This window comes from Ranitomeya imitator, chromosome 6 (assembly GCF_032444005.1).
Source record: "Ranitomeya imitator isolate aRanImi1 chromosome 6, aRanImi1.pri, whole genome shotgun sequence".
In the NCBI taxonomy this organism is placed as follows: domain Eukaryota; kingdom Metazoa; phylum Chordata; class Amphibia; order Anura; family Dendrobatidae; genus Ranitomeya; species Ranitomeya imitator.
In genome coordinates, this window is record NC_091287.1 from 380826202 (window position 1) to 380949994 (window position 123793).

At 45.2% G+C, this 123793-nt stretch overlaps 1 protein-coding gene across 3 annotated transcripts; it reads right to left on the reverse strand.

Annotated features, from left to right (window-relative positions):
- Positions 1 to 1326: 1326 nt before the first annotated feature.
- RALBP1 (ralA binding protein 1) lies at positions 1327 to 77064 on the reverse strand. 3 transcript variants are annotated; one of them, XM_069731049.1, is made up of 10 exons: positions 76942 to 77064; positions 64622 to 64926; positions 35675 to 36118; positions 34784 to 35133; positions 28084 to 28245; positions 22168 to 22299; positions 18862 to 18972; positions 17066 to 17187; positions 16200 to 16323; positions 1327 to 5313 (listed from the first exon to the last, which is right to left on the reverse strand). In XM_069731049.1, the coding sequence occupies exons 2-10, from the start codon at positions 64863 to 64865 to the stop codon at positions 5074 to 5076; spliced, it is 1929 nt and encodes a 642-aa protein (XP_069587150.1). In that variant the 5' UTR covers positions 64866 to 64926; positions 76942 to 77064; the 3' UTR covers positions 1327 to 5073. The 3 variants fall into 3 exon arrangements, with proteins under 3 accessions (XP_069587150.1, XP_069587151.1, XP_069587152.1); XM_069731050.1 differs by having other exon boundaries at positions 4590 to 5313; positions 76743 to 76974; XM_069731051.1 differs by lacking the exon at positions 76942 to 77064 and adding an exon at positions 76903 to 76926 and having other exon boundaries at positions 4931 to 5313.
- Positions 77065 to 123793: the final 46729 nt, after the last annotated feature.

Consider the following 123793-nt stretch of genomic DNA (forward strand, 5'->3'; position numbering starts at 1 on the left):
GGTATCACTTTGGGGTAATAACATTCTGGATCATATTTAAGGATAGGTTTAAAATTTCCAAAATATGTAATTCAGACAGACCCCATGAAGAAGATATTCACTGTAATGAGGCATATGGGCTCATTTTGGGCTCTGTTCTTGTAGTGATCGTCTTTTTTTGTGAATGGGGAGTTTATCTGAATCCCGTTTTTTGTTTTTTTTATTTAGATGGAAACCTTGATGCAAGGAGGAAAATGATCAACAGCAGATCAATAATAATTTTCTTTACACTGTTCACCATGCAGTATAAACAATAAGATCGATTTATTCTTCAGGTCCGTGTAATTACAGCCAGAGCTGTGGAGTCAGAGTTGGTATAAAATGGACTGAATCCGACAATATATAACACATTAGGCACAGTAGTACAATGCATGATGTGCTGTAAATGTTTTCATAAAAATTTGGGAAAGTTATGAAATGCCCTCTAAATATCTGTTCTGTTCCTGATCTAAGGATCTCGGCTTTTAGTTGAGATGAATCTGTGCTGCACTTTATGTACATGATCAGTAGTGAGGCAGGGCTCTGGGGTCGGAGTCATCCAGTCAGAAGTCAGAGAAATTCAGGAGTCAGTGGGTGGTTTGGCTTACCGATTCCACAGCCCTGATTACAGCGATACCAGATTTATATAGGTATTTTTAGGTCTTTGCACACTTAATTTTGAAGAAAGACATATTTTCTAAACCACTATATTTGGAGTGCTATCTTATATTTTTACACTAACAGAGCTGCCAAGACAGCATTTTTACTGATGCCATTTTTATTTACATACATCTTTTTGATTACTTTTTATTCCACTTTTTGCAGCTTTCGTTTATATAAGGGTTAAATAACGTGAGTGTTATATTAATTGCGCCTGTCTGGATGCGACAATACCAAATATGTAGTTTGTTAATTTTTACATAAACATGAAAAATTAGAGAATTTTTTTTTTTTATGATTTGTAAGCTTTTTTATTTACTTTTTTTACCCTTTTATTTACTCCCTCTACGAGACTTGAACATTTCATAGTCTATGTACCTTGCAGACGTGGAGATCATTCTTTTACAGACAGATTGCCATAGCACAACCATCAGCAACCCACAATCGCATGGTTTAGTGTTAAACAGATAGGGACAATGCTGGCACTGGCTTTTACTGCAGGAGCTAGGCTCTCAGTTAAGCAAAGCTCCCATGGTAAATGCCTGCACAATCACTAGGACATACCGGTATGTCCATTTGCGGGAACACCTATGCAAATATGACGTACAGGTACAACTAATGTCGAAGACTCAAGTAAAACATGACATGCAGGATTAAAACAGATTTTTTATTTGCTCTGTTGCATGATGCCTGGATAAGAAACATTAACTAAGAGACTTACATAAAGTTGGGAGAAAAAAAAAAATACTGGTAAGTGTCTATTGGAACGCAATGCTTCAAAATGGACCAACATTAGTAAATACAAAATGTATTTGTAACAGACAGAAGGAAATGTTAACACTTCATTTAGCCATTTAAAACAATAGGAATATGACAAAAGAGCAAATCTGCACTCTACCTGTGTACACATTTATGGAACATGTAGAACTTGTAGGGTGGCTCACTCCAGTTATATCGTCATTAGCAGTGCCACCCATTTTGCCATTGACACTTGGGGAATAGGAAATGGTCACCCACGAGTAAGAGGTAAAAGGTGAATTAGTTTTTGTTTTACGCACAGGATCACACTGCTAGCACTTCTCACTTAATGATGGTACCTGTTAAATACCAGACTACTGTCACTCTACAACTCCACTGTACATATCTAAGCACCAAGCAACCCTGTATCTCCTAAATAGGACTGGAATGTGCTTTTAATGGCTCCAAGAAAATGGTTTCCAGACCAAAGTATTGCTGGGGCTTCAGTATAAACATGCACAATTAATCTATAATATTTCACAGCTCTGGCGAAAGCCACATGGTGACGGTCAACCATTGAATGGAGCTAGGTCACCTAAGAATCTGGAGCAATAAGTGTCTTATGCATATTATGTTGGTTTTCAGGATCACCACTGCATAACAAAATGAGGTGATTCCTCAACCATGTGTGATAACTGAAGCTATATCACCAGTAAATAGCATATGTGGTTTGCACTTAAAATACAAAAAGGGAAGACCTATTCATGGGCTTCAAGTAGTTTGAGCCTATATAGCAATGTCACAGAAGAAACCCAACCCTACAGTAATTTACTGGCAAATAACAGCTGCCTTCATCTCAAGTATCTGTCACCACTTTATCACCTAGATTTAAGGAGGATTGCAAGAGGGTAATCTGTAGAATTGTTAAGACTGATTGCCATCACAGAATACAGCACATTACAAGAAGTGATGAAACTTCAGCTTTCCATCTTCAAAAGAAAAGATATGATTTCTCAAAAAAAAAAAAAAAAAAAATAGCCAACAATGAAAAGTGGTGTATGAGCAGATAACCAACAAGTAGTTTTCAAATAAAGCAGAAAGGCACAAAAAGGTGAAGTGAAAGACTGAATGGTAAAGCTCATTACACTCTAAGGAATAGGCAATCTTCAAGTGCAACTCAAGATGCAAATATGTTCTACTAGTCCAAATCGGAGATTCCCCTCAATCAATCACGTCACAAAATAATTTAAAGGAGTTTTGTTTTTTTCCCCACTAATGCACATCAGTGGAGCTGGCAAGAGCAGGCATTTTTGTGGTAATGTTCAACGGCTACACAAAAAATAAGGGGAGAGAAAGTTCAAGTCTGACCAAAGTGCATCTTTTGTGCCACAGTTTACAGGCAACTTGGATTACTGGGGTCGACAGTTCACGGCATACACACAGGATCTCAACCTTTTCTCCAGGAGAAACGTCATGTCTCGAGGGGCTACATGAACTGCGGTCATGTTTTACTTTTACTAGGCAGTATATGATTATATCATATGAGGTTACTTGGAACAGTAATATAACCCGTTACGTCAAACACACTGGTGGCTAGGAATGTGCTGCTTAATTCACATTTCGAAGAACCTGTACTTCTGAAAAAAAACTAATATCCATTTGTGTTCTGCACTTTTGTAGCTTTTACACATTTTGCTTTACTCTAAACCTCTGCAGCAGTCTGCGCCATTAGCTCGGTCTGTATTTGAGATCACTTGCCTTCTGTGCTTATTCACGGAGCACATTCATAGAAAGGAGTAAGGCTAAGTGCACACGTTGCGGATTGGCTGCTGCGGATCCGCAGCGGATTGGCTGCTGCGGATCCGCAGCGGATTGGCTGCTGCGGATCCGCAGCGGATTGGCTGCTGCGGATCCGCAGCGGATTGGCTGCTGCGGATCCGCAGCGGATTGGCTGCTGCGGATCCGCAGCGGATTGGCTGCTGCGGATCCGCAGCGGATTGGCTGCTGCGGATCCGCAGCGGATTGGCTGCTGCGGATCCGCAGCGGATTGGCTGCTGCGGATCCGCAGCAGTTTTCCATCAGGTTTACAGTACCATGTAAACCTATGGAAAACCAAATCTGCAGTGCCCATGCTGCAGAAAATACCGCGCGGAAATGCTGCGGTTTATTTTCCACAGCATGTCAATTCTTCGTGCGGATTCCGCAGCGTTTTACACCTGCTCCTTAATAGGAATCCGCAGGTGTAAAGCCGCTGGTGAAATCCACACAAAAAACGCTGCAAATCAACGGTAAATCCACAGGTAAAACGCAGTGCGTTTTACCTGCGGATTTTTCAAAAACTGAGTGGAAACATCCGCACAGAAATCCGCAACGTGGGCACATAGCCTTAGGGCTTGTTCACACGGTGCATTTTTGTCACATTTGTTTGTTTTTTTTACCAGCACATTTTTGCAGTGAACAAAAGCACTAAATTTTACAGTATCGGCAAAGTAACTGAGATTTGTGAAATCTCCTGCACATGCTGCTTTTTTCTTATCACAGATCACGCTCAAATGTTGATTCTTTAAGTGTTTTTCACCCATTGAAATAAATGAGGAAAGAAAAATGACAAGTAAAAACACAAACTGCAGGCAAAACGGGCATATTTTATGCATAGTTTTTCCTGCTAACACACTGGTTTCTGCAGCAGAAAAGTATGCTGCAAATACTAAAGGAGTGCACTTACGCTTAGTGTGTAAAATGGCTATTTCTCACAAGTATGGGAAAGGACCATGACAGTGTGGTTTAGTTTGAGGTTGTGTTCAGCTACATTCTCACAACGAGTATATGGTGAGTTTTTTTCATGCTGCATATTTTTGAAAAAAATGCAAGCAACCTATTTTACTTAATGGGTGTCAAAAATCTGCAACATCAAAAACTCACCAAAAGCTCATCGTGGGAATGTAGCCTTAAGGTATGGAAAGCGGTCCTACTCCATATTCTGGTTGCTAATGCTTCAATTGCCAAGTTAGACATGTGGTGAAGATCTCCAGAGCACATAATGCAAGAAATGAATGCCGTTCTGTACAGCACAACTGCACGACCTCAAGTCATAGCTCACTCAGGGTGCGGGAAAGCAATAACGGCGGCAAGCCAGCAACACTGGAGAGCTGATCAGATCATTTAGAACCATGTACAGCTATATAATAAAAGTTTTATTTGCAGTAGTCTCAAACAGGTGCATTCACAGCTGCAAAGTCCCTGGCTTATGGAAATTAAAAAAAACAAAAACCTGTATCTTAAAGCTGCTCTGATGCCAAGATACTCACGAATAAATAATATAGAATGGTGTGCCTGGTAACATCTGTATCATAAAATCACCTAGAAATAAGTGTTTAAAAAAACGAACAAAAAAAAACCCCTTATAGCCACATTTCTGAAACTTGCCAAGAGTCCCATCATTCAGAAAACTACATTCTTTTTTCACCATTAATGCGAGTACAAAATAATCGTTATTTTATAGAAGTGACCCAGAAAAGCCAGAACCCCAAGAACTGGAACATAAAAGAGAAAGAAAAAAAAAAGACCGTTTTCCTCAGGAGGGCAGTTACTGTGCGAAATCAAAATCACAGCGATGGCCTGAAAGGGTTAATAAGCACTTTACATGGGATTCACTTCTCATATCAGAGTTTCCTTCCAGTCCTTTACTGGCGAGGGTCTCGCTTGCTCTTTCGTCTTTGTTTCGGAGGCGGCATCTCTCTGCAGCTGGGCTCTGCTGCCCGCTTTCCCCGGCTCCTCTTCATCTTGCAGCTGCTCGGATTTTATGCGCTGCATCTGTAACAGCCTAAGCTGCACACGCAGCTCAATGATCGCTTCTCGCTCCTCGTGAATGGCTTGGTTCAAATGATTGTTCTTAATCTGACAAAAGAAGTTGTAGACTTGGAATAAATTGCAAAACGTCAAGTATCTAACTAGTATGTGTATTCTAAGCACACCACAACACAAGTCACACAAACAAGGACCTCCAAAAGCCAAGCAAGGAGGAAGAAATCGAGAGAACCTGAAGGTATGCTAGCTTGGCAAAGATCCAAAACGTTTACAAAAAAATGGTAATCCTGCGATTTTCACACTGGGGTTTTTTAGGCTCATACTCCCTGTTAAGAGTTTAGAGCAAATCTTCAGGTTATCAGATAGGATTTCAAGGAGTGTAACCTCTATACACAGCTGATTACACAGGATCTACCATTCACAATAGATGTCACATCTGACCCCGCTTCCCTCCCTTCACAATCACTTTTGCACAAGTTAATAAATAAAACAACCATTGCAGATAATGAACATGTGTTAAGCCTAAAAAAGCTCCAACAACCAATGTGAAAATTGAAAGATTTACACTGTGTTCCAATTATGCAAATAATATTTCCTCATATTTTCTCTAAATTACCTATCTGAATTGCAATCATTGTTACTTTCCAGTCATCTACTATTCTAGTATAACTGCAATGTTTTGGAACAAACTGCCTATGAAAACAGTATCTTTTTTAAAAAAAATAAACACTCAAAATGCATGTTCCAAATTATTATGCACAGCAGAGTTTTCAACCTTTTTTAATTAATTTTGAACAAAAAAATGGTCAATTGTGAAGTTCTAAGCATTTTCAGCTTATTACAAAATGAAATCAAACAGTTTTCAAGTGAAAATAGGGATTTTTGTGTGTACTCACCGTAAAATCCTTTTCTCCGAGCCACTCATTGGGGGACACAGGACCATGGGTTATGCTGCTGTCTCTAGGAGGCTGACACTAAGCTGAGACAAAAAAAAGGTTAGCTCCTCCCCTGCAGTATACACCCTCATGCTGGCTTCCAGAGACCCAGTTCAGTGCAAAAGCAGTAGGATAATAAGAACAATATATCAAAAAACATTAGAATATAACCTGTCAAACAACAGTCAAAGACTAAAAAAGATAACAAGCCGTAAGGCTACCAGGGTGGGTGCTGTGTCCCCCAATGAGTGGCTCGGAGAAAAGGATTTTACGGTGAGTACACACAAAAATCCCTATTTCTCCTTCGCCTCATTGGGGGACACAGGACCATGGGACGTCCCAAAGCAGTCCCTGGGAGGGAAACAATACAACCAAGTAACTCCGTGTACCATCTGATTACAAATGCGCAACGGCCGCCTGCAGGATACACCTGCCAAGGGCCGCGTCCGCAGAGGATTGGATGTGAACATTGTAATGCTTTGTGAAGGTATGCAGGCTGGACCACGTTGCGGCCTTGCAAACCTGCTCCGCTGTTGCCTGGTGCCGGATGGCCCAGGAAGCACCCATCGACCGAGTGGAGTGTGCTCTAATCCCCGCCGGGATAGGACTGCCCCTGACCCGATAGGATTCCTGGATAGCAGATCGGATCCATCTGGCTATCGTGGATTTAGACGCAGCCAAACCCTTTCTGTGACCCACCGGGAGCACGAAAAGGGCGTCCGATTTCCTGAAGTGCGCCGTTCTGGAAATGTACCTCCTGAGGGCCCGTACCACGTCCAGAGTATGGAGAGCCTTCTCGACCCTATGTTTGGGCTGCGGACAAAAGGAGGGAAGAATGATGTCCTCGTTAAGGTGGAAAGATGAGACCACCTTTGGAAGAAATGCCGGAGAAGGACGTAGGACTACCTTGTCCTGATGAAAGGCAAGGAAAGGTGCCCGGCAGGATAGAGCGGCGAGCTCTGAAACCCTTCTGATGGACGTCACCGCTACCAGGAAGGCGACCTTCCAAGAGAGGACAGAGAGCGGAACGTCTTGAAGGGGTTCGAACGGAGGTTCCTGGAGAACCCCCAGGACCAAGTTGAGATCCCAGGACTCCAACGGCATCCTGTAGGGAGGAACAACATGGGAGACTCCCTGAATGAAAGTCTTGACCTGAAGGTTGGTGGCGATCCTACGCTGGAACAGCACGGATAAGGCTGAGATCTGACCTTTAAGAGAGCTCAGGGCCAAACCGGAATCCAGACCAGACTGAAGGAAATTCAGGATACAAGGGATAGAGAACACGAGCGGAGGGTGCCCTCGGAGCCTGCACCATGAGAAGAAGGTCTTCCAGACACGGTGGTAGATAGAGGCAGAAGACGCCTTGCGAGCACTTAACATGGTGGGAATGACCTGCTGAGAGAAACCGGCACGAGTTAGAATCCAGGTTTGAACAGCCACGCCGTTAAACGTAGGGCCCCTGAGCTCTGATGGTAAATCGGTCCTTGGCGAAGTAGGTCTGGGCGGTCTGGCAACCGCAAGGGAACGTCGGCTACGAGCTGGACGAGTTCCGCGTACCACGCGCGACGAGGCCAGTCTGGAGCGACCAGAATGACCGGAACTCCCTCCGTCTTGATCTTTCGGATTACCTTCGGCAGTAAGGGAAGGGGAGGGAACACGTATGGGAGCTGAAACTGATGCCATGGAGAAATCAGCGCGTCCACTCCTATGGCCTGGGGATCCCGAGAACGTGCAATGAAGTTGTGGACCTTGGCGTTCAATCTGGACGCCATCAGATCCACGTCCGGGGTGCCCCAACGAAGACAGATCTGTTGGAAAACCTCTGGGTGGAGTTCCCACTCCCCCGAGGCAAGACCCTGGCGGCTCAGGAAGTCCGCCGCCCAGTTCTCGACTCCCGGGATGTGCACCGCGGAGATGATGGAGTGGTTGGTTTCGGCCCAACGAAGGATGAGGGAGACTTCCCGCATCGCCGCCCTGCTGCGGGTACCCCCCTGGTGGTTGATGTAAGCCACCGCCGTGACGTTGTCCGATTGGACTCGTATTGGGTGACCCGCGAGCAGAGCGTGGAAGTGACTCAGTGCAAGTCTGATAGCACGAATCTCTAGAATGTTGATGGGGAGTCTGGATTCCCGAACAGTCCAACGGCCCTGGGCAGAGTGGTGAAGAAACACCGCCCCCCAGCCAAGAAGACTGGCGTCGGTGGTCACCACTAACCAGCGGATCGGAAGGAAGGACTTCCCCTGGCGAAGAGATGGGCCCAGGGTCCACCAAACGAGAGATTGTCTGACCCTTGGGGACAGGGGACAAGGGTGGTCGAGAGAAAAAAGACTCCTGTCCCAGTTGTCCAGCAGAGCCTGTTGCAAGGGGCGAAGATGGAGTTGAGCAAAGGGAACCGCTTCGATTGCCGCAACCATCTTTCCCAGGATCTTCATGGCGAACCGAATGGTTCGCGGGCGAGAATGGCAGAGCGTACGGGCCCCCTGTTGGAGCGCTTGGGCCTTGGACCGAGGAAGCAAGACCAGCCCCCTTGAAGTGTCCAGGATCATTCCCAGAAAGGAGATCCGACGGGCAGGAACGGGAGAGGACTTGTCCAAGTTGATCAGCCAGCCCAGGCGCGAAAGAGAATCCAGGGTAATGTGGACGCTTGACTCGCAGGCTTGGAAAGACGGGCCCTTTATGAGGAGGTCGTCTAAGTACGGTAACACGACGACTCCTCGAGAGTGAAGAATGGCCATGACAGCCGCCATAACCTTGGTGAATACCCTGGGCGCCGTGGCGAGGCCGAAGGGTAGGGCCGTGAACTGGAAGTGATCCTCCAGAATGGCAAAACGGAGGAACCTCTGATGAGGCGGGAAAATCGGGATGTGAAGATAGGCATCCCTGATGTCTATCGAGGCCAAGAATTCCCCTCTTTCCATGGAAGAGATGACCGATCTGAGCGATTCCATCCTGAAGTGCCGGACTCTTACGCACTTGTTCAGGAGCTTCAGATCCAAAATGGGACGCACTTTCCCGTCCTTCTTTGGCACGACGAAGAGGTTTGAGTAGAAGCCTTTGAACCTCTCGTGTTCCGGGACCGGAACAATGACCCCGCTCTGGCGGAGGGAGTGGATGGCGCAAAGAAGGGCGCGAGACTGAGCTCCCGAACTGGGGAGACGAGAGGGGAAAAACCGAGTTGGAGGAGGAGAGGAGAACTCTATCTTGTAGCCAGACGATACCAGATCCCTGACCCATTCGTCGTGAACGACGGAAAGCCAGGCTTGCTGAAAAAGGAGTAGACGTCCGCCTACTCTGATGGTATCGACTGGCGCCGTTCCCAAGTCATTGAGACGGGAATCTGGGGGGGTCTCGAACCTCTGGTTCTGGGCTGCCTCGGTTTCCCGTGCCAGGAAGGATTAGGCCTGAAGGATGGACGAGCGTCTCTGTCTGTGCGAGCGGAACGGTCTGATCTGGGAAGACCGGAGGGATTGGACCAGGCTGGGCTGGTACGAAAAGGCCGAAAACGAAAGTAAGGCTGGCGCTGGAAAGCCGCCTTGGGCCTCTGTTGGGGAAGAAACTTGCTCTTTCCCCCTGTGGCGTCGGAAATAAGCTGGTCAAGCTTTTCACCGAAAAGACGCCCGCTTTGAAAAGGGAGAGAGATCAGGGATTTTTTAGAGGAAGAATCTGCGCGCCAATCTCTGAGCCAAAGAGCCCTTCTAATAGCGATGGCGTTGGAAGCCGCCGATGCTGCGCAATTCGCCGCGTCGAGGGATGCGAACATCACATAATCACTGGCCATGGCTAACTGCTTAGCTAGGTCCGCCATTTCAGAGGGGAGATCGTGCTCATTAATGGATTTCGCTAGAGCATCCGCCCAGGAAACCATAGCCTTGGTCACCCAAGCCGCGGCGAAGGAGGGAGACAGGGAAGAGCCAGAGGCTTCGTACACAGACCGAGCTAGGGAGTCTATCTGGCGTTCAGTGGGGCTCTTAATTGAAGCGCCCTCCGGGACTGAAAGAAGAGTTTTAGAAGCCAGGCGCGAGACCGGCGGATCTACAGTAGGGGGATCCGTCCAGTCTTTCACGAGATCAGCTGAGAAGGGATACTTGGAAACCAAGTCCTTCTTACCCGTGAAGCGCTTGTCTGGGCGCTCCCTGTGACGCCTGACTATATCCAGGAAGGCTGGATGAGAGGCAAAAGATTTGTGAGAACGTTTGGTTCTGGAAAAGGAGACCGCGTGTTCCGGAGCGGAATTAGAGTCGTCATTCACCTTAAGTGCGTGATTGACTGCTACAATGAGGAAGTCAACCGTAGCTCTGAACTCCGGAGCCTCCGGGTCCAAAGATATCTCGGACTCATGTTCAGAGTCTTGAACGCTGCGAGCCCCCAAAGAGGGAGAGCGAGAGGTGGAGCTGCCAGAGTCTGAGTGGCGAGGTGAACGCTCAGGAGAGGTAGTACGGATCCGTTTTCTGGATGACCGTGCCTCTTTAAGAGGAGAGCGGCCCCTGCTGGCCGACGATTCCCCTGCTATGGAGGGATCTCTTAACACCTGTAACGGATTGCCTCGTTCCCCGGGAGGATTTTGAATGGATTTGATGGCGTTAGCTAAAAAATCCACGGACTGTGAAAGCGAGGCGACCCACGGGGGGGGACTAGGTACGCCGGAGTCGGTGGCGGTGGAGGACTCCTGGGCACATGGAGCATCGCAGGCAGAGCAGAGGGGAGAGCTTTGAGGCCTGGGAAGTGGGGCCTGGCAGGTGGTACACGCAGAAAAAAAGGTCGTATGCACCTTAGAGGATTTTTTTAGACCTTGACTGCGACATGATTCTAATGCAAAAAAGTGTCTATAAAGTGTAACCGAGCCTGAGAGGGCGGCGCTGCAGAGGAGAGCCAACGATGTCTCCTTACCCCGGTCCTGTGTCCCGCTGTCCAGGGAAGACGAACTGCGAAGAATTCCCCTCTGAGAAGTGAAAGCCGGCTGCACGTGGGCCACTGTGACACACCGGAGATGCGACAGGCAGGAGCTGCGGCGCTGTAGTGAGGGACCAAGATGGTCGCCGAGATCAGGAGAGAGATCTCGGCGGCTGCGAGAAGCGCCAGGACCGGGGGGCGGCGCCGCTGTGACGCGCAGGAGTGGGCGGAGCCTAACGGCGGCGACCAGCGGCTAGGCCGAAGCCGGGGGCTAAATTTGCGGCCTCGGCCCGGCGCGCGGCCGCAAGAGCCGAAAAAAACGGGGACACCGCCCCCCAATGAGCGGTATCAGCCTGCCGATGTGCCAGAAGTTTGAGGAGCCCTCCGAACCGCCGGCGACCCCCCCCAATTCCCCCACAGGACACTTACCCTGATCTGGAGGTGAGAGGGTGCCTTGGAATAGGGACGGTGCAGGGGTTGGGAAGCCTCTATCCACCGGCCCCCGATGGGGGGTGGAGAGGAACCGTCCACCATCTGAGTCACGCAGAGCATTGGTGATGCAGTGTGGTCTGCACGGACGCCACGGGGATAGGACCACTGTACAGCCGAGGGTAGAACCTGGTGGACAGGGCAGATGTCCGGCAATAAAAAGGCCTGGCTGCAGAGGAGGATACTGGAGGTAAAACACCAGTGCTCGTCTGTATAAAAAAGGGGGAGATTGGGGCCCTTTTAGGGGAGAAACCGTCGCCCAAAAAAGGTCAGCTCAGGCAGTGGCTCCCACGTCGCAGGAGAGGATACGGTGAGGTGAAACTCCCGTGCTCGCCTGTTGTTGGTTCGGGGGAGATCGGACCTTAGAAGAATCCGTCGCCCCCTTCGTCCGGAATAGATTGAAAATGAAAAAAAAAAAAAAATCCATGAGGATTAAAAATCAGTGTGCCTCCTACAGACACTAAGCTTAAACTGGGTCTCTGGAAGCCAGCATGAGGGTGTATACTGCAGGGGAGGAGCTAACCTTTTTTTGTCTCAGCTTAGTGTCAGCCTCCTAGAGACAGCAGCATAACCCATGGTCCTGTGTCCCCCAATGAGGCGAAGGAGAAACTTTATTCTAGGTGATGTTACATTTGCACATAGGACCCCTTGTTCGAAAGAAGCTTCTGAACTCTCTCGTCCGTAGAATTTGTCAGTTTTTGGATGGTTTCTGCTTCAATTGATTTGCATGTGGACAGAATACTCTCCCAGAGCTGTTGCTTAGATGTGAACTGCCTCCCGCCATCATAGACACTCCTTTTGATGATGCTCCAGAGGTTCTCAATGGGGTTGACTTCAGGGGAAGATGGTGGCCACACCATAAGTTTGTCCTCTTTTATGCCCATAGCAGCCAGAGATGCAGATGTGTTTTTGCAGCATGAGATGGTGCATTATCATGCACGAAAATGACCTTGCTGCGGAAAGCACGGTTCTTCCTCTTGAACCATGGCAGGAAGTGTTGTTTTAGAAACTCCACATAGATTATGGAGTTCATCTTTACCCCTTCAGGGATCATAAAGGGGCCGACAATCTCTCTCCCCATGATTCCAGCCCAAAACATTACTCCACCTCCTCCTTGTTGGTGCCTTAGCTGTGTTTTCATGGGGTGTCCCATCAACCAGACATCATCCACTCCATCCATCTGGACCATCGAGCGTTGCATGGCACTCATCGGTGAAAAAAACAGTTTGGAGATCAGTCTTCATGTATCGTTTGGCCCACTGGAGCCGTTTCTGCTTGTGTGCAGTGGATAGAGGTGGTCGACAGGATGGCTTACGCACAGCTGCAAACCTCTGAAGGACCCTGCATCTTGTTGTTCTGGGGACGTTGGAGGCACCAGCAGCTTCAAAAACTTGTCTGCTGCTATGACAAGGCATTTTTGCAGCTGCTCTTTTAACCTTACGCAATTGCCTGTTGGAAAGAGTCCTCAATTTTTCCTTATCAGCACGCACACGTGTGTGCTGGGAATCAGCTACATACTTCTTGATTGAGCGATGATCACGATGAAGTGTCTTGGCAATGTTGATTGTAGTCATGCCTTGACCTAAATACTCCACAATTTGTTGCTTCTCAGCAGCCGACACATCCTTTTTCTTTCCCATTTTGGCCAAAAATGTAGGCTGCTTAATAATGTGGAACAGCCTTCTTAAGTAGTCTTGCCTTTATTTGGACACACCTGCCAAACTAATTTGCACAGGTATCTGCAATTGCTTTCAGTGATATAAAGAGCCATGACACATCACCATCAATGAGTTTAAATGACAAACAAAAAAATGCTAACCTTATCACTCCTAAATTCTTTGTGCATAATAATTTGGAACACAGTGTATTTTCAATTCCAGTTTGCGACATGTTAAAAAAGAAACCAAATTATTAAAAAAAATACATTTAACTACATTTAACACAAAAAACGGATCTAAACAACAGGTCCTATTCTGATTACAAACTCTTTTCTTCCTGGATTACAACTATATATATATATACAGTCATGGCCAAAAGTGTTGACACCCCTGCAATTCTGTCAGATAATACTCAGTTTCTTCCTGAAAATGATTGCAAACACAAATTCTTTGGTATTATTATCTTCATTTAATGTGTCTTAAATGAAAAAACACAAAAAGAATTGTCCTAAAGCCAAATTGGATATAATTCCACACCAAACATAAAAAGGGGGTGGACAAAAGTATTGGCACTGTTCGAAAAATCATGTGATGCTTCTCTAATTTGTGTAAATAACAGCACCTGTAACTTACCTGTGGCACCTAACAGGTGTTGGCAACAACTAAATCACACTTGCAGCCAGTTGACATGGATTAAAGTTGACTCTACCGCTGTCCTGTGTCCTTGTGTGTACCACATTGAGCATGGAGAAAAGAAAGAAGACCAAAGAACTGTCTGAGGACTTGAGAAACCAAATTGTGAGGAAGCATGAGCAATCTCAAGGCTACAAGTCCATCTCCAAAGACCTGAATGTTCCTGTGTCTACCGTGCCCAGTGTCATCAAGAAGTGTAAAGCCCATGGCACTGTGGCTAACCTCCCTAGATGTGGACGGAAAAGAAAAATTGACAAGAGATTTCAACGCATGATTGTGCGGATGTTGGATAAAGAACCTCGACTAACATCCAAACAAGTTCAAGTTGCCCTGCAGTCCGAGGGTACAACAGTGTCAACCCGTAATATCTGTCGGCGTCTGAATGAAAAGGGACTGTGTGGTAGGAGACCCAGGAAGACCCCACCACTTAGCCCGACACATAAAAAAGCCAGGCTGGAGTTTGCCAAAACCCACCTAAAAAAGCCTAAAACGTTTTGGAAGAATGTTCTCTGGTCAGATGAGACAAAAGTAGAGCTTTTTGGGCAAAGGCATCAACATAGAGTTTACAGGAGAAAAAAAGAGGCATTCAAAGAAAAGAACAAGGTCCCTACAGTCATACATGGTGGAGGTTCCCTGATGTTTTGGGGTTGCTTTGCTGCCTCTGGCACTGGACTGCTTGACCGTGTGCATGGCATTATGAAGTCTGAAGACTACCAACAAATTTTGCAGCATAATGTAGGGCCCAGTGTGAGAAAGCTGGGTCTCCCTCAGAGGTCATGGGTCTTCCAGCAGGACAATGACCCAAAACACACTTCAAAAAGCACTAGAAAATGGTTCGAGAGAAAGCTCTGGAGACTTCTAAGGTGGCCAGCAATGAGTCCAGACCTGAATCCCATAAAACACCTGTGGAGAGATCTAAAAATGGCAGTTTGGAGAAGGCACCCTTCAAATATCAGGGACCGGGAGCAGTTTGCCAAAGAAGAATGGTCTAAAATTCCAGCAGAGCATTGTAAGAAACTCAATGATGGTTACCGGAAGCGGTTGGTCGCAGTTATTTTGGCTAAAGGTTGTGCAACCAAGTATTAGGCTGAGGGTGCTAATACTTTTGTCTGGCCCATTTTTGGAGTTTTGTGTGAAATGATCAATGTTTTGCTTTTTGCTTCATTCTCTTTTGTGTTTTTTTCATTTAAGACAAATTAAATGAAGATAATAATACCAAATAATTTGTGTTTGCAATCATTTTCAGGAAGAAACTGAGTATTATCTGACAGAATTGCAGGGGTGTCAATACTTTTGACCATGACTGTATATGTATATATATATCTTCACGGTTAAAGTAGAAAGACAAGAGACATTGCATTATATCTTTTGATCCACTGTTTTTCTCTCACTTTTTGAACCAAACTTTCCCCGCTAAGTTCTAGGGTTACTCGAGGGTACTCCCAAACATGACAAGTACTCATACGTTTTAAGCAATATTTTTTGTTGTTGTTGCTATTATTCCCTGTTTATATGCATGCATGACTTCTTCTATTGCTGATATGTATATTGTCTTTTTACCAGACTTTGGGTCAAGAATTGTTATTTATGGCAACATTTAATCATGCCTTATTAATATAGCTAGTAGGCTTACTTGTCTTTTCCCTATCTTTATAGGGTTTATTATTTTAATTTCCCCCCTCTTCCTTTCCTCTCTTTCCCTTGTTTTTATACCTTGCACACTTATTGTTGTAGAACATTGGTTAATGCTCTGACAATGTGTATTGTTAACTTTGAGTTCTCTAAATATGTTATCCTACCCCTTTATATTTTCTAATCCAATTTATTTTGTCCTTCCTTCCCATCTCCTTTTTAAGTTTCCTTTTCCCTTTATTTACATAAAAATGCAATAAATATACTTGAAACAACTAATTCCTTTTAAAGGAAATCTGTCTCCAGGTTTTTGCTATATATTCTGAGAGCAGAAAACATATGTCAAGAAAACGCATTCTAGAGATGTGTCACTTGCTTGGCGTAGTTTTCATAGAATACCTGTTTTGTCTACCGTGCATGGTCAGCATGTGGCCAATCAGTGGTGGGGGCTGGGTTACACAGATTAGCCCGACTGCTGGTCATGTGAGCTGTAGGCCTGGAAACTCATCTCCTGCTGATAAAACACTGTTTGTATTGAAAATACAACACAGTCTAATAAGTGACATATCCCTGGAATCAGGGTCTTGTGCCCAATATTATGCTACTCTGAGATTAAATAGCAAAAACCCTTTAAGTACATGACCATTGATAGTCAAGATCCAGATAAAAGAGGACTTACCTCTAACTCTTCATTCTGCCGCTGGAGATCCTCCAGAATAATCTGTAACTCTTCTTCATCCTCACTTTCGCTCTCACTCTCCGATGAATACTCCTCGGTCTCACTACGGCCATGTTGTTGCCGACTACAATGAGAAAAGTCAGATTTGAAAAGTGCAAAAGTCCAAACATTCAGTAACCTGAAATTAGATTCCTATACTAGAGTGAAAAAAAGCATTACAGCTGCAATAAAAAAGGTAATCTGTAAAATAAAGCCATAAACCGGTATGCTGGTAAATATGGACTTGTAAGTTTAGATTTCACATATTTCCTCCTTAAATGTGTACAAAGTTACTACTGAACACTGCAGTAAACCTGTTGCAAGCCTGACATTGCTAGTATAAAATGCGGCATGAATATGAAATAATCTAATCTATGATGCAGGTAGTGTGTAATAGTAGAAGAATCTACACTTTAGACCAAAATGGTTCCATGCGAATGAATAGTGGGATTACATAAGCTCAGTGCGCACTACTTCCATTTCCATCTAGTAAAACAACATTGATGCTACAGCTCGCAGACTAGAAGATAAAGAGTGATATGATCCTGGTAACATGACAGAAAATCCTTTATAAACCCCTAGTAAGGGGTTGTCTTATGTTTGAACATGGGTATAATTGCAAGGTGCCTGTAAAAACAGGCAACTTTGCAAATTACTTCATATTAGAAGCTGTGTGCGCCAGAAGTGCGTGGTAACTTCTGCCTGTCAATCTTCAGGAATGCTCAGCGCTTAGCGAGCAGTAAGCTGGGGGACGGGAGCGGTGCGCTCATGAAGCCGTATCAAGAGACCAGCCCCTTTAATGGCCTCGAGTGTATAATGACCCCCACCTTTGTATCTCTGATATTTCAGCTCGAAGACGATCGATTTCTTCCTTCTCTGTAGCAATTTGTCTTCGTAAAAATTGCTCCATTGCTACAAGCTCTTCTTGCTCCGTGAGGATCTCATTTTCCTAACAGGATAAACATCCGTTAGTGAGGAAGTATGCAATGTGTAGAATACGAGTGGTGGCAAAGTGTGCAGCCGTGGGCGCCAGAGGCTAAGTCACAGATTCGGACACAACGCTAGACAAAGTAGTTCAGCATGTTGAGCTACTGTGTCTGGTAAAAGGCCCAACAGCGTGATGGAAAGCCGAAGGACCCATTATATTAAAAGGGGTCCGCTGGGCACTGCCGAGCTCTGCCATTTGACAGTCCATGCACTGACGTTATTTTTTTTATTTTTTTATCATAAAAATAAAAAAAGAAAATCAAAAAAGAAGTCAGCTGTGTTAGTATATAATGCTATAGTACAATATGTATCTATGTAGTCTCTTCACTCTGAAAAGTATTGGACCACTGGCTGCCCAAATAAAGACTGACAAGGTTCATATGGGTGCCTATAATCCTCCAGAAAAATCAGACCTAGAATCCCTAGAATCATATGGGTGCCTATAATCCTCCAGAAAATCAGACCTAGAATTCACAAGGAAATCAGCACCAAACAATTCTCAATTTTATAAGGGTTTTGTTACTTTAAATCCATTGTAGATAAGTGCGGAGCTGAATAAAAAGTCTGAATACTTTCTGTTGCTTCCCTGCTAATGGCTGCCTGATCCTCCTGTGTGTCCATGAGAGCAGTGATGACATGGGTGACACCAACAGTAATTTGTCTTATTTACAATATGTCCTCACTGTTGGTCAGGATACTTGAGCCCACACCTACACATTTTGCTGTGGATCTGGTGTATAATCCACATCAAGAATGGACATGCATTACTGAGCAGAAAATGTCAGCAGTGAATGGCTTTATCAAACCTCATCCACTTTGCTGCTGGTGTATTCAGCAGATTTTCCTTCCAAAATCTAGAACTAAAATCTGCAGCTATTCTGTTACAGATGAAGATATTAGGCAACAGCTGCATTTATACAATTCTACAACAGGTTATCGCTAAACCTTCATAGTTAGGCTGGAAAGCGGTTGTCCAGTGAAAACAGATCACAGCTACTTTACTTCAACTTGTGAGGTTATCAACATTGTAAGATAAAGCCTGTTTACATACTATGGCACCAATTCCCCAAGACTGGCATAGCACAAGCTTAGGTTACGCCATTCCTGCTGGGGTACAAGGCGCCAAACTCATTACAGTGGTGAATGCCACTTAATGAATGCAGCACATCTTTAGACTGGTTTTGCCAAAAATACTACTAGGAGCATCTCTGGCATACAAATTGCTGGCACTTTTGATGAATTGGACGGGCAGGTGGGCCTTGCCCTATCTCCTCACCAACTTCACTCATTTTGGCAGTGCAGATTCAAAATGGAAAAAGTGGCAATTTTTTGGTGGAACTCCATGTTACACAAAAATTTTGAAACCTTTCAAAGTTTTTACTACATTTCTGGTCACTAATCCCACATTTTCAGTAGAGACTTAAGGAGACATAATACCTCATCTAGTGTTGCCTGGTAATCAACCACACACATTTCTGCATTTTCACTATATGATTTGAGGTGATTTAAAACTAGTTTCTATGAAATAGTCCAGCGTAGTGTGTTCTCCCAAGCATTTTACCCGACCCTTGACAATGCGGTCAGGTGGTGGTCTATGGCCTATGTGTAGTTAGTCCTCACAGACACGCAATGTTACCTGTGCAAGCAGTATATTAAGAACCTCTTCTTCATTTTCTGTCATCTCCTCTTTAGAAACATCTTCCTTTGAAAGACTAGCAATTTCTTGGGCGATCTTGGTTTCACAGTCCTATGAAAAGTACTCGAGATAAAATTACTTTGCCAATTGTTCATTTTCCAGAAGATGAATATCAGTCACTAACAATGTAAAAATTTTTTTTCAAAAACCTGACCTGCACATCCAAACATAGACTAAGTGTGAACAGGTGCTGAACCCAGAGTCGCCAACTCGTATATAGTTAAAGGGAACCTGTCACCCCGTTTTTTGAGATTGAGCTATAAATACTGTTAAATAGGGCCTGCACTGTGCGTTACTATAGTGTATGTAGTGCACCCTGATTCCCCATGTATGCTGAGAAATACATTACCAAAGTCGCCGTTTTCGCCTGTCAATCAGGCTGGTCTGGTCAGGTGGGCGTGTTCACAGCGCTCTTTTCTTCCCCAGCTTTCCGTTGGTGGCGTAGTGGTGTGCGCATGTCCAAAGTTCCGACTTCCCTGCGCCCACGTGAAGACACAGCGCGCGATCTGCGCTGTAATCCCTTGCATCGGTGGGGGCGGCCATCTTCCTGGGGCCGCGCGTGCGCAGATGGAGTGCTCTGCTGCACGGGGCTTCAGGAAAATGGCCGCGGGATGCCGCGCGTGCGCATTAGAGATCGCGGCGGCCATTTTCCCAAAGCCGAGTTTGCATCTCGGCTTTGGGAAAATGGCCGCCGCGATCTCTAATGCGCACGCGCGGCATCCCGCGGCCATTTTCCTGAAGCCCCGTGCAGCAGAGCACTTTATCTGCGCACGCGCGGACCCAGGAAGATGGCCGCCCCCACCGATGCAAGGGATTACAGCGCAGATCGCGCGCTGTGTCTTCACGTGGGCGCAGGGAAGTCGGAACTCTGGACATGCGCACACCACTACGCCACCAACGGAAAGCTGGGGAAGAAAAGAGCGCTGTGAACACGCCCACCTGACCAGACCAGCCTGATTGACAGGCCAAAAAGGCGACTTTGGTAATGTATTTCTCAGCATACATGGGGAATCAGGATACACTACATACACTATAGTAACGCACAGCGCAGGCCCTATTTAACAGTATTTATAGCTCAATCTCAAAAAACGGGGTGACAGGTTCCCTTTAAGTAAATAAGGCAGCACACTGCAGCGCTAAAACATGCAAACTTGAAAACACGAAATTTGAACTGCATTACTGCACTAGAAATATGAAAAATGAGAGCTTTTAGCGCATAAAAATGGCCAATTTTATGTGTACCTGGTAGCCTCTTTACGGCATCTCTCTTATACCAGGTCCTACGCTTGACCTACCTCGCTGAGAATAAACGTCTCCATCTGAATGGGTACATGTGATCTGATCTGATCGTGCACTCCGCCTCCTAGCTTCAGGTGTTTTAATTACAGCAGGTCCAATAACCCTCCACAGAGAGAGAGAGAATTTTAGTCTAAGAAGAGGTTTTCACATGTACCCATTCAGATGGAGACGTTTATTCTCAGCGAGGTAGGTCAAGCGTAGGACGTGGTATAAGAGAGATGCCGTAAAGAGGCTACCAGGTACACATAACATTGGCCATTTTTATGCGCTAAAAGCTCTCATTTTTCATATTTCTAGTGCAGTAATGCAGTTCAAATTTCGTGTTTTCAAGTTTGCATGTTTTAGTGCTGCAGTGTGCTGCCTTATTTACTTAACTAACAATGTAAAAGGCATCAGTGGGCAAGTTTAGAAAGGACTGCACGTTGGCTAGAAATGAGCACTGGCAGCTGAGGGGCAAAACTGCTTAAGGTACCTTCACACATAACGATATTGTTAACGATATCGTTGCTTTTTGTGACGTAGCAACGATATCGTTAATGAAATCGTTATGTGTGACAGCGACCAACGATCAGGCCCCTGCTGGGAGATCGTTGGTCGCTGAATAAAGTCCAGAACTTTTTTTCGTCACTGTACTCCTGCTGACATCGCTGGATCGGCGTGTGTGACACCGATCCAGCGATGTCTTCACTGGTAACCAGGGTAAACATTGGGTAACTAAGCGCAGGGCCGCGCTTAGTAACCCGATGTTTACCCTAGTTACCATCCTAAAAGTAAAAAAAAACAAACGCTACATACTTACCTACAGCCGTCTGTCCTCCAGCGCTGTGCTCTGCTCTCCTCCTGTTCTGGCTGTGAGCGTCGGTCAGCCGGAAAGCAGAGCGGTGACGTCACCGCTCTGCTTTCCGGCCGCTGTGCTCACACAGACAGTACAGGAGGAGAGCAGAGCACAGCGCTGGAGGACAGACGGCTGTAGGTAAGTATGTAGCGTTTTTTTTTACTTTTAGGATGGTAACCAGGGTAAACATCGGGTTACTAAGCGCGGCCCTGCGCTTAGTTACCCGATGTTTACCCTGGTTACCGGCATCGTTGGTCGCTGGAGAGCGGTCTGTGTGACAGCTCTCCAGCGACCAAACAGAGACGCTGCAGCGATCCGGATCGTTGTCGGTATCGCTGCAGCGTCGCTTAATGTGAAGGTATCTTTAAAGGATAATAACTTTCTTGATGTTTTTTCTTCTTTAGGAGGCACTAACTGCCTGCAGATCAGTGAGAGCCATGGCCGGCGCACAAAGAGCGGAGTAGAGTTTCAATAGAAAGCATAGGCCAGGAAACCTCAGACAGGAGCTGTGGGCTCCTGTCTGCAGCGCTACACACAGTTCAAGAATCTACTGAGCTGTTGGCGGGAGGAGGGGTCTTAGGACCTGGCGCCCCCATTGATGGGCAGGTAATTAAAATGCCTGTTATGTATGGTTAAAAAAAACCAACAAATTACTCTTTACAGCTTGCGATATACATGTTACATAAATGTTCTCAATGCATTGTATTATTTTGAATCTATGCAAAAGCAGTAACATTTTTCTGATCTTTTCCATCATCCATTAGGTTAGTTATTAATCACAAAGTTATGCAATAAAACCCACAAATGTGGAAAGTGAAGATACATCGTGGATAACTTGGCCAGTAAAAAGTCATGAGTCAGCTGCAGTGCAGAAATGAAACACACTAGATAAAAGAGAAGAGATAAGAGCAGTGAAGAGGTGAACAGCATGTGAAATGTACGCAGCTGCATTGGGCAGGGGGACAGTCCAAGTCACATGACACCTATTCAGCACATTGGGTCTTCGCCAAGAACCATACAAGGGCGAGCCTTGTCCTCTCTGTGCCATTATGCATGCCTGGTGATGAAAGGTTTAACAGAGCAGACAAGCCAAGACTTCGAATACCACACACCTGCCTTTTAGCTTCTCGCAACTTCCTTTTAAGTGCAGTCAAAATTCTCTGCACCTCCCACAGCCGTTCTTCTTTAGACAGATCTTTTATGCCAGCCTGCAGGTCTCGATGCAAACAATTTAACAGGAATTCCTGCAAAAAAAAAAAAGTTTTATAATAGTTAACACTGGTTAAAGAGATCTGTAGATCCTTCTTTTTACCCCATTACCCCACCCAAGCTGGTTTGCATGTTAATGACCAGACCAATTTTTACAATTCTGACTAGTGTCACCTTATGTGACCAGTGTATCTCTAAATTACCACTTGTGACTATTACCATTTCACTTGTTTTTCTCATTTTTATCTTTATTCATTATTTTCGCCTTTTTTTTCATTGTTTCACTCTTCTTTAAGTTTTTATATATATTCTACACAAAATATTGCCCATCTACGATACTAAATTAATTTTGGGCATACAATGTACTCCTATACCTCCATGCCTCTAGGTGCTTTATTTTGTACTGGAATATACTGTATTGTCATCACCTATCATTAATGTTATCACAGTGACAAATATGTTGCACATGTATAAATTAATTCATATTGCTTCTTCAATTGACATGGCTTCTTCAGTATTTTTGTAATATTATCACCTTTGACAAATTGGGTTTATTATTTTTTGTATACTGTTGTTTTCATCCCAGTCTGAGGAAGGTCTGAGTTTAAGACTGAAACGTCATAAGATATTGGGATTTTCTATCTAATATATAATTGCCTAGAATACTACTTCCTGCAATTTGTGCCAACTTCCGTGGCTTTGTCCGGAGCTAATGTCCGGAGCTAATTTCCGGAGCTAATGTCCGGAGCTAATGTCCGGAGATAAGTGACGTCAACAGTGTCCAGTGTCTGATTGGTTGCCGCCTGCTGCGAGCGACCAATCAGAAACGTGCCGTACTGTGACACACTCCGCCCGCCATTTTGGTGTGATTTTTGAATTTTTACCTCACAGCAAGTTTCTACTGCGTGGAGGCGGGCCCAGTGACGTTGCTCTTCAAGCTCATGCCGAATTTCGTCAAAAAAATGATAATACCATTTACCAAAACTATATATATTTAGTTGTGAAGTGGTTCAGTGACATTTTCACACCAATTTTGAACTTTTGTTTGGTGTTTTCTCCATATACTGCCTATTATTTTTGTTCTTTCTTACTATTATTTATTAATTGTATTATTCTTACATTTGAATAAATAAAGTATATATGGATTCTAGACTCCCGATTCTTTAGAATCGGGCTGCCAACTAGTCCTTAATAAACTGATTGCACATGCAACTAATTGAGTGCCAGATTTTTTTAATATTTTAGGTCACCATATGTAGTTATAGCTCTAGAACGCTTCAACGGATTCCACTAATTCTGATATAGTTTTTTAGTGACATTTTACTTCATGTTAGTGGTAAAATTTCTTCAACATGACTTTGGATTTTAATGCCCTTAAATCAAAGTTATGTCACCAAATAGTTAATATGTAACAATTCCCACATTTCCACCTTACATCAGCACAATTTTTTAAACAATTTTTTTTTTGGTTAGGAAGTTATACGGGTTAAAAGTTGACCAGCGATTTCTCATTTTTACAACAAATTACAAAACTTTTTTTTTTTTTTTTTTTTTAGGGACCAAATCACATTTGAAGTGACATTGGGGGGCCAATATGGCAGAAAATACCCAAAGATGACATTCTAAAAACTGTACCCCTCAAGGTGCTCGAAGTTTATTAAGCGGTCAGGTGCTTCACAAGAGCTGAAGCAATGTGGAAGGAAACAAAAACAACATTTAACAAAAATTTTTATTTTAGACTCAAAAATTTGCTGTGCAATTTTTCCCGAGTATGCCAATACCCCATATGTGGGTGAAAACTACTGTTTGAGCTCATGGCAGGGCACTCCTCAAGATGCTCAAAACCATATTCAAGAAGTTTATTAACCCTTTTTGGAATGTGGAAAAAAATTGAACATTTAACATTCACAAAAATTTTACTTTAAAAGCAAAACTTTTTTTAATCTCACAAGGATGATAACAGGAAAAAATGGACCCTAAAATCTGTTATGCAAGTTTTCCTGAGTATGCGGATACCTCATATGTGGGAGAAAACTACTGTTTAAGCACACAGCAGGGCTCGCAAGGGAAGGAGCGTCATTTAACTTTTTGAATGTAACATTTTCTAGAATCATTAGAGGACGACATGTCCCGTTTGGAGAGCCCCTGATGAGCCTAAACAGTGGAAACCCCCACAATTTTACCCCACTTTGGAAACTAGACTCCTCAGAGAATTTATTTAGATGTGTGGTGAGCACCTTGAACCCCCAGGTGGTTCACAGGAAAAGTTTATAAAGTTAGGCAGTAAAAATAAAATACACCACATTTTCCTATTTCTCTATTCTAAGGGGGATAGAAAACGCCCCATTCTGCTGATCAGTGTGTGTTCCAGGGGTCAAAACAATCAAAAACAGCGGCAGTTAAGGGTACTTATGCCTCAGCGCCACTTTTTAACGGAGCTGAGAAATAAGTGTATAGCGCCCCCCAGAGTCTGAATTTTTCCGGGGTCTCTGCTACCGGGGGTAGACCCCGGAGAACATGATTCGGGACGGTCTTTACCAACCTCAGTGTTACGATCGGCGTTAAAGGAATAACGGTGACGGCAAATAAAATAGAAGTCCAATTTCCCATTTATTTTCTCTCTCCTTTGATGTGATTGCACATCAGAGGAGAGGGTAATGGGGGTCCCCCAAACACCCCCGGTACCGCCGTGTCCCTGCAACCCCCCTTGAAGTCCCCCTGCTGGATGCATCTTTTTCTGGGAAGAAAATGGGGGTGCATGTGAAGTATGCCCGCCGAGATCTGCCGGCCGGCACCCGGCAACAATGGTACATTTTTCCTATTGGTTAATTTTGATCACTGTGATAGACCCCATCACAGTGATCAAAATAAAAAAAACTGTAAATCAGTCCCCCCCTTTATCACCCCCTTAGTTAGGTAAAAATAAAATAAAAATAAATATTTCCATTGTTCCATTAGGGTTAGGGTAGGGCTAAAGTTAGTGTTGTGGCTATGGTTGGAATTACGGTTAGGGTTGGAGTTAGAATTAGGGGGGGTTCCAGTGTTTAGGAACATCAGGGGGTCTCCAGACGCGACATGGCGCCCACCATTGATTCCAGCCAATTTTGTGTTCTAAAAGTCAAACGGTGCTCCCGTATTGGTGTGCTCAGGAGAAATTGCACAACAAATTTTGTGGTCCATTTTCTCCTGATACCCTTGTGAAAATAAAAAAAATTGGTTCCAAAGTAAATTTTTTGTGAAAAAAGTAAAATGTTTATTTTCTCCCCTCCACATTGCTTTAGTTCTTGTGAAGCATCTGAAGGGTTAATAAACTTCTTGAAAGTGGTTTTGCGCACCTTGAGGGGTGTGTGCAGTTTTTAGAATGGCGTCACTTTTGTGTATTTTCTGTTATACTGACCCCCCCAAACTCACTTCAAATTGAGGTCATACTTAAAAAAAAAGTGGTTTTGCAAAGTTTGTTGTCAAAATGAGAAATCGCTGGTCAACTTTTAACCCTTATAACATCCTGTGATGAGGAAACAGCCGCCATCTTGGAACAGGCGTACTAACAGATTGGCGTGACTCCATTTTGTCTCCTGGTCACAGGTCTGCAGCGAGTGCTTCTGGCCCCCACCTTTTGTAATGAATAAAGTTCCTATTAGTATGCTAACAGGCTGAGCTCAGTGTAAACTGTAGACGGTATTTCAAAGCTCAATGAGGAAACCACGCCAGCAGGGGGCTTGGAAATGCTTGGGGGCTTAATTAAAACACGCATGCCAAGTGGCCACTGGATACGCATCTATTATGGCAGCCCAGCCGAACCGTCTCCAACATGGAATTGTGAATTATGGACGCATCGTCCGAGGTACAGGCTCATAAAAAATATTCTCCTTGCCCTAAAGAAATTGTGCATCCAACAGTGCGACTCCCGTGGCGGTGGGAGGCCTGAAACCCGAGATATAGAGATCAGCCTCCCACAGGGACCGAATGGGTCCAGGTTTGATTCCAGTACGACCGGCAGAACAAACCACAGGCGCTGGTACTGCCCGTGTGCTGATCCGATCATCCTGAGGGAAGTTATCCCATTTATTAGAAATTGGAATAAATCTTGCAGGGAGGCAGAGGGGGTGGAGATTGCTAAGCCCACCCAGCTGCAGGCAGGGGGGCTCAGCCAGGTTTAAGAAGAGCTAAGGTCTCTGGGAGTTGCACTCCACAGATGAAGATCATGCTGATATCTTAAGGAACAGGGTATGCCAGCCAGAGGGGAGCAAGCACATGCTTTCTGGGGGCTGCCCGGCAACTAAGTTTTTTGGACCTGCGGAATGCTGCGCGCCCCCGGCTTCCACAAGCGACCTTCAACCTGGTAAATTGACCTCCAGCTTTATACCCTTAAGCCTTGTATTATTGTTGTTATATTGTACTCTGACTGTAACTCTTGATATATTGTGATTGTATATTTCTGTAATTATCTAGTGCGCCCTTAAGGCAATTAAATCATAAATTAATTTTGGGCTGATCCTTTTACTCTGATTGCGAATCCTAGAATACCCAGTGTGGGTAACAGGGCAGTCTCCCCGGCGGCCATTTGCTCTAGGTGCAGTTCCCTTACTGACCTGAGAGACAAAGGGGGCGCCGGAGAGCTGGGCCTGTGTAGTGACGTCACGGATTGGTGACGTGGGAGGAAGGGGTAAACCTTCACACATCCTAACAGAAAAAAAAAATTGTTTCCAAAATTGTGCTGATGTAAAGTTGACACGTTCGAAATGTAATTTATTATCTATTTTGTGTGACATCACTCTCTGATGCAAGGTTACAAAAAATAAAAAAGTTTGAAAATTGCAAAATTTTCCAAATTTTCGCAAAATTTCCGTTTTTTTCATCAATAAACGCAAGTCATAACAAATAAATTTTATCACTAACCTGAAGTACAATACGTCATGAAAAAAACAGTCTCAGAATTAGTGGGATCTGTTGAAGCGTTCCAGAGTTATAACCTCATAAATTGACAGTGGTCAGAATTGTAAAAATTGGCTCGGTCATTAAGTACCAAATTGGCTCTGCCACTAAAGGGTTAAAATGTTCCAGCTTTAGAACGTGAAGAAATGTCCAGTACAGAAGTATGAAAGTGTGGATGAGGCTGACGGGCTGAGCTCCCACCACATGTGGCTGATGACAGCTATCACAGGTTTGTATGGTCTTTTTCAGTTCCTCACTTGGAATAAATAGTGATGAAGACATCTTATGAACCTCAAATTGGTATCAAAAGAAATGACAGCTCAAAGAGCAAATTAAAAAAAGCCATCACTCAGCGGGAAAATAAAATTATAAAAATCATGAAAAATAGTGATGCAAAGCGGGAAAAAAAACTACCTTTTTTTTAATAAAATTTTGAACGTCATGGCTAAAAAGAAAAAGAAAAAAAGGCGATGCAACTTTGGAATCACTAATCGCACTAACCAGGACAATCATTTTTCTAGGTCATTTTTACCACACATTAAACCTTGTTAGAAAAAAAATAATAAGCAATGGCAGAATTACATTTTTTTCCACCACTTCTTCCTTCCTCTTCCTCTCCATTTTGTTGAGCAATTTGTTTCTGTTTTTCTAGTGCATTTTATGACCAAATAAATTAGGTCATTCAAAACTACAGCCTGTTACGCAGGCAAAAAAAGAAAAAAAACACTCATGTCCATGTTAACGGACAAATAAATGAAGTTAAGTTCTTCGAAGGAGTAGAGAATAAAATAAAACCTTCTCTCGTCATTTAAGTGTTAATACAGTAAATAAGGATAAGCCCTTTCTACACTGTACAGGTATAAAGCTAAACAGCAAAAACAAACCTGTCGCCTAATTTCTTCTTTGATAGTTTCTTGAGTTTCGGGCAGAGCAGGCATGGTGGCCATATTGGACCAGCGGAGAGGTTTTATCACCTTCTTGATCACTGTTCCACCAAACAACTCTTGCACGTGTGTAAAGAATACGTACAGGACTCTGTTACTGATCTGGAATACAGAAGACAACATAAATTAAGCCAAGGCAAGCTCTAGTGTGAGGACAGCTTATTGCTCACCCCAAAAGCAAGAACATCAATATATTTAGACTATTTTAATTAATTAGGTCATCTTTAAAGAGTTGTCCACTACTCGGCGAGATCCGGATGGGAATTGTTTTCTCTGTCACTGGAAGAGGGATCTGCGCTTGTTAGCACATTGATTAAAGGGTTGAGCAACTGCTGAGGGTTTAGCTGGGCCATATTGAGTGATTGGCCGGTGGGGGCAGTACCTTTTAATAAGTACGGGGGAGGAGGGTTATGCCGGGTACTGCAAATTGGTTTGGTAATTTTTCTACATGTTTATATAAGTTAAAATGTTAGGAAAAAACAAAAGTTGTGGGAAATTCTGATTGTTACGGCAGTGGGACGCGAATGGAGAGGGCTAAGTAAGGGAGAGTGTTCGCAGTGGGTGGTGGAGCCCCACTCTTGATAAGAGGTAGAATGCGTTGAACTGGGTGGGTTAGGGGGGTAAGTTGGGGGTGGGCAGGGGGGGTTTGAGGGATTAGACAGCTCATACTTGGAAAACTGGATACTATGAAGGATGATGAGCCACATGATGGGGGATCGCATTAAAATATTGAGTTGGAATGTAAGAGGTCTTGCGGATAAAACCCGGCGGGCGGCAAGTCTGCAGTATGTTCGAGAACAGAGAGTCTCAATGATATACCTGTTGGAGACACATTTGGTGTGGGAAAAGGTGGATGTATTGAATAGGCGCTGGATACAGAGGGCGTACCATTCTACCTTCTCTACGTACTCTAGGGGTCTGTCGGTGTTACTACCTGTGGGAGTGCAATATGAGGAGGTGATGGTACAGGAGGAGGTGGATGGTCAGTATGTGGTGGTGCAATGTAAAATAAATGGAGTGTTGATGTGTATAGCGGCAACGTATAATCTGCCCCCATACTCAAGTAAGAAAATTAGAGAGGTGCTGGAAAGGGTGGAACGCTGGGGCCCGATAACATTTCTAATTATTGGTGATCTTAAAGGGAACCTGTCACCCCGTTTTTTGAGATTGAGCTATAAATACTGTTAAATAGGGCCTGCGCTGTGTGTTCCTATAGTGTATGTAGTGTACCCCGATTCCCCACCTATGCTGAGAAATAACTTACCAAAGTCGCCGTTTTCGCCTGTCAATCAGGCTGGTCAGGTCGGGAGGGCGTGGTGACATCTCTGGTTCTTCCTCAGCTTTACGTTGGTGGCGTAGTGGTGAACAAGCAGCGCGCGATCTGCGCTGTCATCCCTTTCGTCGGTGGGGGCGGCCATCTTCCTGGGGCCGCGCGTGCGCAGATCGAGTGCTCTGCTGCACGGGGCTTCAGGAAAATGGCCGCGGGATGCCGCGCGTGCGCATTAGAGATCGCGGCGGCCATTTTCCCAAAGCCGAGTTTGCATCTCGGCTTTGGGAAAATGGCCGCCGCGATCTCTAATGCGCACGCGCGGCATCCCGCGGCCATTTTCCTGAAGCCCCGTGCAGCAGAGCACTCGATCTGCGCACGCGCGGCCCCAGGAAGATGGCCGCCCCCACCGACGAAAGGGATGACAGCGCAGATCGCGCGCTGCTTGTTCACCACTACGCCACTACGCCACCAACGTAAAGCTGAGGAAGAACCAGCGATGTCACCACGCCCTCCCGACCTGACCAGCCTGATTGACAGGCGAAAACGGCGACTTTGGTAAGTTATTTCTCAGCATAGGTGGGGAATCGGGGTACACTACATACACTATAGGAACACACAGCGCAGGCCCTATTTAACAGTATTTATAGCTCAATCTCAAAAAACGGGGTGACAGGTTCCCTTTAATAATATTTGGGATAAAAATAAAAACTCCCAGAAAAGGACAGTGGGACACACTACTACGTTTGGGACTTATGTTCGTGAAGTAGGTATGACTGATCTATGGAGAGTTAGACATGTTGGGGAAAGGGGGTATTCATGTTATTCACCAGCTCATGGTACTTTGTCCATGATTGATTTGGCACTGGGTAGCAGTCTGTTGGATACGATGGTAGGGGATGTGAGATATTTGCCTAGGGCTCTTTCAGACCATAGTCCAGTTGAGGTGGAATTTCGACCGATGGGGACACGGGTTGGGAGCAGGAGAGAGTGGAAGATTCACCCTAATTGGCTGCACAGTATAGATTTGGATAAGATAAAACAGGAGTTGGCGGAATTTTTTGAGATAAATGAGGGGAGTGTAGATGCTCTTACTGTATGGGAAGCAATGAAGGCGTACTTGAGAGGGCTGCTGTTTAGAGATATTAGTAGATGTAAGCGGAAATCGAGAGAGGCAGAGAGGTTAGCGATTGATGGGTTGAGAATAGATGAGGATGAGATGGTAATACTTGGGTACTCCGGAGGCTGGGAGGAGGTTAAGGGCAGCTCAAAGTCAGCTGGAAGAAGTTTTGTTGGGTAAGGCTGAAAGGAAGAGGGAATTCATGAAGCTGGCTTATTATCAGGAGGGTGAAACTGTGGGTCATATGCTGTCGCTGGTGGCTTCTGCCCAGAGAAATACTGCTTTTGTCCATTCTCTGGCTTCCGGAAGTGGTACGAGTGTCTCTGAGACTCCAGAGATTTAAGAGGTTTTTGCGGATTTTTACGCGGACCTATGTTCCTCTCGGGTGGATGGGTCGGTGGCGTTCCTTGAGGGATTGGAGCTCCTGAGGCTGAGTGACACAGATAGAGAGGACTTGGAGGCTCCCATCACGGAGGAAGAGCTGGGTCGGGCATTGCAATCTATGGCTAATGGAAAGGCGCCTGGTGTAGATGGGTTTCCTGCCGAGATTTATAAACATATGGGGGAAGTGCTGATTCCTAGATTAAAGGCGGTCCTGGAGGAGGCTAGGAGTAGAGGGTGTCTGCCGGCATCCATGAGAGAGGCCATAATAGCGGTGATTCCTAAGGAGGGGAAAGACTTGAAACAGCCAGATTCATACCGGCCAATCTCCTTGCTCACTATAGATGTCAAGCTTCTGGCTAAGGTGTTGGCGATGAGGTTGACGAGTGTCATCTCCGGCCTGGTACACCCAGACCAATCTGGCTTTATGCCTGATAGCCTCCGTAGGTTGACCGCCGTGGACCTATTTATGAATCTGCAGCTTAAATCAGACAACTGTGGCCAGAGAGTTATTGCATCTTTAGACGCCCATAAGGTGTCTGATAGTGTGGAGTGGGGGTATCTCTGGCAAGTGTTGCGGAGTATGGGGTTTGGCCCGCAGTTTGTGTCTTGGATTCGGCTGATGTATTCGATGCCGATGGCCAGGGTGAATGGGGAGTTATCACGGACTATACAATTAGCTAGAGGGACGAGGCAGGGGTGTCCGCTCTCTCCTCTTGTTTGCTCTGGCTGTGGAACCATTGGCTGCTAAGCTTCGGCTCAGTGTCGGGACTAACGATAAACTGGAGTAAGTCTACCTTGTTTAAAGTGGATGACGCAGGGGAGGAGGAGAGTGAGCCGCTGGAGGATGGGCGACTGAAGGTGGTAAGCCAATTTAAATATCTTGGGATATGGGTATCTATGCCTGTTACGGATTACATACATAGGAACTTGACTCCAATCTTAGGCGTTCTTAAGTCAAAAGTGGATGCTTGGCTTAAGCTACATTTATCTGTGGTAGGTAGGGTGAATCTTATCAAAATGATTTTGATGCCGAAAATACTATATGTTCTTCATAATGCGCCAGTTTGGATACCGCTCGGGAAATTTAGGCAGATTAACTCTCTGTTTAGGAATTTGATATGGGGGAGAAAACATCCACGTATCAAACTGGAGACACTTCAGCGACCCAAGAAAGATAGGGGCTTGGCACTGCCTAACCCTGAAATATATTTTCTTGCAGCCAAAAGTCAGCATCTAAAGGGCTGGGCGCATGAAGGGTCGTCTGGGGCGGTACAGCAATTCGGGAAAAGGTGACAAAAAGAAAGCCAGTAGCACAACGTCTGGAGGATGGATCCCTGGGGGCTTTGGGGAAATTGTATCCGACTGTGTTATTGATATGTAAGCTGTGAGGTAGGCTGAAATATATATGTGGGATTACGGGTTTGACCAGATTCTCCCCGTTATGGCATAACAATAATTTACAGGAGTTTGGGGCATTGGGGGTACTAACAGAATGGCAGGCCAAAGGGATTCAATACGTGTATCGGATAACTGAACGGGATGAATTAAAATCCTTTTCCGATTGCAGGTGGAATTTGATCTTGGGCTTGCGGTGGAATGCCAGTATTTGCGGATGAGACATGCTTTTGGAGCTCAGAATAGGGACAGAGGTATTAGAATTCAAAGAGATATAGTGTTAGAGTATGTGTGTAATGAAGGGACTACTGGGGGGGTTATTTCTACTCTGTATAAAGACCTGTTATATACTTTCCTCTTAGGGTTTCCAATAATGGCGAGAGCTAAGTGGGAGAGGGATCTTGGCCCAATGGAGAACGAGACTTGGGAGTTGGTGCTAGAATGGGTCCCATGGCTGTCACTGAGCGAACCGTATAGGCTGTCACAGCTTTATGTAATACATAGAGTTTACAGGTCTCCGAAGGTGTTATATAGGGCAGGTTTACGTGATGATTCTGAGTGCCCGAGGTGTAAATCTACAGATGCTGATATTTTTCATATGATGTGGACGTGTCCGAGACTGGCTGCTTTTTGGTTAGTAGTTTTGAGTCGTATGGAAGGTCCGTATGGATGCACGGTGCCAAGGGACCCGGTGGTGTGCTTGTTGGGGTGCGTGGATGAGATTGGAGTGGATAACAACCTGAAGATAGCTACTGCCAGATTGCTGTATATGGCCCGGAAGGTGATAGCGCGAAATTGGATCAGGGAAGAACCGCCTTCAAGAAGAGAATTCCTCCAGCATGTGAAGCAGGGCCTGACACTGGAAAAGGGGTTTTATAAGAAAAGAGGGAAAATCGAAAGGTTCAATAAATTGTGGTCTCCGTGGATTGCCATGGGATATTGGTATTATAGAGAATGAGTGAATTAAAGTCCTAAATTGGTGAAAATGTGACATGTGGCCTACGATCCTAACTGAGGGATTAGTCACACTATAGTTTTAATGATGGAATTGTTAAACAAGGTGAGCTGTCTTGTTGGGAGGGGGCGGGATACGTTGGGATTGAGGGGGGTTGTTTGAGGGGAAAAACTTTGTATTGAAAATAAGAATGTAACTGTTATTCTTAATAAAAATTTATTTGAATTAAAAAAAAAGAGTTGTCCACTACTAGGACAACCCCTTCTGGAGCTGAATGTTGGCCCCATGAAAATTAAAACGCCTATACTCCCCTCCCGTGCCATTCCAGCAGTGTCACCACTCGTGTTACCAGGGGCTCTTGTGAGGTGGTCAGTATACGTGAGCCCCGAGCCCAATCAACGTTGGCATCACTGTCCACGCCTTCAGACATATACGTAATCATGAGGGGGTGGGAGCCGAGCCTGCTCTCTCACTTCTTGATCACTAATACACCTGAAGGCGAGGACAGTGTCGCCAGCGCTGATTGGGCTCACGTGTCATAACAACTGCACGAAAGTCCAAGAAACATGAGTGGTGGCACCGCTTGAACGGCACGGGAGGCGAGTATAGGTGTTTTTATTTTCATGGGGCCAACATTCAGATTGAGAAAAAGTTGTCCTAGTAGTGGACAACCTCTATATATTTTCACGAAAATCTAAATAGAGCGTTTTTCAGTAATAACCAATTATCACCTATCCATTAGATAGCAGTTCACACGATTATCTGTATTGGTAGCAGTCTGACAACTGGGACAACCCACTAATCATTAAACTGGGGTCTCATGTCCCGAATTTGAATGCAATAGCCATCACACGTGCACACTAGTCATCTCCATCAGTCCCATAGACTTTGCATGGAGGGGCAGTGCTCAAGTGCGGTGGCTGCTGCATTTAAACTGGGGACACAGAAACCCTTCTTCTGACAATCACTGGGGGTCCCAATGGTTAGAGCCCACTGATCTAGCAGTTGTCACCTATCTAGTGTAGAAAACTATGAATTAAGGCTGTCACAACTCCGATTTTCCTCGCAAGTCCTTTCAATAGAAAGTAGATGATGGCATAAAAGAGTAACAATTAAGGAGAATGTTGCAGGAAAGGAAAGGGTCAAATGACAAAAGGCATGGTTTCATTGTAAAGAAGCCATAGCTTAACGGGCTTGTCTGTAACTAGTATAAAAAAAAATGATAAAGAGTAGAAAATGTGTTAAAATAATCCCAAACACTGCAGTGGTCTCCTCTGGCCCTGAAGTAACCACTACCTGAACATTATTCTGGATCATTGGTCTCACCAGTCACATAAATGACGTACATGACATCACTGCAGAACTTAATAGTGATCCAAGGATTATCAACTTTCTCCTCACATGCACGGTCATCATTACTATGGATCAGTGTCCCACTCATGAACTAACAGTTAAAGTGAGGTTTAAGAAAGTCACTCTGTCCAAGCAATGTAATCTCTAGGAAATCTGTCATATGTACCTGAACGGTCGGGCTCAGGACAATCGAAATATTCTGTATATTCATTTTAGTTTCAAGTTCTTTCTCTATGACATGGTCCATGTGAACAATCAGCCATGAAATCAAGTAAAAGTTGCAGGTAGGCAGTTCCTTCAAGAGACGCTGACACTCCTGCAGCCTCTCTGCCTCGGTGCCCTTGCCACAGGCTTCTTCAAATTTAGGCATTAATTCTTTGGTGAGGACGTTCTCAGGTAGCTCACGCAAGTATTGCTTCAGTAGGCTGGCCACTGTGTAAGGCTCATAGTCATCAAGGTTAGGAGACTCCTCACGGTCATATGATGCTTTCAATTCATCCACCTTTGACTTGATTCCTTATGGAAGGAAAAATTACATCTTTTAAAATTCAGTGGTAAAAAAAATAAAATAAATAAGGTGATGTACCGGTACTTTCTGTATGCTTAAAATGGGTTATTCAACATCTAATGTTTTAACAAAATTATAAAACATCTGCAGCCATTTTTTTTTAACAAACAACCCCTTTAACATTAATATTGAATACCCATTGTTGTTCTTGTTCTTCCATCAGGTCTCAGTTACAATTACAGCTATCTGACTCTTGCATTCAGTGTATAACACATTATCTTCCCCCCTCCTCCAAACAATGCACTAACCACAATAGCCACTTTCATAAGGGGCTGGCAACTACGCGCCTCCCATATACTTTAATATCCCATCTGTGTTTCTTTATAAGCTAGTGTAATGCCATTTTTGCTTTGCAGAAGAAAAATGCTTGGGGCCTTTTAAATGATTGCTTCACTTTATACAACCATAACTATTCAACTGGGCAAGTTTAATATACTGCATATCCTTATGTCAGGCAGAAGTTACCAGCCGTAAACTCAGCAGTTTTACCTGACACCCTGTAGATGCCTTCACATTTCATGCCATGTTGCTCAATGAAATCGATGCACTCCCGGAATACAGCCGGCAGCCGGATCCCATCACACATCATGGTTCTTTCCGAAGCTGCAGCCAGGGGGATTCCGAATACTGGCCTCAGCCTCGGCACATCTACAGGTGCTGGTTCTGGCTCTGGGGTGGGCTTCTTTTTTTTCTTTTTCTCTTTCCATTGTTTGACTACATCTGCAGCAGTTAGATCCTTGGACTTCTTATCTTTGTGCTTTTCTTCTTTGTGCTTCTCTTCTTTAGGTTTCTCTTTTATTTTGAAGTCTTTCTCCTTCTTCTTAGAAAAACTGGGCTTCTTGAATACATGGATTCCCTTGGACCTCTTCATTTTGGACGGGCTCTCTGCTTCATCACCAGAACTGTCCTCCTGGAAGGCAGCATAACCTTCAGCTGGAGAAGAAAGTGTGCAGTTAGTCTTGTGCAAAGTGCTGAGGGACTCTACAGTTTTTGTTTTTTTGTTTATGACAGTTCTGTCATTTTTAGCCAAGAGGCCCTATATTGCTTTTCAAAGCTATAATAAATATTGCTATACCCAATTTAAAGACCACAGAAAAGCATTCACTAGGTGAAATAAATTGATAGCTGGTTAAACACTACAACGCAACATTAAAGAAAACACAGGACTTAAAAAAAAAAAAAAGTGATTGGACCCTACATGTCATACATTAAAGTCTATCTAATAAAAAAAAAATACATGTCAATGTGAACTGTCAGAAAACTATTTCCATTATTAACTTGGAAGCTTCCTAGATAAATATGCTACTTCTAAGGCGAGTGCATTAGGTCGGCATACGCGAGTTGTGTTAGTAAGAAATGAATTTAGCAGTCCATGGATGTGGGGTACAGTTTGAAGCATTTACTATACACAGGCCAGGTTTGGCGGGGCAGGTGTCACATTAATAAGTGGTGTCCTTGCTTATCCCACTTCTGTAACAGACTCGCCACCTCTTTTGCGCCCTTACTTTTTTTGTGGTTTGAGTGACTTCACCGGGGAAATGTTGGCCTGGTACCATACGAACACCTTCAGTTCTGGAAGTACTGGGGCCCGCTCTTTCCTGGTCTACAAAGATTAGGGCCTTGATTACTACCTCCTGGAACTGAAGGCAGGTACCAGACTGGCCTGAACATCATGATAGCACATAAGCATTGTACATTGCCATCTGGACGATATACACAGCCAGATTCTTATACCACACCACACTTTTTTCATGCCACTGTACGGCTGGAGGACTAGATCACGAAGACCAACTCTCCACATGTTCTTGTTGTACTGGTTTGGTGACCTGTGTAGAGGTACCTCGTACAGCGGTGGGGGTGCTGCCATCTCCATGTATAGTGGTCAAGAAAAGGACATCTCTCTTGTCCTTTTAGTTGACCACCAGCATGTTGTCACTACATTGGGCTCTGCGCTCACCCTTTCTGAGCAGCTGCCCAATTAGGGCCTTAGGAAGGCCTCCCTGATTTTTGCAAACAGTACTGTATGCTACATTAGCTCACATAAAGAGGGTCTTGAAGAGTGGGATGCTGGTATAAAAGTTATCTACACACAGGTGATTCACCAGTGGGTGCACCAAATCCCACACAATTTTCCCACTCACTCCCAAGAGGCATCCAGGGGGTTCAATCTGGGTGTGATTCCCTTCACAAACTCTAAACCTGGATGTGTACCCTGAGGTACTCACAGTTTATAGAGCATAATTCCGTACCTGGCCCTCTTACTGGGCAGGTACTGCTGAATTTTGAGTCTTTCCCGTTTGGGGAACGTACACCTCAGCAAACTTGTTGCTGAAGTGATCAATACCCATCCGAGCTTTTAAAATAATAATAATAAAATCTTTATTTATATATAGCACTAACATATTCCGCAGCGCATTACAGACATTTTCATCGCTGTCCCCAATGGGGCTCTAAATTCTTTATCAGCACGCCTTTGGAATGTGGGAGGAAACCAGAGTGCCCGGAGGAAACCCAGGCAAACACGGGGAGAACATAAACTCTTTGCAGATGTTGTCCTTGGTGGGATTTGAACCCAGGACAAGCCATTATCCACTAAGCCACCGTGCTGCCCCTAAAAAAAAAGTCAGTCAAAGTTGGGGGTCATCTTGAAAAAGACATTGTGTATTATCTTTGTAATGCAAAACATTTTTGATTGCCTCAAATAGTTTAAGGTGATCGCCATGCGGAACAGTAGAGTTTTATACAAAACGTCAACACTACAATATTGCTGAAGCTCTGGCTTCTTCACTAACCCCATGTAAAGGGCAAGGTCCCAAAACATCATTTTTGCTTAGTCTATAGGGGTCCAGTTAGAAAATAATGAAGGGTGTTTTTATGCCAAAAATTGCTGGGCGTACAAATTTGTCTGGGCCAGCATGAGGCTTACAAAAACTTCAGAGAAGACGACTTAGGCCTCTTTCACACTTCCGTCTTTCTTTTTCCGTCACAATGCGTCATTTTGTGAAAAAAAAAGGATCCAGCAAATGTTTCCGCTGGATCCGTTTTTTTTCTCAGACTTGTATTAGCGACGGATGGCCACACGTTTCATCAGTCATGCACTGGATCCGTCGTAAAATTGCTGTCCGTCGGGCAGAGACAACGCACATAGAAACGTTTTTTTGTGCATGTCGGGGGGGGGGGAAAAAAAAAAAAAAAAAAAAAAAAAAAAAAAAAAATCGCACAGCAACGGATCCTGAACCGTCTGTCATTGGCTATAATTGAAGCCTATGGACGCAGGATCCGTCGCTGTGTGTAAAAAGCAGGAATCCAGCGATGGTTTCCGTCTTTTGAAACTGACCATGCGTAGAAGAATTTCCAGTCAGGGAAATTCTCTCTCGCTCTCTTTTTACTATTGATGCTGCCTATGAAGCATCAATAGTAAAAAGATATAATGTTAAACAATAATAAAAAAAAAATCTAAAAAAAAATCTTGATATTCTCACCTTCGGGCGTCCCCCGCAGCGTTCCCGATGCTCCCGTTCGCAGTAATGCATTGCGAGAATGACCTGTGATGACATAGCGGTCTCACAAGACCGCTACGTCATCGGGTCATTTCGCAAGGCATTACTGGGAACAGGAGCATCGCAAGCGACACCGGAAGGTGAGAATATCAAGATTTTATTTTTTTATTATTTTAATATTATATCTTTTTAGTATTAGGCAGCATCAATAGTCAAAAGTTGGTCACTTGTGTGACCAACCTGTCAATCAGTTTTCCAAGCGATGCTACAGATCACTTGGTAAACGCTACGGATCCGTAAAAAAAAAAATGGATCCAGTGCATCAGTTTTTTTACAATCTGCACAGGATCCGTCTTTTCAACATTTTGATGGATTGTGACAGATTGTAAAAAATGGAAGTGTGAAAGAGGCCTTCGAAAACGAATTTCTGTGAGGCTGGTAGTGTCAAATTTGATTTGTGATGTTGCCACAAAATCAGGGATCAGTGGCTCATAATCTTCGGGAGGTGAGATCCATATAGGGTAAGTAAAGGTGGGCGCTGGTTTATTTTCTGTCCTGGGGCGTCTACATGGTGGTTCGGTGTCACTTGATGAAGAGGATGAAAAATAAAAGTGTCAGAGGCAAGGAAGTTGTATGCCTCCTCCGCTAAATACCATAATTGGGACGAGCGGGGCATTTTTTCAAGTATGAGATGTTTGTGCGAGTACCAAATTTTATTCAGAGGTGGTGTGCGTGTGTGTGGTATAAACTTTTTTTATTTAGAGGAGAAAAAAAAAAATGAAAATCTAGAAATAAAAATAAAAATATAAAAATTTGTTAAAAAGCAAACTTACTAAACGGACGTCTGTTAAAAAAAATAGAATTATTCTTACCGTTAATTCGGTTTCTAGGAACCTTCCACGACGGCATATGGAGGTTGTCTCTTTGCCCTAATGGGGAACAGGAAACACAGAGAGGTTTAAAAGGACCTCCCACCTGCCAGTGACTTACAACTGAAACCATAGCACCGGTTTACCTTCTGAATCCCAGAACTAGTCCAGGAATATGTATCGGGTGGGAAATTAGTGCCGTCGTGGAAGGTTCCTAGAAACCGAATTAACGGTAAGAATAATTCTATTTTCTCTAGTCACCTTCCACGACGGCATATGGAGGAATACCAACTAATTTGGCACTAGGGAGGGACAACGGCCTGCAGAACTTTACGGCCGAAGACTAAGTCCTTATTGGACAATACATCTAATCTGTAATGTTTAGAGAAAGTATGAAGTGAAGACCACGTTGCTGCCCTGCAGATCTGCTCTGGGGATGCACCTGCTCTTTCTGCCCAGGAGACTGACGTAGATCTTGTTGAATGGGCCTTGATCCCTACTGGAGGTATTTTGTTTTGAGCAAGGTAGGCTTCCGTTATAGCCTTTTTGATCCATGTAGCAATGGTACTTTTAGCTACTTTTTTACCCTTATTTTGCCCAGAGGGATGGACAAAGAGGTTATGATCGATTCTGAAAGCACGGGTCTGATCTAAGTATTGCAGCACAATACGTCGGACGTCCAGAGTGTTGAATCTTCTTTCTTCCGAATTTGCAGGATTATGGCAAAAGGTTGGTAGAACAATCTCTTGGGAACGATGAAAATCAGAGACTACCTTCGGAAGAAAAGAAGGATCTAGACGAAGTACTATTGAGTCATCTCTCACTAGAAGATACGGCTCTCTTATAGATAAGGCTTGTAGTTCACCTACTCTTCTAGCCGAAGTTATGGCTACCAAAAACACAGTTTTATAGGCAAGATTTTGAAGAGAGCAGGAGGACAAAGGTTCAAAAGGCGGGCCTGTAAGACCTTGAAGCACCACATTAAGATCCCATGGGGGAACTATTATCTGTTTTCTAGGATTCATCCTAGTTGCTGATGTTAAGAATCTTTTGATCCAGCGATGACCTGCTAGATCTTGATCAAAAAAGGAGCTAAGTGCCGAGACCTGGACATTGAGAGTACTGGGCCTAAGACCCATTTCTAAGCCTTTTTGTAAAAAATCTAAGATGTTAGGTATATTAGGCTTGAGAGGGTCTGGAAGGTTAGGTAAACAAAAAGACGAAAACTTTTTCCATATTTTGTTGTATATGGCGTTGGTTACTGGCTTTCTCGACTTTTGGAGAGTAGCTATGACGGGGTCCGATAGACCTTTTGCTTTCAACACGTGGGCTTCAGTAACCACGCTGCTAAGTTCCATTTCTGAGGGTCTGCGTGGAGAATAGGACCCTGAGAGAGGAGATTGTTCTTTTGAGGTAATATTACCGGTCCATCCACTTGTAGTTGGATGACCAAGTTGAACCAACTTCTCTTGGGCCAAAAAGGAGCTATCAAGATAGTCGGAGTCCCTTCTGATCGTATCTTCCTTAGAACCTTTGCCAGGATTGGGATTGGCGGAAATGCGTAGGCAAGCTGGAAGTGCCAATCTTGGACTAGGGCATCCAGACCTCTGGGATTGCCTCTTGGGTTCAAGGAAAAGAAGGTTTTGACTTTTGTGTTCTGGTAAGAGGCAAAGAGGTCGACCTCTGGAAGACCCCACTTTTGAACTAGCATATTGAACGTCTGAAGATCCAGGCTCCATTCGCCAGGATGAATGTCCTGGCGACTCAGGTAATCTGCTTGAATATTTGCAGTCCCTTTTAGGTGAATTGCCGTCAGGGACAGCAAGTGTTTTTCGGCCCAATAAAAAATTCGAGCGGAGATCTTTTTCAGACTGAGGATTTTTGTACTGCCCTGGTGCTTGATATGAGCCACCGTGGTCATATTGTCTGAATAGATCTGGACATGTTGACCAGAAATCTGACGGCTTGCTGCCAACAGGGCCTCTTCCACAGCTTTGAGTTCTCTGAAATTTGACGATTTGTTGCTGATTGACTGGTTCCAAAGACCTTGGTAAGGAACATGATTTATCATGGCTCCCCAGCCCCTCCTGCTGGCATCTGTCTTGATTGTGACTAGCGGAAGCTGAATCCAACTTACACCTTTCAGGAGGTTTGTGGAATTCATCCACGATGTTAAGGATGCTTTCACTCGACCGGGTGTGTGAATCCTTTTTATTAGAGTGCCAGGACGACCATCCCATCTGTCTAGAATGTGGGTTTGAAGAATTCTCGAGTGAGCTTGAGCCCAAGCCACTGATTGTATGCAGGCTGTCATGGAGCCTAAGAGAGACATTCCCTCCCGAAGAGTAGGAAATCTCGTCTCCTTGAATCTTCTCACTTTTGCTACTAATGGTAGCCTGTGATCGTCTGGGAGAAAGGACATCTGTTTTGCTGAGTCCAGAACCACACCCAAGAACTTTCTGGTTTTTGAGGGTTGAAGCTGTGATTTCTTCATATTTGGAATCCAACCCAGAGACTTCAATATCTCCAAAGTGGTTGACACATGGGACATCAGGGTCATCTCGGTGGGGGCTACTATCAGGAGATCGTCCAGGTAGGGCACTATGCAGACACCTTGACTCCGGATAAATGACACTGCTTCTGCCATGATTTTGGAGAATACTCTTGGTGCTGAGGAAATGCCGAAGGGAAGGACTCCAAACTGATAGTGCTCCACACGATGACTCCCCTGTATCGCAAACCTGAGGTATTTTCTGTGTCTCGGGTGGATAGGGATGTGAAAATATGCATCCTTTAGGTCGATGGTTGCCATAAAGGAGTGATGTCCTATCAGAGGAATTGCAGATCTTACAGACTCCATCTTGAACTTGCGATATTTCACATGTTGGTTTAGACCCTTTAGGTTTATAATAATTCTTACATCCCCTGAGGGTTTGGGTACTAAGAACAGCCGGGAATAATGTCCTTTTCCCTGTTCCAAAAGTGGAACTGGGGAGATCACATTTGATTTCATAAGATCCCTGAGACCTAGAGTCAATAAACTGTGATCTCTTGAAGTCGGCAGGGTAGTAATTTTTAGACCCTGAGGGGGGGGAAGAAATTAACTCTATTAATAGGCCCTCCTTGATGACATTGAGGACCCAGTGGGAACTGGTGATATTTTCCCACTGACCCACATATTTCGAGAGTCTCCCCCCTACCGGGTCGGAGTCATTGCTTGTCCTGTTGGGACTGTTGCTGCTGCTGCTGGGGGACAAAAATATTTTTCCCTCTACCTTTTGCGTAACTCCACCTGCCGGTTTTGCCTTTCCCTCTTTGAGGGGGCTGAGACTGTGGGGCACGAAAAAACCGTTTTCTCGGTTGTTTTTGCTCCGGGAGTGCCTTTTTCTTGTCAGTAGCCTTGTCAAGAATATCGTCTAAGGCCGGACCGAAAACAATCTCCCTTAAAGGGTATAGCACACAACTTGGCCTTTGAGGTGATATCACCGCTCCATATTTTAAGCCAGAGGGCTCTTCTAGCAGAGTTGGAGAGTACGAGAGATCTGGGAGCCACTCTAACAGATTCTAGAGAAGCGTCAGCCAGAAACCCAGAGGCTCTATGCAGGATGGGAAGTGAATCTAATAACTCACCTCTCGGGGTACCCTGAGATATATGAGACTCTAATTTCTCCAACCAGCAGGAGAGGGCCCTGGCAACACAAGTGGAAGCGACATTGGCCTTAAGGATAGACGTAGAAGTTTCCCAAGATTTCTTTAGGAGACTTTCAATCTTTCTGTCCATAGGATCCTTTAATTGTGAAGAATCCTCAAAAGGGAGTGCTGTTCTTTTGGCGACTCTAGCCACCTGCACATCAACCTTTGGAATGTCCAATTTGATTACTTCACCCTCTAGAGGAAATCTATGCTTCATTTCTGCAGGGGTAGTGAGGCGTTTCTCAGGCTGTTCCCATTCCTGATTAATCATACTAACGATGTTAGCGTGCACCGGGAACCCCACTCTCTTCTCCGATCTGAGTCCACCAAACATCTGATCCTGTACGGACTGTGGTTCATATTCCTCTTCTAGGCCCATAGTATTACGGACAGCAGATACTAAATCCTCAATATAATCTGAGGAAAAGAGGTATTTCCTGACCTCAGCTTTAGGTGATACAGGATCTTCCCAGCCCACAGATGAAGTATGGGAGAGGTCTGAATCAGAGTCCGATTCGACCACCTGAATTTTTCTCTTTTTAGCTGGGGAATGTGGTGGCGGAGGTGGAGGAGTAGTAAAAGCTGCTAACGAAGATTGCACCTCCTGTTTTACTAAGGAGCAAATTTCATCCAGCAGAGATGGTTGCTCAGCTTTTACAATCTTGTCAGTACATGGCTGGCAGAGTCTTTTGTCCCAGTTAAGAGGGAATTTAGTAGAACAGACTGGGCACTTCTTTTTAATAGCGGCTTTAGGGGCAGACTTCTCTCCCTGAAATGACAAGGGAGAGGGGAGTGAGGACATTAAACCCCCTATAGGTACTACCTCCCGGATCCTATCCCTGCAAAACACTTACTGTAGCAGGGGTAGCGCTGGGCTCCGCAGATGCAGGGCACAAGGAACCATCCATACTGGGAAAAATAGTCTTACCTCAGTGGTGGTTCAGCAGGGTTTAAGAACGCTGTCCGCACCTGCCTCCAGCAATCAACAGTTCCCCCTCCCCCTCCGGGATCCATGTGAGGGGACGCCATCAGTCCGACACGCCGGCCGGCGAACCCGGAAGAAGCGGCCTCCAGGAGAATGAAGGACCGGAAGTGACGCGCGAGACCGCCGACGTCACATCCGGAACGCAGAGCCGGCAATGGAGGGGGAGAACGCCGAGCAGCTCATGGAGGAGCCCGGCGAGGGATCCCAGGCCTGCTTTGCCCTCGTGGGGGCGCGGGAAGGCCGGGAGGGGGTCCCTGAGGCACCTGCATAGCAGGACGACGGGAGCAGCAGGGGAGGAGGCGGAGCGCGACCATCAGCTGCCCGGCTATAACAGGCAGAGCCTGCACAAAGGTACCGCAGTCGCCGGCCACAACAGCACCTGGAGACCTCTCCCTGTCCCATGGGGAACAGGAAAGACACTGGCAGGTGGGAGGTGGGAGGTCCTTTTAAACCTCTCTGTGTTTCCTGTTCCCCATTAGGGCAAAGAGACAACCTCCATATGCCGTCGTGGAAGGTGACTAGAGAAAATAATAATTACTGAGCGCCCACAACTATCTGACACTAACCCTGACTATATTCAGTATAAAATACTGTAGTAGTCGCCGATTACTGCGGTATATTTTTACTGTCACTATTCTGGTCCTACCATCTAACCTAAAATGTATTCTTTTTACACAAAGAAAGCAACAACTGGAGGCCGATCAGCGTCGCTTAGGCTACTTTCACACTTCCGGCTTTATAAAGACGTTGCAATGCGTCGTTCTGTGCAAAAAAACGCATCCTGCAAAGTTGCCCGCAGGATGCGTTTTTTGCACATAGACTTGTATTACCAACGCATTGCGACGCATGGACACACGTTCCATACGTCGTGCACTGGGTGCGTCGGTAATTGGCGGATCGTCGTCACAAAAAAAAAAGTTCAATGTAACTTTTTTTGTGCAACGCGGCCGCCATTTTCGACTGCGCGTGTCCGACCCCTCCTCCCCGGAATTCATAATGGGCAGCGGATGCGTCTGAAAACTGCATCCGCTGCCCATGTTGTGCATTATTTTGCACAACGTCTGCCTGGCCGACTGTTTGCGACGGCCCCGTACCGACGGAAGTGTGAAAGTAGCCTTATCAGCGCTCGATGGCTGTAGGACTTAAGGTACCGTCACACTAAGCGACGCTGCAGCGATACCGACAACGATCCGGATCGCTGCAGCGTCGCTGTTTGGTCACTGGAGAGCTGTCACACAGACAGTTCTCCAGCGACCAACGATCCCGAGGTCCCCGGTAACCAGGGTAAACATCGGGTTACTAAGTGCAGGGCCGCGCTTAGTAACCCGATGTTTACCCTGGTTACCAGCGTAAAAGTAAAAAAAAAAAAAAAAAACACTACATACTTACATTCCGCTGTCTGTCCCCGGCGCTGTGCTTTCCTGCACTGACTGTGAGAACAGCGGCCGGAAAGCAGAGCGGTGACGTCACCGCTGTGCTTTCCGGCCGCTGTGCTTAACACAGGGCAGAGAAGCACAGCGCCGAGGGACAGACAGCGGAAGGTAAGTATGAAGCATTTGTTTTTTTTTACTTTTACGCTGGTAACCAGGGTAAACATCGGGTTACTAAGCGTGGACCTGCGCTTAGTAACCCGATGTTTACCCTGGTTACCAGCGAAGACATCGCTGAATCGGTGTCACACACGCCGATTCAGCGATGTCGGCAGGAAGTCTAGCGACGAATATCGTAGTTACTTACCGATAACGGTATTTCTCTGATCCCATGATGGCTCTAACGAGAGAGGGATCCGCCCTCAGGGACAGGAGACCCACAGGTTAAAAAGGCGGGACCTCTCCTCCACCTCAGTTTGGTTTACAGAGCCTTGCAGGGAATTTCTGCTGTAACTTAATTGGTTATTTTTACACAACAAAATATAACTATATAACTTATATAAGCATATATATATATATATATATATATATATATATATATATATATATATATATATATATATTCACATACATATACATACATATATATACATACATATATATATACACACACACATACATACATATTTTTTATTTTTTATTTTTTTTTTTTTTTATGCACACCTCGTGACTTAAATTATTAGTAGTGTGGACACCCATGCGTGAAGGGAGGGAATATACAGGTGCCGTCGTGGGATCAGAGAAATACCGTTATCGGTAAGTAACTACGATATTCTCTTACCCCATGACGGCACTAACGAGAGAATTTCAAAGAATGAAAGTTTAGGGTGGGACTACTGCCTCAAGAACTCTCCTACCAAAAGTTAAGTCTGAGGGAGAAGATAGATTAACCCCTTACCGGCATCGGACGTACTATACCGTCCGATGCCGGCTCCCCTGCTTTGATGCAGGGCTCCGCGGTGAGCCCGCACCAAAGCCGGGACATGTCAGCTGTTTTGAACAGCTGACATGTGCCCGTAATAGGCGCGGGCAGAATCGCGATCTGCCCGCACCTATTAACTAGTTAAATGCCGCTGTCAAACGCAGACAGCGGCATTTAACTACCGCTTCCGGCCGGGCGGCCGGAAATGACGTCATCGCCGACCCCCGTCACATGTCCGGGGGTCGGCGATGCGTCTCCATTGTAGCCATAGAGGTCCTTGAGACCTCTATGGTTACTGATTGCCCGTCGCTGTGAGCGCCACCCTGTGGTCGGCGCTCACAGCACACGTGCAATTCTGCTACATAGCAGCGATCAGCAGATCGCTGCTATGTAGCAGAGCCGATCGTGCTGTCCCTGCTTCTAGCCTCCCATGGAGGCTATTGAAGCATGGCAAAAGTTAAAAAAAAAAGTTTAAAAAAATGTGAAAAAAATAAAAAAAACATAAAAGTTTAAATCACCCCCCTTTCGCCCCAATCAAAATAAATCAATAAAAAAAATATCAAATCTACGCATATTTGGTATCGCCGCGCTCAGAATTGCCCGATCTATCAAATAAAAAAAAGTATTAACCTGATCGCTAAACAGCGTAGCGGGAAAAAAACTCGAAACGCCAGAATTACGTTTTTTTGGTCGCCGCGACATTGCATTAAAATGCAATAACGGGCGATCAAAAGAACGTATCTGCACCGAAATGCTATCATTAAAAACGTCATCTCGGCACGCAAAAAATAAGCCCTCAACCGACCCCAGATCACGAAAAATGGAGACGCTACGAGTATCGGAAAATGGCGCAATTTTTTTTTTTTATTTTTTTTTTAGCAAAGTTTGGAATTTTTTTTCACCACTTAGATAAAAAATAACCTAGTCATGTTTGGTGTCTATGAACTCGTAATGACCTGGAGAATCATAATGGCAGGTCATTTTTAGCATTTAGTGAACCTAGCAAAAAAGCCAAACAAAAAACCAATGTGGGATTGCACTTTTTTTGCAATTTCACCGCACTTGGAATTTTTTTCCCGTTTTCTAGTACACGACATGCTAAAACCAATGATGTCGTTCAAAAGTACAACTCGTCCCGCAAAAAATAAGCCCTCACATGGCCAAATTGACGGAAAAATAAAAAAGTTATGGCTCTGGGAAGGAGGGGAGCGAAAAACGAACACGGAAAAACGAAAAATCCCCTGGTCATGAAGGGGTTAAGCTGATAGTGCTTGAAGAATGTAGGGGGGGGGGGGGGGGGGAGACCAAGTGGCTGCTCTACATATTTGATCTATTGATGCTCCACCACGTTCAGCCCAAGAGGTTGCCACCGACCTGGTTGAATGAGCCTTAATTGTGTCCGGAGCTTGTTCTCCGGAAGAGGTATATGACATCTTGATGGCATCTCTTACCCACCTTGCCAACGTGGCTTTCGATGCCTTGTGACCCTTATTTGGTCCCTGAAAGCAGACAAACAGAGCCCTTCCTTTCCTACACTCCCTTGTGGCTGATAGATAGTGTGTTAGACATCTCTTTACATCTAGTGTGTGTAGAGCCTCCTCTTTTTTGTTCTTTGGATTGGGGCAAAAAGATGGTAACGCTATCTCTTGAGATCTGTGGAATTTTGACGCCACTTTGGGAAGGTAAGAAGGGTCAGTTTTAAGGATTACTCTGTCATCTAATATTTGGGTTAGAGGTGGGTAGGCTGATAAGGCCTGCAGATCACTAATCCTGCGAGCTGAGGTTAGGGCCACCAATAAACAGGTTTTCCAAGATATTATTTTCAGTGAAGCCTGAGATAAAGGTTCAAACGGCGCCTTAGTTAGTGCTGAGAGGACTAAGTTCAGATCCCAGGGAGGAGCGGTGAGATGTATAACTGGTCTGGACCTAGTAGATGCTCTAATAAATCTTTTTACCCAGTGATTCCCTGCCAAATCCTGGTTATAAAGGGCACCCAATGCTGCAATCTGAACTTTCAGGGTGTTTGTTGCCAGGCCTTTCTCTAATCCTTTTTGCAGGAATTCTATGATTTCCTGAATTGGCATCTGATTCGATAGGACAACCCCTGACGTGGAGAGGAACTTTTTCCAGACTTTCCCGTATGCTCTGGTGGTTATTGGTTTTCTACTGGCCAGCAGGGTAGAGATTAAATTTGAAGAAAACCCCCTTTTTGTTAACAGTTCCCTTTCAAAAGCCAGGCCGTCATATGCAAACTTTTTATTTGTGGATGATTCACTGGCCCTTGATGCAGAAGGTCTGGGATCTCCGGGAGTACCCAAGGATCCGCTATAGACATTAGGCGTAACCATGGGAACCATACTCTTTTTGGCCATAACGGAGCTATTAATATCACATTGGCTCTGTCCTCCCTGATCTTCTTCAAGACTAAGGGAATTAGAGCTATCGGAGGAAACACATAAGCTAGATGGAACTTCCATGGAATTAACAACGCGTCTATAGCTACTGGACTTCCCCGAGGGTCTATCGAGCAGAAGGCCTCCGTTTTCCGATTTTGATTGTTTGCAAATAGATCTATGTCCGGGGTCCCCCAAAGATCCACTATGCGTTTGAATATTTTTGTATTTAACTCCCATTCCCCCTGTTTTAATTGGGTTCTACTTAGAAAATCTGCAGTTTGATTTTCTGACCCTTTTATGTGAAGGGCTGTCAGGGAGGACAAGTTGGCTTCTGCTTGTGAGATGATGAAATTTGTCACTTTCACCGAGGTCACTTACCCTCCTAATGTGAGGAAGATACCGGTTGTGGCTTTCAGGATGCCTCCTCCACTTGAACCACCGTCTCCCTCCTGGATCCACCAGAGCCTCTGCTGCGCTGGGATCCTGAGCTGCTGCGCTGCGTAGGTTTCCGTGACGAATGGCGCTCCTTCGGATTCTTTGTCACAGGGGCCTGTGAAATTTCTTCCACCGACTGCTCTATTCCACTCATGGTGGTGTCTTTTGAGCAGCGGTATGCCCCTTCTCTTCCTGCTATAATACTAACAGTGCGGCGCAAGGCGACTTCCGGATTACCCAGAGGTCCCTTGCGCCGCCCCGGAAGTGACCTCCGCGCCTGTGCAGTAAGTTGCGCCAGCCTCGCGCGCGCTCCATTAGCCGCCGGCTTCACAGAAGGGACGGAGGGATCCCCGCAGCCGCCGCTGCCCATACCAGAGCCTCCTGTTGGTGACCGGCGTCACCCCCTTCTCTGAGCTCCGTCAGATCGGCGGTTTCCCAGGTAACCGCCGCTACCTATTACCGGCTGATTTGTAGGAAAAGAGAAGAAGCAGACTTGTTCCTCTTCACTGCTTCTTCTCCACACATACCAACAGGGCCCGCCGACCCCGGAATGTGTCCTCAGGGAGGATATCCACCCGGAACCGCGGCAGGGCCCCCCGCTGCCTGAATTCGGTCCGATGGTCCCTGGAATCCCGCGACGAACGGTGTGCTGTGGGTTCCCCGTCAGGGACAGGAAACCGAACTGAGGTGGAGGAGAGGTCCCGCCTTTTTAACCTGTGGGTTTCCTGTCCCTGAGGGAGGATCCCTCTCTCGTTAGTGCCGTCATGGGGTAAGAGAAATAAAGTTCTGGACTTTCTGCAGCGACCAACGACATCACAGCAGGATTCTGATCACTGCTATGTATCAAACTGAACGATATCGCTAGCCAGGACGCTGCAACGTCACGGATTACTACAGTATATTTTTACTGTCCCCAATCTAGTCCTATCAACTAATTAAATTTGTTTAATTCTTTTTTTCACATACAAAAAAAAAAAACTGCTGCCAAAAATCGAGCAATCAAACACTGATCAGTGCACAGCAGTAGGAAAAGAGTACAAAGGGGGTTATAAGGAGAGGCGGGGAGGGGTAGAGGGCGATCGGGGTGGATTAGGAAACAACAGACATCAGAAACTGATAAGGGAAAGATCAGGAAGGTCTTCTTCAGGAGTCAACGCAGCACCAGCAGAAGTGCTGGCACAGGCTTCAAAAAGTATGTGGCACCACAAAACCCAGCACAGCGTGACAGAATGACCGCTGAGGAGGCTAGATCGCCTCTGTGCACTGACTGGTGCAATCAACGTTATCGTCTGATCACACCAATCAGAGCTGGCCCTGGTGATGCCGGTGTTGCTAACCTGGACCTCAATGTTAAAGGCAATGTCACTGAATGAACAGCCAATCACAGCGATTGTAGTTGTAGGGGCTTTCGCCACCCCCGGGATGACGACTCTCTGTGCCCTGCTGCAAGATACAGCAGGCACCTTAGTGCCTGTGACTGTGAGCCACACTGACTGCGGACGCGGTGCCGCATTAATGATACGACATATGGCTACGTCCAGGTTCTTAGGTACTTACCAACCTCGGATGTATGGATATGTCCAGTACAAAATTACTACCCTCATCCACAAAGCACTCCATGGCTCAGCACCACCCTACATCTCCTCCCTGGTCTCAGTCTACCACCCTACCCGTGCCCTCCGCTCCGGTAATGACCTCAGGTTAGCATCCTCAATAATCAGAACCTCCCACTCCGGTCTCCAAGACTTTACACGTGCTGCGCCGATGTTCAGATTGGCCTACCGCCTCAATGCATTAATTTAACGATCCCTGTGTGGCCTATCATAAAAAAACAAAAACAAAAAAACAATCAGGTTCCTTGTATCATGTTCTCATACACTTTATGCAGTTATTAGCCCTCTGTGTCTGTACTTAGGCAGTTAACTGGTTCATGCAGCTTTACATGAACACCCGAGCCTTACACTATGGCTGGTCCGAATAACTAAAGCAATTGTTACCATCCACCTCTCGTGTCTCCCCCTTTTCCTCATAGTTTGTAAGCTTGCGAACAGGGCCCCCATTCCTCTTGGTATCTATTTTTTTTTTTTTAAATTCGTTTATTAATTTCAGAATATACAAACATTGCACATATTACATTTATCATTATTAAACATACCAACAGATACAAATGATTACAAAACATCATCACATCCAAAGTTCAGGCAATAGACTGTGCATGTTGAATCACTAGTATCTACAAAATACCTACTATACAACTTAAACAACTTTAACCTTTAGTAATAAGTCGCCAGAAGAAAACAGATTCAAGTGTGCTCTGCAACGATGTCCCCAAACCCCATGTCCCCCCCCCCCCCCCGTGCATATATCTAATCCGCGCAGACTACAGAGTATGATGAGATGAATTCCATCTCCCCCAAATTTTTTCGAATTTACCTGGGCATCCTCTATTATGGTACAGTGTTCTTTCATATGGGATAACCGAGTTCACCAGGTCAATCCAAGCTCTGAGAGACGGGGAGGAGCTACCCATCCACCTTAATGCCAGTACCTTTCGCGCCAAGAAGAGCACTTCTCGAAGGAAGATCCCAGTATGATGATCCCAGGCCTCTGTATCCCATACCCCGAATAGGCAAGTCAATGGTTCAAGTGGAACAGGGATTAACAATAAAGACGTTAACAATGTTGTGACTTCTTTCCAATAGTAAAGGATTACCGGGCACCTCCATATCATGTGGGTAAAATCCGCATCATGTGCGTGACACCGTAGGCAGTCTGACGTCTGAAGGCGGCCCATTTTAAAAAGTCGTGTCGGAGTCAGATAAGTCTGATATGTAATATATAGCTGGGTCATCCTATTGTTAACTGAGGGAGAAACTTTAGTTGGAGATTCCAAAATATCTTCCCACTCCTCTCCCAGTGTATCGGGAAGGAGTCCCTCCCATTTCTTTTTTAAGGAGTTAATAGTGAGCCCATCTCCCACGGATAATAAGTATGTGTATAAAGAGGAAATGAGTCCCTGAGGACCCTGTGATTTGAGAATGCCTATAAGGGGTAGAGACGAGATTGCTCGACTTGCACCTGCATTTCGCATATGTGACTGGAAAGCTGACCTCAGCTGTAAATAACGGAAGAATTGAGATCTTGGGATATTGTAGGTATCCCGCAATTGCTCAAAGGACACAAAAACATCCTGGTTATATAAATTACCTACCGAGAGAACACCACATGAGATCCAGAACTCAGTAGATGGGTGATTTAGTAATTCTGGAAAATAACTATTATACCACAGTGGCATTTCGGCTATTGTATCTGTATATTTAATAACTTTTTTAATTTGTCTCCATACTAATCTCGCTTGTCGAAGTAATGGCAGCAAACGGGGAGCACTGACTCTCTCCATTTCCAAAAAACCCAGTGGACAGTCAATCCGGGCAGAATGGATTATATGGCTTTCTGAATTAGGTAGGGAGTTGCTAGGCATCCATTTGCTTAGCGCCCTAGCCTGCCCGGCAAGATAATATAGATAAAAGTCTGGTAAGGCTGCCCCTCCCCCCCTTGTCGGTCTCTGTAGAGTAGATAACTTGAGTTTGGGTCTAGTCTTCCCCCATATAAAGGACGTGGTCAGGGAGTTTAAGTTTGCAAAGAAAGATTTGGGTATTGGCACAGCACTATGTTGGAGACAATAATTAAATTTGGGGAGCAATATCATCTTAACTAAATTAATGCGACCTGCAACGGAGAGAGGGAGTTTGCTCCAAGCCATGAATTTAGATTTGGCCAGGTCCAATAGTGGATGAATATTAAGTTGTAGATCCAGCTGACTATATTGAGACATATGTATTCCTAGATATTTGAAATTGGAGACTACAGGTAGTGACGAGAGGTTTTCGAGACAGGGCATCGTCGCATGAGACAGAGGCATCAGAGTAGACTTATCCCAATTGATATATAGACCAGAGAATTTGCTAAAATTATCTATAGTCGTTATTACTCGTGGTAGTGTTTCTTCTGTTTTATCCATAAATATGATCATATCATCAGCATATAGACCGATGGTATCCACACGATCCGCAATACTTATTCCTTTGATATCCGTGGAAGACCTTATGCGTATTGCCAAGGCTTCTATCGCGAGGGCAAAAAGGGCCGGGGATAGAGGACATCCCTGACGGGTTCCCCTATGTAAAGTAAAGGAATCTGAGATAGAATTATTCACAATTACCCGTGCCCTAGGATTCTTATATAGTGTATCTATCCCTCTAATAAATTTATCTCCAAAACCGTATTTCTGCAGACATGCGGAAAGAAAAGGCCATTCAAGGGAGTCAAACGCTTTAGCTGTGTCTAGGGATGCCAGAGCCCAGTTATTATCCAATTCTAGGGAGCTATATTGAATCACTGATTGGACCCGTCGAATATTAATAGAGGTACTCTTCCCGGGCATAAAGCCTGTTTGATCTGGGTGTATAAGATCTAATATGATTGTATTTAGTCTAGTGGCCAATATTTTAGTGAAGATTTTATAATCTACGTTCACCAATGATATGGGGCGATATGATCCACATTCCAAGGGGTCTTTTCCCTCCTTCTTAAGTACAATGATATTTGCATCATAAAATGTTTCAGGCATAATTTCTCCCTCCCATATATTCTGAAGCACCTTCAATAAGAGTGGTGCCAGGTGGTCCCGATATTTTTTATAGAACTCAACGGGAAATCCGTCAGGTCCAGGGGCCTTCCCGGTGGCCATATCCATTATAGCCTGTTCCACCTCCTCCAGAGTAAACTCGGCTTCCATAAAAGCTTGCTGGGTTGGGGTCAGTAGGGGGAATGCTATGTCTGATAGATAGTCTATACATTCAGGGACCCCACGACCACTACCCGATTTGTACAGTGACTTATAGTAATTACAAAAACTTTGAAGAATTTCCTCGGTGGAGGATACCAACAAACCATCGAGTGTCCGAATCTGTAGTACCATGTTGGAAGTGTTATGCTGACGTACCAAAAAAGCTAGGAGTTTACTGGCCTGATTCCCCATTTCAAAATAAGACTGACGAGTAAAGAATAATTTACGTTTCGATTTAGTGTCTATATTTTGGGTGTATAATCTTTGGGAAGTGAGCCACTCCACCCTGTTGCCGTTGGTCTGATTGGCCACATAGGCGGCTTCCGAGTCCTTCAGCCGTTGGTATCTATTTTGAACTGTGATTTCTGTTATGCTGTAATGTCTATTGTCTGTACAAGTCCCCTCTATAATTTGTAAAGCGCTGCGGAATATGTTGGCGCTATATAAATAAAATTATTATTATTATTATATGTCCAAAGTCGTAAAGGGGTTAATGATCAGTGCAGTGGCTCATAACTTATCCTAAAACTGGAACTTATCTCTGACGATACATGAAGTAAACAAGCTTTTTATATTTCCTATTTTTATATCCGTAGAGCAGGTACTACTTTACATTGCTTTAACAACAATATAGCGAAAAATGGTTTCAGGCAAAGAGTTCTTTTGGGTGCATGAAAGACACATGGGGCTATGACAGTAAATAATATTATTGAGAAAATACAAGCGTGTGCAGCTGACAATACATGGTTGATTTTACTCAGTTTTCGATAACTCAGCATTCAATGCTGGTCGGTGGTCTTCGAGGCTATAGTCATGGATAACTACCGTATAGCAAATGTTAAAATGACAATTTGAACAAAGACCTCTGCCGCGATTTGAACGTCCATTATTGCAAATGTATCGCTTAGAGTTTTCAATGAAAATACTCAACAATGACAAAAATACCAACACAATAGTCTAACTCTGACAGGGATCGGCCATTAATTTCGTGTCACAAAAAGTCTTTTAATTGTTAACCCAAAGTAGTCTGAAATGGCCTTTTCAGAAACACAAAGTCTTACGTGCATGGCAGCCTTGTGCACTCTTATTTTAAATATGAAAACTGCTGCCTTAGAAGTGTAACCAGAAGAAAAAAAAAATCAGCACAATTATTATAAGGACATGAGCTCCAGCCATGAGTACTGATCATACTTGGAATTGATAAATCATTCACATAAAGGCTAAGTGATTCAGCAAGGGACAGTATTTATAGAAACCCATTAGCTTATCACATTCCTCTTTTATATGAGCGCTAAGGAGAATATAATGGATCTAGAGGAGAATAGTCTGCAATGTTCAGTTTCAAAAAAACCAAAGTAAAGTTCAACTTGGTCATATGCACGGCTGTGATGTAGCAACTGTCAGGCTGAATGACCATATCCTTACCTGAGAACATACAGACACCAAGAGCCATCTCAATCAAAGTCAATTTAACACAACTTAAAACCCTTTTTGCTATGAAGCTTCTGAAAATTTCTGGTGCAAGCAATTACCTTCATAAGTCACATGCTTAGTGAAAGGATGTCCACCTGTGTGCAATCTAAGTCACACATCTGTCAGTGTATACACACCCGGTTTGAAAGACCACAGAGGTTGCACCACTACTAAGCAAGAGGCTCCACTAACCAAACACCACCACGAAGACCAAGGAGATCGCCAAACAAGACAGGGACAAAGTTGTTGAAAAGTACAAGTCAAGTTTGGGTTATAAAAAAATATCCAAATCTGATTATCTCCCCCTAGCATCATCAAATCCATCATCATCATCATCAAATGGTAAGAAAATGGCACCACAACAAACCTGCGAAGAGGGTCGCCCACCAAAACCTCAGCCTGGGCAAGGAGGTCATTAATCAGAGAGGCAGCACAGAGACCAAAGGAGACCCTGAAAGAGCTGCAGAGTTCCAAAGCAGAGACTGGAGTATCTGTCCATATGACCGCAATAAGCCGTACACTCCATAGAGGTGGGCTTTATTGAAGAGTGGGCAGAAAAAAGCCTTTACTTACACACAAAAATTGTAAGGCTTGTTTTGATTTTGCAAAAAGACATGTGGGAGAATCCCCAAATGTAAGGAGGAAGGTGCTATGGTCAGATGAGACCAAAATGTAACTTTTTGACCACCAAGGTAAACGATATGTCTGGCACCAAAGCAACACAGCTCATCACCCCAAGAACACCATCCCCACAGTGAAACACGGTAGTTGCAGCATCATGCTGTAGTATGTTTTTCAGCAGCAAGAACAGGGAAATGGTCGGAGTCAAGGGGATGATGGTGCAAAATACATGGATATTCTTGAGAAAAACCTGTTTGTCAGTCAGTGATTTGAGACTGGGAATAAGGTTCACCTTCCAACAAGACAATGACCCAAAGCATACTAATGCAACACTCGATTGATTTAAGGATAAACATGTAAATTAGTGTTAAGCGAATGTGTTCGGATATAGCGTTAACAGAGCATGCTCGGGTATTATTTGAATATTGCCTAACAAACAGGCAATTCCCAAATGTGTTGCGGCTCCCGTGAATCATGCAGCCATGGAGACTAAAATATTACTTGAGCTTCCCACGATACGCGGATAATGCTACATTCGAGCTCACTCACTCATCACTATTGTAAATGTTTGGAGTGGCCCAGTAGTCAAAGCCCAGACCTTAATCCAAATGAGAATCTGTAGTCAGACTTGAAGACGGCTGTTCACCAGAGGAAACCACCTACTGTACTTTGTGGATTATAGGACGCACCCTAAATTTTAAGGAGAAAAATAGGGAAAAAAAATTTTCTTTTTTTTTTTTTTTTTTTAATAAAATGGCGGTGCTTCTTATAATCCATGCGTCTTATTGCTTAGCGGGGGTGGTGGCTGCGGTGAAGCGAGGTCCCAGGGTCGCTGCTGGAGGAGGCAAGAGTGGAGCATTGCTGCAGCCTGGGATGAGGGGGTGTTCGGATGTGCGCCTCTGCCAACATTTTGTGAAAGCCCAGAACCCCCACACTTACATGCTTTACTATGCAGTGTACTCTGGGAATATGGCTGCCGGCATGTGCAGAGATGAGATCTCAGCTTTAATATCTCCATCTGCGCATGCGCAGACCCCAGCAGCCATTTTCCCGGAGTCCACCGCATAGTAAACCATGTAAGCGGGGGGGCTCTGGGCTTTCACAAACTGTCAGCTGAGCCCCAGCACCACCGAACACAGGCAGCAGAGCATATCCGAACACCCCCTCATCCCAGTTTGTGGCATGCAGTAACACTCCACTCTTGCCTCCACCAGCAGCGACCCTGGGACCCTGCTCCGCCGCCGTAGATCTGCATTATAAGACACACCCATTTTCCCAAAAAATTTTGTGAGAAAAAAGTGCATCTTATAATCCGAAAAATACAGTAACTAGAGTGAGCTGGAGCAGTTTTGCCTTGAGGAATGGGCAAAAATCCCAGTACCAAGGTGTGGAAATCTCAGAAACTTATCTAAAGCGACTTGCCACAAAAGGAGGATCTACAAATTACTGACTTTAGGGGGGTGAATAGTTATGCACACTGAAGTTTTCAGTTATTCTGCCCTATTTGTTGTTTGCTTTACAATAAAAAGAAAAACCAATGTTCACAGTTGTAGGCATGTCCTTTACATGAACTGATGTAAACCCTCAACAAAAAAGTGAAATTCCAGGTTGAGAGGTAGCAAAAACATATGAAAAATGCCAAGGGGGTGAATACTTTTACAAGCCACTGTATAGCCATTTTCACTTTGGAGGAGCATCATACTGAAAATACTTACTCTGCAATAGGCAGTAAGTGGCTACTATAGTCACTGAGCTCAGAATTTTTTTTTTTTTATTCCCTCTAAAAGGGAACCTGTCACCCCAAAATCGAAGGTGAGCTAAGCCCACCAGCATCAGGGGCTTACCTACAGCATTCTGTAATGCTGTAAATAAGCCCCCGATATATCCTGAACGATGAGAAAAAGAGGTTAGATTATACTCACCCAGGGGCGGTCCCGGTACGATGGGTGTCGCGGTCCGGGGCCTCCTATCTTCATACGATGACGTCCTCTTGTCTTCCTGCCGTGGCTCCAGCGTACTTTGTCTGCCCTGTTGCGGGCAGAGCAAAGTACTGCAGTGCGCGGGCCTCTCTGACCTTTCCCACCACCTGAGCACTGCAGTACTTTGCTCTGCCCTCAACAGGGCAGACAAAGTACGCCGGAGCGTGACTACAAGAAGAGGACGTCATCGTAAGAAGATGGGAGGCCCCAGACCGGACGCCTATTGGACCAGACCGCAGAGGGACCGCCCCTGGGTGAGTATAATCTAACCTCTTTTTGTCATCTTTTAGGATACATCGGGGGCTTATCAACCGCATTCCAGAATGCTGTAGATAAGCCCCTGATGCTGGCGGGCTTAGCTCACCTTCCATTTTGGGGGTGACAGGTTCCCTTTAAGAACAACATGTCATTATACAACATAGTTCAGAGACCTTGACCATACGCATTATCCTTCCTGAATTAACCCTATTAGTGAGATTTTACACCTGTCTTTTTAAAAGCATTTTTCAGAAGAGATGCATCAATGCCCTTCAAATATAAAACATGGAAAACCCATTTAGAAATTTGGCCTTGACATTAAATGCAGAACTCCAGTACAAATCACTGTGTTATCTGTGGTCTACTACATTACCTAGCACCAGTCAGCCATCCCAATACAAAAGGTAAACTCACATTTTTAGCTCTAAGGCTATATTCACACTTTGCGGATTTTGCTGCGGATCCGCAGCGGATTTGACCGCTGCGGATCTGCAGCAGTTTCCCATGAGTTTACAGTACAATGTAAACCTATGGGAAACAAAAAACGCAGTGCACATGCTGCGGAAAAAACCGCGCGGAAACGCTGCGGATTACATTCCGCAGCATGTCACTTCTTTTCTGCGGATTTTCACCTGCTCCAATAGAAAACTGCAGATGAAAATCCGCAGAAGAAACCGCAGTAAAAACCGCGATAAATCCGCAGTAAAAACCGCGACTGGTTTTCACTGCGGATTTTGGAATTCTGCTGCGGAAAAATCCGCAGTGGAATCTGCAAAGTGTGAACATAGCCTAACATCTCGTTAGAAGTGATGAGTGAATATACTCGTTGCTTGGGTTTTCCTGAGCACGCTCGGGTGATCTCCGAGTAGTTGTTAGTGTTCGGAGATTACGTTTTCATCGCTGCAGCTGAATGATTTACAGCTATTAGCCAGCTTGATTACATGTGCGGATTCCCTAGCAACCAGGCAACCCCCACATGTACTTAGCCTGGCTAATAGCTGTAAATCATTGAGCAGAGGCGAAGAAAACTAAATCTCCGCACTAACAAATACTCGGAGATCACCCGAGCAACGAGTATATTCGCTCATCACTACTCGTAAGTAAACCAGTTGGTCGACACAAACTAGAAAGTCAGGCAGAACACATCACATTGCTCCACATGTAATTAATAAGAGATGCTACAGGTATGTGCCAAACATCCAATGACTCATTACAACTAATGACAAAGTAGCCGCTAAGCCTGGACTACACCCTGACTGCGCCTCTGCTATTATGGCATCAGCCAGAAGTCTAGCTTACTACATGCAGGTACACCATGGCACAAGCCTCCCACTAACCATATGACTGGGAAATAGTCACACGATAGTAAGCAACATATGGAGCAAAAGGGCCACCTGACTGCTAGACAGCGGCTACAAGGAACTGAATGCACACACCCTGCTGCACTAAGGAAGGTAACCAATATGGGGAACGCTGCGCTTGGCTGTCTCCGTATATCAGTGACAGGCTTAGAATGGGGGGCCGTGTATTTGAAGCACCAGCCATGCCATCCAACGTCTAACTACACTCTTGCAGTCAGGTGGAAAAAAAAGAAAAAAAAGAATGGGTTTAAAAGTGCCTTGATTGGGCGATCGGTGGGGGTTGTTAACATGGGATCCACACGGATCTAACAATTATCAGCTATTCAGTGAACTGAAGGGTAATAAAAGGGGCATTCTAGCCAGAAAATACTTGTCAACTATTAACTTGACAAATTGTTGGGAATCCATTTGATGGGAACACTACCCATTAGGATGGGGACGAGTAAACCCTTCCCTTCTCTAATTAAAAAGGTCAAAGAAAATCTTTCCTACCTAGCAGTCAGATCCGGATTGATTGAACATTTATTTCCTAACCACTGGATAGACGGTAAAATATTCCTTACTGGAACACCCCTTAGCCCCCAGCCTGTTTTCACCTTCATGACCAGAGTCACTTTATGAGGTTACAGCTCTGGAACGCTTCAACGTATCCCACTGATTCTGAGAATGTTTTATCGTGACATAGTGTACTTCATGTTAGCAGTAAATTTTAGTCAATATAATTCACATTTATTTATGGAAATATCAAAAATTTGACAAAATTTGAAAATTTAGCAATTTTCAAACTTAATTTTTATGCCTATAAACCAGATGGTTATATCACACAAAATAATAAATTACATTTCCACATGTATACTTCACATCAGCATCATTTTTGAAAATACAATATATCTTATCCGAGAAAATAGCTTATTTCTCCTCTTGGACTGATCTTTCACTCTCCATTCACAGTAAAATCAGTCTTCAGTGAATGGACTTTTCCATAACTGAGATAGGAGATGACAGCTGGTGCTCATAAAGTTCTATGGAGAGTGGAGGGGAGGAGCTGGAGGCCGACATATTCTGCTGCAAGTTCTCCTGAACACTTTAAAGACGTAGAGTAATCGCAGATTTAATTTTATCTTATAAATCCAGAGTACACATGAAAAGATATTTTGCAATATATCTTATTAGAGAAAACTGATTCTTTCTCCTCGTGGGCTGATCTTTCATTCTCAAAATTTATGGGTAAAATCTGTATGCAGTGAAGAAAGATGTTTACATTAAGGGTATGTGCACACGTTCAGGATTTCTTGCAGAAATTTCCTGACAAAAACCGGACATTTCTGGCAGAAATCCGCATGCGTTTTTGTCGCGTTTTTTACGCTTTTTTTGCACTTTTTTTCCGGAGCTTTCCCAATGCATTAAATAACGGGGAAAAAAACACGAAAAATCCGCAAAATTAATGAACATGCTGCTTTTTTTTTACCACGATGCGTTTTTTTTTTTTTTTCAGAAAAAAATGCATCATGTGCACAAAAATTGAGGAATGCATTCTAAATGATAAGATGCATATGTATGCGTTTATGCGTTTTTATCGTGAAAAATCCTTAACGTGTGCACATACCCTAAGGGTATGTGCACAAATTGCGGATTCTCTGCGGATCCGCAGCGTTTTTTGAGGTGCAGAAATGCTGCAGATCCGCAATTGATTTACAGTACAATGTAAATCAATGAGAAAAAAATATGCTGTGCACACTTTGCGGAAAATCCGCTGCGGAAACGCTGCGGTTTAAAAGAAGCAGCATGTCACTTCTTTTTTGTGAATCTGCAGCGTTTTTGTACCCATTCCATTATAGAAAACCGCAGGGGTAAAAAACGCAGCAAATCCGCAAGTAAACCGCAGCAAAAACGCACAAAAAACGTGACAAATCCACAGGTTCGTTTTCTCCCAGGAGAGGCAGAATCCGCATCAGAAATTCCTAAGGCTAATCCGCAACGTGTGCACATAGCCTTCAGATAGCAGCAGCAACCCATCTCCAAAAGTTCTATGTAGATGGGAGGTGGGAAGGGAGAGGACGAGCTCTGCCTCCTGCTACCCCCAACTGCTGCATAGAATGTTATCAGTAGTACCTGCTATCTCCTTAGGTTCTATGTAGATGGGAGGTGGGAAGGGGGAGGACGAGCTCTGCCTCCTGCTACCCTCCAACTGCTGCATAGAATGTTATCGGTAGTACTTGCCATCTCCTAAGGTTCTATGTAGACGGGAGGTGGGAAGGGGGAGGACGAGCTCTGCCTCCTACTACCCTCCAAACTGCTGCATAGAAGGTTATCAGTAGTACTTGCCATCTCCTAAGGTTCTATGTAGACGGGAGGTGGGAAGGGAGAGGACGAGCTCTGCCTCCTGCTATCCCCCAACTGCTGCATAGAATGTTATCAGTAGTACCTGCCATCTCCTAAGGTTCTATGTAGATAGGAGGTGGGAAGGGGGAGGACGAGCTCTGCCTCCTGCTACCCCCCAACTGCTGCATAGAAGGTTATCAGTAGTACCTGCCATCTCCTTAGGTTCTATGTAGATGGGAGGTGGGAAGGGGGAGGACGAGCTCTGCCTCCTGCTACCCCCCAACTGCTGCATAGAATGTTATCAGTAGTACCTGCTATCTCCTTAGGTTCTATGTAGATGGGAGGTGGGAAGGGGGAGGACGAGCTCTGCCTCCTGCTACCCTCCAACTGCTGCATAGAATGTTATCGGTAGTACTTGCCATCTCCTAAGGTTCTATGTAGACGGGAGGTGGGAAGGGGGAGGACGAGCTCTGCCTCCTACTACCCTCCAAACTGCTGCATAGAAGGTTATCAGTAGTACTTGCCATCTCCTAAGGTTCTATGTAGACGGGAGGTGGGAAGGGGGAGGACGAGCTCTGCCTCCTACTACCCTCCAAACTGCTGCATAGAAGGTTATCAGTAGTACTTGCCATCTCCTAAGGTTCTATGTAGACGGGAGGTGGGAAGGGGGAGGACGAGCTCTGCCTCCTACTACCCTCCAAACTGCTGCATAGAAGGTTATCAGTAGTACTTGCCATCTCCTAAGGTTCTATGTAGACGGGAGGTGGGAAGGGGGAGGACGAGCTCTGCCTCCTACTACCCTCCAAACTGCTGCATAGAAGGTTATCAGTAGTACTTGCCATCTCCTAAGGTTCTATGTAGACGGGAGGTGGGAAGGGGGAGGACGAGCTCTGCCTCCTACTACCCTCCAAACTGCTGCATAGAAGGTTATCAGTAGTACTTGCCATCTCCTAAGGTTCTATGTAGACGGGAGGTGGGAAGGGAGAGGACGAGCTCTGCCTCCTGCTATCCCCCAACTGCTGCATAGAATGTTATCAGTAGTACCTGCCATCTCCTAAGGTTCTATGTAGATAGGAGGTGGGAAGGGGGAGGACGAGCTCTGCCTCCTGCTACCCCCCAACTGCTGCATAGAAGGTTATCAGTAGTACCTGCCATCTCCTTAGGTTCTATGTAGATGGGAGGTGGGAAGGGGGAGGACGAGCTCTGCCTCCTGCTACCCCCCAACTGCTGCATAGAATGTTATCAGTAGTACCTGCCATCTCCTTAGGTTCTATGTAGATGGGAGGTGGGAAGGGGGAGGACGAGCTCTGCCTCCTGCTACCCCCCAACTGCTGCATAGAATGTTATCAGTAGTACCTGCCATCTCCTTAGGTTCTAAGTAGATGGGAGGTGGGAAGGGGGAGGACGAGCTCTGCCTCCTGCTACCCCCCAACTGCTGCATAGAATGTTATCGGTAGTACCTGCTATCTCCTTAGGTTCTATGTAGATGGGAGGTGGGAAGGGGGAGGACGAGCTCTGCCTCCTGCTACCCCCCAACTGCTGCATAGAAGGTTATCAGTAGTACCTGCCATCTCCTTAGGTTCTATGTAGATGGGAGGTGGGAAGGGGGAGGACGAGCTCTGCCTCCTGCTACCCCCCAACTGCTGCATAGAATGTTATCGGTAGTACCTGCCATCTCCTTAGGTTCTATGTAGATGGGAGGTGGGAAGGGGGAGGACGAGCTCTGCCTCCTGCTATCCCCCAACTGCTGCATAGAATGTTATCGGTAGTACCTGCTATCTCCTTAGGTTCTAAGTAGATGGGAGGTGGGAAGGGGGAGGACGAGCTCTGCCTCCTGCTACCCCCCAACTGCTGCATAGAATGTTATCAGTAGTACTTGCCATCTCCTATCTCAGTAATGTAACATTCTGTCTTCAATTAATACAAAATGTACCTGTGAATGGGTAATTTTGAGAAATAATATCAGTCCCGGAGGAGAAAGCAGCAGATTTCTCTAATAAGATATATTACAAGGTGTATTTTCATATGTATTAAATTATGAAATGAAAAAAAGCAGGTAACCCTTTAAAGGACATGGACAACTGCAAACATTTTGGCTAAAAATAGGATTTCATTAAATATGTTAGAACGTTTTGGCTTCTATAGCCTGTCTCGCTGGAACAGGACAGCTGAAGGAGTTATCAGTTAGTGAGCTCCTTCTGGTGTGGGGAACCCCTTTCTACACCCTCCTAAACAAATTTTCATCAAAACAGAACTTGAACTTGTTTACAAACATGACAGCCATTATTATCATTGATTGGGCCTGTGATAAGCATAATGTATGAGACGCTCCTGTATACCTACTTCTTTTCTCCTTCTTCTTAAACTTTCCTTTCTTCTTGCCATGGTCTTTCTCGTCATCAGACACTACATCCGGGGGCTCGTGGAGGATGTCATGAGGAGGTGATGTCTCTCCAGTACGGTACAGTCCAGGGAATTTTGTTGGGCTGATTTCTTCAGAGCTAGGTGTACGAGCCAGTCCCCCTCCATGCTCAGCCCTCCGATGTTCACTGGGGCTACTGGTGGGAGGCAGAAAGCACTCGGTCATTCTGCCGATGACAATCTAATGTAGGAACTGAGCCCAGATTTCTGTTACCTGTCCATTTTACCTGGTCAAAGACCAAAAAAAAACAAAACAAGTGTTATATGAGTGATGCCTTTAAGCTTCAACCAACAAACTGCATACTCCCACTGAGTCAACTACAGGACATTTTCTTGTAACCCATCAGATGTACTATAATTGTGCATGTACAATAGCAAACGAAAACTTAAGCCCCTTTCAGCCGGTTCACATAACATGGACAGGTGAACAATAGAGACGCTTGTACCAAATACCTTAATTGCTTACCTTGTGACATGCTGATTGTGTGGTCTCACAATAGATGACATTTGTATCTGATATTCACTAGAATGACTGCTTTTGGTGACTGATGACACTGAAACGTTTCTGGCAAAGTGCATGAACAGTAGATGTAAAACCAAGGAAATAACTGCATCCATATTGAGAAAGCCTTTCCCTGCGCCTGTAGTCCTGACTAAAAGAGTTTGTAAGAAAAATTTTCCTATGCAAATAATTGCAGAAACCACATTCACTTGCATAGGGTATGGACCGCCGCTGGTTCCGAGGTGGATTTCAGATCAGAAGCTCAAATCTGTATGTAGTGTACTAGAGCTAAGCACAGACATTACATAAGGCTGCGTTCACACGTTCCGGTTTTTTCGCGTTTTTTTCGCGGTTTTTCCCGATAAAAACGCTATAAAACCGCAAAAAAAACCGCATACAAGAAGCATCCCATCATTTAGAATGAATTCCGCATGTTTTGTGCACATGATGCGTTTTTTTCCGCATAAAAAACGCATCAGGCACAAAATCCGGACATGCTCATTCTTTTTGCGGTTTTTATGCGGATTTCCCACTGAAAAATGCATTGGGAAGTGTCCGGAAAAAAACCGCGGAAAAAACGCGTCAAAAACGCGTCAAAAACGCGTCAAAAAATGCATGCGGATTTCTTCCGGATTTCATGCAGAAAATGTCCGGTTTTTCACAGGAATTTTCTGCATGAATTCCTGAACGTGTGCACTTAGCCTTAAGGTAAGTTTCCTTAAAGCCCAGTGTAACAATGACTAAGTAATATGCGTTTTCATGTATTGGTGAAGCAGTTAAGTCAGGAATTTTTATGGGCAAAGATCTCAGATTGAAAAAATACCGTAGTTTTTCCATTAGAACTTAACATTGTAAAATCCGAACGGAGATGTTATCACTCAACAAAGAAGACTATGAAAGCTCATCAGAGCGACTTGGAATCCCGTATGTACCAGAAGCAGTTTTCCTGATTGAAGTATCATTTTAGTGACGTAAAAGTAGTGTGTGTGTGTGTGTGTGTGTGTGTGTGTGTGTGTGTGTGTGTGTGTGTGTGTGTGTTTGTGTGTCTCACTCCCATCACGTAGGATGTTCAACTGTTAAATGTTTACCTTAGATGGGCTTTTGCGAAGGAATACAACATATGGCTTTCTTTGCAAACTGCTTGCCTCAAGAGGCTGTTGTATTTACTTTGAAAATGACTGCATAATAGAATAGAATTTTAGGAGTCCAAGTGTAGCCAGTCGCTGCCCCAACCATCCAGGCAGCTACAGCTTAGGCCGATACAAAAGTCTATTAAACACGATCCATGTATGGATTACGATGCAAGGACTTGCCGTTGTTCTCCTGACCCAAACGTGACAGTCTCATATAATCCAATGGATTCGGCCTTAGAGCAATGCTATATCTCAGTAGCAGCATGAGGCACACAGAAGAGCTGGTTACATGGCCAGAGACAGAATTAAAATTTATATAAAGGATTATTCAGCCACTTTTCCATTTTTATATGGATTTTCATAGTAAATATAACAGGATCATCAGGTTTCAAATGTCTTGTTAGTAATGTACACAGTTTGCACTGTGAATAAGCAAACAGATGCTCTTAAAGTGAATCTTCACAAAATACAAACTGATCTGTAGCAGGTAAGCGATGCGCTACTAGCTGACATGTAACATCACAGCACACCTAAAGACCGCAAAGTTGTGTGGTTACCATAAATGAGCGCCATTTTCAAAAGTGATTGTTAATGACAAAAATATTTTGCAGAAAAAAAAAAACTGCTGTCTACCTCAAATATTTCTTCTTTTAGATCAAGTACCAGTTTCTGCGGGAGAAAGACCGGTAAATGCTGCACTGGTCTAATATAGGTTATACGTTAGCAGCAATGATACTGTTGTGGTCCCCACCTTCCCTTCTCTCCGAGTACCGACCATGTAACCTGCTTACACAGAAACTTTTTCCAGTAGATCTGGTGCTGTTGGCTGTCAAAGTCAGGAGATTGCTGAGCGTAGAACAGCCCCATGAAATGTATAGGGAGGGCCTGCCAGTATTTCCTAGCAGGCCAGCCAGGGGAGTGAAATAAATAAGAGGTGGCATGTCATACCGCTATAATTGCTTGTAAAGTAAGTAATTCTTACTAAAATGATCTGTGGGGGTGCTGAGTGTCGGACTCCCATAAATCTTACATTGATTACGGTACCTATCCTCAGAACTGGACAACTAACACTTTCTAGAAAAATGGAGAGGAATAAAATAAAAAGCAGTTCAGGTATGTTTTTCGGTTTGCATTTGATATAAAAATTACCATAACTGGGCTTGTGTTTGTGGGACAAATTCGTTAACTGAGCCAATTTTCATGTAAATGATTACATTTTATTATTTTTTAAAGGTGAACACTTTTGCAGGTTTTTTTTGGATAAATGACATTTTGGTATAGCAAAGCATTATTGGCAGTCAGTGGTAAACGGAGAGGCAATTTATAAAGCACGGCCTGATCGGACTTTGCTAGGCCACCGACTGCCACGTAATGTTCACTCCTGGTCATTGCAGTGACATGTCAGCTATCCCTAGAGTAACTGGAAGTCTAATGGCGGGAAAACATTGCCAAAATGAATGTTTAGTAATGCCCAAAAGCGGCAATAGATAAGGAAATAGCTCAAACTTTGCACCAGTTTCCTCTCCAAGTCAGATAAATGAAAGGAAAATATAAAGAACAACCCAGAAGTGCCAGTGTCACCAACATAAAAAGTGCCAGTGCCACAGACAAGGAGATCCAGGTTTATCAGCAATGGCTATATTCCCACACAATAGATCTGGGGCACTTTGTAACAATTTCTCAGGACGTATAATGTTAACATATATACAACAACTACATCCCTATCCAGATGTATGGAGAGAATATTTCACTTACGGTCATTTCAGCAATAAGTTTCCCACCAGTCCCCAAGACTAAAAAACCCAATTTATTTATTTAGGAATTCTGTAGAACCCCCCAATGAATAATAATTACAAAGTCAACCTTCAGTATTTTTTGGAAGTCCCCTTTAGACTTCTGCTCCGAACATAGTAAGCAAGCTTCAGGATTTACACTATGCCTGGTACAATTTTTACTTTAGTGATTAGACAATAAGAACATTCATAGTTCAAGAGGGAAAAAAAAAAAAAAACGTTAAGCACCAGCAGCACATTTCCCGACACATCGGCCACATGGCTCGTGGGATTTGTCCAGCTCTGGGTAATTAAACGAGCAATATCCCATTCCTATATAACCTAACAACGTTACAGGGAACATTTCTTGTACACAGCAGATATCAGCGCCATGCCTCATCAAACTTCTCGCATTATTACACCAAGCTGCCCACAGCCTTTACATAGCAGAAGCTGACGGTATCCTGCCTGACACCCCCATACTCTACACCGAGCAGCCTCATCCTTTTCTCTTACATCTGCCATCAAGGAAACATTGGAGGTCCTGAATTTGTGATCAGATAGTATACCTAGCCAAAAATCAACATTACTCTAATATGTACAGAGGTTGTCCAATTAGAGCGGCTCTTGAGTCCGTACATTGTCGGTGATGAGTGTGAAGGGGGCTGGCTGACTGCTCATTTCAGTGGCTAAGTCAAGCACTATTCTCCGCCATGGTTAGCGCATAGACAGAGAAGGGACCAAGCTAGCAAATTAAATAAGCAGGAATCCAACCCCCTTCATACTGTGCACTGATGATTTACTGATACAGGAACAACTCTCCTGAGAGGCTCGAAGTGGAGCTGCTGGAACAGACCCTGTTATAGGAAAATAAGGACACCTTTGTATATACAAGTATATTAGTAAGACTCCATTCACATATGCTAAATTATTGACAAGATAAAAGGTGAATAACAGTGCACTCTTGGAATCTGACATCTATATTCAGACATTCTGTTTGATCTATTCTGTTTTTAGGAGCAGAGAAATATAATAAAAGGGAATTTGTCAGTAGCATTTCGCGCCTTCATCAGACAGCAGCATAATGTAGGCATAGAGACCCTGATTCCAGTGATGCATCACTTAGTTTACTGTGTGCAGCTATACTGATACAATCAGAGCTTTTAGATTAGGCAAGAAGCAGAGCTGACAAAGCTAACCCCGCCCACACCAGGCTCTCCGTGTACATAGCTATAGACAGTGAGCTGCTCATCATAGGAGGGGGTGGAGTTGGAGTCATGTGCTTCTGTGCCCAGCAATGATAAGCTCCTATCATTACAGTTAAACCACAGAGCTTGATAAGAGCAAGTGCTGAAACTTGCGTTTTAACTCCTACCTCATGATGTCTTCAGCAAACACAGCAAAAACCTGCTGACAGATTCCCTTTAATGTCCAAAACGCATCCATTAAATAAGTGTTCCTCAACACCAGTCCTTAGGGCCCAGGATTTCCATTGTATTACACAGATGATGGATTTCTTACTTGTACACTACTACAGGAATCCTTAAGAGATGATGTGTTGGTGGGCCTTAAGGACTGGGGTTGAGGAACACTGCATTAAATAACTAACACAAATTAAAGTGGGGGGCCCATCGATTATTACAAGGCTCATCTATGTTCAATTATGTGTCAGTTTTAACAACAGAAGTAGAAGAAAAAATCTGTATAATGCACTTGAATAGAACCCAGAAGGACCCCCTAATAATCAATGCGACCCATCTGACACAGTTGTGCAATGGATCAATTTTGAACATTAAGAGGTTGTCAAGTACTTTATATTAATGACCTATCATTAGGATAGATCATAAATATCAGATCAGTAAGGGTGTGACACCAGGAACGCCTGATGACTAACTCTTCTTAGCGCCAGCAGTGGCCGCATGTGCTCCGTTGCGGGGCGAACTACACAGCGCCATCAGCTGTTTAGGGGCCGCAGCCCGGTACTGCAGATCCATGGCTATTCAATAGAATAGGGGTAAATGTGCAGTTTTCCACTGTAGGAAATATACAGCTGACAGAACGGTGTAGTCCTGCTTTGCAACAGAGCACATCCAGCCACTGGCTGTGTCGAAAATAGCTGACTGGTGGAGGTGCCGGAAGTAGTGCACTGACTGATCTGATATTGATGACGCATCCCAATGATATGCCAGCAATATAAACGACCGGACAACACCTATAACTCAATTTGTCTGTTCCATAAAAAAAGAACAGCCAACAAGAGAGTCTAAACATGGTCCGTGGCCTAAGGTTATCGCTTACATTTGAAGTCCAGAAAAACGGGAATCAGACATCTGAAGATCCGTATCCCAGAGTTCTCAGAGGCTTCAGATGCAAATACTGATGGACCAACTAACGTGAGGATAGTACGCAATGTGAACACAGCCTAAGGCTGCCGTCACACTAGCAGTATTTGGTCAGTATTTTACATCAGTATTTGTAAGCCAAAACCAGGAGTGGGTGATAAATGCAGAAGTGGTGCATATGTCTCTATTATACTTTTCCTCTAATTGTCCCACTCCTAGTTTTGGCTTACAAATACTGATGTACAATACTGACCAAATTCTGCGAGTGTGATGGCAGCCTAAGATGTTTATATCTATACTAGATGGTGGCCTGATTCTAACGCATCGGGTATTCTAGAATATGCATGTCCACGTAGTATATTGCCCAGTGACGTAGCATAATGCACAGCCCACGTAGCATAATGCACAGCCCACGTAGCATATTGCCCAGCCACCGTAGCATATTGCCCAGCCACCGTAGCATATTGCCCAGCCACCGTAGCATATTGCCCAGCCACCGTAGCATATTGCCCAGCCACCGTAGCATATTGCCCAGCCACCGTAGCATATTGCCCAGCCACCGTAGCATATTGCCCAGCCACCGTAGCATATTGCCCAGCCACCGTAGCATATTGCCCAGCCACCGTAGCATATTGCCCAGCCACCGTAGCATATTGCCCAGCCACCGTAGCATATTGCCCAGCCACGTAGCATATTGCCCAGCCACGTAGCATATTGCCCAGCCACATAGCATATTGCCCAGCCACATAGCATATTGCCCAGCCACATAGTATATTGCCCAGCCACATAGCATATTGCCCAGCCACATAGCATATTGCCCAGCCACATAGCATATTGCCCAGCCACATAGCATATTGCCCAGCCACATAGCATATTGCCCAGCCACATAGCATATTGCCCAGCCACATAGCATATTGCCCAGCCACATAGCATATTGCCCAGCCACATAGCATATTGCCCAGCCACATAGCATATTGCCCAGCCACATAGCATATTGCCCAGCCACATAGCATATTGCCCAGCCACATAGCATATTGCCCAGCCACATAGCATATTGCCCAGCCACATAGCATATTGCCCAGCCACATAGCACATTGCCCAGCCACATAGTATATTGCCCAGCCACATAGTATATTGCCCAGCCACATAGCATATTGCCCAGCCACATAGCATATTGCGCAGCATCAATAGTAAAAAGTTAACAGCTGCGTGACTGGAGTGCGTTACACCGCGCTCCGGTAACACTGGCATTAACCCTGTGGTGAGGGCTGACAGGATGACTGGAGGGGAGTATGGAGCGGGCACTGACTGCGGGGAGGAAGGAGCGGCCATATTGCCGCCGGACTGTGGCCGTCGCTGATTGGTCGTGGCAATGGCCGTGGGCGTTTTGCCACGACCAATCAGCGACTTGGATTCCATGACAGACAGAGGCCGCGACCAATGAATATCTGTGACAGACAGAAGGACAGACAGACAGATAGACAGAAAGACGGAAGTGACCCTTAGACAATTACCGTATATAGTAGATGAGGAACACAGTTTAGTGCTCTATTTTATCCCATCTTACTATATGCTCGCTAACCTTGGTGGAAAGTGGCAAATACGATACCTTATGACAATCCTGCAGTGCAAAACTATTTTTTTTTGTTTGTTTTACTTTCCATACATGTTTTGGGGAATAAAAATTATTTTGGTAATTGGGTTACATTAAAAATATTGCTCCATTTGTCTTTCACATGAGCTGTGCTTCCCGGCACATTCATTTTTATGAGGTATTGTGAGCATAATTCAGGTGAGGATCATCCAGAGAAAGACAGATAAGGGAGTGTTCACATTGCACTCAGTGGCCCCGTTGGGGCTTACAGCCAAAATCCCCCGTAAAATGAGAAGCGAGTATGCACCAGCGGGGTCATAGACTAGAATGGAGCTGCCAGAATAAACAAGCGCATAATTTTCGGGCATATACACCTACTGGAGGCTGACACCCAGACGTAGACTTACAATGGAAGAGTGTCAGAGCGAGGTTCCCTAGATTTATAATGCGAGGGTGAAGTCAGACGGCTGTATAAATCAGTACGCACTGCACGGACTGGCCGGTGGCTTTATGTATTTCTATACAGCTGTCACACTTGGGTCAGGAGGGCCGCCGGCCAGTCCGTGCACTGCTGTCTGACTGTACCCTAAAAGCGACCTCCGGGTCACAGAGCGCAGTGGCCGGTGGCTTCATGGATTTCTATACAGGTGTCACACTTGGGTCAGGAGGCCCGCCGGCCAGTCCGTGCACTGCTGTCTGACTGCACCCTAACAGTGACTTCCGGGTCACAGAGCGCAGTGCACGGACTGGCAGGTGGCTTCATGGATTTCTATACAGCTGTCACACTTGGGTCAGGAGGGCCGCCGGCCAGTCCGTGCACTGCTGTCTGACTGTACCCTAAAAGCGACCTCCGGGTCACAGAGCGCAGTGGCCGGTGGCTTCATGGATTTCTATACAGGTGTCACACTTGGGTCAGGAGGCCCGCCGGCCAGTCCGTGCACTGCTGTCTGACTGTACCCTAAAAGCGACCTCCGGGTCACAGAGCGCAGTGGCCGGTGGCTTCATGGATTTCTATACAGGTGTCACACTTGGGTCAGGAGGCCCGCCGGCCAGTCCGTGCACTGCTGTCTTACTGCGACCTCCGGGTCACAGAGCGCAGTGGCCGGTGGCTTCTTGGATTTCTATACAGGTGTCACACTTGGGTCAGGAGGCCCGCCGGCCAGTCCGTGCACTGCTGTCTTACTGCACCCTAACTGCGACCTCCGGGTCACAGAGCGCAGTGCACGGACTGGCAGGTGGCTTCATGGATTTCTATACAGCTGTCACACTTGGGTCAGGAGGGCCGCCGGCCAGTCCGTGCACTGCTGTCTGACTGTACCCTAAAAGCGACCTCCGGGTCACAGAGCGCAGTGGCCGGTGGCTTCATGGATTTCTATACAGGTGTTACACTTGGGTCAGGAGGCCCGCCGGCCAGTCCGTGCACTGCTGTCTGACTGTACCCTAAAAGCGACCTCCGGGTCACAGAGCGCAGTGGCCGGAGGCTTCATGGATTTCTATACAGGTGTCACACTTGGGTCAGGAGGCCCGCCGGCCAGTCCGTGCACTGCTGTCTTACTGCACCCTAACTGCGACCTCCGGGTCACAGAGCGCAGTGGCCGGAGGCTTCATGGATTTCTATACAGGTGTCACACTTGGGTCAGGAGGCCCGCCGGCCAGTCCGTGCACTGCTGTCTTACTGCGACCTCCGGGTCACAGAGCGCAGTGGCCGGTGGCTTCTTGGATTTCTATACAGGTGTCACACTTGGGTCAGGAGGCCCGCCGGCCAGTCCGTGCACTGCTGTCTGACTGTACCCTAAAAGCGACCTCCGGGTCACAGAGCGCAGTGGCCGGAGGCTTCATGGATTTCTATACAGGTGTCACACTTGGGTCAGGAGGCCCGCCGGCCAGTCCGTGCACTGCTGTCTTACTGCGACCTCCGGGTCACAGAGCGCAGTGGCCGGTGGCTTCTTGGATTTCTATACAGGTGTCACACTTGGGTCAGGAGGCCCGCCGGCCAGTCCGTGCACTGCTGTCTGACTGTACCCTAAAAGCGACCTCTGGGTCACAGAGCGCAGTGGCCGGAGGCTTCATGGATTTCTATACAGGTGTCACACTTGGGTCAGGAGGCCCGCCGGCCAGTCCGTGCACTGCTGTCTTACTGCGACCTCCGGGTCACAGAGCGCAGTGGCCGGTGGCTTCTTGGATTTCTATACAGGTGTCACACTTGGGTCAGGAGGCCCGCCGGCCAGTCCGTGCACTGCTGTCTTACTGCACCCTAACTGCGACCTCCGGGTCACAGAGCGCAGTGCACAGACTGGCCGGTGGCTTCATGTATTTCTATACAGCTGTCACAATTGGGTCAGGCGGGCCGCCGGCCAGTCCGTGCACTGCTGTCTGACTGCACCCTAACTGTGACCTCCGGGTCACAGAGCGCAGTGCACGGACTGGATGGTGGCTTCATGTATTTCTATACAGCTGTTACACTTGGGTCAGGAGTGCCGCCGGCCAGTCCGTGCACTGCTGTCTGCACCCTAACAGCCACTTCCGGGTCACAGAGCGCAGTGCACGGACTGGCCGGTGGCTTCATGGATTACAATACAGCTGTCACACTTGGGTCAGGAGGGCCGCCGGCCAGTCCGTGCACTGCTGTCTGCACCCTAACAGCGACCTCCGGGTCACAGTGCGCAGTGCACGGACTGGCCGGTGGCTTCATGGATTACTATACAGCTGTCACACTTGGGTCAGGAGGGCCGCCGGCCAGTCCGTGCACTGCTGTCTGCACCCTAAGGCCGCCGTCACACATGCGAGTTTTACGGACGTAAGAGCGCAGAATCTACGTCCGTAAAACTCGCAAAAAATACGGCACAATTATTCTCTATGCCCCTGCTCCTATTTGCCGTATTTTACTGATCAGTATTATACGGCTTTCTACGGCCGTACAAAATCGCAGCATGCTGCGTTTGTCACCGTACTGCGCAAGAAATACGCCAATGAAAGTCTATGGAAGCGTGAAAAATACGGATTACACACGGACAAGCAGTGTGACTTGCGAGAAATACGCAGCGCTGTTAGAGAGAAAAGCCGGTAATTCAGTGCGGTGTACAGTAAAATCACACTGACAGCTTACAGTCCAATAGATATAATAAATGTGTACACCACCAGAGTAGTAAAGCCAGTGACTGAGGGCAGATATTAATAGCCTGGAGAGGGTCCACGGTTATTGGCCCCCCCCTGGCTAAAAATATCTGGCTCCCTGGCTCCCTGGCTTTCTAGGTAATTTCCCACGATCTATGAACAGCCAGCAGAGGGCGCCTCACCGCAAATGATGCTAAATATAGATCATTGATCTATTTTTAGCCTCATTCCCTGGGGTTTTGCAGCGAGGAGCAGCCTGCATTAGCACAGCTCCTTGCTGCAAAATGTTTTAACCCCTTCAGAAGGATTTACATCGTTGGACGTTACAGATCTGCGGAGGGTAAGTATATTGTTGGTTTATTATGTTTCTTTACTCACAGAACGAGGGTCTTCAGTGACTGGATTGGGCGTTGAATAAAATACTACAACAACCATTGTTTTTATTTCATTAAAATAATTTTAAAGAATGTGTTTGTGTTTTATTTAACCCTTCACTACAATTGGATTAATAATGGATAGGTGTCATAATTGACGCCTCTCCATTATTAATTAGGCTTAATGTCACCTTACAATAGCAAGGTGGCATTAACCCTTCATTACCCCATATCCCACCGCTACACGGGAATGGGAAGAGAGTGGCCAAGTGCCAGAATAGGCGCATCTTCCAGATGTGCCTGTTCTGGGGTGGCTGGGGGCAGATATTTTTAGCCAGGGGGGGGCCAATAACCGTGGACCCTCTCCAGGCTATTAATATCTGCCCTCAGTCACTGGCTTTACTACTCTGGCGGAGAAAATTGCGCGGGAGCCCACGCCAATTTTTTCCGCCAGTTAACCCTTTATTTTAAGAGCTAGAACGGCCAAATTTTGCAGATACACACTACTGACATTAGTAGTGTGGAATCTGCAAAAAAAATGGAGAGAAGACATGGTTTACTGTATGTAAACCATGTCTCAAATCATGTCGGGTTTTATGAAGGAGAAAGAAAAAGCCGGTAATTGAATTACCGGCTTTCAAGCTGTATAGCGCTGGAATAAGTATTAATATATATACATATATGTGTCTACTGACATATATATATATATATATATATATTCTTTTCTTTTTGGGACACATGGATCACTTCTATAGCGGTATGTTGGTTTTGCAAGCCTGCGAGAAAACCACGCAGTACGGATGCCATACGGATTACATACGGAGGATGCCATGCGCAAAAAACGCTGACACAGCCTGCCTACGGAGGAGCAACGGACCATTTTTTTGGGGACTTTTCAGCGTATTACGGCCGTAATATACGGACCGTATTGTTTTACGCTGTGTGTGACGCCGGCCTAACAGCGACCTCCGGGTCACAAAGCGCAGTGGGGTCTGGAGAGTCGGAACTCTACTGTACGTAGAAAAGCGCTGCCAGCATGACATGTACGGGCCATAATAAAGGCTATAATGTGTACCATGGAAGCAATAATAAGAAGAATATCAAGAGAAAGCCTTTTCGTCTCCGCAATTGAGACCACGAGATAAAGATCCGCATATTACAGCGATATTTACTCACACTGACACCACACACGTCAGACTTATCAGCACTCACATAGGACGACTATGGAAACGTCCCAGTGGTTCCCACATATAGTGCTGCGCCAGGACACCTGCCGGGAGCGCACGGACTGTGTGCAGCCCATACACAGCGGAGGAATACATGCGGGGCAGCTGCATAGCCTGCTCTCATAACACAGCGGAGGAATACATACAGCGCTGCGCCTTGTCAGCGGCTCCAACAAGCCTCTCACCTGTGTCCTCCCCCTCCGCCTCGCTCTGTCACTATGAGCCAAGCTTCCTCTTCCTCCTAGACTCAGCAGGAAGCGGCGTAGCGCATAGTTCTCACAACAGGATATTGATAGGGTAAAACAGAGAGCTCTAAAATGTGTCTCTAATTTCGAGGCCTTGACTCCATTTTTCCGGAGACAAACCGTTATAATAATCAAATAGCTGGTCTCCTCCTGGACGAGTAGACAGATCTGTCCGGTACATGTCGGCCTCTAGTCCCGAGAAGGTCTTTCTTTTTTCCATGACTGCGAGCATTCCTCAGTCATGTGACCACTTGCAGCAGCCATGTTGTGGTTGGCAAGCAGGGAGCTGGGTGTAAAGATTATATGTGATTCAGAGGCGTAGCTAGGGTTTTGGCTCAGGTGGGCGAAGCTTCTGAGTGGGCCCCTAACCAGGTAACCTTGATTACAACTCGGTGATGCGCCCTAATACTGGAGGAGAACCTCAGCAGATGACCGCGCTGTTACTGAAAATAAACTCTATATAACGACCAACATGGATATTACCGCCATATGGTCAATGGTAGATACCAGCCCTACAGAACATACAGGTCCTTCTCAAAAAATTAGCATATAGTGTTACATTTCATTATTTACCATAATGTAATGATTACAATTAAACTTTCATATATTATAGATTCATTATCCACCAACTGAAATTTGTCAGGTCTTTTATTGTTTTAATACTGATGATTTTGGCATACAACTCCTGATAACCCAAAAAACCTGTCTCAATAAATTAGCATATCAAGAAAAGGTTCTCTAAACGACCTATTACCCTAATCTTCTGAATCAACTAATTAACTCTAAACACATGCAAAAGATACCTGAGGCTTTTATAAACTCCCTGCCTGGTTCATTACTCAAAACCCCCATCATGGGTAAGACTAGCGACCTGACAGATGTCAAGAAGGCCATCATTGACACCCTCAAGCAAGAGGGTAAGACCCAGAAAGAATTTTCTCAACAAATAGGCTGTTCCCAGAGTGCTGTATCAAGGCACCTCAATGGTAAGTCTGTTGGAAGGAAACAATGTGGCAGAAAACGCTGTACAACGAGAAGAGGAGACCGGACCCTGAGGAAGATTGTGGAGAAGGACCGATTCCAGACCTTGGGGAACCTGAGGAAGCAGTGGACTGAGTCTGGTGTGGAAACAGCCAGAGCCACCGTGCACAGGCGTGTGCAGGAAATGGGCTACAGGTGCCGCATTCCCCAGGTAAAGCCACTTTTGAGCTACAGAGAAGCAGCACTGGACTGTTGCTAAGTGGTCCCAAGTACTTTTTTCTGATGAAAGCAAATTTTGCATGTCATTCGGAAATCAAGGTGCCAGAGTCTGGAGGAAGACTGGGGAGAAGGAAATGCCAAAATGCCTGAAGTCCAGTGTCAAGTACCCACAGTCAGTGATGGTGTGGGGTGCCATGTCAGCTGCTGGTGTTGGTCCACTGTGTTTCGTCAAGGGCAGGGTCAATGCAGCTAGCTATCAGGAGATTTTGGAGCACTTCATGCTTCCATCGGCTGAAATGCTTTATGGAGATGAAGATTTCATTTTTCAGCACGACCTGGCACCTGCTCACAGTGCCAAAACCACTGGTAAATGGTTTACTGACCATGGTATTACTGTGCTCAATTGGCCTGCCAACTCTCCTGACCTGAACCCCATAGAGAATCTGTGGGATATTGTGAAGAGAAAGTTGAGAGACGCAAGACCCAACACTCTGGATGAGCTTAAGGCCACTATTGAAGCATCCTGGGCCTCCATAACATCTCAGCAGTGTCACAGGCTGATTGCCTCCATGCCACGCCACATTGAAGCAGTCATGTCTGCCAAAGGATTCCCGACCAAGTATTGAGTGCATAACTGAACATTATTATTTGTTGGTTTTTTTGTTTGTTATTAAAAAACACTTTTATTTGATTGGATGGGTGAAATATGCTAATTTATTGAGACAGGTTTTTTGGGTTATCAGGAGTTGTATGCCAAAATCATCAGTATTAAAACAATAAAAGACCTGACAAATTTCAGTTGGTGGATAATGAATCTATAATATATGAAAGTCTAATTGTAATCATTACATTATGGTAAATAATGAAATTTAACACTATATGCTAATTTTTTGAGAAGGACCTGTATAAGAGATCACAGCACAATTACAGATGGTGACTTACTGCTGACATTCTTTATGATGGAATCATCACTTTTCCCATCTCTTCCATCTGGCCCAGACCGACATGACAACTTCTTCCAGCAACGACTCGGCTGCAGAGAAAACAACAAAGACACGTTTCACTTCTCACATTCCAGCCATCACCATCTATTCTCAACCTGCACAAACTCCTCATCCTGTTGATACCCCAATCCTGAGCCGCTGATGCCATAGGTGTCCCTATTATTGCACCTGATACCCCAATACTGAGCCTCTGCTGCCGTATGTGTCCCTATTATTGCACCTGATACCCCAATACTGAGCCGCTGCTGCCATATGTGTCCCTATTACTGCACCTGATACCCCAATACTGAGCCGCTGCTGCCATATGTGTCCCTATTACTGCACCTGATACCCCAATACTGAGCCGCTGCTGCCGTATGTGTCCTTATTACTGCACCTGATATCCCAATACTGAGCTGCTGCTGCCGTATGTGTCCCTATTACTACACCTGATACCCCAATACTGAGCTGCTGCCGTATGTGTCCCTATTATTGCACCTGATACCCCAATACTGAGCCGCTGCTGCCATATGTGTCCCTATTACTGCACCTGATACCCCAATACTGAGCCGCTGCTGCCATATGTGTCCCTATTACTGCACCTGATACCCCAATACTGAGCCGCTGCTGCTGTATGTGTCCTTATTACTGCACCTGATACCCCAATACTGAGCCGCTGCTGCCGTATGTGTCCCTATTACTGCCCCGATACCCCAATACTGAGAAGTTGCTGTCATATGTGTCTCTATTACTGCCCCTGATACCCCAATATGGAGCCACTGCTGCCGTATGTGACCCTATTACTACACCTGATACCCCAATATTGAGCCGCTGCTGCCGTATGTGTCCCTATTACTGCCCCCGATACCCCAATACTGAGCCGCTGCTGTCATATGTGTCCCTATTACTGCCCCTGATACCCCAATATGGAGCCGCTGCTGCCGTATGTGTCCCTGTTACTGCACCTGATACCCCAAACCTGAGCCACTGCTGCCGTATGTGTCCCTATTACTGCCCGATACCCCAATACTGAGCCGCTGCTGCCATATGTAACCCTATTACTGCACCTGATACCCCAATACTGAGCCGCTGCTGCCGTATGTTTCCCCATTACTGCCCCTGATACCCCAATACTGAGCCGCTGCTGCCATATGTAACCCTATTACTGCACCTGATGCCCCAATACTGAGCCGCTGCTTCCGTATGTGTCCCTATTACTGCCCCTGATATTCCAATACTGAGCCGCTGCTGCCATATGTAACCCTATTACTGCACCTGATACCCCAATACTGAGCCGCTGCTGCCGTATGTGACCTTATTACTGCACCTGATATTCCAATACTGAGCCGCTGCTGCCGTATGTGTCCCTATTACTACACCTGATACCCCAATACTGAGCCGCTGCTGCCATATGTGTCCCTATTACTGCACCTGATACCCCAATACTGAGCTGCTGCTGCCATATGTGTCCCTATTACTGCACCTGATACCCCAATACTGAGCCGCTGCTGCCATATGTGTCCTTATTACTGCACCTGATATCCCAATACTGAGCTGCTGCTGCCGTATGTGTCCCTATTACTACACCTGATACCCCAATACTGAGCTGCTGCCGTATGTGTCCCTATTATTGCACCTGATACCCCAATACTGAGCCGCTGCTGCCATATGTGTCCCTATTACTGCACCTGATACCCCAATACTGAGCCGCTGCTGCCATATGTGTCCCTATTACTGCACCTGATACCCCAATACTGAGCCGCTGCTGCTGTATGTGTCCTTATTACTGCACCTGATACCCCAATACTGAGCCGCTGCTGCCGTATGTGTCCCTATTACTGCCCCGATACCCCAATACTGAGAAGTTGCTGTCATATGTGTCTCTATTACTGCCCCTGATACCCCAATATGGAGCCACTGCTGCCGTATGTGACCCTATTACTACACCTGATACCCCAATATTGAGCCGCTGCTGCCGTATGTGTCCCTATTACTGCCCCCGATACCCCAATACTGAGCCGCTGCTGTCATATGTGTCCCTATTACTGCCCCTGATACCCCAATATGGAGCCGCTGCTGCCGTATGTGTCCCTGTTACTGCACCTGATACCCCAAACCTGAGCCACTGCTGCCGTATGTGTCCCTATTACTGCCCGATACCCCAATACTGAGCCGCTGCTGCCATATGTAACCCTATTACTGCACCTGATACCCCAATACTGAGCCGCTGCTGCCGTATGTTTCCCCATTACTGCCCCTGATACCCCAATACTGAGCCGCTGCTGCCATATGTAACCCTATTACTGCACCTGATGCCCCAATACTGAGCCGCTGCTTCCGTATGTGTCCCTATTACTGCCCCTGATATTCCAATACTGAGCCGCTGCTGCCATATGTAACCCTATTACTGCACCTGATACCCCAATACTGAGCCGCTGCTGCCGTATGTGTCCCTATTACTGCCCCTGCTGTGTGGTTCTCTGTGCCCTCTAAATTCTAAGGCACCCCTCTATAATATAGCAATGCCAGGTGCAAGTGCCCTAGAAAACAGCCCATATTTTGCCCGCTAGAAAGTAATATTGTCCTGTGTGCCCCTTTGATAGTCACAGTAACCTGAGTTCCCCTATATCAATAAGTGCCCACTTTACATTTAATAATGTCCCGAGTCTCCCCCTGTACAGCTCCGCTATACACAGCATGATGCTCTCTTATACACAGTATACTGACCCCTTAGTAGCCTCCAAACTGATGGCTCCATCACTGTAATCCCCACACTGTATGATGCCCCTCTAGATAGCCTCAATATAGTATAATGCACCAGATCATCCTCAATATAGTATAATGCACCAGATAGTCCTCAATATAGTATAATGTACCAGATAGTCCTCAATATTGTATAATGCACCCCCCATAGGCAGACGCTATAGTATAAAGCAGCACCCCTATAGGCAGACCTTGTAGTATAAGACAGCACCCCTATAGGCAGACCCTGTAGTATAAGGCAGACCCCCTATAGGCAGACCCTGTAGCATTAGGCAGACCCTCATAGGCAGACCCTGTAGTATTAGGCAGACCCCCTCCCATAGGCAGACCCTGTAGTATTAGGCAGACCCCCTCCATAGGCAGACCCTGTAGTATTAGGCAGACCCCTCCCATAGGCAGACCCTGTAGTATTAGGCAGACCCTGTAGTATTAGGCAGACCCCCTCCCATAGGCAGACCCTGTAGTATTAGGCAGACCCCCCTCATAGATCTGTAGTATTAGACAGATCCCCCATAGGCAGACCCTGTAGTATTAGGCAAACCCTGTAGTATTAGACAGACCCCCCTCATAGGCAGACCCTGGATTATTAGGCAGACCCCCCATAGGCAGACCCTGTAGTATAAGGCAGACCCCCCCATAGGCAGACCCTGTAGTATTAGGCAGACCCCCATATAGGCAGACTCCCCCATAGGAATACCCTGTAGTATTAGGCAGACCCCCCCATAGGCAGACCCTGTAGTATTAGGTAGACCCACCTATAGGCAGACCCTGGAATATTAGGCAGACCCTGTTATAGGCAGACCCCCCATAGTCAGACCCTGTAGTATTAGGCAGACCCACCCATAGGCAGATTCTGTAATGTAAGGCAGCACCCCTCAAAAAATACCTCTCTTCTTCTTGGTTCCTGCGCTGCTCTGAGCTCCCGCTCGCCTCGGCACCGGGCAGTGATTCATCGCATCCCCTGTCAGCGTAGGTGACGTCAGACGCTGACAAGGGGATGATGGGGAAAGGTAATCCAGCTTTACTTAAGCAGCTAAAAGGTCTGGAGCTGATTCCAGGTGTGGCATTTGCAAGCTGTTGCTGTGAACCAACAACATGCAATTAAAGGAGCTCACAGTGGATGTGAAACAGACCATTATTAGGTTTTAAAAAAAATCCATTAGAGAGATAGCAGAAATGTGTTGGTAGTCTTCAATTCAACTGTTTGGTACATTCTACAAAAAAAAACGCACTGGTGAGTTGGGAGCTCAAAAAGGCCATGAAGTCCATGGAAAACAATGGTGGTTAACGATCGCAGAAGCCATTCCATGGTGAAGAAAAACTTCTTCATAACATCCACCCAAGTGAAGAACACTCTCCAGGAAGTAGGTGTTTCAGTATCTAAGTCCAACATAGAAATCATGAGAGCAAATACAGAGGATTTACCCCAAGGTGCAAACCATTAATCAGCCTTAAAATAGAAACGCCAAATTAGATTTTGCTTAAAAAAAATCTAAAGAAGCCAACCCAGTTCTGGAAAAGCATTCTCTGGACAGATGAAACTAAGATAAACCTGTAGCAGAATGATGGGAAGAAGAAAGTATGGAGAAGGCTTAGAATGGCTCATTATACAAAGCACAGCATATCCTCTGTAAAACATGGTGGACGCAGTGTGATGGCATGGGCATGCATGGCTTCCAATGGCACTGGGTCATAAGTTTTAATTGATGGTGTGACTGAAGACAGAAGCAGTTGGATTAATTCTGAAGTCTTCAGACTGTATTTTCTGCTCAGATTCAACCAAGGTTAATTGGACAACGCTTCACAATATTATTATTATTATTATTATTCATTTTTATAGCGCCATTTATTCCATGGCGCTTTACATGTGAATGGGGCAAATACGGATAGACAATTACCCAAAGCATACTGCATAATCAACTCAGGAGTTTAAGGTACAAAAGTGGAATATTCTGCAATGGCTAAGTCAATAACCAGATCTCAAACCCATGGAGCATGCATTTCACATGCTTAAGGCTACGTTCACATTAGCGTTTTGTGTGTTTGCGTCGGGCGACGCAGTGGCGACGCATGCGTCATGCGCCCCTATATTTAACATGGGGGACGCATGGACATGCGTTGTGCTGCGTTATGCGTTTTTTTTTCCAACAAGTTGCATTTTTCTTGCGTCCAAATTTCGGCAAAAAAGGACGCATGGGTCACAAAACGCAGCGTTTTTGTGTGGGTTTTTGCGTGCGTTTTGGTGCGTTTTTATTTGCGTTGTGCGTTGCGTCGCCGACGCAGCGGCACACAACGCAAATGTGAACGTAGCATAAGGCAGAAAGACCCACAAACGAGCAACAACTGAAGTCAGCTGCAGTAAAGGCCTGGCAAAGCATAACAAAAGAGGAAACCCAGCGTTTGGTGAAGTCCATGGCTTCCAGGATAACCAGATAAAAGGAACACATTGCATATGGAAATTTCCAGCTTATCTTACAAAAGATGAGGGATTTAATGACAAACTTCAGGGCTGGTGGGAGGAATTTGAATAGGACAACAAGGAACATGCAAACCAACACGCTTTGTACTGGAATTTGGCGAAAGCGGTACTAAGAGGCAAAAATATGATGTTTGTGGCCTCACTCAAGAAAAGAGTAGCGGAAAAATACTCAGATTCTAGTGCGAAGCTTAGAAATCTGTACACAGAGTTCTTGCACAGCCCCACAACTCTAAATAGGGAACAATGGAAGCTGGCCAAAAAAGAGTTTAAAACCTGGATTGATAGGAGGGAGCAGATGTTCCACTCTAGGCAGGAGGCTGAATTGCTGAGATATGGGAACAGAGCGGGGAAATTGCTGGCAAGACTGGCAAAAGGAAGACTGCAGGAAAATCCAATAGGTAGATCACGAGATGGCCAGGGAAATATAACCTCCGACCCTAGGAAAATCAATGAAACACTACAAAACTTTTACAAAGAATTGTATAAACCCTCACATACTAATTTGGCAGAGGGTAAAAAATTCCTCCAAGTCATACCAGAAAGATCTAAAGAAACACATATTAACCCCTTCACCCCCGGAGATTTTTCATTTTTGTTTTTCTCTCCACTTCTTTCCAGAGTCATAACTTTTTTATTTTCCCATTAATATGGCCATGTGGGGGCTTATTTTTTGCAGGACGGGTTTACTTTTGAAGGATACCATTGATTTTACCATGTCGTTGTTAAATATTAATTATTAATTGAATTATTCTTATTCTCAATTCTGTACTGAGCACATTGCCTCTCGCTGACATTATAAAAGCTATTTCTGTATATGTAGCTCAGAATAATAGTTAACACCTGTAAAGCTTTAGTAGCATCGTACGCAGTGAAGAAGCAGTGACCCACAAATTCAAACACAAAAGTCTCTTTTAATGTGTTTCTTCACAGCATTAAAGTCCAATTCACATAAATGCATATAACTTCAGTGGATATTATCAGTGACCAGTTTACACCAGTTCAAATCAATACATATCACATGGCTTTAGATTTGCGGTCCCTAAACAGACCAGACTTCCCTTGTCCAGTTTCCCTGGGTGACCGCACGCCATCTCACAGTCTCCATACGTCTCCATACACACAGCCTCATATGTTGCAGACACTACACGCGCCAGCCTTCCTCTGACTAGTTCTCGTGGGTGTCCTGCATCGCTGCATCACAGTCTCTATACAGACTCTTTACTCACACAGTCGTACACAGTTCAGGATATCCTCCGGATAGCAGCCGGGCACCATATCCACCTGTTTGTAATCGTTACACATGACAGTCCTCTTTCGAGTACAGGACATCCACCTCCGGGCACAGGACTGTCCACATCCGACTCCTTCGGGTACAGGACATCCACCTCCGGGCACAGGACTGTCCACATCCGAGACCAGTACCATGGACGACTTGCATCTCTGTGTACACTGCGGGTGCCAGGCTATTCTGCTGCCCTGGGTGCTGGCTCTGCTGGCCTCCATGCACTCTGCAGACCATCACACACCAGACTGACACTGACGTGCACCACGCACACCTGGCCAGACACCTGACACACCCATACCCCTTACTGCAGGGTTTTTAAACACACACAAACCTGTGGCCTTCAGCCACCTGGAAAATCCAGACCGGAGATCCGTGACTCTCATGCACACCTGTGGACTTCATCCGTCTGCATGCACATTCTGGGGAGAACAAACAGCGCCCCCTAGCTGTATCAGAGGCCACAGCCTCACACACCATATAGAGAGAACACATGTTCTATGAGACATATATAATCCACGGCTTTTAGGAGGGTGGGGGCTGTCACATGGGGGCTGTCACCTTCACTCTCTACAGACTTCTGACTCACAGAAGAAATGAACAGCTGGTAGCCATGATGACTTCTACTCCATGACAAAGACAGACACCATTTACCATTCAGAATCTCAAATGGACAATCTCTTTGTAACTACGTCACCTATTTTATGTTTTGCTGCAATGTGAGTATTTTGTGGACAATCCAATAAACCACTACATTTTTTATGAAAATATCATGACATTTTTCTTTAAGGGTATTGCATCTGGTAAAGAGTCCTGATTAAATGTGCGATATAAGCATATTTAACATTTGGACAAGCCAGCCAGATCTGATTTTGTGTGCTATTTTTGCTTGGATTTCCTTCTCCTTGCATACGGGGGAAGAGAAGAGCTTTGCTAAACGTCAATTCTGCAAGTTTTCAGGAATTCCACTACAACACTTCAAGTCTCAAGGATCACACAGAACCTACGAGTGAGGACAGGTGCCAGATGGATTGACAAGTACTGGAAGTACTACAAGTTCCTGATGTACTGAAAATAGACGTGCTAAGACCAGAGCCCAGCGTTGTCCAACAAAGGAACTACAAGCTGAGATACTTCAAGGTAAAAAAAATGGATTTAACTAATTCGTATTCTAGGTCAAGTCAACTGAAATTTTTGTCTTTATACGAGTCTAAATTAGCTATCTTTTGGCTGAGCTTATATGCAGAATGCAAGATAGCAAATCTAAAGATAGATTCTAAGCTAAAATACAATAAAGAATAAGAGAAAGTGAAAAATATTTTACATTTGTTTGACGTATTTCACAAGTTTGTTTCAGAGAAATCCAAAAAAGACTGCGTAGAAAGAATTTCTAAGAAAATTAGTGATGTTCCCAAGATTCACTGTAATGTGGAGAGTGAACAAGATGTGAGACACGTGTCTGTAATGGCCAGCCAAGGTGACCTTGTGTCTCATGATGTAAAAAAAAAATGGAGGAAATGTGGGAGGAGACATGAGAACTGACGAAGGTGACGTACAAGGAACAGATGTAAAAAGACCACTAAAAATAGAAGACGACTCAGAGGCCCAACTCCTCCAAACTAAAGTTAGGGTAAACTTGTTAAAATTATGCAAAATCATTCCTGCATATGATAACAAAATCCATGTGTGCAGAAATTCAGAGATATTTGAGAGTTTTGCTGATAAGTTTGATTTGACTAATGAGGAGAAAAATCAGACAATAGAGAAACTTGGCACTCAAAAATACTTTAGCGTGGATAGTTATTTATTCAATGTGCATCCATAGAGACAAAAGTTGAACGTTTTCGTTCCACATCCGGACCTTCATCAGTACAATTATACTGGTATACTGGGAAATAGGTATATCCTGTCAAAACTGGTTCCAACAGAGTTTTCAAAGAAGCCTGGATGCGGAGAGGAATCCTGAGTGTGTCCGTGCACATGGAGGGCGAGAGAAGGCAAGGGATGCGGACTGGCAGGCAGGATACTGAGGGAACAAACAGCACGAAGGACATGGACCAGATCTAAGAAGAGAATAGGTAGAAAAACAAAGTTAGTTAACAGGGAACGCTGAACAGGCGAGCAGCCAGAATCACTTGTAAGACACAAATGAGCATAAGGCACGGCAAGAAGGAATGGGCAGGGTATACAGTAAATGCATATATTAATGCTGTATTTTTTATATAGTTATATAGTTTTATATAGTGAAATAATTAAAATTTACTCCAGTAATAATACTTAGAATAACATTAAATACATATATTAAATATATACATATGCATAAGATATTTAAATTATTTTGTTTCTGAATGAATATGAAATTAACCTTTATCTTTTTTTTTTCCTTAGAATTTTTATTTCAAAGCAGGAATTGATCAAAAACCTCTTACATGGATTTATGTCTTTATTTACACAAGAAGTTATAATAATTGCATGATTTTATATATTTAACACTTAAAAGACATAATAATATATGCTAATTTAATTTGTCTACGGTTAACATTTTTTGTAACATATTGCAGATTTTAATCCTTTGCATGGTAATAATATATCTTTACTGCATGGCATGATATGTCACAACAGGTGACATCTGAACTGTGGGCTAATAATAAGGATACCATACACCCATGTTTCAGTTTAAAGCTGGTAGTCTCAGTACGAAGAACTTTTGAGAAGCCCCTTAGCCTTTACAAGTCAAAAGCCAAGTTCTTATGAGTCTTTCTATCCATAAAATGGTTTACAAAGTGTTAGGTAATGTGTGTTTGGGGAATATTCAAAGAAATTTTAAAATATTAAATTTAATAGTTTACAATGTGCATTGATAATTAGGATACAATAATTTGGGTTAACATACATGTATTCATATCTTTGTATGTAGAATATGTAGTTTAAATTTATATATGTGTGTCACAGTCTGAGTGACAGATGAGCGTATGAGCAGCTGCTAAGAGTGAATATAACGTTTGATGTATGAAAAATGCTTAATGATTCATGGTATGCTGGAAAAAAAGCAAAAACCTTGTGTTTATGGGAAATAATGTGATTCAGTTAAATTATTAGAATATTAAGATATATTTAATTATTATGTATTCAACATATATTTCTATATTTCTTTAGTAATTATTATTTCCTGATTTAGTTAATAGTGGATAAGTGCAATCACACAATATGGTTTATCAAGAAAATCTACATTTAGAATATTTTTTCCAAATGATAATTTTATGGTATTCAATGTTTTTTTAATGGTTACATAGATGGGGACACATCTTCATATATGGTATAAAGCTGATATGACAGTTATAAAATAATTAATTATTTTTAATTTTGGTTTTTACAAATGAATTTTTTCATAAAATAATATTTTTTGGTATTAAGGGGGAATGTGTTTTTGATCCTGATTACATCATCACATTTCATCATTTCCTCTTCTTCACACATTTTAATAAAGAAAAAATATTAATAAGGTATTATTGGGTATAATAACATTAAGTATTATAAGAGTCATTTTTTTTACTCTAATGAAGGGTATTACATGCAAAGTTGCATAATTTCAATATTTTGGTAATACAAGGTTATGACAAATACAAAAACATCTAGATAATGGAAATATTAAGGGGCCTTATTTTTATTTTTATTCTAATTTTTTTTTTTTTTTTTCATTTTTATTCTTACTTCATTTTTACTCTTAATTTTTATTTTTTTATCTCAAGAAGAAAAAAATCAATATTAAATAATATAATGTCTAGTACAAGAATATTGCTTCATTAAATATAGTGATCATATGGTTTCATTATAGGATAAATGTTTCAATTCTGAGTTAAATACAGCAATTTTTTCACTCATTTATTCATATATATTCTTATTTTGGTTCATGACTATACATTCTGTGAAGGCACAGATGATTGGCCTCGGGGAGACCAAAACATCCAACACTGCGGAGACACCATCACGTGTTTCTCAACGCAGTGATTCCAGAACACTGCCCCCATCCCTTATGGGAAATATGCAGATGCAGGTAAAGAAGCTGCGGAGACACCATCACGTGTTTCTCGACGCAAGCAGTGAATAGCCAGGCCTTTCCCCGGGAAGGAAGAACCACGGGAAGGGCAGCATCCTATGAAGGAAAGCCACCTATGCCAAGCATGGTATCCATCCACAGACAGCTGTTTCGGGGTGTTTGCCCCTCATCAGTGTGGAGTAGGAATCTGGCTATTAGGAGCAGTGCCTAGTAAAAAGGCTATAAAGGCACAGATGATTGGCCTCGGGGAGACCAAAACATCCAACACTGCGGAGACACCATCACGTGTTTCTCAACGCAGTGATTCCAGAACACTGCCCCCATCCCTTATGGGAAATATGCAGATGCAGGTTTACCTGCATATACATTCTGTGAGGCTGTGGCCTCTGTTACAGCTAGGGGGCGCTTTGTCTTCTCCCCAGGTCGTGCATGCAGATGGATGAAGTCCATAGGTGTCCATGAGAGTCACGGGATTTCAGGGCCGGGTTTTCCATGTGGCTGAAGGCGTGTGTGTTTAAAAGCCCTGCAGTAAGGATTATGAGTGTGTCAGGTGTGCGATGTGCACGTCAGTGTCAGTTTGGTGTGTGCTGCTGTGCAGAGCAGAGGCCTGCAGAGCGCTGGCTAAGTGCATAGAGGCACAGGCCAGCGGAACAAGTGCCAAGGGCAGCTGAATAGCCTGGCACCCACAGCGCACACAGAGATGCAAGTCGTCCATGGTACTGGTCTCAGATGTGGACAAGTCCTGTACCTGGAGGTGGATGTCCTGTGCCCAAAGGAGTCGGATGTGGACAGTCCTGTGCCCGGAGGTGGATGTCCTGTGCCCAAAAGAGGACTAGCATGTGTAACGATTGCAAATAGGTGGATATGGTGCCCGGCTGCTATCCAGAAGATATCCTGGACTGTGTACGACTGTGTGAGTAAAGAGACTGATACAGCGATGCAGGACACCGACGAGAACTGGTCAGAGGAAGGCTGGCGTGTGTAGTGTCTGCAACATATGAGTCTGTGAGTATGGAGACGTATGGAGTGCGGTCGCCCAGGGAAACTGGACAAGCAAAGTCTGGCCTGTTTAGGGACCGCAATCTAAAGCCATATGATTTGTATTGCTATGAACTGGTGTAAACTGAATACGGATAATATACACTGAAGTTATATGCATTTATGTGAATTGGACTTTAATGTTGTGAAGAAACACATTAAAAGAGACTTTTGTGTTTGAACTTTGTGGGTCACTGCCTCTTCACTGCGTACGATGCTACTGCAGCCTTACAATTCTTACATATTATTGGTCTAATAAATATAGTTTATTAATAAAGTTTTAGTAATAAAGATGGAAACACTTGTTACACAAAAGACACACTGACATCTAAAAGTAATACCATAATACTATAATTTTACCTATGACATAAAAATGTTCTATCACATAAAGAATATGGTTAATAATGTATTCTCATTATTGTTTGATTTTTCCAAATATGAATTCCATATTAATGTGCTGATAATTATATGGATATTATTGATTGCTATGGTACGCTGTGATATTATAGGTTAGGAAAATTACCATATTTGGTGTAGAATAGGGTATGAAGACTTTAATCAAGATACTGGAGTTATGTTAATAAAGACTTTTCATATTTCTAAATTCAATTGATTCTTAAAAGTTGCAAGAAGAAAAAGCCGCTATCCAGAAGTTCCACAAGGTAACACAGTTATGATTTCTGAGTAATAATAGACTGTGTCAATTACAATTCATGTCACCATTAATAACCACGATTGCAGTATCCATCACTGACAACCACGACTGCAGCATCCATCACTGACAACTATGATTGCAGTATCTAAACTGACAACCATAATTGGAGAGGACGATGATCCTATGATGCTAAGATGAACGTTGTTATCACGTTTTTATCAAGTTCCAGTGGTTTCCTATCACCTACAAAGCTTTGATGAATGCTGGTGAACAATCAGGTAATTGTCAGGACGCTACAACCTTGACATGTGTTATGGTGCTATGCTTAGCAAGGAAAAGTCAATTTAACCCTTGCTGTGCTGACTAGTGCGGATGATATGGAGGATTCCAGATTATTTCCAAGGCGAGCCAATGTAAGTCCAGGTCTCTAAAGGTGACACTGCACAGATATTAAAGATACATTTCATCTATGGACTTTGTTTTCTTATCAACATTTTAATTTATAGACTTTGACACATGACACACGGTCTCTACAATATCTACATGCTATCATCTATTTCAAAAGAATTATAATAAAGATTGTTTTAAAAAGAACCAAGAAGAAGACATCAAGATAAAGATCAGATGATTATGATTGTACCTGAGATGCTTCAATTATGTATAGGGAAGTATAATTATATATTTTATATGACTATTGGTCACGGCTTACCATAACATGAATTTACATATCATTATGTTATTGAGTACGTATAACAATTTTTTATTATTATGGACATTAAATTATTTAAGAAGAAGAAAAGAAGAAATAAGATCGTATTAGCAATATATCTACTTTGAGAGTTCCAATCAATGTCTGTCACCCTCAAAAGGGGGAATTGTTAAATATTAATTATTAATTGAATTATTCTTATTCTCAACTCTGTACTGAGCACATTGCCTCTTGCTGACATTACAAAAGCTATTTCTGTTGTGAATTCTGTTGTTGCGTGGTCTTTTGTAGGTTTTTGTGCTGATCGCAAAGTTACCTTTCCTATCCTCTGTCTATTTAGTAAGTCTGGCCTCCCTTTGCTGAAACCTGTTTAATTTCTGCGTTTGTGACTTTCATCTTTACTCACAGTCAATATATGTGGGGGGCTTCCTTTACCTTTGGGGAATTTCTCTGAGGCAAGGTAGGCTTTATTTTCTATCTCTAATGCTAGATAGTTCTTAGGCTGTGACGAGGCGCCTAGGTCTGGTCAGGAGCGCTCCACGTCTATTTCTAGTGTGTGTGATAGGTTTAGGGCTTGCGGTCAGCAGAGCTCCCACATCCCAGAGCTCGTCCTGTATGAGGTTTAACTATCAGGTCATTCCGGGTGCTCCTAACCACCAGGTCATAACAGTACAGCTGGCCCAAAGTATTAATGCATCTCAATAGAGGGATAAGAGAACTTCTGAGACCATTTTTTTTTCTTTGCACTGTGTTTTGTCTTTCTTTTCGCCTAGACCTTGGGGTGGTTCAGTACACAGGTGTAGATATGGACATTCAAGGTCTGTCCTCTTGTATGGATCATCTCACTGCAAGGGTACAAAACATTCAAGATTTTGTGGTTCAGAATCCTATGTTAGAGCCTAGAATTCCTATTCCTGACTTGTTTTCTGGGGATAGATCTAGGTTCTTGAATTTCAAAAATAATTGTAAACTGTTTCTAGCTTTGAAACCCCGCTCCTCTGGTGACCCCGTTCAACAGGTAAAAATCAATATTTCTTTGTTGCGTGGTGACCCTCAAGACTGGGCATTTTCCCTTGCGCCAGGAGATCCTGCATTGCGTGATGTTGATGCGTTTTTTTCTGGCGCTTAGATTGCTTTATGATGAACCAAATTCAGTGGATCAGGCAGAGAAAATCTTGCTGGCTTTGTGTCAGGGTCAGGATGAAGCAGAGGTGTACTGTCAGAAGTTTAGAAAGTAGTCTGTGCTTACTCAGTGGAATGAATGTGCCCTGGCGGCAATTTTCAGAAAGGGTCTTTCTGAAGCCCTTAAGGATGTCATGGTGGGATTTCCCACGCCTGCTGGTCTGAATGAGTCTGTGTCTTTGGCCATTCAGATCGATCGGCGCATGCGTGAGCGCAAAGCTGTGCACCATCTGGCAGTATTCTCTGAGCATAGGCCTGAGCCTATGCAGTGTGATAGGACTTTGACCAGAGCTGAATGGCAAGAACACAGACATCGGAATGGGCTGTGTTTTTACTGTGGTGAATCCACTCATGCTATCTCCGATTGTCCTAAGCGCACTAAGCGGTTCGCTAGGTCTGCCATCATTGGTACGGTACAGTATAAATTTCTTTTGTCCGTTACTCTGATTTGCTCTCTATCGTCCGATTCTGTAATGGCATTTGTGGATTCAGGCGCTGCCCTGAATTTGATGGACTTGGAGTTTGCCAGGCGCTGTGGTTTTTTCTTGGAGCCCTTGCAGTATCCTATTCCATTGAGAGGAATTGATGCTACGCCTTTGGCCAAGAATAAGCCTCAGTACTGGACTCCATTGACCATGTGCATGGCTCCTGCACATCAGGAGGATATTCGCTTTTTGGTGTTGCATAATCTGCATGATGTGGTCGTTTTGGGGTTGCCATGGCTACAGGTCCATAATCCAGTGTTGGATTGGAAATCTATGTCTGTGTCCAGCTGGGGTTGTCAGGGGGTACATGGTGATGTTCCATTGCTGTCAATTTCGCCTTCCACTCCTTCTGAAGTCCCTGAGTTTTTATCAGATTACCGGGATGTATTTGAAGAGCCCAAATCTGGTGCCCTACCTCCTCATAGGGATTGCGACTGTGCTATTAATTTGATTCCTGGTAGTAAGTTTCCTAAGGGCCGTCTGTTTAATTTATCTGTGCCAGAGCACGCCGCTATGCGGAGTTATATAAAGGAATCCTTGGAGAAGGGTCATATTCGTCCGTCATCGTCACCATTGGGAGCAGGGTTCTTTTTTGTGGCCAAGAAGGATGGTTCTTTGAGACCTTGTATTGATTACCGACTTCTTAATAAGATCACAGTCAAATTTCAGTATCCTTTGCCGCTGCTGTCTGATTTATTTGCTCGGATTAAGGGGGCTAGTTGGTTCACCAAGATAGATCTTCGTGTTGCGTATAATCTTGTGCAAATTAAACAGGGTGATGAATGGAAAACGGCATTTAATACGCCCGAGGGCCATTTTGAGTACCTGGTTATGCCATTCGGGCTTTCTAATACTCCATCTGTGTTTCAGTCCTTTATGCATGACATCTTCCGAGAGTACCTGGATAGATTCATGATTGTATGTTTGGATGACATTTTGGTCTTTTCGGATGATTGGGAGTCTCATGTGAAGCAGGTCAGAATGGTGTTCCAGGTCCTTCGTGCGAATTCCTTGTTTGTGAAGGGGTCAAAGTGTCTCTTTGGAGTTCAGAAGGTTTCATTTTTGGATTTAATTTTTTCCCCTTCTACTATCGAGATCGACCCTGTTAAAGTTCAGGCCATTTACGATTGGACTCAGCCGACATCTGTGAAGAGCTTGCAGAAATTCCTGGGCTTTGCTAATTTTTATCGTCGCTTCATCGCTAATTTTTCTAGTATTGCTAAACCGTTGACTGATTTGACCAAGAAAGGTGCTGATGTGGTCAATTGGTCCTCTGCGGCTGTAGAGTCTTTTCAGGAGTTGAAGCGTCGTTTTGCTTCTGCCCCTTTGTTGTGCCAGCCAGATATTTCGCTCTCTTTTCAGGTTGAGGTTGATGCTGAAATTGGAGCAGGGGCTGTTTTGTCGCAAAGAAGTTCTGATGGCTCGGTGATGAAACCCAGTGCCTTCTTTTCTAGAAAATTCTCGCCTGCTGAGCGCAATTATGATGTGGGCAATCGGGAGTTGTTGGCCATGAAGTGGGCATTTGAGGAGTGGCGACATTGGCTTGAAGGAGCTAAACATCGCGTGGTGGTCTTGACGGATCACAAGAATTTGACTTATCTCAAGTCTGCCAAACGGTTGAATCCTAGACAGGCTCGATGGTCGCTTTTTTTCTCCCGTTTTGATTTTGTGGTTTCATACCTTCCGGGATCTAAGAATGTGAAGGCTGACGCCCTGTCGAGGAGTTTTGTGCCTGACTCTCCGGGTGTTCCGGAGCCGGCGGGTATTCTTAAAGAAGGGGTAATTTTGTCTGCCATTTCCCCTGATTTGCGGCGTGTGCTGCAAAAGTTTCAGGCTAATAGACCTGACCGTTGTCCTACGGAGAAACTGTTTGTCCCTGATAGATCGACTAGTAGAGTTATCTCTGAGATTCATTGTTCAGTGTTGGCTGGTCATCCTAGAATCTTTGGTACCAGAGATTTGGTGGCTAGATCCTTTTGGTGGCCTTCTTTGTCACGGGATGTGCGTTCTTTTGTGCAGTCCTGTGGGATTTGTGCTCGGGCTAAGCCCTGCTGTTCTCGTGCCAGTAGGTTGATTTTGCCCTTGCCGATCCCGAAGAGGCCCTGGACGCATATTTCCATGGATTTTATTTCTGATCTCCCTGTTTCTCAAAAGATGTCGGTCATTTGGGTGGTTTGTGATCGCTTCTCTAAGATGGTCCATTTGGTACCCTTATCTAAATTGCCTTCCTCCTCTGATTTGGTGCCATTGTTTTTCCAGCATGTGGTTCGTTTGCATGGCATTCCAGAGAACATCGTCTCGGACAGAGGTTCCCAGTTTGTTTCGAGGTTTTGGCGGTCCTTTTGCACTAAGATGGGCATTGATTTGTCTTTTTCTTCGGCTTTCCATCCTCAGACTAATGGCCAAACCGAACAAACTAATCAGACTTTGGAGACATATCTGAGATGCTTTGTTTCTGCTGATCAGGATGATTGGGTGTCCTTCTTGCCTTTGGCTGAGTTCGCCCTTAATAATCGGGCCAGCTCGGCTACTTTAGTTTCTCCTTTTTTCTGTAATTCTGGTTTCCATCCTCGTTTTTCTTCAGGGCAGGTTGAGCCTTTGGACTGTCCTGGTGTGGATGCGGTGGTGGACAGGTTGCAGCAGATTTGGACTCATGTGGTGGACAATTTGACATTGTCTGTTGTGAATTCTGTGGCAGAGCTCCCTCCTGTGGTCACAAGTGGTACTTCGGCTGATTCTCTCTATGAGCTTCCGTTGGTGGAGGAAAGTGGTACTGCGGCTTCTGAGTTTCCTTCCTCAGGTGATGTGGTGAAGTCGTTAGGTGCTGCTCTATTTAACTCCACCTAATGCTTTGATCCTGGCCTCCAGTCAATGTTCTAGTATTGAACTTGCTTCCTCCTGGATCGTTCCTGTGGCCTGCTGCTCTGCATAGCTAAGTTGCTCTTGTGTTATTTTTGTTTGCTGTTTTTTCTGTCCAGCTTGTTTATTTGTTTTTCTTGCTTGCTGGAAGCTCTGGGACGCAGAGGGTGTACCTCCGTGCCGTTAGTCGGTACGGAGGGTCTTTTTGCCCCCTTTGCGTGGTTGTTTGTAGGGTTTTGTGTTGACCGCAAAGTTACCTTTCCTATCCTCGCTCTGTTCAGAAAGTCGGGCCTCACTTTGCTAAATCTATTTCATCTCTACGTTTGTCTTTTCATCTTAACTTACAGTCATTATATGTGGGGGGCTGCCTTTTCCTTTGGGGTATTTCTCTGAGGCAAGGTAGGTTTATTTTCTATCTTCAGGCTAGCTAGTTTCTCAGGCTGTGCCGAGTTGCATAGGGAGCGTTAGGCGCAATCCACGGCTGCCTCTAGTGTGGTTGGAGAGGATTAGGGATTGCGGTCAGCAGAGTTCCCACGTCTCAGAGCTCGTTCTATGTTTTTGGGGTTTTGTCAGGTCACTGTATGTGCTCTGACTTCTATGTCCATTATGGTACTGAATTATCTTATCATAACAGTACTGGAGGCCTAAGTACTAATGATTCTCAATAGAGGGAAAAAAGAAGTTCTGAGACCATTTTATTTTCTCTGCACTGTGTTTTGCCTTTTTTTTCCCCCTAGACATTTGGGTGGTTCAGGACACAGGTGCAGCGATGGACATTAAAGGTCTGTCTTCATGTGTGGATCAGCTTACGGCAAGAGTACAAAATATTCAAGACTTTGTGGTTCAGAATTCTATGTTAGAACCAAGAATTCCTATTCCTGATTTGTTTTTTGGAGATAGAACTAAATTTCTGAGTTTCAAAAATAATTGTAAACTATTTCTGGCTTTGAAACCTCGCTCCTCTGGTGACCCAGTTCAACAAGTCAGGATCATTATTTCTTTTTTACGTGGCGACCCTCAGGACTGGGCATTTTCTCTTGCGCCAGGAGATCCTGCATTATGTAATATTGATGCGTTTTTCCTGGCGCTCGGATTGCTGTACGATGAACCTAATTCAGTGGATCAGGCAGAGAAAAATTTACTGACTGTGTCAGGGTCAGGATGAGATAGAGGTATATTGTCAGAAATTTAGAAAGTGGTCCGTGCTCACTCAATGGAATGAAGGTGCGCTCGCAGCTATTTTAAGAAAGGGTCTCTCTGAAGCCCTTAAGGATGTCATGGTGGGATTTCCTATGCCTGCTGGTCTGAATGAGTCTATGTCTTTGGCCATTCAGATCGGTCGACGCTTGCGTGAGCGTAAATCTGTGCACCATTTGGCGGTATTATCTGAGCATAAACCTGAGCCTATGCAGTGTGATAGGACTTTGACCAGAGTTGAACGGAAAGAACACAGACGTCAGAATGGGCTGTGTTTCTACTGTGGTGATTCCGCTCATGCTATCTCTGATTGTCCTAAGCGCACTAAGCGGTTCGCTAGGTCTGCCACCATTGGTACGGTACAGTAAAAAATTTCTTTTGTCCGTTACCTTGATCTGCTCTTTGTCATCTTATTCTGTCATGGCATTTGTGGATTCAGGCGCTGCCCTGAATTTGATGGACTTGGAGTATGCTAGGCGTTGTGGGTTTTTCTTGGAGCCCTTGCAGTGTCCTATTCCATTGAGAGGAATTGATGCTACGCCTTTGGCCAAGAATAAGCCTCAGTATTGGACCCAGCTGACCATGTGCATGGCTCCTGCACATCAGGAGGTTATTTGCTTTCTGGTGTTGCATAATCTGCATGATGTGGTCGTGTTGGGGTTGCCATGGCTACAAGTCCATAATCTAGTATTGGATTGGAAATCCATGTCTGTGTCCAGCTGGGGTTGTCAGGGGGTACATGATGATGTCCCATTTCTGTCTATTTCGTCATCCACCCCTTCTGAGGTCCCAGAATTCTTGTCTGATTACCGGGATGTATTTGATGAGCCCAAGTCCGATACCCTACTTCCGCATAGGGATTGTGATTGTTCTTTCGATTTGATTCCTGGTAGTAAATTCCCAAAAGGTCGACTGTTTAATTTATCTGTGCCTGAGCACGCTGCTATGCGGAGTTACGTGAAGGAGTCCTTGGAGAAGGGGCATATTCGCCCGTCATCGTCGCCATTGGGAGCGGGGTTCTTTTTTGTGGCCAAGAAGGATGGTTCGCTGAGACCTTGTATAGATTACCGCCTTCTAAATAAGATCACAGTTACATTTCAGTACCCCTTGCCGCTGTTATCTGATTTGTTTGCTCGGATTAAGGGGGCTAGTTGGTTCACCAAGATAGATCTTCGTGGTGCATATAATCTTGTGCGTATTAAGAGAGGCGATGAATGGAAAACTGCATTTAATGCGCCCGAGGGCCATTTTGAGTACCTAGTAATGCCATTCGGACTTGCCAATGCTCCATCAGTGTTTCAGTCCTTTATGCATGACATCTTCCGAGAGTACCTGGATAAATTCCTGATTGTATACTTGGATGATATTTTGGTCTTCTCGGATGATTGGGAATCTCATGTGAAGCAGGTCAGAACGGTGTTTCAGGTCCTGCGTGCTAATTCTTTGTTTGTGAAGGGATCAAAGTGTCTCTTTGGTGTTCAGAAGGTTTCATTTTTGGGGTTCATTTTTTCCCCTTCTACTATCGAGATGGACCCTGTTAAGGTCCAGGCCATCTATGATTGGACTCAGCCGACATCTCAGAAAAGTCTGCAAAAGTTCCTGGGCTTTGCTAACTTTTATCGTCGCTTCATCTGCAATTTTTCTAGTATTGCTAAACCATTGACCGATTTGACCAAGAAGGGTGCTGATGTGGTCAATTGGTCTTCTGCTGCTGTGGAAGCTTTTCAAGAGTTGAAGCGTCGTTTTTCTTCTGCCTCTGTGTTGTGTCAGCCAGATGTTTCGCTTCCGTTCCATGTCGAGGTTGATGCTTCTGAGATTGGAGCAGGGGCTGTTTTGTCGCAGAGAAGTTCTGATCGCTCGGTGATGAAACCATGCGCCTTCTTTTCCAGGAAGTTTTCACCTGCTGAGCGAAATTATGATGTTGGTAATCGAGAGTTGCTGACCATGAAGTGGGCATTCGAGGAGTGGCGTCATTGGCTTGAGGGAGCTAAGCATCGCGTGGTGGTCTTGACTGATCATAAGAACTTGACTTATCTCGAGTCTGCCAAGCGGTTGAATCCTAGACAGGCTCGTTGGTCGCTGTTTTTCGCCCGTTTTGACTTTGTGATTTCGTACCTTCCGGGCTCTAAAAATGTGAAGGCGGATGCCCTGTCTAGGAGTTTTGTGCCCGACTCTCCGGGTTTATCTGAGCCGGCGGGTATTCTCAAAGAGGGAGTAATTGTGTCTGCCATCTCCCCTGATTTGCGGCGGGTGCTGCAAAAATTTCAGGCTAATAAACCTGATCGTTGCCCAGCGGAGAAACTGTTTGTCCCTGATAGGTGGACGAATAAAGTTATCTCTGAGGTTCATTGTTCGGTCTTGGCTGGTCATCCTGGAATCTTTGGTACCAGAGAGTTAGTGGCTAGATCCTTTTGGTGGCCATCTCTGTCGCGGGATGTTCGTTCTTTTGTGCAGTCCTGTGGGATTTGTGCTCAGGCTAAGCCCTGCTGTTCTCGTGCCAGTGGGTTGCTTTTGCCCTTGCCGGTCCCGAAGAGGCCTTGGACACATATCTCTATGGATTTTATTTCTGACCTTCCCGTTTCTCAAAAGATGTCAGTCATTTGGGTGGTCTGTGATCGCTTTTCTAAGATGGTCCATCTGGTACCCTTGTCTAAATTGCCTTCCTCCTCTGATTTGGTGCCTTTGTTCTTCCAGCATGTGGTTCGTTTGCATGGCATTCCAGAGAATATTGTTTCTGACAGAGGTTCCCAGTTTGTTTCGAGGTTTTGGCGAGCCTTTTGTGGTAGGATGGGCATTGACTTGTCTTTTTCCTCGGCTTTCCATCCTCAGACTAATGGCCAGACCGAACGAACCAATCAGACCTTGGAAACATATCTGAGATGCTTTGTTTCTGCTGATCAGGATGACTGGGTGTCCTTTTTGCCTTTGGCTGAGTTCGCCCTTAATAATCGGGCCAGCTCGGATACCTTGGTTTCGCCGTTTTTCTGCAACTCTGGGTTCCATCCTCGTTTCTCTTCAGGGCAGGTTGAGTCTTCGGACTGTCCTGGTGTGGATACTGTGGTGGACAGGTTGCAGCAGATTTGGACTCATGTAGTGGACTGTTGTGAATTCTGTGGCAGAGTTCACTCCTGTGGTCACAAGTGGTACTTCGGCTGATTCTCTCTGGGAGCTTCCGTATGTGGAGGAAAGTGGTACTGCAGCTTCTGAGTTTCCTCCCTCAGGTGATCTGGTGAGGTCGTTAGCTGCTTCTCTACTTAACTCCACCTAATGCTTTGATTCATGCTTCCTGTCAATGTTCCAGTGTTGTACTTGTGTTTCTCTGGATCATTCCTGTGGCCTGCTGCTCTGCATAGCTAAGTGCTTCTTTGCTATTTGTTGCTATTTTTTCTGTCCAGCTTGTCTATTTGTTTTGCTGGAAGCTCTGGGACGCAAAGGGTGTACCCCCGTGCCGTTAGTTCGGTACGGAGGGTCTTTTTGCCCCTTTGCGTGGTTTTCTTTAGGGTTTTGTGTAGACCGCAAAGTTATCTTTCCTATCCTCGTTCTGTCTAGAATATCGGGCCTCACTTTGCTGAATCAATTTCATCCCTACGTTTGTCTTTTCATCTTACTCACAGTCATTATATGTGGGGGCTGCCTTTTCCTTTAGGGTATTTCTCTGAGGCAAGGTAGGCTTATTTTTCTATCTTCAGGCTAGTTAGTTTCTCAGGCTGTGCTGAGTTGCATAGGGAGCGTTAGGCGCAATCCACAGCTGCCTCTAGTTGTGTTTGGAGAGGATTAGGAATTGCGGTCTACAGAGTTCCCACGTCTCAGAGCTCGTTCTGTTATTTTGGGTTATTGTCAGATCACTGTGTGTGCTCTGATCGCTATTTACATTGTGTTTCTGAATTGCCTATCACAACCGTACAGGAAGCCAAAAGTACTAATGTTTCTCAATAGAGGGAAAAAAGAAGTTCTGAGACCATTTTTTTTCCTTTGCACTGTGTTTTGTCTTTTTTTTCCCCTAGACATTTGGGTGGTTCAGGACACAGGTGTGGACATGGATATTCAGGGTCTGTGCTCTTCAATGGATAATCTCGTTATAAATGTACAAAAGATTCAAGACTTGGTGGTTCAGAAGCCTATGTTAGAACCAAAAATTCCTATTCCTGATTTGTTTTTTGGTGATAGAGTCAAGTTTATGAATTTCAAAAAATAATTGCAAGCTGTTTTTGGCCTTGAAACCTCACTCCTCTGGCGACCCAGCTAAACAAGTGAGAATTATTATTTCTTTTTTGCGTGGGGACCCTCAAGACTGGGCATTTTCCCTTGCGCCGGGAGATCCTGCATTGGGTAATATTGATGCGTTATTCCTGGCGCTCGGATTGCTGTACGATGAGCCTAATTCAGTGGATCAGGCAGAGAAAAATTTGCTGGCTTTGTGTCAGGGTCAGGATGAGATAGAGGTATACTGTCAGAAATTTAGAAAGTGGTCTGTACTCACTCAATGGAATGAAGCTGCGCTCGCAGCGATTTTCAGAAAGGGTCTCTCTGAAGCCCTTAAAGATGTCATGGTGGGATTTCCTATGCCTGATGGTCTGAATGAATCTATGTCTTTGGCCATTCAGATCGGTCGACGCTTGCGTGAGCGTAAAGCTGTGCACCATTTGGCGGTATTACCGGAGATTAAACCTAAGCCTATGCAGTGCGATAGGACTTTGTCCAGAGTTGAGCGGCATGAACACAGACGTCTGAATGGTCTGTGTTTCTACTGTGGTGATTCCACTCATGCCATTTCTGATTGTCCTAAGCGCTCTAAGCGGTTCGCTAGGTTTGCCACCATTGGTACAGTACAGTCAAAATTTCTTCTGTCCGTTACCTTGATATGCTCTTTGTCATCATATTCTGTCATGGCGTTTGTGGATTCGGGCGCTGCCCTGAATTTGATGGACTTGGATTATGCTAAGCGTTGTGGGTTTTTCTTGGAGCCCTTGCAGTGTCCGATTCCATTAAGAGGAATTGATGCTACATCTTTGGCCAAGAATAAGCCTCAATACTGGACCCAGCTGACCATGTGCATGGCTCCTGCATATCAGGAGGATATTCGCTTTCTGGTGTTGCATAATCTGCATGATGTGGTCGTGTTGGGGTTGCCATGGCTACAAGTCCATAATCCAGTATTAGATTGGAAATCCATGTCGGTGTCCAGCTGGGGTTGTCAGGGGGTACATGGTGATGTTCCATTTCTGTCAATTTCGTCATCCACCCCTTCTGAGGCCCCAGAGTTCTTGTCTGATTACCGGGATGTATTTGATGAGCCCAAGTCCGATACCCTACCTCCGCATAGGGATTGTGATTGTGCTATCAATTTGATTCCTGGTAGTAAATTCCCAAAAGGTCGATTGTTTAATTTATCCGTACCTGAGCACACCACTATGCGCAGTTATGTGAAGGAATCCCTGGAGAAGGGGCATATTCGCCCGTCATCGTCGCCATTAGGAGCAGGGTTCTTTTTTGTAGCCAAGAAGGATGGTTCGCTGAGACCTTGTATAGATTACCGCCTTCTTAATAAGATCACGGTTAAATTTCAGTACCCCTTGCCATTGTTATCTGACCTGTTTGCTCGGATTAAGGGGGCTAGTTGGTTCACAAAGATAGATCTTCGTGGTGCGTATAATCTGGTGCGAATTAAGCAAGGCGATGAATGGAAAACTGCATTTAATACGCCCGAGGGTCATTTTGAGTATCTAGTGATGCCGTTCGGACTTGCCAATGCTCCATCAGTGTTTCAGTCCTTTATGCATGACATCTTCCGAGAGTACCTGGATAAATTCCTGATTGTGTACTTGGATGACATTTTGATCTTCTCGGATGATTGGGAGTCTCATGTGAAGCAGGTCAGAACGGTTTTTCAGGTCCTGCGTGCTAATTCTTTGTTTAAGAAGGGATCAAAGTGTTTCTTTGGTGTGCAGAAGGTTTCATTTTTTGGGTTCATCTTTTCCCCTTCTACTATCGAGATGGATCCTGTTAAGGTCCAGGCCATCCATGATTGGACTCAGCCGACATCTCTGAAAAGTCTGCAAAAGTTCCTGGGCTTTGCTAATTTTTATCGTCGCTTCATCTGCAATTTCTCTAGTATTGCTAAACCATTGACCGATTTGACCAAGAAGGGTGCTGATTTGGTCAATTGGTCTTCTGCTGCTGTGGAAGCTTTTCAAGAGTTGAAGCGTCGTTTTTCTTCTGCCCCTGTGTTGTGTCAACCAGATGTTTCTCTTCCGTTCCAGGTCGAGGTTGATGCTTCTGAGATTGGAGCAGGGGCTGTTTTGTCGCAGAGAGGTTCTGATTGCTCAGTGATGAAACCATGCGCTTTCTTTTCCAGGAAGTTTTCGCCTGCTGAGCGAAATTATGATGTGGGCAACCGAGAGTTGCTGGCCATGAAGTGGGCATTCGAGGAGTGGCGTCATTGGCTTGAAGGAGCTAAGCATCGCGTGGTGGTATTGACTGATCATAAGAACTTGACTTATCTCGAGTCTGCCAAGCGCTTGAATCCTAGACAAGCTCGTTGGTCGTTGTTTTTTGCCCGTTTTGACTTTGTGATTTCGTACCTTCCGGGCTCTAAAAATGTGAAGGCGGATGCTCTGTCTAGGAGTTTTGTGCCCGACTCTCCGGGTTTATCGGAGCCGGCGGGTATCCTCAAGGAAGGAGTAATTGTGTCTGCCATCTCCCCTGATTTGCGGCGGGTGCTGCAAAAATTTCAGGCTAATAAACCTGATCGTTGCCCAGCGGAGAAACTGTTTGTCCCTGATAGATGGACGAATAGAGTTATCTCTGAACTTCATTGTTCGGTGTTGGCTGGTCATCCTGGTATCTTTGGTACCAGAGAGTTAGTGGCTAGATCCTTTTGGTGGCCGTCTCTGTCGCGGGATGTGCGTACTTTTGTGCAGTCCTGTGGGATTTGTGCTCGGGCTAAGCCCTGCTGTTCTCGTGCCAGTGGGTTGCTTTTGCCCTTGCCGGTCCCGAAGAGGCCTTGGACACATATCTCTATGGATTTTATTTCTGACCTTCCCGTTTCTCAAAAGATGTCAGTCATTTGGGTGGTCTGTGATCGCTTTTCTAAGATGGTCCATCTGGTACCCTTGTCTAAATTGCCTTCCTCCTCTGATTTGGTGCCTTTGTTCTTCCAGCATGTGGTTCGTTTGCATGGCATTCCAGAGAATATTGTTTCTGACAGAGGTTCCCAGTTTGTTTCGAGGTTTTGGCGAGCCTTTTGTGGTAGGATGGGCATTGACTTGTCTTTTTCCTCGGCTTTCCATCCTCAGACTAATGGCCAGACCTTGGAAACATATCTGAGATGCTTTGTTTCTGCTGATCAGGATGACTGGGTGTGCTTTTTGCCTTTGGCTGAGTTCGCCCTTAATAACCGGGCCAGCTCGGCTACCCTGGTTTCACCGTTTTTCTGCAATTCTGGGTTCCATCCTCGTTTCTCTTCAGGACAGGTTGAGTCTTCGGACTGTCCTGGTGTGGATACTGTGGTGGACAGGTTGCAGCAGATTTGGACTCAGGTAGTGGACAATTTGACCTTGTCCCAGGAGAAGGCTCAACTTTTCGCTAATCGCAGACGCTGTGTGGGTCCCCGACTTCGTGTTGGGGATCTGGTTTGGTTATCTTCTTGTCATATTCCTATGAAGGTTTCCTCTCCTAAGTTTAAACCTCGTTTTATTGGTCCGTATAGGATTTCTGAGGTTCTTAATCCTGTGTCTTTTCGTCTGACCCTCCCAGATTCTTTTTCCATACATAACGTATTCCATAGGTCATTGTTGCGGAGATACGTGGCACCTATGGTTCCATCTGTTGACCCTCCTGCCCCGGTTTTGGTGGAGGGGGAATTGGAGTATATTGTGGAGAAGATTTTGGATTCTCGTGTTTCAAGACGGAAACTCCAGTATCTGGTTAAATGGAAGGGTTATGCTCAGGAAGATAAATCCTGGGTTTTTGCCTCTGATGTCCATGCTCCCGATCTTGTTCGTGCATTTCATGTGGCTCGTCCTGGTCGGCCTGGGGGCTCTGGTGAGGGTTCGGTGACCCCTCCTCAAGGGGGGGGTACTGTTGTGAATTCGGTGGCAGAGTTCACTCCTGTGGTCACAAGTGGTACTTCGGCTGATTCTCTCTGGGAGCTTCCATTTGTGGAGGAAAGTGGTACTGCAGCTTCTGAGTTTCCTCCCTCAGGTGATCTGGTGAGGTCGTTAGCTGCTTCTCTACTTAACTCCACCTAATGCTTTGATTCATGCTTCCTGTCAATGTTCCAGTGTTGTACTTGTGTTTCTCTGGATCATTCCTGTGGCCTGCTGCTCTGCATAGCTAAGTGCTTCTTTGCTATTTGTTGCTATTTTTTTCTGTCCAGCTTGTCTATTTGTTTTGCTGGAAGCTCTGGGACGCAAGGGGTGTACCTCCGTGCCGTTAGTTCGGTACGGAGGGTCTTTTTGCCCCTTTGCGTGGTTTTCTTTAGGGTTTTGTGTAGACCGCAAAGTTATCTTTCCTATCCTCGTTCTGTCTAGAATATCGGGCCTCACTTTGCTGAATCTATTTCATCCCTACGTTTGTCTTTTCATCTTAGAGTCATTATATGTGGGGGGCTGCCTTTTCCTTTGGGGTATTTCTCTGAGGCAAGGTAGGCTTATTTTTCTATCTTCAGGCTAGTTAGTTTCTCAGGCTGTGCTGAGTTGCATAGGGAGCGTTAGGCGCAATCCACTGCTGCCTCTAGTTGTGTTTGGAGAGGATTAGGAATTGCGGTCTACAGAGTTCCCACGTCTCAGAGCTCGTTCTGTTATTTTGAGTTATTGTCAGATCACTGTGTGTGCTCTGATCGCTATTTACATTGTGTTCCTGAATTGCCTATCACAACAGTGGACAATTTGACCTTGTCCCAGGAGAAGGCTCAACGTTTTGCTAATCGCAGACGCTGTGTGGGTCCCCGACTTCGTGTTGGGGATTTGGTTTGGTTGTCTTCTCGTCATATTCCTATGAAGGTTTCCTCTCCTAAGTTTAAACCTCGTTTCATTGGTCCGTATAGGATTTCTGAGGTTCTTAATCCTGTGTCTTTTCGTTTGACCCTTCCAGATTCTTTTTCCATCCATAACGTATTCCATAGGTCATTGTTGCGGAGATACGTGGCACCTATGGTTCCATCTGTTGATCCTCCTGCCCCGGTTTTGGTGGAGGGGGAGTTGGAGTATATTGTGGAGAAGATTTTGGATTCTCGTGTTTCAAGACGGAAACTCCAGTATCTGGTTAAGTGGAAGGGTTATGCTCAGGAAGATAATTCCTGGGTCTTTGCCTCTGATGTCCATGCTCCCGATCTTGTTCGTGCCTTTCATATGGCTCATCCTGGTCGTCCTGGGGGCTCTGGTGAGGGTTCGGTGACCCCTCCTCAAGGGGGGGGTACTGTTGTGAATTCTGTGGCAGAGCTCCCTCCTGTGGTCACAAGTGGTACTTCGGCTGATTCTCTCTATGAGCTTCCGTTGGTGGAGGAAAGTGGTACTGCGGCTTCTGAGTTTCCTTCCTCAGGTGTGTGGTGAAGTCGTTAGGTGCTGCTCTATTTAACTCCACCTAGTGCTTTGATCCTGGCCTCCAGTCAATGTTCTAGTATTGAACTTGCTTCCTCCTGGATCGTTCCTGTGGCCTGCTGCTCTGCATAACTAAGTTGCTCTTGTGTTATTTTTGTTTGCTGTTTTTTCTGTCCAGCTTGTTTATTTGTTTTTCTTGCTTGCTGGAAGCTCTGGGACGCAGAGCGTGTACCTCCGTGCCGTAAGTCGGTACGGAGGGTCTTTTTGCCCCCTTTGCGTGGTTGTTTGTAGGGTTTTGTGTTGACCACAAAGTTACCTTTCTTATCCTCGCTCTGTTCAGAAAGTCGGGCCTCACTTTGCTAAATCTATTTCATCTCTACGTTTGTCTTTTCATCTTAACTCACAGTCATTATATGTGGGGGGCTGCCTTTTCCTTTGGGGTATTTCTCTGAGGCAAGGTAGGCTTATATTCTATCTTCAGGCTAGCTAGTTTCTCAGGCTGTGCCGAGTTGCATAGGGAGCGTTAGGCGCAATCCACGGCTGCCTCTAGTGTGGTTGGAGAGGATTAGGGATTGCGGTCAGCAGAGTTCCCACGTCTCAGAGCTCGTTCTATGTTTTTGGGGTTTTGTCAGGTCACTGTATGTGCTCTGACTTCTATGTCCATTGTGGTACTGAATTATCTTATAACAATTGTCCCAGGAGAAGGCTCAACGTTTCGCTAACCGCCGGCGTTGTGTTGGTCCCCGACTTCGTGTTGGGGATTTGGTTTGGTTGTCATCTCGTCACGTTCCTATGAAGGTTTCCTCTCCTAAGTTTAAGCCTCATTTCATTGCGCCATATAAGATTTCTGAAGTTCTTAATCCTGTGTCATTTCGTTTGGAGCTTCCAGCTTTTTTTGCCATCCATAATGTGTTCCATAGGTCATTGTTGCGGAGATACGTGGCGCCTATGGTTCCCTCCGTTGATCCTCCTGCCCTGGTGTTGGTCGAGGGGGAGTTGGAGTATGTGGTGGAGAAGATTTTGGATTCTCGTGTTTCGAGACGGAAACTCCAGTACCTGGTCAAGTGGAAGGGTTATGGTCAGGAAGATAATTCCTGGGTTTTTGCCTCTGATGTTCATGCTGCCGATCTTATTCGTGCCTTTCATTTGGCTCATCCTGATCGGCCTGGGGGCTCTGGTGAGGGTTCGGTGACCCCTCCTCAAGGGGGGGGGGTACTGTTGTGAATTCTGTTGTCGATCTCCCTCCTGTGGTCGTGAATGGTACTTCGGCGAGTTCTGTCTATGGGCTCCCTCTGGTGGCTATGAGTGAAGCTGCTGCTTCTGAGGTTCCTTACACAGGTGACGTGGTTTATCCTTTGGTTGGCTGCTCTATTTAACTCCTCTCAGATCGTTACTCCATGCCAGCTGTCAATGTTTTTGCATTTGTTCAGTTCGCTCCTGGATCTCTCTGGTGACCTGCCTTCTCCTGCAGAAGCTAAGTTCCTGATAGTCATTATTTGTTCACTGTTTTCTTGTCCAGCTGGTTATCATGATTTTGTCTTGCTAGCTGGAAGCTCTGGGATGCAGAGTGGCCCCTCCGCACCGTGAGTCGGTGCGGAGGTCCTTTTTGCACACTCTGCGTGGTCTTTTGTAGGTTTTTGTGCTGATCGCAAAGTTACCTTTCCTATCCTCTGTCTATTTAGTAAGTCTGGCCTCCCTTTGCTGAAACCTGTTTAATTTCTGCGTTTGTGACTTTCATCTTTACTCACAGTCAATATATGTGGGGGGCTTCCTTTACCTTTGGGGAATTTCTCTGAGGCAAGGTAGGCTTTATTTTCTATCTCTAGGGCTAGATAGTTCTTAGGCTGTGATGAGGCACCTAGGTCTGGTCAGGAGCGCTCCACGGCTATTTCTAGTGTGTGTGATAGGATTAGGGCTTGCGGTCAGCAGAGCTCCCACATCCCAGAGCTCGTCCTGTATGAGGTTTAACTATCAGGTCATTCCGGGTGCTCCTAACCACCAGGTCATAACATATTTCTGTATATGTAGCTCAGAGTAATAGTTAACACCATATAGAGAAAACACGTGTTCTATGAGACATATAATCCACGGCTTTTAGGAGGGTGGGGGCTGTCACGTGGGGTCTGTCACCTTCACTCTCTACAGACTTCAGACTCACAGAAGAAATGAACAGCTGGTAGCCATGATGACTTCTACCCCATGACAAAGACATGCCGTTTACCATTCAGAATCTCAAATGGACAATCTCTTTGTAACTATGTCACCTATTTTATGTTTTGCTGCAATGTGTTTTTTTTGTGGACAATCCAATAAACCACTACATATTTTATGAAAATATCATGACATTTTTCTTTAAGGGTATCGCATCTGGTAAAGACTCCTGATTAAATAAATGTGCGATATAAGCATATTTAACAGTCATGTAACAGAAAACAGGAAAAAAAATTCCAAGTGCGATAAAATTGCAAAAAAATGCAATCCCACACTTATTTTTTGTTTGGATTTTTTGCTAGGTTCACTAAATGCTAAAACTGACCTGCCATTATGATTCACCAGGTCATTATGAGTTCATAGACACAAAATATTTCTAGGTTATTTTTTATCTAAGTGGTAAAAAAATTCCAAAGTTTGCTAAGACAAATGTGCACAATTTTACGATAACGGTAGCGTCTTCATTTTTCGTGATCTGGGATCGGGTGAGGGCTTATTTTTTGCGTGCCGAGCTGACGTTGTTTATGATACTATTTTGGTGCAGATACGTTCTTTTGATGGCCCGTTATTGCATTTTAATGCAATCTCACCGCGACCAAAAAAACGTTATTTTAGCGTTTTGATTTTTTTTCTAGCTATGCCCTTTAGCGATCAGGTTAATCCTTTTTTTATTGATAGATTGGGCAATTCTGAACGCAGTGATACGAAATATGTGTAGGTTTGATTTTTTTTGCTTGATTTTTTATAGTTTTATTTTGAATGGGTTCAAAAGGGGGGTGATTTGAACTTTTATATTTTTTTATGTTTTTAAATACTTTTTTTTAAAATTTTGGCATGCTTCAATAGCCTCGATGCTAGAAGCATGCACTACTCGATCGCCTCTGCTACATGGAGGTGATGCACAGATCACCTCTATGCAGCAGAATTGCAGGCTTTCTATGAGCGCCAACTACAGGATGGCGCTCATAGCAATCTGCCATCAACAACCATAGAAGTCTTAAGGAGACCTCTGGTTGTGATGGCAATGCACCGATGACCCCCAATCACGTGACGGGGTCAGCGGTGCAAGTATTTCTAGCAGTGCAGCGGGGAGCACTTGTTAAATGCCACTGTCAAAGTTTGACAGCGGCATTTAACTAGTTAATGGGCGTGGGCAGATTGCGATTCCTCTCGCGCCCATTGCACGCACATGTCAGCTGTTGAAAACAGCTGACATGTTGCGGCTTTGAGGTGGGCTCGCCGCTGGAGCCCACCTCAAAGCAGGGGATACTGCCAGCTGATGTACTATTCCGTCAGCTGGCAGAAAGGGGTTATACCCAAACTAGGCAAGGACCCCCTTGAGGCCTGCTCTTACAACTTGGCAGCATTGGGATACTACTCAGCCAGGTGGGACGGGGGAGCTGCAAGGCACTGGTGTTCGTAGACACCGTCCAAGAACTCAATCACCAGTGAGGCTGATAGACAGACTCAGCAGAGCATAGGTGAGGCATACGCAGCAGTTTTCGGAAGCCACCATATCCAACCACAAAGTTCAGCCTTGGGAGGTGCCTTGGGCTTCAGGAAAATGTCCGCTGAAGGCAGCCTATATGCAGATTGAGATCTCAGGATCTGAGATGTCAATCTGCGCATGCGCCGAAGGAGGTGGCCATTTTTCTAAAGACCACCGCTATCAGGATTCAAACTCAGCAGCTCTTGTTCACCAGGTGGCAGCTCTTCCCTCTGAGCATGCTGGACAGTTCTTTGCTATATCAGATACTAGTATCTGTGTTGTGATGTCTCCAACCTGAGTCCCTGATGTCTCCACCCCAAGTTCCTGTTTGGCTCACCCTGTGATCTCTTGATTGAGCACCTACTTAATCCTGGCACTGCACTTCATTGCTAAATTATTGAGCTCCCAGCCTTTAATCTAGCTTCTTCCCACCTGCTGCTTATCCTCCAGATCCTACTGCTGCTCCATGTACTGACTTCTGGCTATATCCTGACTACGTTACCTGCTTATCATCCCAACTATACTGCTGCTCTGTGTACCGACCACTGGCTATATCCTGATGACGCTACCTGCTGGTGCTGCCCCTAGTGGTTGTAATATCAATATTGCAACTCAGGTCAGTCCTTAACAACTGCAGGAAAATCAATGGGAAGCGGACTCACCACCAATATTTTATGAAAGTCCAGGGCCCGCAGCCTCACACTGCTGGGACACTCCCTTCTCCCAGCATGGGGTCCGCAGCATCCCTCCAGTCCTGAGGCCATCGCCGGCTCCTGCAGCAGTGGCTCTGCTTCCTGTGACCCAGCTCCACCTCAGCTGCCCCCCGCCCACCATAAGCTAAAATAAAATCGCACCACCATTTTATTTAAAAAAAAATGTTTTCCTATTGTCCTCACCAAAATTTGGTCTGCGTCTTATGGTCCTGTGCGTCTTATAGTCTGCAAAAAATGATACTTGTTTACTTACTGCAGGGTATTTGCTCAATATGTGCTTATCTTAAGTTATTTTTGTTAATGTCCACAGTTTGAATGTGCACCCACACATTGCACCTATACCCAGGCTCGGACTGGCTCACAGGGTAACAGGGGAATCCCCCGGTGGGCCCATGTGTAGATCTGGGCCCCAACCCCACTGTATGGCCAGTACTTGGCATAATTCACTTGATTCACTCTGTACAGAAAAAAAGCAGCATCTCATCATTTATTAACCACGCTACCCAGTTTATTATTATATAGAGATATAGGTAAATTTGTGAAGGTAGTATAATATTTGCATGCAGGTGAAAAGTGGGCCCCCACAAAGTCAATATTATTGGTGGGCCCTTGTCACCCCAGTCCGACACTGCCTATACCAACATGTCTTCCAGTTCATTTCTTTGTTTTAACTTTATTTTTTTGTACTTTATACATATAGGGATGTGGAACCCCCTTTTTGGGCTTTGCATTTAGTCTATATAGCTTTCCAAGGGCAGGTGCAGAATCGCCAGGTCAGGGTCCTGCTCTGTCTCTGTCTATTGAAGCCTGCTGGCACAAAGAGAAATTTAATACTAGAAATAGGGATATCCTCATTGGATACACCTTGTATAGCTTTTACGCTTTTTTGATCACATTAGTGTAAAACAAATATCTTATGGTATTTACATGTGCTATTACTATTCACTTTCTGTAGAATTTAAAGGGTCAAGAAGAGAGTTATCTGTGAGACAACAGATTAGAGAAACAGGAGCTTAGAGATGAACAGGAGATTAGAGACAGGTCTGTAGTTAGCAGAGCAGTTTTGGTTAAGAGATTTTTTTTAGTAAAGGAGTTATGATGAAGTGTTTGAATGAGGAGGGAAAAATATCAGATGGAAGAGAGAAGCTAAATATTTTATTTGGTGGATAGTGACAGCTGGATGAGAGACATGAGTAGGTGTGAGGGAACAGAGACAGTAGGTCAAGATCAAATAAGCCGGGTAATTTCTTCTGTGACCGATTTAAAAAACAGAAAGTGAACTTGAAATGTGGGAGGGAAGAGAATCAGTTATATTAGGGTACTAGGAGGAAAATTTTCTGTCAGATATGGTCATTTTTTTTTTTTTCTTTGAAACAAGTGGCTAGATTGTCAGCGCTGAGGTTGGTGATAGGGGCCTGCACTTTAGCACTTACCATATTTTTCGCTTTATAAGACGCACCCCAAATTTTGAGGAGAAAAATAGGAAAACATTTTTTTAATAAAATGGTGGTGCTTCTTATAATCCATGCATCTTATTGCACAGTGGGGGTGGTGGCTGTGGTGAAGCGGGGACCCAGGGTCGCTGCTGGAGGAGGCAGGAGTGGGGTGATGATGCAGGCCACAGGCTGGCATGAAGGGGTGTCCGGCAGTGCTGCTGGTGTGCGGTGCTGCTGCCCAGTGCTCTGCTGGTGTCTCCCGTGCCCGGCGGCGCTGCGGGGGGTGTCTGGCGATCCTGCTGCAGGTGTCCGGTGCTGCTGCCCGGTGCCCTGCTGGTGTCTCTGGTGCTGCAGGTGCCCGGTTGGCGCTGCCCGGTGCTGCTGCGGCGGTCTCCGGTGCTGCCGGGGCTCTGCCGACTTTTTGTGAAAGGCCAGAGCCCTGGCAGTCCCATGAGTTCCTGTGCGGTGGACTCTGGGAGTCCACCGCACAGGAAACCATGGGACTGCGAAGGTGGGAACCGGCAGCACCGGAGACCACCGCAGCAGCATCGGGCAGCGCCAGCACCAGAGACACCAGCAGAGCACCGGGCAGCAGCGCCGGACACCCGCAGTAGCACCGTTGGACACCCCCGCAGCGCCGCCGGGCCCCGGAAACACCTGCAGAGCACTGGTTAGCACTGCCGGACACCCCTTCATCCCAGCCTGCAGCAACGGTAGCGGTAAGGTACATTCACATTATAAGACACACCCCCATTTTCCCCAAATTTGGTTAAAAAAATGCATCTTATAATCCGAAAAATACGGTATAATGGAGTGGAAAGAATCAAAGACTTGTTTTGAATTGTTGGATAGTGAGGTGATGAGGGCGCTGAAATAGGCGTGTTTGGCAACATGAAAAGCAGGGTTATATGTTTTGAGCTTAAATTTACAATGGCCGAACTCTTTTGCCAAAAGTGATTTTTCTCCACAGACATTCAACACACGTAAAATGTGTTTGCAAAGTCTGCCAGGGTTGCTGACGTCTTTGCCGGGGTGTTACGTACATAAGGGGTGCAGCTTCATCAGCTTGATGGATTCTGCATCCATCTATAGACAGTGCAACATCAAAGTTAAAGAAGACAGATGCTGCACCAATTCTCTGAAATGCACTACCCAGTACAATCCGATTAATCTCCAATACCCACCGTTTTAAGAGTGCCCTAAAACACACTTCTTTAGACTGCCCTATCGCCTCACCTCACTTACCTATCTATTCCTGTTTTGCCCTTACAACATTTTCCTCCAAATCTGGTCCCTTGTAGCATTTGTTTATACACCCTCCATGCACTTACTAGTACTCTGTATCTGCTCGTATACAGATACTGGCTGGTGATCTGTTCATGCAGCGTTATTTTAATAACCTGTTTCTTGTATTGATGGTTGGACCATACAATACAAGCACTTTTTATCATATACTTTTTGTGTCTCCCCTATTTCCTCATAGATTGTAACCCCTTAACGACTGCCGATGCACCTTTTAACGGCAGCAGTTAAGGATACTTATGCCTCAGAGCCACTTTGTAACGGCGCTGATAAATAAGTATATAGAACTCCTCAGTGTCTGAATATATCCTGGGTCTTGGCTAACGGGGGTAGCTGAGACCCCAGAGAATATGATTCGGGTCGGTTTTTACTGACCCCAGTGTTGCGATCATCATTATTAACTAAACAACGGCGACTACAAAAAAAAGTCAGATTTCCCATTTAATATTTTTCTCCTCTGATGTAATCGCACATCAGAGAAGAGAGAAATTTGGTCCCCTTGATCCCCCCCATTCCCTATGGTGTCCCTGCAACCCCCTGTGAAGTCCCCCTGCTTGCGGTGTCTTCTTCCGGGAATAAAATGGCAGGCGCATTAATGCAGTGTGCTTGCCGAGATCTGCCAGCTGGCACCCGGCAACAATAGGAAATTTTTCCTATTGGTTGATTTTGATCACTGTGAAAGACCCTATCACAGTGATAAAAAAAAAAGTAAATCAGACTCCCTTTATCACCCCCTTAGTTAGCTAAAAAAAAAAAATAAAGTATTTATTTCCAGTTTTCCATTAGGGTTAGAGTTGGGTTAAAGTTGGGTAGGGCTAAGTTAGGGTTTGGGTTGGGCTAGGGTTAGGGTTGGGATAAAGTTAAGGGTGGGATCAAGTTAAGGCTGGGCTAAAGTTAGGGTTGGGTTACGGTTGTGGTCATAGTTGGGATTACGGTTAGGGTTGGGATTAGGGTTAGGGGTATGTTAGGTTTAGGATTGTGGTTAGGGTTATGGTTAGGGTAGTTATTAGGGTTAGCGGTGTGTTGGGGTTAGGGTTGGAGTTAGAATTGGGGGGTTCCATTGTTGAGGTACTTCAGGGGGTCTCCAAACGTGACATGGTTCCACCATTGATTCCAGCTAATTTTGCGTTCAAAAACTCAAACTGTGCCTCCTCCCTTCTGACCCCTGCCATGCGCACAAACAGTGGCTTTCCCCCACATATGGTGTGCTGAGGAGAAATTGTACAACAAATTTTGTGGTCCATTTTGGTTCCAAAGTAAATTTTTTGTGAAAAAAAGTTAAATGTTAATTTTTTCCTTCCATATTGCTTTAGTTCTCGTGAAATACCTGAAGGGTTATTAAACTTCTTGAATGTGGTTTTGTGCACCTTTAGGGGTGCATTTTTGGGTATTTTCTGTTATATCGGTCCTTAAAAAAATGGTTTTGTAAATTTTGTTGGAAAAATGAGAAATCGCTGGTAAATTTTTAACCCTTATAACGTCTTAACAACAAAAAATTATAATTTAAAAATTGTGCTGATGTAAAGTTGACATGTGGTAAATGTTATTTATTAACTATTTTGTGTGACACCACTCTGATTTAACCCCTTCAGCCCGGAACTTTTTTCGTTTTTGCTCCCCTTAGGGTTTCCAGAGCCATAACTTTTTTATTTTTCAGTCAATATGGCCAAATGGCTTATTTTTTGCGGGACGAGTTGTGCTTTTGAATGATACCATTGGTTTTACCATGTCGTGTAACAGAAAACAGGAAAAAAATTCCAAGGGCGATGAAATTGCAAAAAAGTGCATTCCCACACTTGTTTTGTGTTTGTTTGTTTTTTGCTAGGTTCACTAAATGCTAAACATGACCTGCCATTATGATTCTCCAGGTCTTTACGAGTTCATAGACACCAAATATGTCTAGGTTGTCTTTTATCTAAGTGGTAAAAAAAAATTCCAAAGTTTACTACAAATAAAACATTTGCGCAATTTTCCGATAACGGTAGCGTCTCCATTTTTCATGATCTGGGGTCGAGTGGGGGCTTATTTTTTGTGTGCCAAGCAGATGTTTTTAAATGATACCATTTTGGTGCAGAGTCGTTCTTTTAATTGCCCGTTATTGCATTTTAATGCAATGTCACAGCGACCAAAAAAATTAATTTTGGCATTTTGATTTTTTTCTTGCTACACCGTCAGAGTTTGACAGCGGCATTTAACTAGTTAATGGGCGGGGCGGATCGCGATTCCGCTCACACCCATTGCACGCACATGTCAGCTGTTGAAAACAGCTGATATGTCGCGGCTTTCAGGTGGGCTCACCACCGGAGCCCACCGCAAAGCGGGAGATACTGGCAGCTGACGTACTGTCACCTGTCAAAATGGGGTTAAGGGTACAAAAATTAAAATGTTCAAAATTTTTGCCAAATTTAATAATTTTTTCCCAAAAAATAAATGCATTATATCGAAGACATTTTACCACTAACATGAAGTACAATATGTCACGAAAAAACAATCTCAGAATCAGTGGGATACGTTAAAGCGTTCCAGAGCTATAACTTCATAAAGTGACAGTGGTCAGAATTGTGAAAATTGGCTTGGTCATTAAGTAGCAATTGGCTCTGACACTAAGGGGTTAAGCCTGCGAGCAGGGCTCTCACTCTGTAACACTGTAACTTTGACTATGTGTTACTCTGCAATGTCTTGTACAACTCTCCACTGAAATGTAAAATGCTGTGGAATAGGTTGGCGCTATCGAAATAAAAATTATTATTATAACTGGGGCAACATTTTTAATGAAACCCAACTGTGAAAATTATCTTTAGCCCAAAATAAAGTATTAAAAGAATCATTCACATCAAAGTTTTTATCCTCTTAATACATTGCAACCATCTATAATATAACGCTGGGAGCGTCACTCTGTCCGAAGCCTTTATAGACTGCGCAAGCGCCGGCGCAGTCTGGGCCTCACAGAGTGACGCTCCCAGGAGATCGCGGTATGCGTAAGCACTGAACGCACACCGCGATCTCCACCGGAGTCAGGGACCGCCAGGAGGATGAGTATAAGCTATAGTCACCTATCCCGTTCCACCGCTGCGCGCCGCCATCTTCCCGGTCCTCGGCCTGTGACCTTCAGTTCAGAGGGCGCGATGACGCGCTTAATGCGCGCCGGCGCCGCCCTCTGACTGACCAGTCACAGCCAGAGGAACGGGAAGATGGCGCGCAGTGGTGGAACGGGGCCAGGTGAATATAGTAAGTGCTGGGGGACCTGAGCTGGCGGCGATACCGGCACCTGACCCCCACAGCGCGCCAGTGTCCCTGCCTGCTCAGGCCCCCCAGCACTCGGCGCCGAGCGGGTCAGAGGCAGCGGGGCCCAGAGGTGTATCTAGCGTTTCTGGCACTCGGGGCAAGAATTCATTTTGGCATATGCCCCCCGTCAGCCCCATCATTGCTCTCTCCTCCCCCCCCACACACACCATTCACTTCTCTGCACATTCCCCTGCAGCGCGATACACACACACATACGCACAGACTCACATACACACACACATTCACATACATACATTCACACACACATACACTCACATTCACACACATACATACACACACTCCTCTCACCTCTCCTCGCGCTCTGCGCAGCAGCTCCATCGCCTTCCTCTGACACAGCCGGCCGCTGAATGATGACGTCATCCAGCGGCGCGTCTGTGTGAGAAGAAGCAGGAAGAAGACAGATCGTGCGGCTGGGCAGTGGAGCTGCAGGGATTTCTCCCTACCCGCCGCAGCCACTCTGCAGGGGCTCCCCTCCCCCTCTGCACACACTGGGAGCCAGCACTCTGCAGCTTCTCTGTGCCGGTTGTCAGCTTGACAGTCGGCACAGAGAACAGCTGACTCCCAGTGCGGGGGGCGGCAGAATGCAGCCGCCGGGGGAGACACTGCAGACCGCCGAATTAGGCGGCCCGACTGCGCCCCCCTGCCGGCTGCGCCCGGGGCAAATGCCCCGGCTGCCCCCCCCCCCCCCCTAGATACACCACTGGCGGGGCCGAGCGGGTCAGAGGCAGTGGGGCCGAGCGGGTCAGAGGCAGTGGGGCCAAGCGGGTCAGAGCAGAGTGTGGCACACGTAGCAGAGCAGAGTGTGGCAGAAGTAGTAGAGCAGAGTGTGGCAGATGTAGCAGAGCTGAGTGTGGCAGGATGGGAGCAGCCCATGTCAGAATGGGGGCGCAGGATGGGAGCAGCACAAAACAGGATGGGGACGCAGGATGGAGCAGCACATGACAGGATGGGGACGCAGGATGGAGCAGCACATGACAGGATGGGGACGCAGGATGGGAGCAGCGCATGACAGGATGGGGACGCAGGATGGGAGCAGCGCATGACAGGATGGGGACGCAGGATGGGAGCAGCGCATGACAGGATGGGGACGCAGGATGGGAGCAGCGCATGACAGGATGGGGACGCAGGATGGGAGCAGCGCATGATAGGATGGGGACGCAGGATGGGAGCAGCGCATGACAGGATGGGGACGCAGGATGGGAGCAGCACATGACAGGATGGGGACGCAGGATGGGAGCAGCACATGACAGGATGGGGACGCAGGATGGGAGCAGCACATGACAGGATGGGGACGCAGGATGGGAGCAGCACATGACAGGATGGGGACGCAGGATGGGAGCAGCGCATGACAGGATGGGGACGCAGGGTGGGAGCAGCGCATGACAGGATGGGGACACATGATGGGAGCAGCACATGACAGGATGGGGACGCAGGATGGGAGCAGCACATGACAGGATGGGGGCGCAGGATGGAGCAGCACATAACAGGATGGGGGCGCAGGATGGAGCAGCACATAAAAGGATGGAGACCATATACCAATATAAATGCTCGCCACCCGGGCGTAGAATGGGCTCAATAGCTAGTCATATTATATGGCACTGTGAACTTACAATTGCTCATTTTGCCTTTCTACCCCTGCCATAGACTTTATCAGTGACTTAGAAAGATTCAGCTAGCTAGTTATTAATCATGTGATGTCATAGACCTAATGGAAAATAGAAGTACCTACTGCTATATAATATGATGATTGTAATATATTAAGATAAGAGGATACAAATGTTGATGGGAGGGCTTCTTTAAGTGAAAAAAATATTCCCAAAGGTGTCTATATTCTTTAAAGGGAACCTGTCCCTGGAAAAAAAACCAGGATAACAGCATTATTAACCTGCCCGGTGCCAGCACTTAGCCAAATGCTAACGAAAATGAAGTTTATTCTTCCTGGCAGTGTTCGGCTATAGCCCATACAAGGCTATGTGTTTAGTTTATACTGTCAGTTTGGGTTTGACTTCCTTTAAAGATCAGTACAGAACAGACCTGAGCAGCGTCGGACTGGAGCACCTTGGGCCCACCAGAGAAAATCTTTCTTGGGGCCCACTATGTAGCTACACAGAAATAAATTCAAGACCATCAATTGTCTGGTAAAACACGCTAATATCAGGTATAATATAAGGTAGTACACATCTTAATTATGTAGCGAAGTTGGTGTAGCCCCCTCATAGAATATAAAGTAGCCCCCCTCATAGAATATAATATAGCCTCCCTCATGGAATATAATGCAGGCCCCCTCATAGGGTATAATACAGCACCCTACAAAATATACTGCAACCCCCTCATAAGGCATAATGCAGCCCCCCATAGAATATAATGTAGCACCCTCATATGGCATAATGCAGCCCCCCTCATATAGTATAATGCAACCCCTCCACAGAATATAATGTAGCCCCCTCAGAGTATAATGCAACCCCTTCATAAGGTAGCCCCCAAAGAATATACTGTAGCCCTCTCATAGGGCATTATGCAGCTCCCCTCATATAGTATGATGCAGCCCCCTGAGAGAATAATGCAGCCCCCACATAATTATAATGTAGCCCCCTCATAGGGTATAATGCAGCCTCCATCCACCACCATCATTTTTCTCCCCCTCCATCCCCATCATTGTACTCATCACAACCTCCATCATTACCTTCTCCCCCACCAGCATTGTCCTTTTCACCACTACCATCATTTTCCATTACACCACAACCATCATTCCTTTCTTCCCAACCACCCCATCATTGCCCATTCCAACACCTCCATCATTGCCTCCCCCTACCACCATCATCATCATCATTGCCTCCCCCAACATCATTGCCAATCTCCAATACACACACACTCACCACTGTCACACATACATCCCCACACTACTCTCTCACGCACACACACAAACCACTGCACCACATACACACACAGCCGCACGCCGGCAGGCAGAGACAGACACACACACACATCGCCCACTCACCTCTCCGCAAGTTCCCAGCAGCCGCAGCACATCCCAGCAGCTTACTCTTTGAAACAGCTGCGCTGAATGATGACATCATCCAGCCATGCTGAGTCAGACAGGAAGTGCTGGGCAGGAAGAAGGACAGCGTCCGATCCCTGCAGCTCCGCTCCGGTCCCAAGCTGCAGGGATCACAATCAGGGTTTGCCACCCTTTAGGGGCCCACCTCCGGGGCCCCGATTCAGCAGCACCGGCGGGCAGTGTTAGCCTCAGCCTGCGGCTAATGCTGCCTGCTATTAAAGTGAAATGATATTCACTCCTCTACACGCCCATGGGGGCGTGTGGAAGCATGAATATTCATTTCTCTTTAGCAGCAGGACAGGCTTCTGTCTCCAGCTGCAGCTCTCTGGCACTGGGAGGGCCCCCTTGACTCAGGAGCCCCATAGCAGCTGGGTGTGCTGCTATTCGCAAAATGCAACTGGATGGGGGTCCCCTGTAGCAGTTGGGGCCCTAGGTAGCTGCTGGCCAATATGCCAGCAGGTGTCCGTGCCTGGGCCCACCGGAGAATCCTCCGGTTCTCCGGTGGGCCAGTACGACCCTGTAAATAACAATAGCAGGGATGATAATTTACCTGACACTAATGGACAATCACAACAGTGACAAAAAAAAATAGAGATTTATGACCTAAACATCCTGATAGTCATACGCACGCCCATGCTATTATACAAATATTAGCATAATAATAATAATTTTTATTTATATAGCGCCAACATATTCCGCAGCACTTTACAATTAAGCAATATAAATAACAAATATCAGCATGTGTGTGTGCATGTATATACAATAAACCGGCTCGCAGTGCATGAAACAAATGCTAATTATTAACTACCGAGAGTACTATATGAATAGCTATCTATACTGATAGCTGAATTTGTGATTGTCTACTATATAATTGTCTAAGGGGTACTTCAGTCTGTCCTTTTTTCTGTCACGGATATTCATTTGTCGTGGCCTCAGTCTGTCATGGAAATCCAAGTCGCTGATTGGTCGTGGCAAAACGCCCACGACCATTGTCACGATCAATCAGCGACGGGCGCAGTCCGGCGGCAAAATGACCGCTCCTCCCTCCCCGCAGTCAGTGCCCGCTCCATACTCCCCTCCATTCAGCCCTCACACAGGGTTAATGGCAGCGTTAATGGACTGCGTTATGCCGCGGTGTAACGCACTCCATTAACGCAGCTATTAACCCTGTGTGACCAACTTTTTACTATTGATGATGGGGTGCAATGTTAGTCCGCCTCCCCGTGGTGCACCCTGGGTCACACTAAAAGAATAACAATCTTGACGACCAAACAATCAAATTACATCTAGATCTCTTGGTCAATATATTTTACATAATTTCAACGCGGATTTCAATTTTCTTTCCTTTGTCCCCTTTCAATCACTTTTTATTGTTTGTTATTCATTCTTGTATGATGTTAAAATATATGTTCATACGATTAAATAATTAAAATACTATTGATGATGCGTATGCAGCATCAATAGTAAAAAGATCTAATGTTACAAATAATAATAATATAAAAAAAAGGTTATTCTCACCCTCCGACGTGCGCGCTGTCCTCGGTAGTGCAAGCGGCATGTTCCGATGCTAAGGATGCTATGCGAGAAGGACCTTCCATGACATCACGGTCATGTGGCCGCGACGTCATCACAGATCCTGTGCTCGTACCAACCCTTCGACCGGAAGCTGCCGCGTGCACCGCACACAGGTGCCAGGACTTCAATTGGCCTTCGGTAGGTGAGTATATGTTTATTTTTTATTTTAAGTCTTTTTTTAACTACGCATATAGTGCCTACATTGCTATATACTACGTGGGCTGTGTTACATACTGGGCTGCGTTATATACTACATGGCTGCTATATACTACGTGGTCAGTGTTATATACTATGTCGGCAATGTAATATACTGCGTGGGCTGTGTTATATACTGTTTGGGCTGTGTTATATACTGTGTCGCCACTGTTATATACTGTGTGGCCTGTATTAATGCATTGGGTATTCAAGAATGTCGTGGCCTGTGCTATATACTATGTACATACATATTCTAGAATACCCGATGCGTTAGAATCGGGCCACCATCTAGTCTACTAAATAATTGTCTAATGGTCACTTCCATCTTTCTGTCTGTCTGTCACGGAAATCCCAAGTCGCTGATTGGCCAAGTCGCTGAATGGCCGCTCCCTACTCCCCTGCACTCAGTGCCCCCTCCATACTTCTCCCCAGTCAGCGACCGCCACCCACATAGCGTTATAGCAGTCTGTTAAACTGACTGCGTTACACCGCGGCATAACGCAGTGTAATGCAGTCTGATAACGCTGCTATTAACCCTATGTGACAAACTTTTTACTATTGCCTATGTAGCATCAATAGTAAAAAGATCTAATGTTAAAAATGATAAAAAAATTAAAAATCGTGCTATTCTCACCTTCCGGCCCCTTTCCCGTTCCTCGTGACGCTCCGGGCCATGCATTGCGATCTCGCGAGATGATGACGTAGCGCTCTCGCGAGACCGCTACATCATCATCTCACGAGACCTCAATGCATTCTTGGGACCGGAGCGTCGCGAGGAGCATCGCTAAACGCCTCGCCTGGATCCGGGGGCCGCTGGATGGTGAGTATATACCGTAACTATTTTTTTTTTTTTTACGGGGATATGGTGCCCACACTGCTATATACTACGTGGGCTGTGTTATATACTACGTGGCTGTGCTATATACTACTTGGGCTGTGTCATATACTGCGTGGCTGTGCTATATACTACGTGGCTGTGCTATATACTACTTGGGCTGTGTTATATACTACGTGGCTGTGCTATATACTACGTGGGCTGTGTTATATACTATGTGGCTGCTCTATACTACATGGGTCCT

What these genes read in the sequence shown, in the direction of transcription:
- RALBP1 (XM_069731049.1), bottom strand. Translation starts at nt 64,865, where the DNA reads ATGACCGAGTGCTTTCTGCCTCCCACCAGTAGCCCCAGTGAACATCGG. An exon ending in TAAGAAGAAGGAGAAAAGAA is followed by an intron (nt 36,119 to 64,621) that starts GTAGGTATACAG and finishes TTTCTTCTCCAG; the next exon opens with CTGAAGGTTATGCTGCCTTC. An exon ending in AGGCATCTACAGGGTGTCAG is followed by an intron (nt 35,134 to 35,674) that starts GTAAAACTGCTG and finishes TCCTTCCATAAG; the next exon opens with GAATCAAGTCAAAGGTGGAT.